Below are 144,179 nucleotides of genomic sequence, written 5' to 3'. Positions count from 1 at the left end.
TGGAGGACGCCGACCGCACTAAGGAGGTGAGTGCGGCCGGGTCCTCCCCGCCCCCCGTTGCTGTGGAGACGAGAACGCAGTGCACGTCCTCGCTCCGTACTAGCCGCAGGGCGCCGGCGACACTGAGGAGGGAGAACGTGAAGCCGGCGCCTTGTGACAGCTGCATTGGAGATATTAACATAGGATGGATTTGTGATGTCATTTATGTGCTCAAGAATTCTTATTTTACATGTCCCGGATGTGCTGCCCACGCACAATAAGTCACATTGTTTACATTCCACAACATAAATATTCCCAGTAGAATTACAATTTATATATGACTTAATGGGGAAATTAAAGTTGTGATCTGAATCATGAAAAGTTTTTTTAGGGACTACAAAACCGCACGCTTTACAAGGATGACTCCCACATCGGGTAAAACCTACATATTTTAGCCAGGTAACGGATTTATTTTTCTTAAAAGTTTGTGAGAAATAGGAGGGAGAAAGGGTGTTGGCAAGAGTGGGGGGGGGGGGTCGTCTGGAAACTATTCTATGTCCATTTTTGAATATTTTCATATAGTGTCTCATCTTCATACAGAATAGAAAAACATCTAGAAACCACTTGTTGTATTTGTGAAAACTGTCTACTATATGTGAGAACTAGCGTAGGTGGTATCTGATTATCTCTTTTGTGTTTATAATTATTATTGACATTTTTAAATAACACATTTATTATTATTATTTATTATTAAAGCGCCATTCATTCCATAGCGCTGTACATATGAGAAGAGGTGCACATACATAATACAGACAATTGCACTAATCATAAACAAGACGAGTTACAGACTGTTACAGAAGGAGAGAGGGCCCTGCCCGTGAGGGCTTACAATCTACATCCATCTGGATTTCTTCTGAGCTATGGCCATAGTTCTTGAGATCATCCATTGCGGATACCCTCTTTCTGATAAACGAATATTAATTATGGATGATGGCTATTGGCTCTCAGAATAGTGTTGCCTGCAATTAATTTGTGAAAACTGTCTACAACAGGTGAAACTCGAAAAATTTTAATATTGTGCAAAGTTCATTTATTTCAGTAATGCAACTTAAAAGGTGAAACTAACATATGAGATAGACTCCTTACATGCAAAGCGAGATATTTTAAGCCTTTATTTGGATGATTATGGCTTACAGATTATGAAACCCCAAAGTCACAATTTTGAGGTCCCCTTTGCACAGGGGGTATGGATTAATTAGCTGACTAGAGTCTGACACTTTGAGCTGAGAATATTGAACCTTTTCACAAAATTCTAATTTTAAGCTGCATTAATGCAATTCCTTTTAATTAGCATTACTGAAATAAATGAACTTTTGCACGATATTCTAATTTTTTCGAGTTTCACCTGTATGTGTGAGAACTAGCGTAGGTGGTATTTGATTATCTCTTTTGTGTTTATAATTATTATTGACATTTTTAAATAACAAATCCCATCTGGATTTCTTCTGAGCTATCACGTACACTAGGTATAGATGTGTTCCAGGAGTCAGAAATATCTAGGTGATAAACACGGTAATTTAACCAAACCCCTATAAAAAGCCCTTGAGGAACTCAGAAACAAGGATGACATAATAATCAAAATAGCTGATAAGGGGGGGGCGCAGTGGTGGTGTTGGATAAGCAGATATATTATCAACTGATGATGGAAATTAGAACAGAACCCCATTGAAGATTATCAAAAACAGTATATGGAGATTCTCTGCAAAGGCAGGGATAGGGGTTTCTTTGATCATAAACAATATTCTTATTTAAATGTGGAGTCGCCCATCACACCCATCATACAGTCCCTGACAAAAGTCTTGTCGCTTGTGTACAAATTGACCTGAAGTGCCGCTAAAATATATTTCTAATCAAGATTTTGTTACAAGAAATGGGTCATTTTAATCCCAACAACTTTTGTAATAATGTTTCAGTGCAAAAGTAAACTGACAAAAAGTATTCTAATATTCACAGCTTGGTAAAGCCCATTGAGTCCATTTTTGCCAAGACATAAGTGTTGTCGCCTTGTCATATGAGCTTCACCTGTGACTAATAAAGGATCAATTAGGTCTCAGGTGTGTATAAAAAGAACCCCAGTACACTAGACCTTCACATCAACTGCAACTAGACCTCTGCAAACATGCCTAAGATTCACCCGGTACTAAAGTGTTGATTATCAAGAGGGTGAAGACCAGATCCACTGCTGATGTGGCAGACACCTTCAATGTGTCTCAGCGTCAAGTTCAGAGGATAAAAAAAAAGATTTGAAGAGACTGGAGACATTTTGGACAAGGCCAGGTCAGGCCGACCCCGCAAGACAACTGCTCGAGAGGACCGTTTGTTGGCTCGAAAATCCAAGGCCAGCCCATTTTCCACTGCAGCAGAGCTCCACGAGACCTGGTCACCTGAAGTCCCTGTGTCAACCAGAACAGTTTGTCGGATTCTGTCTCGAAATGGCCTCCATGGTCGAATCAGTGCCCATAAGCCAGCACTAAACAAAAGACAATTGAAAAACCGTGTGGCATTTGCCAAGGGCCACAGCCTGCAAAAAGGATGGACGCTGGAAAAGTGGCAGAAGGTGGATTTTTCAGATGAATCTTCGGTTGAATTACACCACAGTCGCCGCAAATATTGCAGGAGACCTACTGGAACCCGCATGGAGCCGAGATTTACCCAGAAAACAGTCAAGTTTGGTGGAGGCAAAATCATGGTCTGGGGTTACATCCAGTATGGGGGTGTGTGAGGGATCTGCAGGGTGGAAGGCAACATCAATAGTATAAAATACTGAGAAATCTTAGCTACCTCTTATATTCCCAACCATAAAAAAGGCCAAATTCTGCAGCAGGATGGTGCTCCATCGCATACCTCATCTCCACATCAAAGTTCCTTAAGGCGAAGAAGATCAAGATGCTCCAGGATTGGCCAGCCCAGTCTCCAGACATGAACATCATTGAGCATATGTGGTGTAGGATGAAAGAGGAAGCATGGAAGACGAAACCAAAGAATATTGATGAACTCTGGGAGGCATGCAAGACTGTTTTCTTTGCTATTCCTGATGACTTCATCAATAAATTGGATGAATCCTTGCCAAACCGCATGGATGCTGTCCTTCAAGCTCATGGAAGTCATACAAGATATTACATTTGGATCTCACAGCACCACTACTTAATTTGCTGACATATTTTTGGATTTGCAGTAAAGTTGTTCAATTTCTGTATAGGCGACAAAACTTTCTGTCTTGAATAAATGATAATTCTTTTTTCAGTGAAACTAATTTATTTCAGTGCATTAAGCATCATTTGGGAGGGCTTTAGCTTTTCATATGAGCTATTTCTAACACTAATTGATTAATTAAAAGTCAGGTTAATAGCAGGAGCTTCTACAAAATAGAGAAGCGACAAGACTTTTGTCAGGGACTGTACATGCCCTTCCCAAAGTTCATAAAGGGTTAAATCACCCACCTCTGCGACCCATAATATCTGGGATAGGCTCTCTCGCAGAGAGATTGGGGCAATGGCTGGATACCATCATACAACCTTTGGTTAAACGTGTCCCTGGATATACAAAAGATACTAGGGACGTTCTTAGAGGTTTTTATGACAAAAAATGGAAAGAAAGTTTTACCTGGTTGACCACTGATGTTGTTTCCTTATATCCATCCATACCCCACCATGTTGCATTACTTGCCCTGGAATATCATCTGCATAAATATAGCCAACATAATATGGAGTTTGTTGATTATGTGTTGGAAGTCACTAGTTTCCTCCTAACACATAATTATTTTTCCTTTGATAATCGCTATTTCTTGCAGATACAAGGAGTTTCGATGGGGGCTAAATTCTCCCCATCGCTAGCAAATCTTGCAGCACGCCAGACCTGCAGGGTATAGCGACAGTGAGGTCACGGTATGGGCAATCGAGGGTCACTCACTTTTCTGAGGAGAACCCTGGGCAGGCATGCAACAGTGAAGGAGAGGCAGACACTAGTTCCTCTGGGGCACACTCTGTAAATAGGGACCAGGCCTGATGTTGTGTGAGGTGCCCTGGATGTTGGAGGTGTTTTGAGTGCCGTAGGTAAGGTCCCTTTAAGATTCGTGACGCCAGTGCCTGTAACGGTGGCACACCGATTTGTAGGAGTAGTAAATGATAAACCAAACGTTGCTTTACTTGGTGAAAACAGTCCAACTTTGTACATGCAGTTACAGAAGATGTTAAAGAGGACCTTTCACTAGATTAAAAAATCTAAACTAAGTATACAGACATGGAGAGCGGCGCCCAGAGATCCCCCTGCACTTACTATTATCCCTGGGCGCCGCTCCGTTCGCCCGGTATAGCCTCCGGTATCTTCACATGTTAGGCTCCACCCAGTGGAACCTGCCGGCGTCTCCTTCTCCCAGGCTGTAGCGCTGGCCAATCGCAGCGCTAAGCTCATAGCCTGAGAGGTTTTTTTCTCTCTCAGGCTATGAGCTGAGCACAGCGATTGGCCAGCGCTACAGCATGGGAGAAGGAGACCCCGGCAGGTTCCACTGGGTGGAGCCTAACATGTGAAGATACCGGAGGCTATACCGGGCGAACGGAGCGGCGCCCAGGTATAACAGTAAGTGCAGGAGGATCTCTGGGCGCCGCTCTTCATGTCTGTATAGTTAGTTTAGATTTTTTAATCTAGTGAAAGGTCCTCTTTAATGCAGTCCTTTACAGTTCCAAATTCACAGCAGGTTTATATCACAGCAGGTTTCAATCTTGCAAGATACTTGGAGGGTATACAACTAATACTTTGCAGTGCAACGCTGCTCTATCCCCTTCAGCTATTCTAGCTGGCTGGATCCCAAGGCCCGGATGCCTAATTGCTGGCTTAAATCCTTGGTACAAAATCCTTCCTCCAGTATTGGCACTTGCTTTAAGGTTACAGTACCTTTGTTTCCTAGCTGTTTTCAATGCTGGCTGTTAAGGGTGGCTGCAGGTTTCTCCCAGGAGGTGCTGTCCTACTACTGGGGTATCTCATCTGTGTTTTGCTGGCTAAAACAACGGGTCTCCAGGCAGGCTGTACTCTTCCTAGCCTCCTAGGGCAACTAGAAACCAGGGCTGTCCAGCTGCATGTCAGGGGGAGGCCCTCAGCATATGTCGGGCTGGTGCCTTCTCACTTCTGTCTCCACAGACTCCTGACTAAGAACTCCCTCCTCCCTGTCTGGGCCTGGACATTTATACTAGGGGCTCCCTATCTCCCTCTAGTGTCTAGGATGCCTAACTACACTCTAATAGGCCTGCTATGCATAATACAGGGAAAGCATTGCATGTAAAAACACACAGAAAATGCATTAAATGCATAATCAAATATAAGATCACTGTCCCTTGTGAGTAGAAGTAACACGCAAACCAATTGACCCTTGTGTAGTGCCCACGCCTACCTAGTGGTACACTACAATCTCTCCATGGCTTATTGGGATATATTTATAATGATGAGAATCGATTTTTGGGAGCTATTGAGTGGTATGGCAGATACATCGATGATTTGCTCCTGATTTGGAGCGACGATGTGTCTGCCGTACTCTCATTTTTGAGTTATCTCAACAATAATCCCTATAATTTGCGGTTTGTCACAATCAATTATTTGGATTTAACCCTTACAGGTGTCACCAACCAGAACATACAAACGCAAATATATCGCAAATTAATTGCAGGCAACACTATTCTGAGAGCCAATAGCCATCATCCTACCCATACGTGGAAAGCGTATCCACGTGCCAAGAGAAATTGCAGCGTGGATGATTTATTTCAGAGGGAATGTCAAATAATTAATATTCGTTTATCAGAAAGAGGGTATCCACAATGGATGATCTCAAGAACTATGGCTATAGCTCAGAAGAAATCCAGATGGGATTTGTTATTTCAAAATGTCAATAATAATTATAAGCAAAAAAGAGATAATCAGATACCACCTACGCTAGTTCTCACATATAGTAGACAGTTTCACAAATTCTACAAGTGGTTTCTAGATGTATTTCTATTCTGTATGAAGATGAGACACTATATGAAATATTCAAAAATTGACATAGAATGGTTTCCAGACAACTCCCCACTCTTGCCAACACCCTTTCTCCCTCCTATTTCTCACAAACTTTTAAGAAAAATAAATCCGATACCTGGCTAAAATATGCAGGTTTTTACCCGATGTGGGAGTCATCCTTGTAAAGCGTGCGGTTTTATAGTCCCTCAAAAAACTTTTCATGATTCAGATCAGAACTTTAATTTCCCCATTAAGTCATATATAAATTGTAATTCTACTGGGAATATTTATGTTGTGGAATGTAAACAATTGCATTATACACAGTGAACAGCAATGCAGTTTTCATTTTTATATGTGTATTCAGATTGTGCGGCTTGTGGGACATGCAGGCTCATGTTCACGTTTTTCTGCAGGATCAGACCTTGGTTTGCACTAAGGCGCGAACGAGATCCATGGACTATATTGCTGTCCATTGTTTTTATTAACGAGCACATTAAATGTCATATTTTATTTGTCTTTGCACTTTGTATGAAATTAGAATTGCAACACAGGTAACGCCCAAATCAACTGAAATGAGGCCTTACCCCTGTCTCCCCCTCTCCCTTCCAATGGAGTTGGAGACAGGAACAGCCCTCTATAAATTTCAGTTGGTTGGGTAATTTCTTTAGTCATGAGTAAGAACTTTTATGTTCGAAACGCGTAGACTATCGCTGAAATGAGAGGATTTGTGTTGATGCTGGGAAAGAATTTTAACTGCCACGAATAAAGAAACAATCAACTCAGAGATACTTCAGTGCTGGATTCATCTTTAATTGTTTCTGCAGTAAACCAGGGTGCTTCTTTACTCGAGAGATTCAGGTGCAAAACAATATAGGCGAGGTTTTCGTCCGGCTTCTCCAGTCTCCTCCCTGGCAGAAGAAGGGTATAATGCTGAGGAAAGGCCTGAGCAAGCTGTCCCTCTCTCTCTTCAGAAGGCTGGTACCCTGGCCAAAGGCTGGAGGCTCAGGGTCTGTGGCAGAGTATCCACGTCTCAGCGTCTTCTGGTCAGTCAGGAGTCTGGCAGAGTCTGCTCTTCAAAGCAATTATCCTTAACTGCAGAACAATAGGGGCTCTGCTCTCCTTATATACAGTTTCTGGCTGAAATAGAACCTTCTGGTGGGAGGGGTGGAGCGGAGAAGCTCAACACAAACAAATACAATGTTACAACTCCTGTCTCTCATAGATTTGCATTAGAGCTTCAATGATACTTAGTGGCAATGCCACAGCAGTTTTTCCCAAACAAAAACAAGTCTTCAGACATAAAAACAGAGCTAGGCTACTTTCACACTACCGTTCAGAGCGGATCCGTCTGGGGTCTGCCCAGACGGATCCGCTCATATAATGCAGACTTGGGATCCGTTCAGAACGGATCCGTCTGCATTATATTGTAGAAATAATTCTAAGTGCGAAAGTAGCTTCAGACGGATCCGTCCAGACTTTACATTGAAAGTCAATGGGGGACGGATCCGTTTGAAAATTGAGCCATATAGTGTCAAATTCAAACCGATCCGTCCCCATTGACTTACATTGTAAGTCTGGACGGATCCGCTTGCCTCCGCTTGCAGCGTTCAGGTGTCCGCCTGCTGAGCGGAGTGGAGGCTGAACGCTGCCAGACTGATGCATTCTGAGCGGATCCGCGTCCACTCAGAATGCATTAGGGCTGGACGGATGCGTTCGGGGCCGCTTGTGAGCCCCTTCAAACTGAGCTCACAAGCGGAGCCCCGAACGGTAGTGTGAAAGTAGCCTTAAACCAGACAGTCACAAGGTCAGTCTGTCTGGTTTTAGTGATAAACAAGTCTGAGCAAACATAACATGCAGTTACATAGTGTAAGTCAATGCAAGTTAACTCTTTAAAGTGAAATAAAGTAAGGAGTTGATGACTTTGTGAAGGCGGAACAGGCAATGTCCAGACTTCACAGTACCCCTGCTCCAGGGCACTATACTCTCCCCTACTTTAACTGTGGCGTCCCCCGACACAGTCAGCACAACTTAAGAATGAAGATTTGTGCAACAGCCAAAAACTACACACATAGGGTTTGAGATAGTCTAGCTCTAGGGAGGCCTTCAATATTCCCCTAGTGTGCAAACTCTTAACCAGCTCAGGACCGCCGTACGCAGGATTGCGTCCTGGCGGCGGCCCTGTTATTCTTCCTGGACGTGCCGGCGCGTCATCTCGTGAGAGGCGAGATTTCCTGTGAACGCGCGCACACAGGAGCGCGCGTTCACAGGAACCGGAGGTAAACGAGTACATCTACAGCCTGGCAGCGGCGATCATTCGCTGGCAGGCTGTAGATGCGATTTTTTTAACCCCAAAAAGGTATATTAGACGCTGTTTTTATAACAGCGTCTAATATACCTGCTACCTGGTCCTCTGGTGGTTCCTTTTGCTTGGATCGACCACCAGAGGACACAGGCAGCTCAGTAATAAGTAGCACCAAACACCATTACACTACACCCCCCCCTGTCACTTATTAACCCCTTATTAACCCCTGATCACCCTATATAGACTCCCTGATCACCCCCCTGTCATTGATCACCCCCCTGTAAGGCTCCATTCAGACGTCTGTATGTGTTTTACGGATCCGCGGATCCGCAAAACACATACGGACGTCTGAATGGAGCCTTACAGGGGGGTGATCAATGACAGGGGGGTGATCACCCCCATATAGACTCCCTGATCACCCCCCTGTCATTGATCACCCCATATAGACTCCCTGATCACCCCCCTGTCATTGATCACCCCCCTGTAAGGCTCCATTCAGACGTGCGTATGTGTTTTGCGGATCCGCAAAACACATACAGATGTCTGAATGGAGCCTTACAGGGGGGTGATCACCCCATATAGACTCCCTGATCACCCCCCTGTCATTGATCACCCCCCTGTAAGGCTCCATTCAGACGTCCGTATGTGTTTTTCGGATGGATCCGCAAAACACATACGGACGTCTGAATGGAGCCTTACAGGGGGGTGATCACCCCATATAGACTCCCTGATCAACCCCCTGTCATTGATCACCCCCCTGTAAGGCTCCATTCAGACGTCCGTAAGTGTTTTGCGGATCCACGGATCCGCAAAACACGGACACCGCAGATCCACAAAACACGGACACCGGCATTGTGCTTTCCGCATTTTGCAGATACGCACATTGCCAGAACTATATAGAAAATGCCTTTTCTTGTCCGCAATTGCGAACAAGAATAGGACATGTTCTATAGGCTCTACAAAAAACGAAGTGTTCGCCCGATCAGGCCTGATCTTGTGCGCACACTTGCGTTCAGTCCGCCCCACCGCAATGACAGAATTTATTTTTTTCTGATCACTGCAAAAACATCGTAAAATCGCTGTGGCGCTATAAAAAGATCACTTTTTTGTCACAAGTTAGCGGAAATTGTTTTTTTTTTTTTTTTTTTTCGTTTTTTCTTACAAAGTCTCATATTCCACTAACTTGTGACAAAAAATAAAATCTCACATGAACTCACCATACCCCTCACGGAATCCAAATGCGTAAAAATTTTTAGACATTTATATTCCAGACTTCTTCTCACTCTTTAGGGCCCCTAAAATGCCAGGGCAGTATAAATACCCCACATGTGACCCCATTTTGGAAAGAAGACACCCCAAGGTATTTCGTGAGGGGCATGGCGAGTTCATGTAAAATTGTATTTTTTGTCACAAGTTAGTGGAATATGAGACTTTGTAAGAGAAAAAAAAAAAACTTTTCCGCTAACTTGTGCCAAAAAAAAAATATTCTAGGAACTCCCCATGCCCCTCACGGAATACCTTGGGGTGTCTTCTTTCCAAAATGGGGTCACTTGTGGAGTATTTATACTGCCCTGGCATTTAAGGGGACTTAAATTGTGAGAAGAAGTCTGGAATCCAAATGCGTAAAAAATGCCCTGTGAAATCGTAAAGATTCTCATTGGAATTTGGGCCCCTTTGAGCACCTAGGCTGCAAAAAAGTGTCACACATGTGGTATCGCCGTACTCAGGAGAAGTAGGGCAATGTGTTTTGGGGTGTATTTTTACATATACCCATACTGTGTGTGAGAAATATCTCTGTAAATGACAACTTTTTAAATTTTTTAATACAAAGTTGTCAATTTACAGAGATATTCCTCTCACCCAGCATGGGTATATGTAAAAATACACCCCAAAACACATTGCCCAACTTCTCCTGAGTACGGCGATACCACATGTGTGGCACTTTTTTGCTGCCTAGGTGCGTAAAGGGGCTGAAAGTCCAACAAGTACCTTTAGGCTTTACAGGGTTGCTCACAATTTAGCCCCCCCCAAAATGCCAGAACAGTAAACACACCCCACAAATGACCCCATTTCGGAAAGTAGACACCCCAAGGTATTCGCTGAGGGGCATATTGAGTCCATGAAAGATTGAACTTTTTGTCACAAGTTAGCAGAAAGGGAGACTTTGTGAGAAAAAACAAAAATAAATCAATTTCCGCTAACTTGTGCCAAAAAAAAAAACCTTCTATGAACTCGCCATGCCTCTCACGGAATACCTTGGGGTGTCTTCTTTCGAAAATGGGGTCACTTGTGGGATATTTATACTGCCCTGGCATTTTAGGGGCCCTAAAGCATGAGAAGAAGTCTGAAATCCAAATGCCTAAAAATGCCCTCCTAAAAGGTACTCATTGGAATTTGGGCCCCTTTGCGCACCTAGGCTGCAAAAAAGTGTCACACATGTGGTATCGCCGTACTCAGGAGAAGTAGGGCAATGTGTCTTGGGGTGTATTATTACATATACCTATGCTGGGTGAGAGAAATATCTCTCTAAAATGACAACTTTGTATAAAAAAAAATGGGATAAGTTGACTTTTAGAGAGAGATTTCTCTCACCCAGCATGGGTATATGTAAAAATACACCCCAAAACACATTGCCCTACTTCTTCTGAGTACGGCGATACCACATGTGTGACACTTTTTTGCAGCCTAGGTGCCCAAAGGGGCCCAAATTCTAAAGAGCACCTTCACAGAGCATTTTTTAGGCATTTGGATTCCAGACTTCTTCTCACGCTTTAGGTCCCCTAAAATGCCAGGGCAGTATAAATACCCAACAAGTGACCCCATTTTGGAAAGAAGACACCCCAAGGTATTTCGTGATGGGCATAATGAGTTCATGGAAGATTTTATTTTTTGTCACAAGTTAGTGGAATATGAGACTTTGTAAGAAAAAATAAAATATTTATATAAATTCATCATTTTCCGCTAACTTGTGACAAAAAATAAAAACTTCTATGAACTCACTATGCCCATCAGCGAATACCTTAGGGTGTCTACTTTCCGAAATGGGGTCATTTGTGGGGTGTTTTTACTGTCTGGGCATTGTAGAACCTCAGGAAACATGACAGGTGCTCAAAAAGTCAGCTGCTTCAAAATGTGGAAATTCACATTTTTGTACCATAGTTTGTAAACGCTATAACTTTTGCGCAGACCAATAAATATACACTTATTGCATTTTTTTTTATCAAAGACATGTAGAACAATAAATTTAGAGAAAATTTATATAGAAATGTAGTTTTATTTGAAAAAAATTACAACTGAAAGTGAAAAATGTCATTTTTTTGCAAAAATTTCGGTCAATTTCGATTAATAACAAAAAAAGTAAAAATGTCAGCAGCAATGAAATACCACCAAATGAAAGCTCTATTAGTGAGAAGAAAAGGAGGTAAAATTTATTTGGGTGGTAAGTTGTAGTGCAGAATTGTAAAAAGTGGTCTGGTCATTAAGGGTGTTTAAGCTAGGGGAGCTGAGGTGGTTAAATGTTATGAACATAATTAAGCAACAAGGCTTATTTTTTTCCCACTTCTGATTGGTGGTCTGTTGATGCTGTATTCTGCCTGGTAACTGATGATGCATCTCAGTAGCTGGTTCTATGGAACATGTGGGGTACACGTGGACAGGATACAAGTGGATGATCAAGGCTGTAGACGTCAAGCTGGTTATCAGTGGTCATTGCTGTGGTCATCAAGCTGGAGGTTGGCGGACTTTAGCAAGGTCATTGAAACGGTCATCACTTGTCAACGCTGGGACAAAACAGGATAGCTGGTACTTTTTCATTGGCTCTCTGGCCAGTATCTGCACTTGCAGCAAAAAGACTCAAAAGGACATTGTTAACAGGACCGAACCAATTACTGGACTGACAAACAGTACCACCAACATAGTCATCATGTACAATATACATGTGGACCTCAATAAACTTCTTTTCAAACACATAAAATATAGTTTGTGCTGATACTCCGTACACTGCTGAGAAGTCAGCGATGTGCCAGAATAGTGAATTTAAAAGCGAAGTTGAAATCACGCCTTTAGTAAAAAGTCAAACTCAATCAATAAATTATATTAGGAGAATTATTTTTAGGGCATTTGGGACATTTAAAAAAAGTTGAATAAAAGTTCAGTTACTCTTTAAAGGGATTCGGTCACCTCGTTTTAGGTTATAGAGATGCGGACATGCACGGCTAGATCGCCACTAGCATGTCCGCAATATACCTGTCCTATAGGGCTGTGTCCTTTTATTTAGTTTAAAAAATGATTTTATAGATATGTAAATGACCCTGGTAAGGTGCCCAAGGGGCTGTACTAACCTTCTTGGTGCCCAGCCACCCCCCCTGTGAAGGAGCCCAGCACCGCCTGCGTCCTCCGAATCTCCTCCTTTCTTCACAGTTAGATTGCCGTAATCTCGCAATGCGCGAGCTCGCACATGCGCAGTTCCTTCCCTGAGGCTGATGCCAGCACAGGGAAGGAACACAATACCGGCATTGCGCATGGCACCACCGGAATCACTGCTAGATGGAAGTCTCCACCTCGTAGAGAGAAAAGTAAACAAAACAGCTGAATCGTGCAGGGCAAGGGGGAGTATCGGAGTAAGAAATGCTCCACCCATTCATGCTGAATGAGTGAAGAAACGGTTATGTCCGGGTTCAGCTCTGAACCCGGGCAACCCCTTTAATGCAGCTCTACAGGAATCTATATGTGTACCAAGATGAGGGGTATGTTGATAGGGCACAAATTGGGGCCTGAATCTCTGCTTCTGAGTAGATAAATTGCTGTGCCCGCACTCAGTGATGCTGTCGAGCCAGGAGGAGGAGAGGTCTTTGTACCTCAGGTTTAATAATTGCAGTTAATGCAGATTCCCCTCACCTAGAGCTGCGTCACCCCAAGACCTTAAATATAAGGTCCAAGCCAACACGCAGTGCAGGAATAGATGCTCCAGCTGTCCCTGCTACTCCTCCCATAGCAAGGTCTGGAGGGGAATGCCTGCTACCTGCGTTGCAGGTAGTTAGGATGGCGCGGAAGAGCACACTGAAGTCCTTAAGATGGCGCGGCTGGGGCTTGGGAAGGTGAGTGCAGCAGTCCCTAGGCACTGGAGAGGGAGAGGTGACTCTGTGTAGGATAGTCCGTGGGTGGGATTTGGGGCCTCAGATGCAGTCCCCAAATCTAGGCCCCAGCATAAGGCCTAATACAGGCCGTGGCTGATGAGGCCATGCCAGGAAGCAGACTACATGGCAGGGAGCCTTATGGTGGAGTGGGGGAGGATCAGGGAGTAGAGTCCGAAACCTACCCTACGCAAACGGCAATGGGATGTTTTCGGATGTATTGGGCAGTAGAGCTAAGAGCCCAAAGAACATTTAGGCCGCACTACACCACTCGGCATTCCTACTACACCTGGGATGTGTTATAGAGGGCCCTGGGGGGAGGCGCCCGTTGCCAATTTTGGCATTACGAACAGGATTTACTTTTGTGCCATTATGCTACAGGCCTACAGATTTGACAGAAAACCCCATGAAAAATTACTTTGCTGCATTTGTTCCGGATCAACAGATGCCAGATTGTGCACGCCTGCAACCGAGGGGTTAATCCGCCATCTTTGCCAGTGATGGCGTATGTTCTTGTTGTACCACAATAGCGGGAAAACAGGGAACCGCCCAGTCCAATAGCAGGAAATGACAGCCCTGCCCACCGGGAACTGCCCTGTCAAAGTGCAGAGAGTGAAGACTCCACCCTCAAGAATCCACCCCCCTTTCCAGTGTGTACCAGCCAGCAAGAGGAAGACAAGATGGCACGTCCTCTCAGGCCTAACTGGGGAGAGATGGTATGGGGCGATGAGCCTGAAGTGCAAGCCACCCTAGAAGAAGTGAGACTCTCTCAAGTTAAGCGGAACCCGGAGAGAAGGCCCGAGGTGTCCGCCGTGGCGGCTGGTGCGGCGGAGGCGGCTGGAGCGTCCACTTCGCCGCCCAGGAAGATCTATCCTTCCGCCCAACTTAACCCCATGGTGGCGGCATACGCCCAGACGACGTGGGATTACAAAAAGGCCGTAGAGGAATGGGTGATCTAGGTCCTTGACCACCCACGGCCGGGGGATCCACAATTGGAGAGACGCCTGGGGACTCTCCTGTGGTTTTCCATCAAACCTGGCAGTGGCTTCCTGGTGGATGATGAAGATGGTGAGGAGCTGTTCTTGGGCCGCAGGTCTGTAAAACGCCCCTACCTGCCCCAGGCCCGCCACAGTCTGTACGCGGGGGATCATGTCGAGTACACCCCCATGAGTTCCCTTAAGGGACCATTTGTCACCGGGATGACCTTTCTGTCCAAGCCCCTGGTCCCTATGTCAGTATCTAAGTGCTGGCAGTAGGATCCAGAAGCCACCCGATTACAGGCTGTAATCGGGCGGCCAAGGCAGGTTCTAGCGAAGTGCGCCGGCCGGCGCATGCGCACTTCGCATAACGAGGCCGCTGCCAGGAGTGAACGATGAACTGAGGTAGGCGGCTCTAATGGAAGGGAGGGCGGAGATTTCAATTCAGAAGGCGGCGCTGGGCACCGAAAGGAGATGGCTGCAGCCGGGCACCCTGCATCGTGAGACGTCCCCTTGGACACATTTTGACATGAGTGACAGGTTATATAAACCTGTTTTATATGATTATAGAGCCACAGGCGCATTTGATAAGGTCACTTTAGGATTCTGTGTATTAGTAGGGACCTCGCCATATGTTTAGGTTATAGGCCTAAATTCTGATGACAGAATCCCTTTAAGTACTTTAGCCCATTGTCCAGACTCTATTTTGGATACTGCAATGTGACCTATGATGCACTTTTTAATGGGCTTTGGTAAAATAATGTAGTTAGCCAGATAGCTAGCACCTTACTTCAATGCTCATATGGACTGCCTCTGAGGAAGTTAATACTACTGGTCTTATGTCACCTTGCGTTAGCTTAGAAAGCCTAGGCATGGTACTGTATTATTTCTACACAAGGAGGACCAAGTGGTAAGTCACAAGCAGATCTAACATTGTCAAGGGTAACCCCGCTGCTGATAAATGTGTGTTTATTTATGTCTAGATATCCTAAGGCCTTGTGCGCAGCGTTAGGGAAATATGTTTAGCTACTGGTTCAGTCATCAAGGTGACCATGCGAAAAGCTTTATGTAGACCTTGGTGCTGGGAAGGCATTACAGGATGAAGGCACACTTCTATTTGCGGGTGTCTAATAGTAACTTGGAGGGATTACAGTACATGACACCCCTAGGCTTCCGGTGGTACTAAGGCTCAGTATCCACAACGGGAGTATTTGAGCGCTTTGTGCAGTCTTTTTGGTTATCTGGTTATTACCGAGAGGGACAACCGTGAATGGATACCCTACTCATACGGGCAGGAACCTAGTGGTAGCCGTTGCTATGTCAGTCTATGTATATATGTAATAGAAAATAGTCTCATGCAGCACTCTAATTTCCCCCTGGGTACCCTTAGAACACATCCTAAGCACAAGCCGAGGATGGCTTGGTTTTAAGTAAGAGGGTATGTAACACGTAACACCCGAGTGGTGTTACCACTTCTGCACCTTGCTTCTATCTTTTATGGTCTAACCTGTATGTCACCTACGTATTTATTTCCAGGTCCCTCAACACTGTGCATTTATAATAATGTTATGTAACTGTTCATGTAATGTGCCTGGTTCACTAGCAAGTGGAGCAAACACGGCAGAGCTGTATGTAGGTAGAATGGAGCGTTCCATTCCATTCTAACCCCCCTCTGTAGGGAAGTGGGCTAGTCCTTCTTCCTGCAGGAAGGGTGGGGACCAGTTAGAGTTAGTGTGTAGTTTACCCCCTGCAAGGGGAAGGGTGTGCAGGGGCACGGCTCTGCTGGACGTGCCCGCGCCAGCCTGAGCACCTTAAGCTCTGCTGGCCAGGGAGGCTGAAGCATAGAAGCCTCAGGAGCCAGGAGATTAGTTCCTCAGCTGAAGCTAAGTCCGACTAAAGAGAGAAGTGCGGCATAAATAAGAAGCCAAGTTATCCAGTCAGCTTGTCAGTACAGCAGAGCAAGAGAAAGATATAGCAGAGTTGAGTTTGCTTGCAAATTTAATGCTAAAGCCTGCTGGAACCAAGACAAAGCCTGTAAGCTTGAATAAAAAATATTTGGCACTCTCAATATATAGGGACCATACAATTTATTAATGCCTATTAAACACTAGTAAATAACAATAGATAAAAAAAAATGAGAAGTTAATATCCTAAAATCACTGCATATATAATTCAATATCCTAAAATCAATGCATACATAATTCTAAACCTCATATAAAATCTACCTTGGTACAGATTAGTAAATATAAGATACGTGATGTGGGATGGTACAATATTGTTACTCCGTTATAGATTACACAGCAATAGTCTTGAAATATGAAACAGTTTTATAGGCATAAATAAATTGTATGGTCCCTATATATTGAGAGTGCCCAGTATTTTTTATTCAATTCTATTATCCGCCCAGAGGAAGGGTGATTCCTCTTTACCGTGAGCACCTCTACCTTGATTGTGTGTCATTCCTGTGCGCCACATTTTTTCTTATATTTTAAAGCCTGTAAGCTGTTGGAAGAAACGTTTATTCAAAGTAAAGCTGCTGTTGAACTTCATCTCAAGGTCTGGACTCAAGTTATTCTTTCCAATCCCTCAATTATTCCCCCTTTTTATTGCTTCGGAGCCAAAGCCTGGGGTCCAGCAGTATCCAGGTAGGAGCACCGTGACACATAAAGAGACATTTAGCCCGCACTACACCACTTGGCATTCCTACTACACCTGGGAAGCGATATAGAGGCCCTGGGGCGAGGCGCCCGTTGCACTAACTATTTCATGAGGTATCCCTATTCATCTTTAAAGCAAAGAAATGTAAATTTAGAAAACTGCAAATTTTTCTAATTTATTTTTAAATTTGGGATTTTTTTTTATCACTGAAATTTTATTAAAGTTTCAAGACATTAACAAACATAATTCAGTATCATTATTACAATACGACATCAAATAGAAAATACTAGCTCGCACGCCATGCGCATAATGAAGATGTGGAAGTCTCCACAATGCAGAATTGAGAATATGAGTGCACACTGGGTGGCTATTGGTATCGTATCTGTAGGCCAGGGATGGCCAACCTGAGGCTCTCCAGCTGTTGCAAAACTACAACTCCCACCATGCTCAGACTGCCTACAGCTATCAGCCTACAGCAGGGCATGCTGGGAGTTGTAGTTTTACAACAGCTGGAGAGCCGCAGGTTGGCCATGCCTGCTGTAGGCAAACAAACGAGCATAAAGAACAACATAAGCCACACCAGGTCACAGGATAACTAAAAGGGGCAGCCCCTCAGGGCAGCATAACAGAGGTCAGTTGAAGTGAGTGAAGGCAATTTAAGCTATTCCCTATGGTTTCCTTCGAGGATGGGATCTCCCAGATATTGACTAAGACTCGTACCATGGACTGGATATCCATTCCGACCATAGTGCGTTGAACCTAGACATTGAGGGCAATCGGGTTTACCAAATTTTTTCGTGCATGCAAGTGGAATTCACCAACGCCACTACCTCACGGAGAGAAGGGGTGTCTGGGGTTTTCCAGTGCCTAGTAATAACCAGCTTGGTGGCCATGAGCACGTGGGCCGTTATCGATCTGTGGGTAGATGTCAGGGTATCGATGTTGATAAAGAGGAGGGCTGCTTCTGGGGACACAACTATGGGAGTAGGGAGAAGGCTATTTAAGAGGTCCTGAATTTCTCTCCAGAGATTAGTAATCTTCGGGCAGGCCCAGAGGGTGAGGAGGAGAGAACCTCTGCCCCCACACTGTCTCCAGCAGACGGGACTCGCTGAGGGAAACATCAAGTGCAATCTGGACGGCGTGTAATACCACCGCAGGCTTGTTTTGAAGATCGCCTCTTGGTGGCTCACACAGCGGAAGGCTGAATGGGTCAATCGGAATGCGGCATGGCACTGATCCTTGGAAAAAGTTCGAAAAATTTTGGATTTTTAAAAACATAAAAGGCAAAGTATATTGACTCAAATTCACCACTCACATGAAGTACGTTGTGTCACAAGAAAACAATTTCAGAATTGGTTGGCTAAGGGTACTTTCACACTAGCGTTATTATTTTCCGGTATTGAAATCCGGTAAAGGGTCTCAATACTGGAAAAAACGCATCAGTTTTGTCCTAATGCATTCTGAATGGAAAGCAATCCGTTCAGTATGCATCAGGATGTCTTCCGTTCCGTCCCTTTTATGATATTTGACCGGACAAAGTACCGCAGCATGCTGCGGTATTTTATCCAGACAAAATCCCGGAACAATACCGCACTTTGCCGGATCTAGCATTAATTTCCATAGAGATGTATTAATGCCGGATCCGGTACCAAGTGTTGTGGAAATTGCCGGATCCGGTTTTCTGGTCTGCTCATATAGGAGGAGCTATTTTCGCTTTTGATCTTTGGAAAAATGTAAATACCGGATCCGTTATTCCGGATGATACCAGATGAGATGGATCCGGTATATATCACCGGATGCGGAAAACAAGGGTATCCGTTTGTATACAGTTTTCCGGATCCGGCAGGCAGTTCCTGCAACGGAACTGCCTGCCGGATTCTAACAATCCTAGTGTGAAAGTAGCCTAAGTAAAAGCATTCCAACATTAAAGTGACAACAGATTTTAAAATTTTGGCCGTGTCAGGAAGGTGAAAAATAGCTGTGCCATGAAGGGGGTTAAATGAGAAGCGTTATGTTTGGATAAAGGATTAGGCTCCATTCACACGTCCGCAAATGGGTCCGCATCCGTTCCGCAATTTTGCGGAACGGGTGCGGACCCATTCATTTTCTATGGGGACGGAATGGATGCGGAGAGCACACAGTGTGCTGTCAGCATCCGCATTTGCGGAGCGCGGCCCCGATCTTCAGATGCGCAGCTCCGCAAAAGATAGAACATGTCCTATTCTTGTCCGGCGGCTTGCGGACAAGAATAGGCATTTCTATAGGGGTGCCGGGCGGGTGTGTTGCGGATCCGCAACACACCACGGACGTGTGAATGGAGCCTAATACTGCATTTCACCATAAAATCCTCATCCCATCTGTGAAACACGGTGGTGGTGGTAGTATCACGGTTGGGTCTGTTTTGCTGCACCTGGTCCAGGACAGCTTGCCAACCTTGATGGAAGAAAGTTAACATTTTACAATGGCCAAATCAAACGGAGTCAGACCATCAATATCGAAATCTCAGACAACCGTTTAAAGAAAAGCACCATAAAAACCGTAATATAGTTATGTCAAGAAAAGCTTTATTGTCCATAAACATTGAGTGTACAAGACAATCAGCACTCCGAGCCACCGAGCACATATAAAAATCTACCTGTGTACAGTATGTACAGACAGTATATAGGACTGCGTAGGTTTACGTCTCCGTATTACAAAATATTTACATACAAATAGTAAATAGCATCTTTCTCTCATATAACTGTACATTGTGAGCGTAATGTCTGACGGAAATGTAATATAGGGCGGCATTCAACATAAAATATCTCAGTATCGCATTATATACCACTTCATACATATGGCCAATATTATGTATGACCACCGTTTAGAGGGGTGTACAGCTTTTATGTGCATAAGATTTCCGTATAAATGTAAAGTTCTACAATTTTCTGATCTACTTTTTCATTTCAAGAAATGTTTGCTGTCAGTGAATGAGACCACTCTTGCGTACATTCGGCAGCAGTAAAGCTGTCCCTGGCTGGTCCTGCTCGTCAGCTGAGAGGTGGATACAATGGTATACAGTCTACACAATGCTGGACACATCAGCAGCGGCCACACCAATCTCCTTGCTAGTTACAATGTATCAGTCTGGTGTCATAGAGCATTGTCTACACTAGATACAATTGCATCCAGCCCATAGTAGGATGAGCTATGGACAGGTTTACTGCCTCTGAAGGTATACAGCAGCATTCCCATTCACTGACAGCAAGCACACATCTTTAAAATGATGCTAAATTGAAGCACAACGTATATTAGAAATTTGTAGAGGCCTTCATTATATAATGATAAAGCTTGACTTATATAAAAATATACAAACCGCTTTGAACTGATACCGGAGGGGCATTTATCAGGTTTTTTTTTATTTCTGTTAACATTCAGTCCCTGAGCGCTGATGTTTTTCTAAGTGAAGCTGTTGGGGGAGGTTATTGTTTGCTTACAAAATCTTGTCCATACACTTCTCACAAAAAGTTAGGGTTATTTGGCTTGTGGGTGAAATATTAGGATGAACCTAAAATGCCCTCTAGCCTTTACAGGTGAACTTAACGTAACCTTCTCTAAACTTTTGAACGCACATGTCCAACTGTTCAATGTTTCAGTACTTTTTGCACAACTTGCTGTTCTCTAACAAGGAGCTCAATGGCAAAATTCACAACCGTTGTTTGATCCAGCAATCACCCAATACATTTCCTGGTTCAATTAGAATTGGTATTTAAACAGTCCTCCTCATCATGCTGTTCACATTTTGACATCATGAGACCAAGACGACACCTAACAATTGATCAGCAGTACCTCGCCATTGCGAGGCTTCAAGCAGGATGTTCTCAGACGGAAGTGGCCACCGAGCTTAGAGTGTCACAGGGTGTCATCAGCAGAGACTGGAAGAGTCGCAGAAAGGCAGAGAAGTTGACGTCCTTTGGCCACATCCCACACTGATGACCGCTCCATTGTAAACAATGCTCTGCAGAACCGGATGATGAATGCCACACAACTACAGGCACATACAGTGTCACATCAGACCATTCGAAACAGTTTACATCAGCGTGGTCTGCATGCTAGACGACCTGCAAGGGTCATCGTCTTGCATGGACCAGGGAGCAACTACGCTGGACGAGGGACCAGTGGGCCTTAGTGCTGTTCACTAATGAAAGTCGATTCACGCTGAGCAGAAATGATGGCCACTAACGATGTTGGAGACGTCAATGAGAGCACTATGTATCAGCCACTGTTGTCACCAGACGAGCCTTTGGTGGTGGTGTTACAGTGTGGGCAGGTGTGTCTAGTCAATACAGAACTGCCCTACACTGTGAATGGTCCAGTGACAAGCCCATACTACGTGAATAACATCATTAATCCAGTCATTGTGTCTCTGCATGAACAACACAGGCCTGATTTCATCTTCATGGATGACAATGTACCAGGTCTCATTATTGGGGAACGGCTGCTGGAGACTTGGGGACCTCAAATGGCCTGCACTTTCTCTACACCTGAATCCCATTGAGAACCTATGGGATCAGCTGAGTCGCCGTGTAGAGGCTCGTAACTCTGTACCCCAGAACCTCAATGACCTGAGGGCCGCCCTTCAAGAAGAGTGGGATGCCATGCCTCAGCAGACAATAAGTCGACTTGTGAACAGCAGGAGACGTCGTTGTCGAGCTGGAATTGATGCTCAAGGCCACAGGACAAGTTATTGAGACACTGACATTTTTGTGGCGGTATACCCAGCACTGGTGTCGGCTTTTGTTTCAATAAATTATTTGAGATGAGGAAATCACCATTGCATGCTTTCATGATATAATATCAGAGGCAAGAACTTTTCACATTTTCCATAAGCCAAATATCCCTAACTTTTTGTGAGTAGCGTATACTGTATATATGGACCTTCATGAACGTCCATGGATAAGCATCAATCAACAAAAAAAAATAGACAAGAGTGGTGCTGATCCTGGAGGGGAAAAAATAAATAAAAAAGTGCCTCTTATTTTGTGATCTCAGACAATACCTTTAATCATGCTTTGAGCCCCAGTGAACATTGCAGATGGATACAGTGCAAGCCAAGCAAATAACTCAAGCTGATGCAGGGGGTGCAATAAGAAGACACAATCTGTGTCCCGACTCCCGTGATGGCATTCTGTGTGGTCCCCACCATAGGATATAGACTTTGAAAGATGTAGAGGATGGAGTGCTTTATTATACAGATGCCCGCCGCTCTTCCTTGCACTGGTCGTAGATCCTATAGTGGTTTATCACTTGTATCTTCCATGTCAAAGACACGAGGAGTGGCGTGCAATAGCAAGAGCAGGTAAAGGAATAATGTAGCACCGGGCTGGCACTGCTTGGCTGGCATTAATGGGATATACTCTGTGTCTGGCACAGTTGTGGGGGCACTGCTATAAATTAGTTAGACAGTTATAAAATTCTTCCTAGTTCGCTAACAGGAAAAAAGGATTGGTTATTATGGGCAACGCCTCCCGCTCCTGTCTGTACAAGATGTCATACGTGATGCCCATATTCTTGCCAAAAGTCCTGATTTTCACATGCAGGGCCACTGAACAGGACGGCAAAAAGGAGTCGAGATTTAGGGTGATTTACATTCAGAGGAGAGTTCCTGTGCAATTTGGTATTTTTCTGGACATCACATTGGAGGGGTAATTTGGAGTTCAAACCTTGCTAAGTTTGGCCCCGTACCATTGTAACGTGCGTATACATAGAGAATCGCTAATCAGTACGACATGACAAAGTGCTCAACAATTTATTTCGATGTTCCAATGCATCTAAAAATGACAAATGAAGCGACTTTTGCAAATATTCTGAATAAAAAAATGCCCACTTGATTTGTGCCTACAACTTCTAGGAAACCTATGTGTTGCCATGGTAACAGACTACAAACAAACCCTGTGTAGTCTGATCCAGCGATCATGGTGTTGATATTCATATGACCCCCCCTACCGTTGTTATCCATCGTGTCCATGTTAGTAAAAGGTATGATTGAGCAACGAACCAGTCGTTTCTTGGTGTAGTGAACATTTCAACAATGACCCTTTAGACGCGCCGTATTATCGGTCACAAAATCGTAATTTCAATCGCATATTCCGTCATTTGTAAAGCGAACAGCTGCATTTACACAAATGTAACTGTAATCGTGCACGCAGTGAGCGATTTCTATTTGCACGTATTAAAATCGTTAACGTCCCTACTCAAAGAATTCAACAAGAAATTTACCGATTGCCATTTAATCGCTCTATCTTTCATTGCTTTTATGGCTCGTGCACATGAACGTATTTTCTTTCCGTGTCCGTTCCTTTTTTTTTTTTGGCAGACCGTATGCGGAACCATTCATTTCAATGGGTCCGCAAAAAAAAAAAAACGGAAGTTACTCTGCGTGCTTTCCGTTTCTGTATGTCCGTTCTGCAAAAGAATAGAACATGTCCTATTATTGTCCACATCACGGACAAGGATAGTACTGTTCTATTAGGGGACAGCTGTTCCGTTCCACAAAATATGGAATGCAGACGGACATCATCCGTATTTTTTGCGGACCGCAAAATACATACGGTCGTGTGCATGAGCCCTTACACTGCTTGATAATCTTGCAGTTTCGTTCGATTTAACAATATCTTACACGATAATCGCCTAGGTGTAAAGGTACCTTAAAAGTTGTGGACAGATGAAAGCAGGATCTGACTACGCCAGGTTTGTTTTGTTGTCTGTAACTATGGGAACACATAGGTTTGCATACTTTTAATTCAGACTATTTGTAAAGTTGCTTCACTCTTCACTTTGGATGCGATTGAAAAGATACAAAAGGTGGAGAGGAGACCTGAATAAATAGGAAACTTTAGAAAATCAGAGCATTACAGTATACATCACACACAGGTCCACGGAAGCCACCATTATACAGGCCGATCAAAAGAAGAATTGTCCTGAGGAAATGATCGGGACTGCTGACAAGTATACATCCATGTGTCAGCTGCCGGCAGGGGAGTGAGGTATTCAGCTCAAGTCGTCATTTCACGAGACAATGACACCGACTAGAACACTGCAGTTTCTTGTGTATGATCTCCATGTTATTTATCTGAAAAAGGAAAATATAGAGAACGCGTATTTAACGTCTCCTGGTGATATAAAGTCGCACTAACTGTTCCTCCAGTTACATTCTCCTGTCTGATCTGCCATTGGGTGTGGAGAAACACAGGGTGCACTCTGGGGCTACAGCAACCGAATAATGTCGAAAACGTCTCACAGGGTCTTCAGCAACTGTCCATACACAGTGTCAGATGAGAAGAAAAATGAAATTGAAAGAATTACTTTTATAAATTTTCTATTATAATATTCTACATTTTTCAAACCAGCACCTGGATCTGAATACTTTTATAACTGCATGTAATAAAAAAATTTGCATAGCCACTGAATTATTCAGTGCAGCTCCACCTGCTGTTTTATTTTTTTGACCTGCTCACTGAGATGGTCGCACGTGCTCAGTTTCATCTTTCAACTGCCCCCTGAGTTGTGATAGGATGAGCATGGACACGCCCCCTGAGGTGTGATAGGGAGAGCATGGACACACCCCCTGAGCTATGATAGGGAGAGCATGGACACGCCCCCTGAACTGTGATAGGGAGAGCATGGACACACCCCCTGAGCTGTGATAGGGAGAGCATGGACACGCCCCCTTAGCCGCAGCAGAAAAGATACTCCCCTTGAGCTGCCAACTTGGTATAAATCTAGAAGAACAATGAATGGGGAGATCTCTGGATCCATGTGAGGTGCAGGGCTGGTTCTAGCTTTGTTAGAAAGAGATTGTCACGCACTCTATGATGTCTGTTATTCATTTTTTTACATTAGTCATGGGATAACCCCTTTAAATCGGAAATCCAATCACAATGATCCTCAGATGTGTCACATTGCACAGCGCCTGTTGAATTGAGTGTGAGTTCTATAAATCCATATGCCTTGTTATATTTCTTTCTACCACTGGAGGTCACTGTTTGCACATTTTTGGCTTTGTGTTTCTATATAAAAGTATAATAATAAATAATACATCCACCTTTATGGAACTTAGCAGCAAAGAATAGTTATTAAATACACATTCTAGCACAGTCCTTATGCAAATAAAATACAGATTGCGAACAATTGTAAGATGTGAGGACTTCATACACACCACACATGTCTACATCCACTCGTAATGCAAAAACTGCACCAACCAACGTATGTATGTACATAAGCACTGGGAATTATGTAGTATATAATCTTCCATCCCCCTATACAAATTATTCATCTAATTAACAATGATAAATTCCTACACCTAATATAATGCATTAATACGGTTTTCCGAGAATCTGATATTGATGACCTATAGTGTTGATCGAGCACCAAAGTGCTTGGGTGCTCGAGTAGAACACTTTGAGATGCTCGGGTGTTCTAACAAGCACCGGAGCACAATGGAAGTCAATGGGCGAACCCGAGCATTAAACCAGGCACCCCCTGCTATGAAGAGGGGAGGGTGCCTGGTTCATAGGAAAAGGTCAGAAATTGATGGAAACACTACCGAAATGGTTCGGGAACAGCATGGGGAGGATGTCTGGATGCATCTTGGACTCCCAGGTCGCTGCTGGGAACGATGTTGTCCGAGTAGTACGCCACTTTTACAGACTGACACTAATACCCACCAAACCGAAGATAAAATCGATTTTAGAGGAAAAATTGTTAGGAAACATTCTTTCCTGTATATTTACTTGTATATAAAGTGCAAGTGCTGCCAAAAATTATAATAAAGAAGCACTCCGACACAACCTGTATATCACATAAAGGAGGGCCTCATTCACATTGTGGTACAATTGTTCAGGTAGTGGGACTCCTACACTCATAAAGACTATGCACTAAGGGAAAGGGCTGCCAAAAATTACAAGGAACCGGCACTCCAATACACCCTTTATTACACATAAAGGAGAGCATCATACACAGCCTTGAAAAATTATGATTGATGACCTAAAACATTAGGGGCGAGGGTCTGCTGCTGATCGTACCATCTAAAACATTAGGGGTGAGGGCCTGCTGCTGATCTGACCATCTAAAACATTATGGGCGAGGGCCTGCTGCTGAGCTGACCATCTAATACATTGCCTGCTGCTGATCTGACCATGGAAAAAATTATGGTTGAGGGTCTGCTGCTGAGCTGACCCTCTAAAACATTAGGAGCAAGGGAAGCCTAATAAGCATGTTGATATGATGGAGGAGGAGGAGGACGAGAAAAGGAAGATTGAACCATATACCCTTTTTTGTGTTGGAAGGGGTGCATGGGAATACAGTGTATTCAGTACATTATCAAAGCCACATTTAAAGTGCCTTTATGTTCAGCCGCTTTCCTCTGGTGGAGTAGAGAAGTCAGGGGCAATCCAGGCCTTGTTCATTTTGATAAAAGTCAACCGGTCAGCATTTTCAGTTGACAGGCGGATACGCTTATCCGTTATGATGCCACCAGCAGCACTAAATACCTGCTCTGACAAAACGCTGGCGGCAGGGCAGACCAGCACCTCCAAGGCGTAGAGCGCCAGTTCGTGCCACGTATCCAGCTTGGACACCCAATAGTTGTAAGGCACACAGGGATCACTGAGGACGCTGACACGGTCTGCTACGTACTCCTTCACCATCTTCCAAAACTTTTCCCTCCTTGTGACACTAGGCCACGCATCAGGGTGAGGGTGCTGGCGGGGTGTCATAAAACTGTCCCAGGTTTTGGAGAGTGTTGCCTTGCCTCTGTTGGAACTGCTGTGTGTTCCCCTCGTCTCCCCTCCTCGGTTGCCCAAGGAACTACGTACTCTGCCGCCAGCGTTGTCAGATGGAAATTTTTGGAGCAATTTTTCCACAAGGACCTTCTGGTATTGCACCATTTTGCTCGTCCTCTCCACCACAGGAATCAGAGATGAAAAGTTCTCTTTGTTGCGGGGGTCGAGAAGGTTGAACAACCAGTAATCGGTGTTGGCCAAAATGCGTATAACGCGAGGGTCACGGGAAAGGCAGCATAACATGAAGTCAGCCATGTGTGTCAGAGTCCCAACAGACAAGACTTCGCTGTCCTCATCAGGAGGATGACTCTCAATCTCCTCATTCTCTTCCTCCTCTTTGGCCCATCCATGCTGAACAGATTGAATAAACCTGCTGTGGGTACTACCCTCTGTAGCGGAGGCAACCGTTTCCTGCTCCTCTTCCCCCTCATCATCATCCAATTCGCCCTGAGAAGACGAACTGAGGGTGGTCTGGCTATCACCCTGTGTACTGTCTTCCCGCATTTCCACCTCTTCCACATGCAAAGCGTCCACGTTCATTGTGAGCAGCGAGCATTTCAGTAGACACAGAAGTGGGATGGTGACGCTGATAATAGCGGTATCGTCGCTCACCATCTGTTACGATTCCTCAAAGTTGCGTAAAACCTCACAGAGGTCAGACATCCATGCCCACTCGTCGCTTGTGAAGAGCGGAAGCTGACTGGAAAGAAGACGACCATGTTGCAGCTGGTATTCCACTACTGCCCTCTGCTGCTCACAAAGCCTGGCCAACATGTGGAACGTGGAGTTCCATCGCGTGCTCACATCTCACAACAGTCGGTGAGCTGGCAATTGCAAGCGCTGCTGTAGATGACTTTCGGAAATGGGCACACACGCGGTGCACCTTCACCAGTAGCTCAGGCAAATTGGGGTAGGTTTTGAGAAACCGCTGAAAACCACTAAGTTGAACACGTGGGCTAGGCATGGGAAGTGTGTGAGCTTGCCGAGCTCCAAAGCCGCCACCAAGTTACGGCCATTATCAGACACAACCATGCCTGGTTCTAGGTTGAGTGGCGAGAGCAACAGTTCAGTCTGGTCCCTTATCCCCTGCCACAGCTCTGCGACGGTGTGCTGTTTGTCACCCATGCCAATTAGTTTCAGCACGGCCTGTTGCCGCTTCCCCACTGCAGTGCTACACTGCTTCCAGCTACTGACTGATGGCTGACTGGTGCTGCAAGATGAGAATTCAGAGGTGGAAGTGGAGGGGGAGGAGGCGAAGGGGGGGTTGCAGCCACTAATGTAGGTGGTGGCGGAAATCCTGATGGAAGTAGGGCCCGCAATCCTTAGCGTCAGTAGCACCTGTTCCATCCCAGGGTACGACTCACTCCCAGCCTCCACAACGTTCACCCAGTGTGCCGTCAGGGAAATGTAGCGTCCCTGGCCAAAAGCACATGTCCGTGTGTCAGTGGTCAGGTGGACCTTCCCAATAACTGCGTTGGTTAGGGCACGGGTGATGTTAAGGGACACATGCTGGTGTAAGGCTGGGATGGCACACCAGGAAAAATATTGGCGGCTGGAGACTGAGTAACGAGGGACGGCTGCCGCCATCAGGCTGCGGAAAGCCTCAGTGTCCACAAGCCTAAATGGCAACATTTCCAGGGCCAGCAATTTGGAAAGGTGAGCATTTAGTGCTATGGCCTGTGGGTGGGTGGCTGGGTATTTGCGCTTTCGTCCTAAGGCCTGGGGTATGGACATCTGTATGCTGCGCTGGGACACAGAAGTGGATGTGCTAGCTGATGGTGCTTGTGATGGTCCAGTTGCATGGCGGGAGGCATCCGGGCCTGCGTCTTGGACAGGGGATTGGCCAGCACGGAACACAAAGGAAGAGGAGGCAGTGCTGTGACCCACAGACACTGGTTGTGGACCCAGGCGTTCGGTCCCCCTATTAGGGTACTTTTGATGCCATGTGGCGGATCATGCTGGTGGTGGTGAGGTTGCTAGTGTTCACGCCCCTGCTCATTTTGGTACGGCACAGGTTGTAAATGACAATTCTTTTATGGTCTGCACTTTCTTCAAAAAAGCGCCAGACTGCGGAACACCTAACCCTTGACAAGGGAGTTTGCCGCAAGGGGGTGCTCCGGGGAACATTTGGCGGCCTGTTTGGTGTGGCCCGCCTTCTCCCTTTTGCCACCCCACTGCCTCTTCCAGCCTGTTGCGGTGCTGTGGTCCCTCCCCCTCTGTACTGCTGTCCTCGCTCGGCTTGCCACCTTCCCAAGTTGGGTCAGTGATTTCATTGTCCACCATATCCTCTTCCACTTCCTCACTCTGCTCATCCTCCTTATTTGTTGACCTAACAACAACCTCACTTATTAACAACTGTGTCTTATCCTCATTATCAACCTCTTGAGACACTAATTGCCGTTGACTTATTGGCAACTGTGTCTCATCATCATCATCATCCACCTCGTGAAACACTAATTGCCGTTCACCACCGTCATCTTCTTGTAACTGTGGATGCTCAAGAGTTTGGGAATCAGTGCACACGATCTCCTCATGTCCCTCTTCAAGCGGGCTTGGCGAGAGGCCCAAATTAAGGAATGGTGATGAAAAGAGGTCCTCGGAATATCCGAGTGTGGGATCACTTGTTTGGCAAGACTCTCCATGGTGGGAGGTCGGAGGATCAGGGTGAGGATTCTGTTGACCAGACTCTTGGCTAATGAGACTGGACTTCGTGGAAGACCGGGTGGTGCTTAACCGACTGGAAGCATTATCTGCTGCAATCCAACCGACCACCTGGTCAGTTGGATTGCAGCAGATAATAAGTTTATAATTAGTCAGCAGTCTTTAATATAGGTACATTTGTGTAATACCAGTTGGACCTAGTAACATCCAGCTGGACCTTTTCTGCTGACTATTCAAGCATGCATAATAGAAGAATGGGACAACATGGAGTTATATGACAAGATGCTACAGAATTGCTATTCAATTGGGAATACAAGTAGCTACTTAACAGACATGTCAGGGGAGAAGAGAGGACCTCTTTAATTTTCCAGGTAGTTTGAGTCTAGGGTTTAACCCCTTCCCTACATCCACCGTACATGTATGGTGGATGTCAGGTCTTTAAATATGGCCCCAAATCAAGAGAGTAGTGAGCGTCATGGCTACCGGGTGCCTGCTGTTTCATACAACAGACACCCGCGGCTAATGTCCGCGATCGGTAATGCTGACCGCAGATACTGAACCGCTCAGATGCCGTGGACAAATGTGACCACCGCGTCTGAGAGGGCTAAAACCTGGAAGCGATCACCTCCCCCTGGTGGAGATTCAGGAAGGAGTTCAATTGAATTAATGACCCTGTACTAGGCTTCCTGGCTCATTACTTGTATATTACAATTCAGGCCAGCAGGTGGCAGCAGTGAATTGTAATATAATGATTTCTGTATAGAATAATGGATGATTGCATGTTGTGGTCCACTTGGGGACCTAAAAAAAAGTTTTATAAAGTTTTTAAAAAATATTAAAAATAACATCATGGTCATTGCCGCGTGCGAAAATGTCTGTACTAATAAAATATTTAAAAAAAACTTTATGGTGAATGGCGTAACTGAAAAAAAAAAAAGGCTTATTCTCAGTTTTTGCATCACTTTACTTCACAAAAATTTGAATTCAAAGTGATCAAAAAGTCATACACACCTCAAAATGGTATTAGCAAAAACTACTACAGATCCTCCTGCACAAAATTAGCCATCACACGTCTCCGTAGACATTAATATAAAAAAGTTATGGGGGTCAGAATATGACGATGAAAAGAAATATATATATATTTTTTTAAGTTTTTATTATTTTTTCAATATTAAAACGCAAGAAAAACTATACAAGTGTGGTATAGATTATAGCTATGAGTGTGGTATCGCCGCAATGCACGATCGCCGGCCGTAGGTCAGCCGCATCGGATCGCGGACCCATTCACTTTAATGGGTCCGTGATCCGCCCGTTCCGCAAAAAGATAGGACATGTTCTATCTTTTTGCGGAACGGAAGTACGGGACGCAACCCCACGGAAGCACTCCGTAGTGCTTCCGAGGGGTCCCGTTTCGTGCGGCCGTTCCGCAATTCCGGACTTGCGGACCCATTGAAGTGAATGGGTCCGCATCCGTGATGCGGAATGCACACGGAACTGTGGCCGTGTATTGCGGCCCGCAATATGGCCACGGATCACACACGTTCGTGTGAACTAGGCCTAAAATTTGGGATTTTTTTTTCCAGTTTTCCACTACAGTGTATGCCATATTAACTGGTGGCATTAGAAAGTACAACTTGTCCTGCAAAAAAACAAGGCTTCATATGGCTATGTGAACGGAAAAATAAAAAAGTTATGGCTCCGGGGAGGCAGGGAGCAAAAACAAAAACACAAAAATGGAAAATAGCTGTGTCAAGAAGGGGTAAATGTAGGCGATTTTATACAGTATGTAGCTAAAATGTTATTCTAAATTGATGCAACATCTTAATAGGAGTCAGGGCTCTATGTTTTTTCAGATACAGAGCTCCAGATGTCCTCTATTCTTCACACAGCCATAATACAATTCTGTTCCCCCGCTGTCACCACTAGGGGGAGCTCACTGCAAAGGGATTTATACAGCTCCCACTGAACGTACAGTGAACTCCCCCTAGTGGTGGTAAAATAAGATGACATTTCTCATTTAGTTTGGTTTCTCATGAAGGGCTCAAAAAATGGGTTTCTAGGTACTAGGAGATACACAATATTTTACACATGGTTTCACTTCACCTAGTACAGGACGTATATTCTTTCTTGCATCACATAATGTTTCTAGTTTTATAGAGAGGTAATAATATGATCCTAATCAAGTGATCAAATACTGCGAGGGATCTGCTTTGACTACATTTACACGATATATGATGCCTTCTTTTGTTGCTGATAACAAAGGGTCTGCTTATCTACCTGACGTTATTTATTTGCCCGGATAAGCCGTACGATATTTACTCAGCGACTGCAAATAGTCCGTGACGAGTGTAACAGTGTATCACTAATTTACCTGTGCTGAACCTGAACTTGTGGGGGAATTGCATGTCCAGCAATTCCCTTATATTCTAATCCCTAACTCAGTCCCTCTTTGAACAGGAGTGTTATGACCACTGATCAGTAGGTAAAATTACCTGTTATTTGGTCACTGTAGGTTGGTATTATATGAGCACTGTATGGCGTGTCTAAGCAATGCTGTAATATTGTAGCGGCTGTATAGGGCAGTCCAGGACCCCAGGCATATATGCACCTCCTATGATTGATTCCACATTTCACCTTGGCTCCTCGCTATGTGCAGTAAGTGACTTAAAGGGGTTGTCTGGGTTCGGACCTGAACCTGGCCATAACCTCTTCTTCACTCCTTCAGCATGTCTGGGTGGAGCACTGGAGCATTTCTTGCTCTGATGCTCCCCCTTGCCCTGCAGTGCATCACGCAGGCAGGGCAAGGGCTTTTTCTTTACTACCGGTGACGTACGGACTTCACAGTATGCTAGGCCAAGACTTCCGCCTAGCAGTGATCCCGGTGACATCACTGGCACAAGTGGGCGGTCTATAGCGCTGCCCTAGGCTAGATCACTGCTACGCGGAAGCAGGGGTGCTCCTAGTCTTTCTGCTGCCTGAGGGCGAAAACTGAAACGGCCACAATGAAAGCGCTCCTTGCCCATAGCCCTTCGGCTGCCCCCCTCTTGCCCCTACCTGGTGCCGCCTGAGGCGATCGCCTCACCTGGCCTCATTGGTGGTGCGCCCCTGGGCGGAAGCCTCTGCCTAGAACAGCAAACAAAACAGACCTTGCAGCGCAGGGCAAGGGGGAGCATGGGAGCAGGAAATGCTCTGATGCTCCACTCAGACACGCTAAATGAGTGAAGAAGAAATGATGTCCAGGTTCAGGTCTGAACCCGAACAACGCCTTTAAAGGGGTATTCCACATGTTAAAAGTTATCACCTATCCACAGGATAGGGGATAACTATTAGATCGGTGGGGGTCCTACCGCTGGGACCCCTACCGATCACGAGAACAGGGACCTCCTGGAGCCCCTGATGTGACCGGAGTGGCAGGTTGGGCATGCATTCTGCCACTCTAATCATCTCTATAGGAGTTTTCGAAGTAGCCAGGCGTTGGAACTCCAGTAGAGAAGAATGGAGCAGCAGTGAGCATGCTCGACCTGCCGCACCATTCGTTTTGGAGTGCTTCGAGTAGTAGAGGTTACCTGTTCTCGTGATCATTGGGGGTTTCTAGTGGTTGGACCCCCACTGATCTAATAACTATTAACAAATGGAATAGCCCTTTAAACATAGGGAATAGATAGGATGCAGGTCTCTGGAACCTCAGGAGATCCAAAAGGTCCTTCTGCCCATATGAGGAAAGCGGTGATATTACTTTCACATTGGTCCCCCTCCCCATTGAGGCTCACAATCTAAATTCCAAACTAATCCATGTGAATGTTTTTGGAGAGTTAGGAAACTGGAGAACATGGAGGAAACCCAGGAGAACTTACAAACTCCATGCAGATGGTATCTTTGGTCAGATTCGAACCCAGGACCCCAGCGAACCAGTGCTGACCACTGAACCCACATGTCCATGAATCCCTAGCCTAGACAAGGCCACTTTCACACTTGTGTTGTTGTTTGCCGGTGGATCAGACGGAGGATCTCAATACCAGAAAAAAAAAACATTTCCGTTTAGTCCCCATGCATTCTGAATGGAAAGAGATCCGTTCAGGACGCATCAAGATGTCTTCCGTTCTGGCAGCATTCCGTTTTCCGTTTTGTGACCAGACACAAAACCGCTGCAAGCGGAAAAACGGGGGAAAAAACGGATCCGGCGCTGAAAACAAAGTATGTCAATGGTGACGGATCTGTTTTTAATGGAGCCCACTGGACTTTCAATCTATTTAGTGACGGATCAATTTTTTTCCGTTTTGATTTCACACAACCGCATCCTAACGGAACGGATGCATCCTGATGTGCAAAATCAAAACGGATCCGTTAAATTCCCATATTGAGATCCTCTGCCGGACCTCAGTACTGGAATTAACGATGCAAGTGTGAAAGTAGCCTAAGGGCTCATGCACACGACCGTATGCCCTCCGAGACATACGGTCTGTGAGCGGGCCATGTGTCCTGGAGCGGCATACATTGTGCGCACGGGCGCGCACAGCATCAAAGATTACAATGATGCTGTGCACGTCGGGCTATTGTCCCGCACTCATGATGCTGTAACCTATGATGCTGTGCGCTCCCGTGCACACGATGTATGCCGCTCCAGGACATATGGCCCACTCAAGGACTGCATGTCTCGGAGGGCATACGGTCGTGTGCATAAGCCCTAAGACTCATGATAGCTGGAGGTGCTAAGGATTTGTATTTGGGCCCAGGAGTTTATTAGCCTTTAGCTTGGACCATGCAGCACTTACGGTTGTGGATCATTTTGCATTTGCTCCGGGACAAACTGTATGACTTCATAGATGGTGCCGTTTATGTCCTGGACTTGCAGAGAATTTGAAGCTGAGGTTATTACCTGTGCAGAGGAAAGTATAAATCATTAATTTAAGGAAGTTAAATTGATAAAAATTACATAAGAAGATGACAGCATTTATGATGCTATAGGCAGGCAAATATCATGCATCTTATATTCCAGCCATATCCAGAGCTGCACTCATAATTCTGCTGGTTGCTTGCATGGTTTCCCTTGCTGGTTCTCCAGAATTAGAAATGCTCTTTGAGCTGCTTTCCTCGCTGGCTAATAGCGTCCCGAACAGGGGACACCTCCCCACCCCAATTTTAATTTCACTAAATTCCCTAATGGGGTATTAAAAGGGTTCTTCAGGCTTTTAATATTGATGACCCATCCTAAGATCGCCGGGGGTCTGACACCCGGCATCCCCGTCGATCAGCTGTAAGAAGGGAGGGCGTGCACACAGTGCTCACGTGCTGTCTCCCTTCTCTCTTCCTGCTCGTCATAGACATAGCAGCAGCGAGCAGGAAGAGAGACAGGAGACGGCACGAGCGCACTTTGTGCCCCTTCCCTTCATATAGCTGATCGGCCGGGGTGCTCGGTGTCGGACCCCCGCCGATCTGACATTAATGACCTATCCTGAGGATAGGTCATCAATATTAAAAGTCCGGAGAACCCCTTTAACCAGACAGCTCCTTCAAAACAGGGCATCCATGCTAATCCTGATGGCACTGTTTTTGGAAGAAAGCAGCCACATTTTTCTAGCCTTAGACATTGCCTTTAAGATACCCATTCTGCATTTGTATATTACGTATATGGATGATATTGCGGAGAGTTTTCCATTCAGGAAACAGCATACAGCATTACCCATTACAATTCCTTGATCTGCTGTGTGTCGGGGGTCGGTGTATTTTTTAAATTCTTATGGCAGATTTTAGCATTTATGTTAAACTATCAGCCTACAATTGGAATTTATGGATGGAGCCACCAGGAGGGGGCGCACTACTACAGCTGAGAAGGGCTTCCTCTGTATAACCGTCATAAAAGGATGCTTGGAATGGAAATGTATTGAGTACGTAATGAAAGCCACAATCATCTGCCTGAATTAGATGCAGCCCCCTCATCCGCACTGTATAAATATCTCATCTTGTGATTTATCACAGATTCGGAGAGAAAGGAACACTAAACCTAGAAATAAATGGTAAAAGTAACCAGGAGATAAACTCGCCCCCAATGTTTGTCAGTCTGCCGGATTTTCTGCACAGCCCTGAAACAAACAGTCTTGTAAAAATCCTTTAGAGAACACAGGGGTTAGGCCTCATGCACACGACAGTTGTTTTGTGCGTCCGCCCAAAAAAACGGATGCGGCATCCGTTTTTTTTGGAGGATCCGTTTTTTTCCACAGATCCCTTGTAATAAATGCCTATCCTTGTCCGCAAATGTGAAAAAAAAAGTAGGACATGCACTATTGTTTTTTGCTGAAGGGAAACACGGACAACGGACGCGGAACACAAACAGATGAACTATCACCATTTTTTTGCTGACCCATTGAAATGAATGGGTCCCCATCCTATCCGCAAAAAAAAAACGGAACGGAGGCCGAGAAAAACAAATGTCGTGTGCATGAGGCATGACTGCGAGGTATTCGGCGCAGGCGCAGTGAGGAAGCCAGCAGCCAGCGAGCGTCCTTCCCTCACTGCGCCTGCGCCGAATACTGCGCAGGCGTGAAATTTCCCCGGCAGACAGGGCCGACAGGAGGAGACCAACGCTGGCCTGGCCCTGTCAATCAAGAGTAGAAGGGAGTGGAAAGAGGTGGGCGAACGGAGCCTCTAGGAGCAGGTGCAACGCCTACCCTGCTCCTGGAGGCTAATTAGCATATTATAAGGCCCCTTTCACACGGGCGAGTATTCCGCGCGGATGCGATGCGTGAGGTGAACGCATTGCACCCGCACTGAATCATGACCCATTCATTTCTATGGGGCTGTGCACACAAGCGGTGATTTTCACGCATCACTTGTGCGTTGCATGAAAATCGCAGCATGCTCCTCTTCACGTAACGCAGGCCCCATAGAAATGAATGGGGTTGCGTGAAAATCGCAAGCATCCGCAAGCAAGTGCGGATGCAGTGCGATTTTCACGCACATTTGCTAGGAGACGATCGGGATGGAGACCCGATCATTATTATTTTCCCTTATGACATGGTTATAAGGGAAAATAATAGCATTCTGAATACAGAATGCATAGTAAAATAGGGCTGGAGGGGTTAAAAAAAATAAAAAAATTATTAAACTCACCTTAGTCCACTTGATCGCGCAACCGGCATCTCCTTCTGTCTCCTTTTTTGCTGATTGTAGGAACAGGACCTGTGGTGACGTCACTCCGGTCATCACATGGTCCGTCACATGATCTTTTACCATGGTGATGGACCATGTGATGACCAGAGTGACGTCACCACAGGTCCTTTTCCTGCACACAGCAAATAAGAAGACAGAAGAGATGCCGGCTGAGCGATCAAGTGGACTAAGGTGAGTTTAATATATATATTTTTTTTTAACCCCTCCAGCGCTATTTTACTATGCAATCTGTATTCAGAATGCTATTATTTTCCCTTATAACCATGTTATAAGGGAAAATAATACAATCTACAGAACACCGATCCGAAGCCGAACTTCAGTGAAGAACTTCGGGTTTGGGTACCAAACATGCGTGATTTTTCTCACACGAGTGCAAAACGCATTACAATGTTTTGCACTCGCGCTGAAAAATAGCGCATGTTCCCGCAACGCCCGTGTGAAAGAGGCCTAAAAGTTATAATTGCACAAAAACGGGGGCACACTGAAAAAAAAGAATAGCGGAGTTAAATTCAGGTGACATTTGCACATGTATAATGTTAGCCTGTTTGATAGTCAAAAGTGTGGTGACAGAAACCCTTTAAGCTGGTAGCTCGGGGTGTGTGTCCTTTCTACTGCAGCTGGTGGCAGTTGTAGGATAGAACTGAGAATGTGCGTCCACCTCAGTGAGGTGGACAGAGAAATTGAAAAGAGAGCAAACAGCAGGTGGCACTATACAGACAGAGCTCATTGAAAAACTCAGCGGCCATACAAATGTGCAATTACAGAAGTATTCAGTTCCATATAGAATATTTTTCATGGGGCAACCCCTTTAATTTTCCCTTTTTGGGGACTATGGGGCGCCATCATTTCTGTGCATATCCATGTATTTTCTTATTCCATTTTCATACTGAATGGTATGGTATCTAAAGACTGGGGGGGGGGAGGGCTGCCGGACCCTCCGCTTAAGAACCAAACATAGGTTGGATTTTTCCAATCTGTTTTTATTGATCCACCGAGATAAGCGGCGCCCAATGCTATCCATAGAAATGCTATCTAAACATACCCTGTGTGGTGCCAAAGAATCCGGTAAAGACACAAACTCATAGATCCCAAAATCATTGATGGCATCTTCATGTCCTGGAAGAAACAGAAGGATAATTATACAAACCTTATATAAACCGCTGAGTTTATTTATGATTTTATTTATTTTTATTGAAATTCACTCTCACCAAAGCTCCAGTCTATACAAAACAGAATCGACTAAAGATAATCCAGGACAGCATAGTTGTCAACAGTCCTGAATCTGCAGGGACTGGCCATACTTTCCAAAGATAATACCAGAAAATTCAGGATGTCAAACGTGGGCGGGGATAATGTAAGCCCCACCCAGAAGTAGCTGTTCCTTGGGGGAGGGGGGTTGTTAATTCTGGGGCAGGGCTTAAATTAACCAGCAATAATATTGGTAAGTTTGCCATAGTAACGGTGTTGCTAGTTTTACAGTATATTTGGTGGTTCTGGGTAGTGAAGGGGTCAGGCATATTGTCTCTAGTGGCCTGAGGTGTTGAAGGGGTAATGGGTACATCCCTATTGGTTTAATTTTATCATTTTGCTTTATATAGCCTAAAATATGTTTAAAATGTATGCTATTAACTTCATTCCATATCTTAGAGTTTTGTTTTTCTATTTCAGATCTCCAGATCCCCCACTATTCTTTACACAGCCGTAGAGCTACTGTGTTCCTAAATTTGAAAAAAAAACATTTGATCACTGGGGGTCCACTGTCTCTCCTCGCTGCAGGAGAAGGACCCAAGACAGGTTCCTAGAATCCTAAGCAGCAACTCTGTGTGAATGCATCTTTTCCCTTGTTCTTGCAAGCATTGGAGGTCTCAGTGCTCACCAATCAAAGCCTTTCATATGTCCCTATGATATTTTGGCCACCACTAGGGGGAGCGCACTGCATACAGATATTTATGCAAGGCGGATACCAGGAACAGGATGTATACATCTGTAGACAGCGAGCCCCCTCTAGTGGCAGCTGCAAGCAAACAGAACTTCATCATTTAAAGGGAGTGTGTCGCCAGTGACATCTCTATGTAACTGAGGGCAATGTCAAATCGGCTTTCATTGTCTGATTACAATGCTACCTTTGGTTTCTAGATCTGCAGTTCCCCTGCAAAGAAATTCAGTTTTTTCGGCAATATGCAAATGAGGCTTTAGTGAAACAAGGGCGTCATCATTGCATTCAAGCTGCGCTCCTCTTTGTTGTTAGCCTCTCCCTCAAACTGATTGACAGTGCCAGGCAGTAGGGATATAATGCAAAGAAAAAAAATAGGGGTCAGTCAGCACATCCCAGTGCGCAGGTGCACGTCGCCATGGCTGAAAGCACAAAAACAAACACAATGCAACAGCACTCTGCAAACACAAATAATCAAGTAACTACAATAGTGCCATACTCACTATAGAAAATGTACTACTGCTAATGCTACATTATAAATGTGAGAGTCTTGGCAAATACATTTTGTACAAAATAATTTGTGCCTGTCCGCCAACGACAAGGCGATCTCTTTAGGACACTAAATAATACCAATTGGCCTCCATTAAAGGGAGGCTGATTTTGATTAGTGCAAGTATGAAGCTGTAGCCTGCTCTCCCTGAATTTAATGGAGGCCATTTGGCACCAGCGGAGGTAGTATTTAGTGTAGGTTCCTGTGTTAAAGAGATCACCTTGTTGTTGGCGGACAGGCGCAAATGATTTTGTACAAAATGCATTTTCCAAGAATGTCACATTTATAACGTAGCATTAGCATTAGTACATTTTCTTCTGTGAGTATGGCATGACTGTATTTGTGTCTGCAAAGCGCTGTTGCCTTGTGTTTGCTTCAGTAGGGACCTAATGTTGCATATTGCAAAAAAAAATATGGAATTTTTTTGCAGGGGAACTGTGGGCGATAAAGGTGATGAAAAACAGTTTGACACTGCCCTTGGTTACAGAGAGATGTCAATGGTGACAGATTCCCTTTAATTCTATGGCTATGGGGGCTCAGTTGTCTTTGGAAGTGCATCCTTGGAATGGCTGGCTGGTCTTTATTAGTATCTTTTTAACCTTTTGAAGAAGTGACTAATCAGTAGTGGTCAGTGACTTCTCTGAACCTGGTTAGATTACAGGGGTATTCTGGTTGGTAAAAGTTAAAACAATAGTTATTTTTTTTACTGCCGCACACCGCCCTGCATGTGCCTATGGGGAAATGGCTTTACCTGAATAGATCGGAGTCCTTCTGTATTCTGTAGAAGGCCTGTAATTGTAAAAAGAGATATGGACTGTGTTTATTGTCGAAAAATACATAAAATAATAAAAGTCACATATAGAATAAAATGACGCCATACCTCCGGGGCTGCAGCTTCCACTGGATGGCTGAAATAGAAAGAAGAGGCTCAGAACCAGACTAACACCAATCTTACTTCATAGCGTTAGCCATTTCTATTCTGTGCAGCAGATATTTCTAGGATTTCAATCCGTATAGTACTAAATCACAGGTGAGGATGATAAATAAGGTTTGCTCCAATTACAGCAGTTCAACCACTTAGATGCTGCAGTCAAAAGCAACAGCGGCATCTAAGTGTTTAGAGAAAGGTTAAACAATTTCTTTTTTAGTTTAAAGGGGTTTTCCCATTTGGGACATTGATGTCATATCACTAGGATAGGCCATCAATGTCAAATAGGTGTGGATCTCACTCCTATCTCCAGAACGGGACCCCCGAAGAGAACAGAGAGCAACTGCGCATGCACGACCACGCTCTGTTCACCGCTATGGGAGTGCTGACCTGGCTATATCCAACAGTCCCATTGTTGTCATGAATGGAGAGGTGGCCGCACTTGTGTGGTACGCTCTCCATTCACTGCTACGGGGCTTCCAAAAATAGCTGAGCCAGCTATATAACTCCCATAGGGGTGAATAGAGAGCAGTATGCGCGGTGTGCTCTCCTTCACTTCGGGGGCCTTGTTCTCTATATAGGACCAGGTCCCAGATGCGGGACCTGCACCTATATGACATTGATGGCATATCCCTCCAGATGGGAATATCCCTTCAAGAGAAAAATAAAAATACAAAGTAAAAAAATCGGAGTTATTTATACCACATGGCGAAAGCCCTAGGGAAAAAAATAAAAAAATAAACCTAAAAAGCAATTCCAGAACTGCTGTTTTTGTTCACAGCGCCTCCTAGAAAATAGAATAAAAAGTGACTAAACAGTCCCGAGTACCTCAAAAACTACTACAGCTCAACAACAACAAAAAGTTATAATAATATGGCGTCTTAGTCTAGAAAAATGGTAATTAAAAAACAAAACAAAAACAGCATTTATCTTTGATATCACCTAAATTGTACTGACCTTCAACATAATGATAACATGTTATTTATGACGTACAGTAGATGGCACAAAGGTTAAAATGCGGAAAAGAATGGCAGAATTGCTCCTTTTTTATTCCATTTCCCACAGAAAGAGTTAATAAAAGTTAATCAAAAAGTTCTATCTGCACTGAATTATGAAAAAAAATATTATAATAAAACTCATCGGCGGGAAATGCAAAAAGTTATAGCTTTCAGAAGGTGATGAGAAAAAAAAATGGCGCATTTGTAAATCCGTCCCATGAAATAACAATTGTCAAAGATGTTCTCAATGTCCTTGTCGTTGCCTCTTCTGCCTTCTGTAGATTATACTCAATGCATGAACCAAGAGGGGGGACAACAGTCAGCGCAGGACACAGAATCGGTACAAGTGGACTATACGACATGTATTCAGCAGAGCCGGTTTTGTAGAACACATGGGGGGGGGGGGTCATTTACGAACAGATATACTTCACTTTTGTGGCGTATATCTGGCGCAGATTCTGTTGCACGCCATGTTGCGGGAGAATCTGCAACTTCTTCCCGGCTCACACCAGGTCTAAAAAAAGGGGGTTTTAGGAGTAGAAAATGGTCTAAATGTAAGACAGCAAGGAAGCTGTGGATGGTGGATACGACGCCGACGCCTCTACATAACTGGGGCAGAGCCACCGCCAGCGCAGGGGCTTATTAAGACTGGTGTCTAAAACACCTCTTAATAAATGTGCCCCATGCAGGGCCGTCTTTAACGCAAGGAAAAAGGGGCAGTTGCCCCAGGCCCAGTTGCTCCTGGGGGGCCCAAGGCAGCTGCCTCTTGAGCCGATGGCCCCAGGCGCGGCCCTGGTGACAAGTGGGTGGCAGCGGCAGGGCACAGGGAGATGAGCGCTCATCTCCATAGTCATCTGTATCACCATCCTCAGGACAGCGATACAGATAGATGTGCTGCGGCGGGGCAGGGGAGCCTGCAGCCTATCAGAGGCCGCTGCAGGCGGCGCAATGACGTCATCGCGCCACCTGAGCAGTACAGTGCGGGACACAGGCAGGAAGAGGCCTGCATCGCATCGCTGCCAGCCTGATGGAGGTAAGTATAAGTGTTTATTTTTTTATATGGTACTACTTACTGGCACATGGATTGGGGGGCACCTATGGGGGCACTTGTTACTGGCACATGATTAGGGGGCATCTATGGGGGCACTTATTACTGGCACATGATTGGGGGGCATCTATGGGGGTACTTGTTACTGGCATATGATTGGGGGGCATCTATGGGGGCACTTGTTACTGGCACATGATTGGGGGGCATCTATGGGGACACTTATTACTGGCACATGATTAGGGGGCATCTATGGGGGCACTTATTACTGGCACATGATTGGGGGGCATCTATGGGGGTACTTGTTACTGGCATATGATTGGGGGGCATCTATGGGGACACTTATTACTGGCACATGATTGGGGGGCATTTATGGGGGCACTTGTTACTGGCATATATTTGGGGGGCATCTATGGGGGCACTTGTTACTGGCACATTATTTGGGGGGCATCTATGGGGACACTTATTACTGGCACATGATTGGGGGGCATTTATGGGGGTACTTGTTACTGGCATATATTTGGGGGGCATCTATGGGGGCACTTGTTACTGGCACATTATTTGGGGGCATCTATGAGGGCACATCTTACTGGCACATTATTGGGGGGCACTGTGGGGGCATCTTTGGGCGCACTTACTGGCACATTATTGGTGGCACTTTTTAGTGGCACATTATTGGGTGGCACTACGGGGGCATCTATGGCGGCACTTCTTACTGGCACATTATTGGGGGCACTATGGGGGCATCTACTGAGGCCACAAAGAAGGGGTATTTTATATGGGGGGCTCTGTATAGGGGCATTTTATACTGGGGCACATTATGGTGGGTACTATGGGGAGGGGGAGAGAGGAGTACTATGGGCTCATCTATGGGGGGCTCTGTATAGGGGCATTTTATACTGGGGCACATTATGGTGGGTACTATGGGGAGGGGGAGACAGGAGTACTATGGGCTCATCTACGGGGGCACTAAGAAGGGGTATTTTATACTTGCAAATTATGGGGGACACTGAGGGCCTCTACTGGGGCACTATATATGGGGCATTTTATACTGGTACATTATGGGGGGCACTAGGAAGAAGGGGGGAGAGGAGCACTATGGGGGCATTTACTGGGGGCACTATATATGGGTATTTTATACTGGCACATTATGGGGGCATTAGGAGGAAGGGGGAGAGGAGCACTATGGGGGCATTTACTGGGGGCACTATATAGGGGTATTTTATACTGGCACATTATGGGGACATTAGCTCAACTGGGGGCATTAAAAGGGGGTATTTTTTGCACTGGCACATTATAAGTAGAATTATTACTACTGGGGGGCATTATGATGGGCTTTATTACTACTGGGGGTCTATGGGGAACATAATTACTAGTATGGGCACTATGGGAACATTATTACTTCTGGGGCACAGTGGGGACATGTTGGGGGCACTGTAGGAGCACTATTACTACCATGTGTGCTCTAGCAGAGAATTATTCCTATTGGTGGGACTTTTGGGAGCACTATTACTGTGGGGGCACCTTGGCACAGTATCAGCTTACCACAATTATTTTTGGGGACGTGTCAGGGGCCCTATTTGCTGGGCGCAGTTATTTTAGGGCACTGTGTGCCAATAATTATTGAAGGGCACTATCTGCATGGTACTACTATTATCAGGGGGTTTATCTGTTTCTGCAGTATAGTATTGGGGAGCACAGCGGAACAGTATTAGGGGTGGTAGGATGATTTGTCCAGAAGATGGGAGGATGATGGAAAAGTAGTAAACTAAGATTTTGTTTATCAAACTGCAGAGACAAGAAATGGCTGAAAAATGGTCGTCTGGTCTGAAAGGAGAAGATGAGGAAAGAGAACATGTACATCAAAGAGACGTCACTGGCGCTGTATTACCCTGTGGATGGAGGGGTTAGTAGTACAGTACTATCTGCACATTGTAAAAAAAAAAAAAAAAAAGTAATCTGCAAAATACTATATATTTGTGTCAGAAGTTGTGCTTTTTTAATTTTTAGAATAATGATACAGCCATTGTATTTGATACTTTTGTGCTGATTCTATTATTTTTCTCTATATGATAGGACACTATAGTCACCAGAACCACAACAGCTGAACGTCGTAGTTCTGGTGTCTGTAGCATGTCTCTGCAAGCTTCCTAATGTAAACACTGTCTTAAGTCAGTATTTACATTACTGCCAAGGAAAACCTCTAGTGGCCACTCACCATTATTACAGTTTACTACTCTACGAGGTGTGTGGATTTTTTGTGTGTGTTGTGGTGGATGGCGTGATTGCATGCTAGGGTGCGGGAAGGCGGGATCCAGGGGGCCCAAGTAAATTCTTGCCCAGGGTCCAATCAATATTAAAGACGGCTCTAGCCCCATGGTGTATATTATACGACGGCTCCGATGTTTGGCTTACCTCTGTGAAGTTGATATTTCTTCCACACAAATATAAAGCAAATGGACACAATTACAAACAGTGAGACTCCCGTAATGGCCGCCAGCGGGAATAGGGAGCTGGCAATCTGGGAAAGTTTTTCTGGGTCTGTTAAAAAATATAAAAATAAATAAATAATAATACTAGTAGTAATAATAAAAGTAATAACAAATAGGAATAGTAACCACATTACCATTACATTATTATCAATAACACATAATAATAATAATAATAATAATAGTACTGGTAATACTAGTAGTAATAGTAATAACAACTAATAGTAATAATAAAACAGAATAATAATAATGAAGATGATAATACTAGTAATAATAAAAAAACACACAAATACATAATAATGATAATACTAATAATAATAAATATATATATATATTCTTTTTTTTTCATTTTACGCACTTATATAGCAGTGACATCAGCCTGTCCCCGAAGGGGCTCACAATCTATGTTCCCTATCAGTATTTCTTTGGAGTGTGGGAGGAAACCGGAGAACCCGGCGGAAACCCGCACAAATATAGAAACTCCGTGCAGATGTTGTTCTTGGCCAGATTCAAACCCAGGACCCCAACGCTGCAAGGCACCAGTGCTAACCACTGATGATAACCCTAGTAATAATAATAATTATAACAAAAAATATATAATGGTAATAATAATAATAAAACATAATAATAACAAATAAGTGACAATAATCATAATAGCAGTAGTAAAATAAAAACAAATACGTAAAAATAGTAATAATAATAAAAAATAATAACCAATAAATGATGATAATAAAAACAGCTAATAACACTAGTAGTAGTAATAATATTAGTAAAAATAATAATAACTAACAATAATAAAAACCCTTAAATAATAATAATACAAAGTAAAACTAGTAGCAGTAGTAATAATAACAACCACAACAAATAAATAATAGTACAACATCATAATAACTTTTAGTTGCAGTATTATCATAAATTGCTAATGTGACTAAAAGATGACCTGCAGCGTAAAGCATGAGGGACAAAGCATCAGACTTTAGCCTCCCTATAGACAATAAAGCTGGAGTCACTTATCCTAGTGACAAAATTAAATGGCAGCTGCTCAAAGGTAGTGACGTTGTTAGGCCCAGAGCTGTCAGCATTATAACCGGCTGCTCAGGACAGAGAATAAAGGAGATTACAGGGTTAAACTGTCAAGACTGCAGTACGCACACTGTGCCGTCCAACTGTCTGTGGCAGTGTTTGGTGCTGCAGCTCAGCTCCAGCTCAGTCCTATAAGGCTGGGCTGCAGTACCAGACTCAGCCACACACAGATGGGTGGCGCTGTGACGGCAGAACAAGACGTGGAGCCTGGTCGAGTCTAGCCTGATATAAAAAGGCAGACCGGAAAACAGGGAGAATCGGGGCAGTTTTATTAATCCTGTCTAAAAATGTAGACGGCGCAAACTTAGGCTACATTCACACGACTGTAGTGTTTTGCAGATCCGCAAGACACGGATACCAGCCCGCGTGCGTCCCGCAATTTGCAAACCGCACGCCGCTACAATAGAAAATGCCTATTCTTGTCCGCAATTGCACACAAGAATAGGACACGCTCTATATTATTTGCGGGGCCGTGGAATGGAACTACGGATGCGGACAGCGCGTGGTGTGCTGTCCGCATCCTTTGTGGCCACATTGAAATGAATGGGTCCGCACCCGTTCCGCAGAACAGATGCGGACTCAGATTCAGACAGTGTAATCGACTGGATGATGAATCTGGCGCACGGCTCGTCGCTGCTGGTCGGCTCACTTTGCACCAGAATTATTTTGGAGCAATTTTACCTTGCATTGTCCCTCCACTAAGTCACGCCCCTCTCCGGATAAGCCACACCCCTTGCCGATCAAGTGGCGTCGATCAGCGGATTATTTGTCCCATTGGCTTCATAAATAGGCCTACAACTCCATGCAACATCATGTGCAATGAACGCTCCATACTTTGGTGCATTTTATGACGGTCCAGCAGGGATCACAGTGGTACAAATCTTAGTTTTGCGGACTTTGGCTCCCGCTCTGTAAAATCTGATCCATGGCCTATTGACTCTATTGATAGTCAGGGACATGTTGGTGCAGTTTTTTTTTTAAAGAGCACCTTTCAGCAGGATCAACCCTTCAAACCACGCACACTACCTGATAGGGTTAATCCTGCTGCTGATTAGAATACCTGCCTTGTGAAAATTAGTTGCAGCATCCCCGGAAAAAAAAAAAAGACTTTTATTCTTTACCCTTTATGCAAATGAGGGCTTCAGTGCACCGAGGGGCGTGGCCAGAACTGGAAAGCGGATAGGCCCCCTAGCCTCCGCCCCCAAGTCCTCATTTGCATAAAGAATTTAAAAAAATGTTCCTCCTCTGGAAAGCTGTACCCAATTTTCACAAGACAAGTATCATTTTAATTAGCAGGATCGACCCTAATAGACAGTATGCCTGGATTAATAGGGTCGATCCTGCTGACATATGTTCTTTCAGCTGTTTTCAGTGTTTGTCTGTGTATGAATTAACATTTATGTGATTTTGCTATTTTTTATATACAATATAGGCGCAGCTTTGTGTGCATGTGGTTTTTTTAAAATTATTTCTAAGGCTACATGCACACGAACGTTGTTTGTTTTACGTGTCCGTTCCGTGCTGTCCGCATCATTATGTCCATTCCGTAGCCCCGCCCAAAAAAAATAGAACATGTCCTATTCTTGTCCGTTTTAGGCATTGTTACAATGGATCCGCAAAAATAAAAAACGGATGGCATACAGAGGACCGCAATTTGCGGACCGCAAAACACATACGGTTGTGTGCATGTAGCCTAAGGCTAAGTTCAGATAAGCCACATGAACTTCGGCAGCCTCATCCGGCAGGGGAACGGGCTGCCAGAGTTCACCGTATCCAGCATAGCCGTATGGCGTGGCACACTGCCAGATCCCCGTTGAGTACAATGGGATCCGACAGGGGTCAGGCAATTTTCCGGCATGCAGGACTTTTTGTCGGCATTTATCAGATCCTTGGAGTCAATGGGGATCCCGCGGTGTGTGGCCCTATCCAGCTATGTCAGATACGGTGCCTAATCCTTCAATCTGCATTTGATTCATAGCCCTGTCCTCATTACTCGCGGTGCCCCCTCTTTATTGATTGGCCAGACCCCTTCATGTACTTATATCGTCAATTTGCGGGAAAGGGGTTAAAATTTTACACGACTGCATTTTAATATGAGTTCCTGGTAAAGCAGAGAGGAAGTAGCTGTATCCAAACAAAAAACACCTGGCGATATCTGCTACCTACCGCCATCCTTCATGTTTATTACCGAGCTCATCGGCTTCACAGCAATGACTATATCTCAAGAGAAACTGACGCCTGCTGCTCTATAAGTAACATGCAAGAAGTGCCTAAAGTCGGGGCAAAATTTCCCAGGTGTCATTAGGCGGTTGCTTTGTCCCCCATGCTTTACACTGCATCCCTTGTTTATATTGGGTAGAAGTTGGTGCATGGTGAGCGGATTTCTTCTACTACAGTTGCTGTATACACATATACTTCACTCTGGCGTGCGGCGCCTGTGGTTTACAGCAGCATGGTACGATGGCGCGCTCATACCGCCCGCTGTGTGCGTTATTCCGCCCATCTGGTAGCCGTACCAGATTTTGCCTCGGAGGGGTGCTTTGTCACCCTCATAACTGTATCTTTTTATTGCGTGGCTGTCACTCAGCGCTCATCCCGCTGGTGAAGGCCGGCTATTGTGCGCCGGCTGTCACTGTGTCACTGTCAGCAAACAGCCGCGGCTACATGTGTTTGCTTTAATAATAAATGACAGCACAAGACATTGTGGACAGACCGGTTTGTTCAGTTCTGTGAAAAGCTGACTCTGTGCCACTTCTCTGCCCGGAGAGGGACTGTTCTGGAAATGTGTCTCTGTATATTTTACCATTGCAGCAGAGCTTCGGCATCTTTATAACACATCTCTATTTCTTTTATTTTTTTTTCTTCAAATTTTGATTGGAAACCATCAACAAGCAGGATAGTTGCTGATGATGGATCTTATTATAGCTGTATTTATTCTTTAAGTTAGGCCTCTTTCACACGGGCGTCATGGATTTGGGCCGGATAAGATGCGGGTGCGTCGCAAGAAAATGCGCAATTTTTCCGCGCGAGTGCAAAACATTGTAATGCGTTTTGCACGCGCGCGAGAAAAAATCGGCATGTTTGGTACCCAAACCCGAACTTCTTCACAGATGTTCGGGTTTGGGTCAGGTGTTGTGTAGATTGTATTATTTTCCCTTATAACATGGCTATAAGGGAAAATAATAGCATTCTTAATACACAATGCATACTAAAATAGCGCTGGAGGGGTTAAAAAAAATAATAATAATAATTTAACTCACCTTAATCCACTTGTTCGCGCAGCCCGGCTTCTCTTCTGTCTTCAGGACCTGGGTAAAGGACCTTTGATGACATCACTGTGCTCATCACATGGTCCATCACATGATCTTTTACCATGGTGGTGGATCATGTGACGGACCATGTGATTAGCGCAGTCACGTCATCAAAGGTCCTTTTCCTGTGCACAGCAAAGAGGAAGACAGAAGAGAAGCCGGGCTGCGCGATCAAGTGGATTAGGCTGGGTTCAGACCTGAGCGTATTTGATATGCACGTTTAACGCGCGTTTTTGTCGCGCGTTTTTATGCACGTTTATTGCAATAGTAAACGCGCGTTTGACGCGCGTTTGTGTCATTGACTGCAGTGTCCTATGGCCACAAACGCGCGTCAAAACGCCCCAAAGAAGCTCAAGAACTTGTTTATGCGTCGGGCGTTTTACAGCGCGATCGTACGCGCTGTAAAACGCCCAGGTGAGAACCATTCCCATAGGGAAGCATTGGTTTTCATGTGTTGAGCATTTTACAGCGCGTTTGAACGCGCTGTAAAACGCTCAGGTGTGAACCCAGCCTTAGGCTGGGTTCAGACCTGAGCGTCTTTGATATGCGCGTTTAACGAGCGTTTTTTGCAATAGTAAACGCGCGTTTGACGCGCGTTTGTGTGATTGACTGCAATGTCCTATGGCCACAAACGCGCGTCAAAACGCCCCAAAGAAGCTCAAGTACTTGTTTGAGCGTAGGGCGTTTTACAGCGCGTTTTTCAGCGCTGTAAAACGCTCAAGTGAGAACCAGGGCCATAGGGAAGCATTGGTTTTCATGTGTTGAGCGTTTTACAGCGCGTTTGAACGCGCTGTAAAACGCTCAAGTGTGAACCCAGCCTTAAGGTTAGTTATATTATTTTTTATTTATTTTTTAACCCCTCCAGCCCTATTGTACTATGCATTCTGTATTCAGAATGCTATTATTTTCCCTTATAACCAGGTTATAAGGGAAAATAATAATGATCGGGTCTCCATCCCGATTATCTCCTAGCAACCGTGCGTGAAAATCGCACTGCATCCGCACTTGCTTGCGGATGCTTGCGATTTTTACACAACCACATTCACTTCTATGGGGCCTGCGTTGCGTGAAAAACGCACAAAATAAAGCATGCTGCGATTTTCATGCAACGCACAAGTGATGCGTGAAAATCACCGCTCATGTGAACAGCCCCATAGAAATGAATGGGTCCGGATTCAGTGCGGGTGCAACGCGTTCACCTCACGCATCGCATCCGTGCGGAATACTCGGCCGTGTGAAAGAGGCCTTAGGGCTCATGATTTCTAATGCTGTGTGTCTCTGCATGGCCTTTTTTCCACTGAATCATAGCGACATAAAGCCGTCAGTATGATTCTGTAGAAATAAGGTCAAGCAGAGACACACAGCATTAGAAATCATGATAATGCCGTGCGCTTCTGCAAGTCCAGAGCGGAGGATCACACTCACACACGGAGCGCGATTCCCGCAATGGACTCGCTCGTGTGAAACAGCCCTTACTGTTTTTTTCTAGTTTGGCTCATTGACACATGATTATCTGATTTCAATGAGAAATTGTAAGGGTAGAGTCCAATGGGGCCGAGCCACACCCGCCTGAATCAGCCAATAGCTGCATAATTTTACAGCTGTGTGGGCGTGGCTTGGATTTATGTGACCATCCGGCTATACCCTTATTATGTATTAATGAGACAATTAAACTCACATTGTGCCCATTCACAAGCGAAGACCATTAGGCACTCAATGTACTATACAAACTACATTTCACAAGAATAACAGATCAGTCAACAGCAGCTTTTCCACAGTTTCCAGGTAGCATAAAAAGGGGTTCTCCCATGACTAATGTAAAAAATGCAAATCATATATCATATAGGACATGACAAGCTCTTTCTAACAAAGCTAGATCCAGCCCTGTACCTCTCATAGATCCAGAGATCTCCACATTCATTGCTCTGCTAGATCAGGCTGGCAGCTAGGTGGGAGTGTCTTTTCTGCTGCAGCTCAGGGGGGGCGTGTCTCAGCTCTCCCTATCACAGCTCAGAGGGCGTGTCCATGATCTCCCTATAACAGCTCGAGGGGGCATGTCTCAGCTCTCCCTATCACAGCTCAGGGGGGCGTGTCCATGCTCTCCCTATCACAGCTCGAGGGGGCATGTCTCAGCTCTCCTTATCACAGCTCAGGGGGCGTGTCCATGATCTCCCTATCACAGCTCAGGAGGCAGTTGAAGGATGAAACTGAGCATGTGCGGCCTTCTCAGTGAGCAGGACAAAGAAATAGGAAAAAGACCAAACAGCAGGTGGCGCTGTACTGATACATTTTATTGAACAAATCAGTGGCTAGGCTAAATTTTTAATTACATGCAATAACAAAAGTATTAAGATCCAGGCGCTGGTTTGAAAACTGTAGAATATTTTTCACTGGACAAGCCTTGAATGTAAAGGCGATTTTGGCGGCGCTGGCCAACTATCTTATGTGTATGGGTGCCGTCCGACTCTCCTTCTACATAAGATCTTTTTTTTTTTGGGGGGGGGGGGGAGGATCGGGCATGTTGAATTTTAATGTCTGATCCATTTGTTCATTATCAAACCACGCCCAGATACACCCACAAAACATAGAGTGGCATATTTGAACAAGCCACAACCCCTTAAGGTCAATTTTACTGCACAATCCAAAAGAAAGGGGTACTTGGGAGGTATAACGGTTTTCTTTGGCATGTACCTTGCAGTATCCCTTTTACCATTGACTTCTTCACTTGGCATACTGATTTGATCTGATTGGTGGCCTTCTGGATACTGGGACCCCCACCGATATGAATAATGAGGATGCAGTACCAGACACAGCCATTGGATAATAGTGGCACTGTTAATGTTGGGAAAATACTTTTTTTTTCTAATTCCGGAGGCCTCCTTTAATGAATTACCTTGGATTTTTACTCTTACAGGTTACTCACATCCTGTCACAAGCCAGTTGCCCCCCCCCCCCCAACTGAAGAAGCAGGCGCTAATTTGCCCGAAAAGGAAAAATGTTTCCCTCCTGATCCAAAGTGGCCATGAGAGTGGATCAACCATCATACGTTTCCATATATCTGCCACTTACTGCTCCTGTGTACACGCCTCTACCATGTTTCTACCTCTTTAAATGCTGTGTCTCGTTTATCATGATGAACTTAAATGGACTTATTAAAGCCGTGTTTTATTGACATACAACAATCCGTGTGTACAGCATCAATAGCCGAGGTTTATGGATGATTATATGGTATCTATAGGACGCTGTTAACATTTTAAGGGGGTGGGAGACCTTGACTGTTCATATAGTATATACCGTACTCTGTACACGCACATTGCCTCATACCATCCATGTGTATGTGAAATCAGGGGGCCCCTCAGCATACCACAGTAAGGGCCCGACCTTCGCTCTGCCAAATGTACTACGAATTTAGTAAAGTTATGTTCACCGTAATCTATCAGTGCCTTATAGTATAAGTAACAGCCCTGAACTTCACTGAAACCATTTTTTGATTGTTGCCATCTATCTATCTATCTATCTAATATCTATCTATCTCATATCTATCTATCTCATATCTATCTATCTATCTATCTATTATTTATCTATTATCTATCTATCTCATATCTATCTATCTCATATCTATCTATCTCATATCTATCTATCTATCTATCTATTATCTCATATCTATCTATCTCATATCTATCTATCTCATATCTATCTATCTCATATCTATCTATCTCATATCTATCTATCTATTATTTATCTATTATCTATCTATCTCATATCTATCTATCTCATATCTATCTATCTCATATCTATCTATCTATCTATCTATCTATCTATCTATCTATCTATTATTTATCTATTATCTATCTCATATCTATCTATCCATCTATCTCATATCTGTCTAATCTATTTACAAAGAGGAAAATAAGTATTTGATACACTGGCGATTTTGCAAGTTTTCCCACAAAGAATGGAGAGGTCTGTAATTTTTATCAACTGTGAGAGACAGAATCTAAAAAAAATCCAGAAAATCACATTGTATGATTTGTAACTAATTAATTTGCATTTTATTGCATGAAATGAGTGCAGCGGGTGGTTGCCATCGTCTGGGGTATCCCTTACCCTTTAAGAGGTTTTTACGAAATACACTGCTCAAAAAAATAAAGGGAACACTTAAACAACACAATGTAACTCCAAGTCAATCACACTTCTGTGAAATCAAACTGTCCACTTAGGAAGCAACACTGAGTGACAATCAATTTCACATGCTGTTGTGCAAATGGGATAGACAACAGGTGGAAATTATAGGCAATTAGCAAGACACCCCCAATAAAGGAGTGGTTCTGCAGGTGGTGACCACAGACCACTTCTCAGTTCCTATGCTTCCTGGCTGATGTTTTGGTCACTTTTGAATGCTGGCGGTGCTTTCACTCTAGTGGTAGCATGAGACGGAGTCTACAACCCACACAAGTGGCTCAGGTAGTGCAGCTTATCCAGGATGGCACATCAATGCGAGCTGTGGCAAGAAGGTTTGCAGTGTCTGTCAGCGTAGTGTCCAGAGCATGGAGGCGCTACCAGGAGACAGGCCAGTGCATCAGGAGATGTGGAGGAGGCCGTAGGAGGGCAACAACCCAGCAGCAGGACTGCTACCTCCGCCTTTGTGCAAGAAGGAACAGGAGGAGCACTGCCAGAGCCCTGCAAAATGACCTCCAGCAGGCCACAAATGTGCATGTGTCTGCTCAAACGGTCAGAAACAGACTCCATGAGGGTGATATGAGGGCCCGACGTCCACAGGTGGGGGTTGTGCTTACAGCCCAACACCGTGCAGGACGTTTGGCATTTGCCAGAGAACACCAAGATTGGCAAATTCGCCACTGGCGCCCTGTGCTCTTCACAGATGAAAGCAGGTTCACACTGAGCACATGTGACAGACGTCACAGAGTCTGGAGACGCCGTGGAGAACGTTCTGCTGCCTGCAACATCCTCCAGCATGACCGGTTTGGCATTGGGTCAGTAATGGTGTGGGGTGGCATTTCTTTGGAGGGCCGCCCTCCATGTGCTCGCCAGAGGTAGCCTGACTGCCATTAGGTACCGAGATGAGATCCTCAGACCCCTTGTGAGACCATATGCTGGTGCGGTTGGCCCTGGGTTCCTCCTAATGCAAGACAATGCTAGACCTCATGTGGCTGGAGTGTGTCAGCAGTTCCTGCAAGACGAAGGCATTGATGCTATGGACTGGCCCGCCCGTTCCCCAGACCTGAATCCAATTGAGCACATCTGGGACATCATGTCTCGCTCTATCCACCAACGTCACGTTGCACCACAGACTGTCCAGGAGTTGGCAGATGCTTTAGTCCAGGTCTGGGAGGAGATCCTTCAGGAGACCGTCCGCCACCTCATCAGGAGCATGCACAGGCGTTGTAGGGAGGTCATACAGGCACGTGGAGGCCACACACACTACTGAGCCTCATTTTGACTTGTTTTAAGGACATTACATCAAAGTTGGATCAGCCTGTAGTGTGTTTTTCCACTTTCATTTTGAGTGTGACTCCAAATCCAGACCTCCATGGGTTGAAAAATTTGATTTCCATTTTTTTATTTTTGTGTGATTTTGTTGTCAGCACATTCAACTATGTAAAGAACAAAGTATTTCAGAAGAATATTAAATTAATTCAGATCTAGGATGTGTTATTTTTGTGTTCCCTTTATTTTTTTGAGCAGTGTATGTCCCTCTGATAGAGCAAGTTGTCATGACACCAGTTGCATTGAAGCAACAAGGACATGGAGTACTCTTTAAGTATAGTGGTGTTGGTACTCAGATGTCGGATTGCAGAGTGGTGTAGAGTGATCTACAATCTCCCTGAAGGTGTTGTATGCACGTGTCACGGTGCTCCCACCTGGATATCCTTGGATCCCAGACGTGGTCGTCCGAAGCAGTGCAAAAGGGATGATTAACTTGGATGATGAAGGAATAATTGAGGCCAAACTTTGTATGGAAGTAGTTAACAGCTTTACTTGAATAAACTTGCATCAGAAACAATCTTCAAGCTTTCTCTTGGTCATCAGCAGGTTTTGGCTTAACTTCTGGCAGGCAAACACATTCGGCTCTGCTACATCTGTCTCTGCCGTGCTGACAGGAATAAATAGGAACTTTTCCTTTCTGCTTTCTGCTGAACTCCACTTTCTATAGTCTGACTCTGTATCTTTATCTTTACCCAGGGAACTACTCTTTCTGGCTTGTAAGGCTTGTAGATTGGGCCTCTGGGTCCAACAGAACTGAAGGTGTTCTGCAGACTCTGGGCAGGGCTCGCCCGCAAGGGACGAGCTCCCTTCAGCATGACCTCCCTCTTGCAGGGGGTCCTCTTGACTGACTTCTAACTAACTGAACTCCTGCCTCTCTAGAGAGGGCTGGAATGGACAATGGTTCCATCCCAGGAAAACTAGCTCTGCCAATATTGCCGCCATCTGCTGGTGAACCAGGCACATTACATTTTAACTGTTGCAGTGGAATGAATACACCTTTTGCAGGATATGGAAATAAATCCACATGATGACACAGGATCACCCAAAGAAGATAGTGGGGTGTGCAAAAAGTAGTAATGCCACTCTGGGGTATTACATAAGTATTCGATACAATAGAAAAACAGAACTTAATATTTGGTACAGAAACCTTTGTTTGCAGTTACAGGGGTCAGAGGTTTCCTGTAGTTCTTGACCAGGTTTGCACACACTGCAGCAGGGATTTTGGCCTACTCTTCCATACAGATCTTCTCCAGATCTTCAAGGTTTTGGGGCTGTCGCTGGGGTACATTGAGTTTCAGCTCCCTCCAAAGATTTTAGATTGGGTTCAGGTCTGGAGACTGGCTAGGCCACTTCAGGACCTTGAAATGCTTCTTACAGAGCCACTCCTTAGTCGCCCTGGCTGTGTGTTTCGGGCCATTGTCATGCCGGAAGATCCAGCCACGACCCATATTCAATGCTCCTACTGAGGGAAGGAGGTTGTTGGCCAAAATCTTGGGATACATGGCCCCATCCATCCTCCCTTCAATACGGTGCAGCCGTCCTGTCACCTTTGCAGAAAAGCACCCCCAAAGTGTGATGCTTCCACCCCCCATGCTGAGAGGGTGTTCTTGGGGTTGTACTCATCCTTCTTCTTCCTCCAAACACGGCGAGTGGAGTGGATACCAAAAAGTTCGATTTTGGTCTCATCTGACCACATGACCTTCTACCATGTCTCCTCTGAATCATCCAGATTGTCATTGATGAACTTTAAACGGGCCTTGACATGCGCTGGCGTGAGCAGGGGGATTGCGTGCCCTGGAAGATTTTAATTTAATGATGGCGTAGTGTGTTACTAACGGTAATCTCTGAGACTGTGGTCCCAGCTCTCTTCAGGTCATTGACCAGGTCCTCCCATGTAGCTCTGGGCTGATTACTGACCTTTCTCAGAATCCTTACCCCACGATGTGAGATCTTGCATGGAGCCACAGACCGAAGAAGATTCACAGTCATCTTGTGTTTCTTCCATTTTCTAATAATTGAGCCAACAGTTGTTGCCTTCTCACCAAGCTGCTTGCCTATTGTCCTGTAGCCCATCCCAGCCTTGAGCAGGTCTACAATTGTGTCCCTGGTGTCCTTAGACAGTTCTTAGGTCTTGGCCATGGTTGAGAGGTTGGAGTGTAATTGATTGAATGTCTGGACAGGTGTATTTTATACAGGTAATGAGTTCAAACAGGTGCAATTAATACAGGTAATGAGTGCAGAGTGTGTGTGTGTGGGGGGGGGGGGGGGGGGGGGTTGGTGCTTCGTAAAGAAAAACTAACAGGTCTGTGAGAGCCAGAATTCTTGCTGGTTGGTAGGTGATCGAATACTTATTTCATGCAAATCATAAATTATATCTATCTATCTCTTTCACACTTGCGTTGTTCTTTTCTTCCGGCATAGAGTTCCATCGTCGGGGCTCTATGCCGGAAAAATCCTGATCAGGATTATCCCAATGCATTCTGAATGGAGTGAAATCCGTTCAGGATGCATCAGGATGTCTTCAGTTCAGGACCGGAATGTTTTTTGGCCGGAGAAAATACCGCAGCATGCTGCGCTTTTTGCTCCGGCCAAAAATCCTGAACAGACTTGCCGCAAGGCCGGATCCGGAATTAATGCCCATTGAAAGGCATTAATCCAGATCCGGCCTTAAGCTAAACGTCGTTTCGGCGCATTGCCGGACCCGACGTTTAGCTTTTTCTGAATGGTTACCATGGCTGCCAGGACTCTAAAGTCCTGTTTGCCATGGTAAAGTGTAGCGGGGAGCGGGGGAGCAGTATACTTACCGTCCGTGCGGCTCCAGGGGCGCTCCAGAGTGACGTCAGGGCGCCCCACGCGCATGGATGACGTGGTCGCATGGATCACGTCATCCATGCGCATGGGGCGCTCTGACGTCATTCTGGAGCGCCCCAGGAGCCGCACGGACTGTAAGTATACTGCTCCCCCGCTCCCCACTACTACTTTAATAGCGTCCTGGCTGCCATAGTAACACTGAACGCATTTTGAAGACTAATCCGTCTTCAAATGCTTTCAGTTCACTTGCGGTGTTACGGATCCGGCGGGCACTTCCGGCAAATGGAGTACACGCCGGATCCGGACAACGCAAGTGTGAAAGAGGCCTAATATCTATCTATCTATCTATCTATCTCTATACCACATCAGGTAGGGATCAGTGCACCATCTAGTCTCGAACCAACCACTGTCTCTACCTACTTGGATGTCCACTCTAAACTGTCGCCCCCAACTGTACGGCAGTCCCTACTCTGCTAAGTGCACAGAACCTAAGGGGAAGGTCAGAAAGAACCAGGTCAGAACCAGGAGAAATCAAGTAGTAGAAAATTGCGGCTCACAGTATTTTTCTTTGCTGTTAGATTTTAATCTTGTATCATCATATGATCATCATGATCCAGTGCAGTTACAGGCTATATAAAGCAGGCATGTATAAATCAGTATGGCGACCGGACGTTTCGGCCTATCAGGGCCTTCTTCAGCGGTCTTAATCTGAAACAAAGCAATACGTACTTTCGTGAGCAATGGGGTACATGCATAGAGATCAAAAAAATTTGGATGATGAAAAAAAATATAGAGGGATTTTTTATATATAGAACACAAAATCAAAACATAGTGAAAAAAATATATATACAGGTGTGGAGGAAGTAAAAGCAAGAGACAGCTTGTGAAAGTCTGAGAGTGAACAAAATGTTTTATAACCCTAAATTAGGGATAAGATGTAATTATTTATGTATCAACGAGTCTGGGAATATCATCAATTGTTTAATGATTATATATTTTTTACCTATAGAGATACCAATTATCCCATCTTCTATACTATTACTCAATATAATTCACCACTTTATTCTATATGTCTGAATATGCGTTTCTCTAGAGGTCACCATATATTACCCACAGTGGCATCATTGACTCTATTATGCCGTCTGTCCCTATAATCCGCCACATGTGGCATGCTGGCTAGATACGATAATAGAACCTCCCCCGAGACACGTGACATTATAAACACCACATGACCCAGCATTCCCCGCCTCTCTAGATCTGACAGAGCAGCACACGTCCGGCTTGAGCATTTGACACGCAGGTGGAACGCACGTCGGCTCCGCCCCCGTGTCACGTGACTCACGCCGCACGTGACCAGCGCGCCGGGCGTCCCACGCTGTTTTAAAGGGCGCACTTTCCATGACATTACCCTGCATCCAGCGCCACGTACTACAGGGAGCCAGCTACAGGGAAATACCGATGGTGCCTTAACCCCTTGCTACCTTCCCACCATTTGAGAATATTACTATTTGAATATGTATCTGATGATATTACCTCTGCAATATGCCTACCTTGTTGCTGCTCCTGTTAGTGCTGTTTAGTCCATTAGACCTCTACTGGCCACACAGACAGATATATATACAGACATATATGCTACTTAATATACATATATATTGGCCAAACTAGGTTACGAGTCAGTAAGGTCCTGTGACCCACTCTGAGAACGACAGACCGAATTCCTGTATATTACCATGCCATTATTACAACCTCTAGACCAGGCATGCTCAACCTGCGGCCCTCCAGGTGTTGTAAAACTACAACTCCCACAATGCCCTGCTGTAGACTGATAGCTGTAGGCTGTCCAGGCATGCTGGGACTTGTAGTTTTGCAACATCTGGAGGGCTGCAGGTTCGGCATCCCTGCTCTATACCATAGTTGGTCATACGATTTTGTTCACTCTCAGACTTTAACAAGCTGTCTCTTGCTTTTAGTTCCTGCACACCTGTATATATGTATATATATATATATATATATTATTTTTTTTTTCACTATGTTTTGATTTTGTGTTCTATATATAAAAAATCCTTTTCTATATTTTTTTCATCATCAAATTTTTTTTGATCTCTATGCATGTACCCCATTGCTCACGAAAGTACGTATTGCTTTGTTTCAGATTAAGACCGCTGAAGAAGGCCCTGATAGGCCGAAACGTCCGGTCGCCATACTGATTTATACATGCCTGCTTTATATACCCTGTAACTGCACTGGATCATGATGATCATATGATGATACAAGATTAAAATCTAACAGCAAAGAAAAATACTGTGTGCCGCAATTTTCTACTACTTAATTTCTCCTGGTTCTGACCTGGTTCTTTCTGACCTTCCCCTTAGGTTCTGTGCACTTAGCAGAGTAGGGACTGCCGTCCAGTTGGGGGCGACAGTTTAGAGTGGACATCCAAGTACTACTTGATTACGACTAAACAAGTCCTTTCTGGCACCAGCAATAACTGTGTGCGGTACTCCAAATTTAACAGATAGAACCAGGAGAAATGACAAGGACCAAGACAAGCGCTACACCAGAAACAAGCTGTAATCAGAACCAGAGGGTAAAGTCAGACCAAACAAGGACAACGAGTCAATTCCAAGCTGAGGTCAATACTAGGAGAGTGGATCAGAAGCCCAAAAGGGGCTCACGCACATGAACGTATTTTTTTTTTTTAACGTGTCCGTCCCATTTTTGTTTTGTTTTTTTTGCGGCCGCAAATGACGTGTGCATTCCATTTCGGTATGTCTGCATGGCTGTTCTGCAAAAAAATAGAACATGTCCTATCATTGTCCGCTTTACAGACTAGGATAGGACTGTTCTTTTAGGGGCCAGCTGTTCCGTTCCGCAAAATACGGAATGCACACGGACTGCATTCGTGTTTTGCGGATCTGCAAATTGCGGACTGCAAAACAACAACGGTCTGCTCTGCAACAACTATATTGACATCAGGGGATGGAATGTAACTGGACAACAGATACAATGTATCGCAGCGCGTGTTACAGTAACAAGCACAGCAGGTGACTCAGAGGAGCTTACTGCATACTGTTGCATTATCTAATTCAATGTATACAGAGAAGGCCGCGGGCTCCCCCTAGTGGTGGCCGCAGGAAGTCATAATTTTATCATTTTATCCTACGTCTCTGCAGGAGATTCAGAAAAACAGAGCTCTGACATCTATAAAGCTAAGACTTTTGGACGTATTTAGAGTAATGTGGTTCTTTGCTCTGGACAATCCCTACTATTAACCCAGAATTCCTTACCATACCTACTGAAAACTGATTTTCTATACTGGACAAACCCTTTTGAGTTCAGAGAACTGAAGACAGCTGATTATCATGGACCTTTGAATCATGGCAGTAATTCCTACCTATGGGTGTGATGATGACCGTAAACTGCGTCTCTTCGCCCTTCCCGGTGATGTTGTTGTACGCCCGGCACAGATAATCCACAGTCTTTTGCTGAACTTTCTCAGAGAGGAGCTTGAAGTAAGTTCCATAGTTGACGATCTCCATGGAGTTGTTGCCCCTTTGGATCCAGGCGCAGGTATTGGGGGGGTTGGAATCCGCAGAACAGTCAAAGCGGACAGATTCTCCGTTGGCAATGGTGAACACCTCTCCGACCTTAAGTCCTTTGTCTGAGATGACACGAAGCCCGTAAGGTCCATCTGTAAAGGGCCAGATATTCAGTAATGGGGGACTAAATACTAATACTTATTACTAATAAAACAGATGCTATGTGATAATGTATCATTCTGTATATGACAGATAAAGGAGGCAAATATATGGAAAAATGGTTGAAAAATACATTGAAAAAAAATCTTAATTATTCATGTCTGCTTGCTGTCGGAGAATGGAAACATTCATTTTTAACATTCAGAGGATGTGAACCCATACAGACTTAAAGGGGTTGTCTATCTTTGGGGGCCTTTTGGGCAGACACTTCCTCCCCCACGTCGCTGCGCCCGCGGAGGGAAGCTTACTTACCAGATCCTTCACTCACCTGTCGCCCTGTTCTGGTCCACATATTGATGGGAGTCACGTGTGCCACTGCAGACAAGTGACGTGTCCCCCTTGCATCACGTGACCTATTGACATGAGACGTGGCTGTAGTGGCACACGTCACACCCGTCAAACAGGATGCTGACACACGGGGGCAGGAGAGTGGCAGTGGTGGTTGGGGAATGAAGGAGCCGGGAACCCAGAGGCGGGGAACAGGCAAGTATACTTCCCTCTACAGGTACAGCGACGTGGGGGGGGCCAAAGGCTTCAGGAGATGGAAAACCCCTTTAATACTTACCACAGCTGTCAGTTTGCTACAGTTGCATCTGGTCTAAACAGTCCTCTATATTAGCAAATAGGTGTATTCACATGGGCAGGTAGTTAAGATAAAGCAGGACGGCAGCCGCATTACATCCAGTAATAACAGCCACATTGGTTGTTACCCAGAATTCCCAAAAATTGTGTCAACTTGACGGAGAACTTAAAATATTATGGTAATAACAAGGGTACCCGTATACAATCTATTGGCCAAAGGGGCTACAAAGAGGCATCTCTACCTCTGGAGGACTAAGAGCATCCATGCACTACATAGACAGACCACTGATTTTAACAAGGACTGTGTAATACTTCATTTCGCCTGTGGTGGCGCTGCAGGGAAACTGAGCACAAGCTGCTAGGACCCTCCCACAGATTACAGCTGATCGACGATCCTGTGATCAGTTTACCATTGAGAGACGCTTGCAACAAATGAGGTATTGTTCAAAGCCAACAATACCTTTAGGAAGTGAAATAGATAAAAACTGTTTTTATTATTCTCCATTTCCTATATACTCCTTACTGTTTTTGTAAGAAAAATGGCCATCCCGTTCACAACGTACGATGTATTTTTAGTTTCACACTCCCACTACGTGAGTAAATACATGTAAAACAAGCAAACATGTCAGTAATGTCTGCAGACAATAAGAATAATCCAAAGGCAAAAAAAAAAAAAAAATAATACAAAGTAATTAGCACCTAGTTATAAACCCAAACACACAGAGCAGATGGAGCAGCTGTATGTGCCATATGGACAGCTATTCAGTAATGTCCTGGCCCCTGCGGATATCAAGTGTCAGTCTTATCTCAAGATCAGTGCAGATCTGTGTGCTGGAAAGGAGAGGGTTACCGGTGACCTATTGTTTTCAATGGGCGTCTATTGTGTTTAATGGTCCACTAGAGCGTGGAGGTCCACTAGGGTGTACGATCAGAGTTCACCTCCATATCAGCTCATCATCTCCCTTGCAGGGAAATTAATCAGGAAAAAAAAAAACTCTTAAATGGGTTGTCCAGGGTTTAATTATTAATGGATTTAGGTCATGAATATCTGATCAGCGGGTGTCCGACACTGCTCGCCTTACAGATCGTCTGTCCTGCAGTGGCTCCAGCACCAGAAATGCACAGCGCCATCCATTGTGTAGTGGACAGAGCTGGGAACTGCAGCACTGCTCCCACTGAACTGAGCTACAGTAACCAGTTCCATCCACTACACAGTGGATGGCGCTGCACTTACTGTGAGAGAGCATGTTGGCAGGGTGCAGGGTGTCGAACCCCCAATGATCAGATATTGATCAACATTAAAATCCAGGAATATCCCTTTAAAAGGTAAGTCCATACGGCTGCATCACTACCGCACCATAAAGCCTAAAAACAAAAAGAAGTGGTGCATGATACTTTCCCTTAAAGGGGCTATTCACACGACCGTATTTTCAGTCTGTGTCCCATTTGCATTTTTTTTGCGGATTGCATGCGGACCCATTAGTTTCTACGGGGCTGCATAAAACGCAGACATCCGTATGCCCGCTCCGTGGCCCCGCAAAAGGCATAAAACATAAAACATGTCCTATTCTTGTCCCTTTTGCAGACAAAAATAGGCATTGTTACAATGGGGCCTGCAAAAAGTGCAGCATGAACATGGACCGCACCCATATTTTGCGGATATGCGATTTGTGGACCGCAAAATGGATACGGTCGTGTGAAAAGCCCCTAAAGGGGTTGTCCTACTTTTAAATATTACATTTCTCTAATAGATAACACAAACCGCATCAATTTTTCAATTGGAATCATTTTAAAAACTGTTCCTGTCTGTAGATAACTATGTTACATATTTGCTATGGCGCCCTCTGGTGGGCTAGTCTGACCCTGGACTCTATCATACACGGGCGGAGTAATTCCTGATTTTGTGCAGCCAGCTATTTAGAATCGGTGGCTTCCAGGCTCGGACTGGCCTACCGGGGAGGCGGGGGATTCCTCGGTAGGACCCCAGTCTCCTGCGCCCGGAAATAAGATGGAGGACTAATTATTTCCCTTGTTTCTCAGGAGAGATAATTATTTTAGCCACTAGGTGGCAGTATCGCACAGTGATGCAGCCTCCTACTAGTGTAAATTGTACAGGAGGCCCCGCAGTATCTTCTAAACTTCCCGGCTGCTGGCAGTGAAGGAGGAGAGAACATGTCTGGCCATCCTCCTGCCCTCCCTGCTGTCAGAAAACTGTGGTTGCTGGAGAGAAGGACTCCTCTGCGGTGCTGGGCGGATTTCTCAGGTGTGTGACAGGAGTGAGCTGTAGGAGACTGTAAGGGGGAAATAGGGGATTTCTATATAGTAGACTCATATCTGTGTATGTGTGCTGCTCTCTGCAGAGTTCAGAGTGGCATTGGGAGGACTCTGCCCTAGGTCCCCCCAATGCCTCTGCTTTAGGTGCACCCCCATAAATGCTCCAGCTCCAGATGCCCCCACTCTAAATGCACCCCTAATATTGCCTCTTCTCCAGTTACCCCTGCTCCAGGATCCCCACTACTACCCTGCCTCAGGAGACCCTAATGCCTCTGTTTCAGTTATGACCCTCTGTTTGTGCCCTTTGCTCACGTTGCTCCTCTAGCGCCTTTTCTTGGGTTTTGTTAAAGGTTGTGACCTGCAAAGGGGATTGGACTTATGACTGAAAAACTCTGCACAGTGCGTCACATTCTCCAGTATGGACACTTATGGTTTACATGGCGGTAGTGATGATATTCTGTATTTACAGGCATCACTGCTGCCATGTATAGAGATACTGGTGGTGGAGGATTTAAAGGGGTTGTCCAGGTTTTCAAGTTATCCTCTCCACACCATAGGGCATAACTATATGATTAGTGGGGTCCGATTCTGCGACCTCCACTGATCCCAGGAACGGGTCCTGTTCCCCCTCTTTGATGGTGTGGCCACACATACGCCCTGCTGCTCCATTTATTCTCTTTGGGACCACTGGAAATAGCCAGCGCTGTACTCCGCCATCTCCAGTGACTCCATAGAGAATGGATGGAGAGGCAGGGCATATGCTCGACCTGCCACTCAGTCAAGAAGGGGGATCAGTGGGGGCTCCAGCGTTCAGACCCCACGGATCACTTAGTCATCCCCGATCCTGTGGATAGAGGATTTCTGATTTAGTTTGACACATATTTTGGGACAGATTTTTTATTTTTATTTTGTTATTTATTTATTTTTTACACCCAAAGAAAACCTTTAAGGATAGGGAATGTGGAAAAAGTCCAACAGCTATGACACAACAGGTGATAAGTGTCTGACTGCTGGGGCTCTGACTGCTGGGACCCCCATGATATAAGGGAACGTGGTCTTAGGACCCCGTGTGTACATAGATTGGCGGTAATGTAAGTAAATGTCTCAGGACCCCTTTTTTCATGATCAGTGGGTGTTCCAGCAGTCAGACCCCAGCAATCTGATATTTATCACCGATCCTGTAGATAGGCGATAGGTCATTATGGTAGGAGAACCCTTTTAATTATAATGTAGATTATGTGCAATCTGAGGAGGTTAAAATTCGGTAAATTTCATGCCAGACATTTATGCTTAAAGGGGTAAAGGGGTTTGTCTTACTTCAGTAAATGGCATTTATCATGTAGTTAATACAAGGCACTTACTAATGTATTGTGATTGTCCATATTGCCTCCTTTCCATCACATTATACACAGCACGTATCCGTTATTACCACCGTGTAATCCAGCAGTGGTGGCCGTGCTTACACACTATAGGGAAAGGCTGGAAGTGCGCATAGGCCGACACCTTTACCTATAGTGTGCAAGCACGGCCATCGCTGCTGGATTACACGGTGGTAATAACCACGGATACGTGCTGTGTATAATGTGATGGAAAGGAGGCAATATGGACAATCACAATACATTAGTAAGTGCCTTGTATTAACTTTCTCTACATGATAAATGCCAATTGCTGATGTGAGAGACAACCCCTTTAACCCCTTTAAGTGTGCTAGTTAGGCAAAAACGTGTTTCCTATGTGTGATTGGTGTGTGCGATATATGATCTATGTATCAGTGGTGTATGTGCAGCCTGTGACATATGCATCAGTGGCATGTGAGCCACGTATAAGTGTCTTATGTGCCACGTGTGTCCAATGAGTGATCGGTGTGCGCTGCGTGTGTCTTGTTTCTGACTGACTTAAGTGCAGGATATCCATATATGTGTACATTCTGCCACATGTATGTTTGTGCGTGTTGCTGTGACTGTCCGCCATCATACTTCATCTGTAATATTTCTGTTATCACTGTAAGGGCTCATGAACACGACCGTTGGATATTTTGCAGTCCGCAAATTGCGGATCCACAAAAGATGGATACCGGGTGTGTGCATTCCACATTATGCGGAACAGAACATCCGGCCTCTGATAGAACAGTCCTGTCCTTGTCTGTAATGGCGACAATAATAGGACATGTTCTATCATTTTGCAGAACGGCCATGCGGACATACAGACACGGAATGCACACATTTTTTTTTTTTGTGGCCTCATTGAAGTGAAGGGAATGGTACGGACATGGAAAAAAATAAGTTTGTGTGCAGGAGCCCTAAGATGGGCCCCCAGAATCAGTTACACTGGTGGGCCCTAAGTACCCCAGTCCGACACTGGTGGCTTCCTCTCACAGACACATTAGAAGAACGTTCATTTTTAAACACCGTATGGGGAGATTGTGAAGGTGAGACTCAGGACCCTTATCTATCAGTCATAGCAGAGAGCAGCTACAAACAGCGCCTCTCTCTCTCTTTGGAGGACCCGACATGTTCATGCATTACAACGGCAGCCTATTGATTTTAATAAGAACTGTGTAATTCCTTATTTCCCCTGTGGAGGTGCTGCAGGGAAACTGAACACTTGCTTCCAGATTGCGCCACAGCTGATCACTGGGGGAAGCAGGACACCACGTGATGAGCTTATTTTAACTGGACCTTTCTAAAAAAAAAAAAAGGCATTGCTATTTTGGAATGTCATTGTATGATGTAAACAGCACTGTAGCATTGTCAATCTGAACACCTGGATTATTATTTTTTTAGCAAATGACATAAAGTGTACGCCATAGGGCTTATATTTAGGGATGTACGGTTATGGGTACACTATAGGACCACTCAACATATTATATTAGGGACACCCATAAGGCCATCAGTCTTCCACTTGTCAAATTACAAACCAGGGGGTGATGTCTCAAAGTTGGAGCAACCATTGCAAGTAGGAGCCAATCGGATTGTTCCTTTAATTTCCAATAGGGCATCGGACAAATGAAATCTAGAATCTGATTGGCTGCTATGAGCAACTGTTCTGCTTTCACCAGCGTTGGAAACAGTTGTAAGATTGTCAGACTTTTTGGATGATCAGATGTCGGATTAGAGGAATTTGGCTAGGTCTACACGACGACATTTGTCGCGCGACAGATAGGGCACAATTACACTGCAACAATTTTTATAATGGCAGTCTATGGTGTCGCAACATGCGACATGCTGCGACGGCGACCAGACAGTCGTAGAAAAATCCATCTCGAATGGATTTTCTGCGACTGTTGCGTCGTAGTCGCAGCATGTCGCGACACCATAGACTGCCATTATAAAAAATTGTCGCGCGACATTGGTGCAACAAAATGTCGCGGAGACAAATGTCGTTGTGTAGACCTAGCCTTTCACTCTATATCTGTAAAGAATAAATCAAGGCAACTGGACTTACTGTAGATTTCTTGAAAACGTTTCACTCGTTCTTCCAACAAGCTTTCTCAATTCTGAGTGACTGTACAAGAATTCTCTGGGAATTCTTGTACAGTCACTCAGAATTGAGAAAGCTCGTTGGAAGAACGAGTGAAACGTTTTCAAGAAATCTACAGTAAGTCCAGTTGCCTGATTTATTCTTTACAGATATACCATGACCTGGATAAATGAGAACCTTCACAGACATCTTTCACTCTATATTTCTAAATTACCTGAAATTACCCGTTCCCGAATGCCCATGTCATGCATGTAGCCACCTGGTGATTATGCACCATATCAATGCTCATGTTCTACCTGCGCGCCCCCAGCAGATAAGCTCCATAGAGAACTCATCAGAGTCTTTCACTGCTGTTTACCGAATGCCTTGTAAATCCATAAATCACCTGTTTTGCTGAGACTTTACTGCTGCCGGTTTAATGCTGATTGGTTATGTCAGCAGCACCCTGCCGCCCATTCTATCACTGAGCAGATGGCATGTACTTAGTGCGAGGGACCTTTTTATCATTGCACACCCCCGCAGTCTCAGCATATGGTACACGGAAAACCTTGCGAGCAGACTCACTTGCTGCAAACATGTTATTGACAATATATAGATGGAAATCTACTGCCGGCAAGAAGCCTACTGCCGGATTCTGCATCCAGGAGGTGAACTCCGGCAAACAGAAGCTGCAGCGACCATCAGCAGCAGGGATGTGGGTCATGTACATACTGGGGGCGTCATCCTGGGCTATAGGTTACATTTAATCAGTAATTAGAAATGCGTGTGTGTGGTCATATTGAAGCAAGACTAATCAGATTTACATAACCGATTCACAGGAATTCACTATACATGTTAACAGAGCATTTTGTATGAATTTTTACTCTGCCAACTTTTTGGAAGTGACATCAGGGAGTTTCCGAGGAGTGAAGAATTATTGAAAGTGAATTACAAAGAGCAGATTGCAAATACTCAACCAGACTCCATATAGAAATACAGACCCCAGGCATGGCACCCCAACATACAAACTAAAGCCAGACCCAATAAATACAGATCACAGAATAGACCCCCCTAAATACAGACCCCAGACCTCACACCCCTAAATATAAACTAAAAGCAAGAGGAAATAAATACAGACCACAGAACAGACCCTCTAAATACAGAACCCAGACCAGACTCATTATATAAATACAGACCCCAGACCTGATCACCCTAAATACAAACCCAGACCAGACCCCCTAATTACAGAACCCAGACCAGACTTACTATATGAATACAGACCCCAGACCTGATCACACTAAATACAAACCCAGACCAGACCCCCTAATTACAGACCCTAGAACATATAACCTAAATACAGAGCCAGACCTGACACCCCTAAATACAAACTAAGGCCATACCCAATAAATACGGACCCGAGAACAGACTCTCTAAATACAGAACCCAGACCTGACAACCCTAAATATAAACTAAGGTCAGACCCAATAAATACAGATCGAAGAAAAGACCCCCTAAATACAGTCCCCAGACTTGACACCCCTAAATACAAACTAAGGCCATACCCAATAAACAGACCACAGAACAGACCCCCTAAATACACAACCCAGACTAGACTCACTATATAAATACAGACCCCAGACCTGATCACCCTAAATACAAACCCCGACCAGACCCCCTAATTACAGACCCTAGAACATATAACCTAAATATTGACCAGAGACTCCCTATACAAACACAGAACCGCATGCCACCCTAAAGATAGACCCCAGACTAGACGCCTTATGCAAATACAGATCACAGACCTGATCCCCCTAAATACAAACTAAGGCCATACCCAATAAATACAGACCACAGAACAGACCCTCTAAATACAGGCCCCAGACCTGACACCCCTAAATACAAACTAAGGCCAGACTCAATAAGTACAGACCACAGAACAGACCCTCTAAATACAGAACACAGACCAGACTCCCTATATAAATACAGACCACAGACCTGATCACCCTAAATACAAACTCAGACCAGACCTCCTAATTACAGACCCTAGAACATATAACCTAAATACTGACCCCAGACCAGAATCCCTATACAAATACAGAACCCCACGCCACCCTAAATTTAGACCCCAGACTAGACAACTTATGCAAATACAGACCACAGATCTGATTCCCCTAAATACAAACTAAGGCCATACCCAATAAATACAGACCACAGAACAGACCCCTAAATACAGACCCCAGACCAGACTGCATGTATAAATACTGATTCCAGATCTGACCACTCTAAATACAAACTCAGGCCAGACCCCAGATCAGACTCCCTAAATACAGACACTAGAATAGATCAACTTAATACTGACCCCAGACCAGACTCCCTAAACAAATACACACCCCAGACTGAACTCCCTATACAAATACAGCCCCCCTAAATACTGACCCCAGATCAGAAACCCTATACAAACACAGATCCCAGACTATACCCCCTCTTATGTCAAACACAGGACCTAAATACAGACTCCAAACCAGACCACCTAAATTCAGACCCCCCAGACTAGACCCCCAAACATTCAAATCCCAGACAGCCTAATTACAGACCAGCCCCCCTAAAAATATAGACCCCAGATCAGACCTTTAAACACAAAGACCAGACCCATTAAACAAATACAGGCCTACTACTTAGAAACCCCAGTCCAGATTCTCAAATTCTTGGCCCCTACATCCAGAATGAGGAAATGTGGGTATTTAAGACACAGTATTTGAATCTCTCCTTTTTTGGAAGCGACCTTCTGTCAAAGCGAGTACGTATAACATTCGGTAGGATATATGGTAAAGACATCTGCCATCCAGGCAGTAAACTACCATATGGGGGCGTGAATCTCTTTTAGCTGATACTCATAGAGCACCTATGATGAGCTAGTTTGAATCACTTCCTAATTTCGACCTTTAGGATGCATCATTTTTGGTTTGTATTCTAAGAGCATAAATTTTTTACATTTTTTGTCAATTTTGCAAATTTTCACAGCCACCATTTTTGGGGTGCATACCCGTAACAGGTTGTTACAATTTTGGTTACATCAGTTTTGTAATTGTTCATTTTATTAATACATTTACACAATAAAACTATTTTTTACTTTGGATTTTTCTTCAATTTTTTTTTTTTTAGTCCCACTTGGGGACTTGAACTATTGTTTACTACCAATATTGAATACTTATTATGGATGTCTGTAACGGGGAGCCGGCGACATGCTTCCTTCTTGCAGTGCCGCCGGCATCCCTTCTGTGTGCAGGAGCGAGGACGTGGCCGGCGTCCTTGTCTCCATGGGGACCAGGGGCGGGGAGGACACAGCAGCGCACGCCTCCTCAGCGCGGCCGGCCTTCCCCAAGACTACAAGCAGCAGGGGAGCCGAGCGCCGATGATGAATCTGTGCTCGGCTATGTTGGACTGTGTAATGTGAGTCACGTGACGCTGGCCACGTCATGTGACTCACCAGTCAGGGCTATTTGAACAGGCAGCCTGCTGGCCACAGGTTGCCTGTGATTGGTCTAGTTACCCTCACCAGCCTTCTTTATATATTCAGACCTTGATTGTTTTGACCTCGGCTTTGTTTGTGACCTCGATCTCGCTACCTCCATTTGTATTTGACGTTACCTCTTGGCGTCCGACCTTGGCTTGTTTGTGACCTTTCTATTGTGTTTTTCCCTGTGTACTGCGTGACCTCCTGGTTTTTTACTTTTGCTTCCCTGACTCTGTTCACGGTTTTCCTTTGATTTTAGGCCCCTGCACGTATTTTAGCTAGGGACCGCCGCCCAGTTGTACGCCGTCAGATAGGACGGGTCGTGCAAGTAGGTAGAGTCCAGGGCTGCACTCTTCCCGTCCTTCCGTGACACCTGTCAGTGTAACATATTATTATGGTCTAATAAGTATATAGTCATGTCAAACAGTTTTTTATTATGCCCCTGGCTGCGACGGGAAACACATCGGCATCCCATTGCAGGGGGTTATTGGTGGGCTGACAGAGGTAGTTCACTCCGTCAAGGGATTAGGCAGCCGGGATCGTAGCTGTCTCCCATTCCAGCACTCCTGTGTGCTAGCCATGCCCACACCGTACACATACACCATGCTGTTGGAGGTACTTCCAGCCTGTGTCATTAAGGGGAAGGGGTTAAAGGAAATCCCAATGGACTGGTATCTATGTGACCTTTTCCCTTTTTACAGTCCTCTCCTAAGCATGGTCCATCAAAGTTATTTCCTGTAAAACATTTTTAAAAGGAACATATCACCTAATTATTAAACATAGCAAATGAAATAATCTATATACTATGTTCATATCTAATATATAAAGCTGAGTGTATGTATGTGTGTATGTATGTATGTCTGCTAAAGGAATCCGCACCGTCGCATTTACAATCACGAAATTTTAGTACACAGGTACGTCAGGTGTCCGGGAAGGTTTTAGACCGGGCCTCAGCTCTCTAGCGCGTACCGTTCCTGAGATATTCCCCAAAAATGCATCAGCCAATAGAAGCTCGCAGGCCCTTAGTCTCCACATACACACAGTTTTACACCAGGTTTCCATAACAACCCAGCCATTTTTCTTCACTGCTGTAGGTCAGCTTTAAAGGGGCAGGGCGCTGTGGATGACACTGTTAAGGGGGCAGGTAGGGTGGCATTCAGACTTAAACCCCCCCCCAGGTCTCGCTAAGCCACGCCCCCCCCCCCCCCCCACTCCGCAGCCGCCGACGGGGATTGAAAAAATTAAGGTAAAAATCTACTTCTGTCAGCTGCAGGGGTGGGAGTGAGGGTGACTTTCTCTCTGCAGCTCACTCTCAGACAGAACAGTGCTGCTGTCTGAGAGTGAGCTGTTCAAAAGGACAGAGGACAGGGAGTCTGAAAGCCGGACTGTCCGGCCTAAAACCGGACCTCTGGCCACCCTTGGGGCAGGCTGCTGTGGAGGTCATAGTTAAGGGGACGGTCACCTTTGGAGGTCACTGTTAAGGGGGTGGGTTATTGTGAAATCACTAGTAACGAGACGGGGTACTGTGGAGGTCACTGTTAAAGGGGCGGCCCCTGTGGAGGTCACTTAAAGGGGCAGGGTACTGTAGATGTCACTGTTATAGTGGATACTGTCAATATATTTTAACGACACACGCAAACATTAAATGAAATATGAAATATACCCGTGCGAAGCCGGGTCCTTCTAGTAGTAAATTAAATATAATGCAGAATATTCCTTTTTACAATCAGATTTTTTTTCTCATCTTTATGATACAGATGATACAGTGCCTTTTATTGTAATCCTGCCCTTTGATGATAATGAGATGACTAAAGACCTGGCCCCCAGTATACACGCCACAAGCTGAAAAATTATCTCTACCGAACGCATGTTTTCTGGAAATCTCCATTTATATAGACATGAGTGTAACTGTTATCAGTGCCCCTTCTGTCCGCTCGCTCCCCAATACTTACAGTATATGATTGGCGTGATGCTGTCACTCTCCAGTTCACTGATGTAATTTGAAGCCAGGCAACTGTAATTCCCGATATCATTCTTCATCACTGGCGCAATGGTGAAGGTGGAGTTGTCTCGCGAGAAGCTGTAGGTGGCGCTATTCTCCAGGGGGCTTCCATTTTTTAGCCATTGATATCTTACTCGGGTCCCTGTTATCGCATGACATTTAAAGGTGAGGTTCCCCACATACTCCACCGCTCCGTACGATGGTTCGCTGTCAATAATCGGTTCTGAAACTGGAACTAAGAGAAGGAAACTGAATTTATATATAGATAAAATATATGTGATGTTTTTTATATTTTTCTTTTATTATTTTAGTAAATGTTCATCCTCCAAGTAACAATATTATTATTGCTGACAATGATATTATTTTGCTACATGTTTTATTGTCTTTACAGCTTCTAGAACTAAACCATTGTTCTTTTGGAAACCAATGTACAGACTGGGTGAGCAGGGCTATTTGAGGATGCATAGAACTAGGTAGAATGAAGTGCACTGGATCATCAGGCACTCCATCTGTGGTAAAACTACAACTCCCAGCATGCCCCATTCATTTCTATGAAGTTCTGAGAACAGCCAAGCAAGTGTGCATCTTGGGAGTTGTAGTTTTACCACAGCTCGAGTGCCGGAGGTTAGCCGTCAGCCTAGACCACCAGGGATCCATCAGCCTTACATTAACATCTTCACTAACTTAGAGTTTAATATATATATCAGACCTCAGATGAGACCCCAATCAGACCACCAGTGATACTTAAACATCAGATCAGACCCCCAGTGTGTCTCAGACCTCAGATCAGACCCCCAGTGTGTCTCAGACCTCAGGTCAGACCCCCAGTGTGTCTCAGACCTCAGATCAGACCCCCAGTGTGTCTCAGACCTCAGATCAGACCCCCAGTGTGTCTCAGACCTCAGATCAGACCCCCAGTGTGTCTCAGACCTCAGATCAGACCCCCAGTGTGTCTCAGACCTCAGATCAGACCCCCAGTGTGTCTCAGACCTCAGATCAGACCCCCAGTGTGTCTCAGACCTCAGATCAGACCCCCAGTGTGTCTCAGACCTCAGGTCAGACCCCCAGTGTGTCTCAGACCTCAGGTCAGACCCCCAGTGTGTCTCAGACCTCAGATCAGACCCCCAGTGTGTCTCAGACCTCAGATCAGACCCCCAGTGTGTCTCAGACCTCAGATCAGACCCCCAGTGTGTCTCAGACCTCAGATCAGACCCCCAGTGTGTCTCAGACCTCAGATCAGACCCCCAGTGTGTCTCAGACCTCAGATCAGACCCCCAGTCTGACCCCAGTGTTGATAAGGCTCCCAATCAGACCTCAGATCAGACAAAAATAAAAAATCAACTCACCTCTCCTGCAATGGATGCCGCCGCCACCCGGAAGACCCTCTTCATGCCGCGCTGTGCTGTGACCACAGCGTGAGGACACAGAGCGGCGCCCGCAGACGAAGACCAGGGAGTGGCGAGTACAGAGCCTGCACAGAGAGCGATGTACTTACTGCTCCCCGATCCTGCTGTACTAATGACCGCTTCCATGATGGAAGCAAAAAATACAGTATATATACACCATATTTTCCACCAGGTATACTGCCATTAACCCCTTTACTTCCCTACACTAACAGGTTTAGGCCTATTGCACACGACCGTATGGCTTTTTCAGTGTTTTGCGGTCCGTTTTTCACGGATCCGTTGTTCCGTTTTTTGTTTCCGTTGTGTTTCCGTTTTTGTTCCGTTTTTCCGTATGGCATATACAGTATACAGTAATTACATAGATAAAATTGGGCTGGGCATAACATTTTCAATAGATGGTTCAGCAAAAAAACGGAACGGAAACGGAAGGCATACGGATGCATTTCCGTATGTGTTCCGTTTTTTTTGCGGACTCATTGACTTGAATGGAGCCACGGAATGTGATTTGCGGGCAATAATAGGACATGTTCTATGTTAAAACGGAACGGAAAAAAACAGAAATACGGAAACGGAATGCGTACCGAGTACATTCCGTTTTTTTTGCGGAACCATTGAAATTAATGGTTCCGTATACGGACCATATACGGAACGCAAAAAACGGCCAGTAAACGGGGAAAAAAAACGGCCGTGTGCAGGAGGCCTTACTGTCACTAACCCCTTGCCTGCCCTGGGCCACCAAGGTTATTGACATTAACTCTTTCACTACTTACATAAACCTCATTCACTGCCCTAGATCGCTAAGCATACTGGAATTAACTTCTCATCTACCCTATCACCAATTTAACTGACATTAACCCTTTCACTACCCAAGAACAACAGGGATACAGATATTAGCCACTTCTCTGTTCCAGGCTACTAGAAATTCCAACACTAACCATCAATGTGCTAGACCTGGATGCTGTTCGTACTGTTTGCCTGGACGCTCTGTGATCCTGGGTATCAGCTGTATGTCTGATTATTAGGGTCTGAATGTTAATCATTTTGTGGTTCTATTTTGCTAGCCTTCGCGTTAACAGCACTCAGGTCCCTAATTGCTCTGCTCACTAGCTGCAAAGGCTTAGAGCAGGGATCAGCAACCTTTGGCACTCCCAGCTGCTGTGAAACTACAACTCCCAGCATGCAAACATGCTCTGATGTTCTTCTAACTCCAGTAGAAGTGAATGAAGCATTCTGGGAGTTGTAGTTTCTGAACAGCTGGAGTGAGGGAGGTTGCTGATCCCTGGCTTAGAGGGACTTCGGTGCCAGTACCATCTTTGAAGGTGTTTAAAGGGTCTGGGCAAATATATAAATTATATATTCCAAATATATAATAATTTATACACAATATATATACAGTACAGACCAAAAGTTTGGACACACCTTCTCATTCAAAGAGTTTTCTTTATTTTCATGACTATGAAGGCATCAAAACTATGAATTAACACATGTGGAATTATATACATAACAAACAAGTGTGAAACAACTGAAAATATGTCATATTCTAGGTTCTTCAAAGTAGCCACCTTTTGCTTTGATTACTGCTTTGCACACTCTTGGCATTCTCTTGATGAGCTTCAAGAGGTAGTCCCCTGAAATGGTCTTCCAACAGTCTTGAAGGAGTTCCCAGAGATGCTTAGCACTTGTTGGCCCTTTTGCCTTCACTCTGCGGTCCAGCTCACCCCAAACCATCTCGATTGGGTTCAGGTCCGGTGACTGTGGAGGCCAGGTCATCTGGCGCAGCACCCCATCACTCTCCTTCATGGTCAAATAGCCCTTACTTTCAAAGTTTTCCCAATTTTTCGGCTGACTGACTGACCTTCATTTCTTAAAGTAATGATGGCCACTCGTTTTTCTTTACTTAGCTGCTTTTTTCTTGCCATAATACAAATTCTAACAGTCTATTCAGTAGGACTATTAGCTGTGTATCCACCTGACTTCTCCTCAACGCAACTGATGGTCCCAACCCCATTTATAAGGCAAGAAATCCCACATATTAAACCTGACAGGACACACCTGTGAAGTGAAAACCATTTCAGGGGACTACCTCTTAAAGCTCATCAAGAGAATGCCAAGAGTGTGCAAAGCAGCAATCAAAGCAAAAGGTGGCTACTTGGAAGAACCTAGAAAATGACATATTTTCAGTTGTTTCACACTTGTTTGTTATGTATATAATTCCACATGTGTTAATTCATAGTTTTGATGCCTTCAATGTGATTCTACAATTTTCATAGTCCTGAAAATAAAGAAAACTCTTTGAATGAGAAGGTGTGTCCAAACTTTTGGTCTGTACTGTATATATATATATAGAGAGAGAGAGAGAAAGATAGCAGTTGCACCTGGGCCCTAGTGCCTGAGGCAGGGGTGCACCAGCAATGAGGCCAGGTGAGGCAATCACATCAGGCAGCACCAGGTAGGTACAAGAGGGGGGCAGCGGAAGGCCCATGGGCAATGAGCGCTTTAATTGTGGCAAAGGGGTTAGGTTAAGAAATTGGCATGGGGGAGGGGGGCGGGGTTTCAGTTTTCACCTCATGCAGCAGAAAGGCTAGGTGCCCCCCTGGCCTGAGGTTACCAAAGCCTCTACCAAAAGAAGACATCAGTATCATATTTGCAAATGCTAGGCAGGGCCCTGTTCCAGAACTAGCATTGGAGCCCAGGAACTTCATGTTACACCACTGAGTTTGGAGATGAACAGATACTTCTATCATAAACAGTTTTTTTTTTTTCAAAACTCAATATCCACAAATTTTTGTTTTTTCTTTTTAATGTTGGCAGTATTACACCATGGAAAATTAAATACAAAATAGTGTCCTTCTGTAGTAGCTAACACCAAGAAATAAGACTCCTATATAGACAGGTAACCCATTGTCAGTCTGCTGCTGCTGTGAGGTGAAGATGCTATCTCATGTGTAATCCTCCTTATAATATTAGGTGTAGAATTGGGATAACAGTATGAGAGCTCTGTTGTTTTCTTGATAGGCCTAGATAAAGATACCCACAAAAGAGCATTGCGTTGACTAATGTAATGTGTGATTCTCGGTCTCTTGGTCACAGTGATGGTCTGACTGAGAGAGTTAAGCGAGACTGTTTGCAGTGCTAAAAGTTCAAACAAAGAGAAAGTTGAAGAGCCAGAACCATCCACTCATTTTTATTTAAAAAGGATACACAGAATATTCACATATAGGTTGTTAATACGTGATTAAAAAATTTTGAGGAGTTTTTTTTTTTTTTTTAATGAAATTCCCCAGAAATGGCAATAATCTGGTATTTTGCCACCCATTGCTGTCTGATTTTATTGTACTATTGCAAATATTATTTTAATTAGGTTTCTGATTCTTGTTGACATAGGACATGGCTCACATAGAGTTTGTGCAAATGATGGCTTTCATTCAGCGTGGTGTATTTGCTCACGGACTGTAGCCGGGAGTAGCAGATGTCTATTCACACTATTTTTATATCAACTGTTTATCTACTATTGTTCTAAAAGTTACACCTCAAAGACTGAATCTAGAGCAAATACCACAAAAACGTCTGACCGGTAGTATGCTATAAGTCCTGTGTTCATTTGTATGAGAACCTTGCATCGTCTTGGTTGTGTCACTTTGGTTTTGGTTTCATACTCACTATTTTGTATCAAGTTAATAGTAATAATAATATTATTTTGTCATGTGTGCCAAAGGGTAGCCTCTTCCTGGTGTGACATCAGTGCTGTTCTCAGCATCCCCTCCCCCTCAAACCTTATCACTGAAATACTGAGAGAGAGAAACTTGCAGCTGCATCCCCCTCCTTCAGTCTGTACTGTGTTACTGATAGCAATTGTTCTGCGTATTTAGTGGGGAATTATTTTTTTTAAAGAACTGTAACCTACAGATGTAAGTAGAAGCTGTTAAAGGACCTGTGGTTACAAGACTAGGCTGTGCAGGTCCTCAAGTCACAGCAGTTGTTGGGGACACTTGTGCATTTAGTACACGGTGCAGCAGTATGGCCTCTTTGAGACAGCCCTCTAAAAGAGCTGCTTTGGGGAGATTGGGACAATATACTACAATTGCTGGTGGTTTGCTGAGATTGAGACGGTCTGCTACAAGACCTGCTTTGTGAAGATTGAGACAATCTGCAACAAGAGTTGGTCTGTTGAGACGGAGGCAAAAAGAGCTGCTTTGTGAAGATTGAGTTTGCTAAGATTGAGACAGTCTGCTACAAGAGCTTCTTTGTGGAGATTGAGACACTTGGATAAAAGAGCTGCTTTATGGAGATTGAGAACACACATATACATAAATAACAAATTTTTATTGAATGGCCTCATAAAAGACAACAAAATAGACAGTAATAAATATAATTAATACATAGCAGTAATGCAGTAGATATCTTTGGTGTGGCGCTGATTCGCAGCGCTACTGCATTACTGCTATGTATTAATTATATTTATTACTGTCTATTTTGTTGTCTTTTATGAGGCCATTCAATAAAAAAAAATTATTTATGTATATGTGTGTTTTTGTTCATTGGGTATATTGAGTTTATGCTCACACATGATTCTTCATCTTTTTGATGATTATTTTGGTTATAATTTATGGAGATTGAGACAATATGCTTCAATAGCTGCTTTGTGGAGATTGAGACAGTCTGCTACAAGACCTGCTGTGTGGAAATTGACACAGTCTGCTATAAGAGCTGTTTTGTGGAGATTGAGATGGTCTGCTACAAGACCTGCTGTGTGGAAATTGAGACAGTCTGCTACAAGACCTGCTGTGTGGAAATTGAGACAGTCTGCTATAAGAGCTGTTTTGTGGAGATTGAGACAGTCTGGTACATGAGCTGCTTTGTGGAAACTGAGACAGCCTGCTAAAAGAGATAGCTTGCTAACACTCAGTCTGCTACAAGACCTGCTTTGTAGAGAATGAGACAGTCTGCTACAAGAGCTGCTTCGTGGAGTATGAGACAGTCTGCTAAAAGTGCTGATTTGAGGAGAATGAGATATTCTGCTGCAAGAGCTGATTAATGGAGATTGAGAAGGCCTGCCACAAGAACTGATTTGGTGAGAGGGACACTACCTGCTATAAGATCTCCTTTGCAAGAAGACAAATGGCTTTCCATAGAAAATTAATCCCAGAGGGAAAAAACAGCCTGATACTGGAGCAGGGGCGGACAGCCTGATACTGCACAGGGGCATAGCAAGGGAGGGGCCCTTCCCAGTGCCAGTAGAGATGTTTTTATTTTTTTACTCCCTCCCTCTGGCAACAGGGTAGTCTGGTTACCTTGGGGTGCAGGTCCGGGGGGGGGGGGGGGATTTGGGGGCCCTGATTAGGACTTGCTGTGAAACTTACTGCTGGTTGTGCCTAAACTCCATAGCGGAAGGACCTGCAATGACATAGTCATGTGATCTTGTCAACAGTGGAAGTGGTGGTAGGACCCGTGATGAGGTCACCATCATGTGATCAGTGCAGTGCAGCAGTGGAGAGGAGTCGGAAAAGACCTGTGATGCCATGGAATAAATGTGAGTGCCTGAGAAATGATGAGAGATGTGGTTCTCCCCTTTTAAACCTCCTCCCTCCTTAGTGGGAGGGAAATATGTTATTTAACTAGGACTGTATGTTAGAGGGGCTGAGGGAGGGGATGGGTGTTAGTTACATGGGACTGGATATTATAGAAGATTGGGGGGAGATGACTGGTGTTATTTACATGGGACTGGATATTATAGAAGACTGGAGGGTAAGGAGTGATGTTATTTACATGGGACTATGTGTTGGAGGGGCTGACAGAGGGGATTTAAGTTATTTACATGGGACTGTATGTTATAGAAGACTGTAAGGAAGAGAGGTTATTTACAAAACATGGGGATGTATCATATAGAGGATTGGTGGGAGGGGACTGGTGTTATTTACATGGGACTGCATCGTATAAAAGACTGGAGGGAGTGGAGTGAAATTATTTACATGGGACCGCATGGTATAGAAGACTGTAGGGAGAGGACAGGCATTATAATTTATGGGGACACTACAGAGAAGATTATAACTCCAGGGGGTACGGCAGGAGGCATTATAATTACAAGGGGCACTGCAGGGAACATTATAAACACCGTGGGCAGTGTTGGGGGCATTACTACTACTGGGAGCTCTGTAGAAATGCCTTATAGATTATAAGAGGTGCCCTATAGGGGGACCTTATTAGTATTAAGGGCACTGTAGGGAGCCTTATTACCACTGGGGGTACTATAGGGGGACTTCCGCCTAGCAGTGAGCCCGGTGACGTCACCGGCACTAATGAACGGGCTTTAGCGCTACCCTAGCATGTAAAGCCGCCCATCAGTGCCGGTGGCATCACCGGGAACGCTGCTCGGAGGAAGTCTCCACCTAGCATTATAGAAATGTAAACAAACAGCCCTTGCCCTGCACTTTACAGAGCATCGGAGCATGAAATGTCAGAGGGGCTGAGTGGGGAGAGAAGGCGGTATGTTCGGGTTCAGCTCTGAACCTGGGCAACCGCTTTAACCCCTTAAGGACTCAGCCTTATTTCACCTTAAGGACTTGGCCATTTTTTGCAAATCTGACCAGTGTCACCTTAAGTGCTGATAACTTTAAAACGCTTTGACTTATCCAGGCCATTCTGAGATTGTTTTTTCATCACATATTGTACTTCATGACACTGGTAAAATGAAGTAAAAAAAATTCATTTTTATTTATAAAAAAATACCAAAAATGTACCCAAATCTTTTCACAAATTGCAAATTTCCAAGTTTCAATTTCTCTACTTCTATAATACATAGTAATACCTCCAAAAATAATTATTACTTTACATTCCCCATATGTCTACTTCATGTTTGGATCATTTTGGGAATGATATTTTTTTGCGGGGGATGTTACAAGGCTTAGAAGTTTAGAAACAAATCTTGAAATTTTTCAGAAATTTTCAAAAACCCAATTTTTAAGGACCAGTTCAGGTCTGAAGTCACTTTGCAAGGCTTACATAATAGAAATGACCCAAAAATGACCCCATTCTATAAACTACACCCCTCAAGGTATTCAAAACAGATTTTACAAACTTTGTTAACCCTTTAGGTGTTCCACAAGAATTCATGGAAAATAGAGATACAATTTCAAAATTTCACTTTTTTGGCAGATTTTCCATTTTAATAATTTTATTCCAGTTACAAAGCAAGGGTTAACAGCCAAACCAAACTCAATATTTATGGCCCGGATTCTGTAGTTTACAGAAACACCCCATATGTGGTCGTAAACCGCTGTACGGGCACACGGCAGGGCGCAGAAGAAAAAGGAATGCCATACGGTTTTTAGAAGACAGGTGGTTTTGCTGGACTGGTTTTCTTGACACCATGTCCCATTTGAAGCCCCCCTGATGCACCCCTAGAGTAGAAACTCCATAAAAGTGACCCCATCTAAGAAACTACACCCCTCAAGGTATTCAAAACTGATTTTACAAACGTCGTTAACCCTTTAGGTGTTCCACAAGAATTAATGGAAAATAGAGATACAATTTCAAAATTTCACTTTTTTGGCAGATTTTCCATTTTAATCATTTTTTTCCAGTTACAAAGCAAGGGTTAACAGCCAAACCAAACTCAATATTTATGGCCCGGATTCTATAGTTTACAGAAACACCCCATATGTGGTCGTAAACCGCTGTACGGGCACACGGCAGGGCGCAGAAGGAAAGGAATCCCATACTGTTTTTGAAAGGCAGGTTTTGCTGGACTGGTTTTTTTGACACCATGTCCCATTTGAAGCACCCCTGATGCACCCCTAGAGTAGAAACTCCAAAAAAGTGACCCCATTTTAGAAACTACGGGATAGGGTGGCAGTTTTGTTGGTACTAGATTAGGGTACATATGATTTTTGGTTGCTCTATATTACACTTTTTGTGAGGCAAGGTAACAAGAAATAGCTGTTTTGGCACCGTTTTTATTTTTTGTTATTTACAACATTTATCTGACAGGTTAGATCATGTGGTATTTTTATAGACCAGGTTGTCACGGATGCGGCGATACCAAATATGTATACTTTTTTTTTATTTATGTAAGTTTTACACAATGATTTCTTTTTTGAAACAAAAAAAAATCATGTTTTAGTGTTTCCATAGTCTGAGAGCCATAATTTTTTCAGTTTTTTGGCGATTACCTTGGGTAGGGTATGATTTTTGCGGGAAGAGGCTTGCTATTACACTTTTTGTGATGTAAGGTGCCAAAAAATGGTTTATTTAGCACAGTTTTTATTTGAAATTTTTTACGGTGTTCATTTGAGAGGTTAGGTCATGTGATATTTTTATAGTGCCGGTCGATACGGACCGCAGAGAGCTCACAGCCTGGGAGAAAAGAACCTCCTAGGCTGTGAGCTCTGTGGTGCGATTGGCCAGCGCTACAGCAGAACAAGGGCAGACTCCGCCTACCATAACTTAGTGACCGAAATCTCCGCCTACCATAACTTAGTGACCGAAGATACTGAAGGGCATAGCGGGAGAACGGAGCGGCGCCCAGGGATAATAGTAAGTGCAGTGAGATCCCCGGGCGCCGCTCTCCATGTCTGTATACTTAGTTCACAATGTCAGGATCAGTGAAAGGTCCTCTTTAATCTATGTCAGGAACAGGAGAAGCAGTTCAGTGGTGCCCCACCCCCCAAAACCGAGCCCCATACCACTAATTGAAATATAGACATGATGCAACTCAAGATCTGTAGATCAAGTCAGTTCACCAAGAAAGAAGTGAAGGTAATGTGTAGATGTCACCTATAAAATTTTGCGTAAAAGTAGAGCGACCTAAGAACTACATAGTGTTGGAAAGTGAAGGCTATGGACACTGTTGCACTGTTTTTTTTTATTGCTTATCTGCTTCCTACATGCAAAATTTAACAATTGTCTTTGTTCAAAATTTCCTACCATTTTGCTTCCGCATACTGTGTGTAAGTCCTTCACCTAGCTGCTGAGTCTAACATAAATCTATCAGACCTCTGCTCCTGTTTCTAGTGTCTGCTCTTCCCTGCCGTCTCTTAGTGTTAGATATAGAAGCAGAGAGGGAGAGGATGTTGTACCTAGCAGATCAGAGTGTGGAGAGGGGGCAGGATCCAAGGAAGACAGCTCAAACAGGCTGTAGATAGGGAGGAAAACACACACCAGGCATTTTGCAGGGAGAAGACAGCAGTATCCTGGACACACAGATCCAGCATGTATTTACAGGAACATGTCCACGTGAGAAGTTGAAAAACTAGGAGCAGGTTATGAACTGCACACATTAGGGGGTCTAAAAAGGAATAAAGATTGCAGACTGAAACTTAATGCTTTTTTTTTTATATTAAAGGTAGGTTTTAAGTAACCATATCCTTTAACCTCTATGTCCTAATACACAATAATAATGAGACAAGCGAGCACGGGAGTACTTACCATGCACAGTGACTTCAATCTTCTGCGTTGCCGACATGGTGGTCTCCCCTTGTATGTTGACTTTGACGGTGTAGTTACCCTCATCACTCATATGCAGGGAGTTTATCAGCAGGGAGGCATTTGGCGGATCCATTGTAAACTTGTGCTGAAATTCCAGATCTGGTATAAACGTGTGATTGAAGGAAGTCAGCAGGCAGGCAGGAGGGGCCGGCGGTCTTTCAAGCAGCCATATAATCTGAACCCCGGATGCAGAAGCGTTGACATCATAATGGATGGGTAAGGTTAGAGGATGTCCCACGATGCCATGTATAAATGGGGATGGCGCCATTAGCTTCAGTGTAGAGCAGGTACCGAATACTTCAGGGGGGAAAAAAAAGGAGAGAAATGTTAAAACAATGTGGAAAAATTATCTAAATTTCTCCCACATTAATTATTAATTTTGAGTTTGCAGTTGCACAACTTATTAATGAAGGATTTAAAGGGGTCAACCAGATAAATGCATGGCTATGTGCACACTAGCTATAACGCTGTGATAGATCCATCTTACAGCAGATACTCATCCAATTTACTTTATACTGGGTTCTATCTCGTTTGCTTTACATATTGCCAGCTTAAAGGGGTCTTCTAGTTTGCATCAACTTCCTTCAAGATAATCCTTTATGAAGGCAGCTGTAATTTTGTAATGTATTTCTTTTACCTTTATCGCTGCTGTCTCCCGTTCTGAGCTGTGGTCACATGACCATGTCCATTTCTTATTTCCTGTTATGTCCATGGGCGGGGCACTGATAGGGGAGTGTCTATGTACCTAGCTGGGTGGGAGGAGCTATAAACTAGCTGGGTGTTGCTAGGGGCGGTGCTGGAGCTGTGGCAAAGAAGGAAGAAGTGCATCATGGGTTTGGTTGGATAGAGCAACAGGAAGTGCTGCATAAACCAAAGTAATTGGGGAAAACACCTCAGGAGAGTCCAAATTGAAAAAAAACATGGGGAAGAGGGGATGAGGTAAGCAACTACATGAGCATATCTGTTCAAAACTATAGTCATCCCAGAAATCTCCTTCCAGGAGCTTGTTAGAAGTGTCCCCCAATACAGGCTTATCACAGGGTGTCCTGCTGTGTGTTCACCTATAAAGGTAACAAATGTTTAATTTCCCTGCAGTGCCTCTACAGGGGAAATAAAGCATTGCATGGTTCCCTTTGGAATCACTGCCCTATCTGTGCAATCCAGGTCCTCCACACTGAGAAATGCTCATTGTAGCTTTCCTTTGCTCTTGGTAATTAATGAAGGGAACTCCCTGTATTAAATAAAAATTCCCTTTAAAGAGCGCCTGCCAGCAGGACCAACCCTATTAAACCAGACCTACTCTCTGCTAGGTTTAATCTTGGTGATGTGGTGACCATTGAGACTATATCGCATGACTGGAATACAGTGCCAATAATGATGCAGAGGAGGGTGCCACTGCATGTCGAGGCACCCTCCTCTACCCGCTGTCTGGGGTTCTCATACGTGTCTTGCACACATATGAAACGGGGTTAGGCGGGGCGCAGTCAGCATCCTCTAATAATTAGAACGCAGGACACTATTGACATAGACCTGTATTGTTAAAGCGACTTGATTGCATTTCCCTGTTTATCTAATTATCTTAAGCTATAAATGCAAACTGTGCAGGTACAGAGCACCCGGGCCGGACACATCGGATTTTATTCCAAGTCACCTTAGGCAGCTATTCCTATAACAGCATAGGGCTTATGAGGGTAATAGTATAAGGCTTCTTGCACACAAACGTTTTTTTTTTTTTTCCATTTTTTGCGTTCCGTATACGGACTGTATATGGAACCATTCATTTCAATGGATCCGCAAAAACTCTGTATGCCTTCCGTTTCCGTATTTCCGTTCTGTTCAAAGATAGAACATGTCCTATTATTGTCCGCATATGGACAAGGACAGTACTGTTCTATCAGGGGCCAGCTGTTCCGTTCCGCAAAAAACGGAATGCACACGGACGTCATCCGTGTTTTTTGCGGATCCGTTTTTTGCGGACCGCAAAATACTGAAAAAGCCATACGGTCGTGTGCAAGAGGCCTAATACAAAGGATGGAAACTCCCATCATAGTAGGTGCTTTACACCCTGGACCCATCATAGATACAGATGGACCACAAGCCTAATCAAAACTGTATCACTGATCACCAGACAGTGGATGTGGAATGTACCACTGACCACCGGGACTCACATGCCACCCTCTCCCAAACACCACATTTACCATTAGATACCATTAGATAGTGTCTGTACATTGCTATTGCACTCTTATGGGATTAGGGTCTATGGGTTGGAATGTCAGGAAATACTCATAGCGCACGTGCTGAATGGGTCCATGAGCCCTTAGAGGATTTAGGAAAACTAGAGGAATGGTCAAAAATCTGGCAACTAAAATTTCATGTTGATAAGTGCAAGATAATGCACCTGGGACGTAAAAACCCAAGAGCAGAATATACAATCAGTGATACAGTCCTAACCTCAGTATCTGAGGAAAGGGATTTAGGGGCCATTATTTCAGAAGACTTAAACGTAGGCAGACAATGTCATAGAGCAGCAGGAAATGCTAGCAGAATGCTTGGGTGTATAGGGAGAGGCATTACCAGTAGACAGAGGGAGGCGCTCATGCCGCTCTACAGAGCACTAGTGAGACCTCATCTGGAGTATTGTGCTCAGTACTGGAGACCATATCTCCAGAAGGATATTGATACTTTGGAGAGAGTTCAGAGAAGAGCTACTAAACTTGTACATGGATCGCAGGATAAAACTTACCAGGAAAGATTAAAGAACCTTAACATGTAAAGCTTGGAAGAAAGACGAGACAGAGGGGATATGATAGAAACTGCTAAATACATAAAGGGAATCAACAAGGTAAAAGAGGAGAGAATATTTAATAGAAGAAAAACTGCTACAAGAGGACATAGTTTTAAATTAGAGGGGAAAAGTTTTAAAAGTAATATCAGGAAGTATTACTTTACTGAGAGAGTAGTGGATGCATGGAATAGCCTTCCCGCAGAAGTGGAAGCTGCAAATACAGTGAAGGAGTTTAAGCATGCATGGGATAGGCATAAGGCCATCCTTCATATAAGATAGGGCCAGGGGCTATCCATAGTACTCAGTATATTGGGCAGACTGGATGGGCCAAATGGTTCTTATCTGCCGACACATTCTATGAGTACATTCACACTGGACATATTTTTCCATTGCCAATCCACATGCAAATTTTGTCGTGGATTGGCTGCATATTCCCCCAATGCATTGCCAAAGGCAAAATCTGCAGCATAAATTGGAATTATTCAGATTTAAAATCTGCATCTCAGGTCAAGTTACATGCGTAAATTTTATTTCCAGCGCATGGATGACATATTTTAAAAAAAAATCTCATCCACTGTGCCGCCACTGTACATGCTTCAAATTTCACTTTAGAAAGTCCAAACCATGTTTGCCAAGTACAGCCGTACCCTAAGGACACGTGCAGATGGTGCTTTTACGCACAGATTTTTAAGTGGCTTTTTGTGCCATACAGTACCAGCTAAGCAGATGAGATTTGCTAAATCTCATGTACCCGGTGCGGAAACTTTCTCACGGAAATTGACCTGTGGTGTGGGTTCCTCACGGAAATTGACCTGTGGTGTGGGTTCCTCACGGAAATTGACCTGTGGTGTGGGTTCCTCACGGAAATTGACCTGTGGTGTGGGTTCCTCACGGAAATTGACCTGTGGTGTGGGTTCCTCTCGGAAATTGACCTGCGGTGTGGGTTCCTCACGGAAATTGATCTGTGGTGTGGATTTTGATATCCGCAGCATGTCAATTGTTTGTGCAGATTTTTTGCGGATTCCATTCTCTGCAATGCAAAAGGTGAGACCTGGGACAAACCGGCATTGAAATCAGCTACAAAATCTGCAATGTAGATTTTAGCGTGGGAACGCAATGAAATATATCAGAAAATTGAAGAAAATCTGCAGAACCCACACTGCTGTGTACGTGTACGCTTACATGCAATGACAGTGTAGTTTCTGCGGATTTCGCTGCATTTTCACACCAAAATCTACATGTGTTACTTACGGATTTTGTCATGGATTTGCCCAGGATCTCACCCTTTAGATAGTAAGGGTACGTTGACGGCTTTTGACCATGTCAGTGCACCAAGAATGGACATTCTTGGAACGTTGGAATGGTCTTGAAAACGGCACGGGGAAAATCCTCAGCCGCATGAACTGCAACTGAAAACAATGGGAGGCTAAGTCTTCGCGGTTTTCGGCGCAGAATACGTGCTGAAAACCGTGCCCAATAAAATAGTGAAATCTGCACAAACCATGGACATTCTGCGGATTCCAAAAAAAATCTGCACCGCAGGTCAATTTCTGCATGGAAACTTTCTGCACCGTGTAGATTTTGAAAATCTCATCTACTTAACTGATACTGTGTTATGCTGCTGACTTTCTGCACGAGAATCCGCGCCTAATATGCACCGTGTGCATGTGGCCTTATGGTTCCAACAGAATGTACTCACTGAATGTTAAGCCAATGGGAGGAATTAATCATGACAGTCAGTTATCTAACCAATGTCTCACGCTCTTTTATGCATTTAGAGATCCCTGATTCCAGTTATTCTACATGTTTTTATTTCTAGATTTTTCCGCCTTATTGCAATGTTCTTCGGCTACTAAATGGTGAACGGAATTATCTCCTGCTTTTTTGTCCTCTCTAAATATAGTGCTATTAGATCATAGTCTGACAGGTTTTTTGCACAGATTGCTCTTCTGGAATAACATAGGCTTTAAGTAAAGTTATTTTCTTGCATAGGAAAAAAATGCTGCGCACTCAGGTTCTTATCCTATAAATAACTGTTCTGAGTACACGTTGGCTCCGGAGAGAAGAGCCGATTAATATGACAGAGGTTATCAATTAAATATATAGAGAGAACGAGCTGCAATTATATGAAAATATCACAGGAAATCTAAAAAGGTGTATTTAATATTAATACAGGGTAACAATGGCGTATCTATATTAACCCCTTAACGCATAATGGCGTACATGTACGGAATTATGCGCCCACATTTGTATGCAGCGGGCTGCTACGGTGAGCCCACTCCATACGCGGCAAATGACGCCTTTATCAAACAGCAGGCACCTGGCCACAATGACGGGGAATGGCAACCGTACCGAACCCACGTCCAAAGCTGATCGCAGCATTTATGAAGTTAGGCAGAGGAATGTGGCTCCCTCTGCCTTCCGATCAGAGCCCCTGAAATGAAATCATGGGGCTCTGATTGGTTACCATGGCAGTCTTGATGCTTCTGAAGCCTTCCAGGCCTGTCATGGTAAGCCTCCTGCTGTGCTGTGCATGAGACATAGCTCAGCAGGAACAGTGTAAGAATCCTATTCACCCTAATAGATCTCTATCAGGGTGAATAGGATAAGTCAGGCATCCTCAAACTGCGGCCCTCCAGCTGTTGTTAAACTACAACTCCCACAATGCCCTGCAGTAGGCTGATACCTGTAGGCTGTTCGGGCATGCTGGTAGTTGTAGTTTTGCAACAGCTGGAGGGCCGCAGTTTGAGGATGACTGGGATAAGGGATCAAAAGATCCCAGGTTCAAGCCCCCTAAAGGGGCTAACCGTTAATTTAAAAAAATAAGTTAAATGTTTAAAACACTCCCCTTTCCCAATTTAACATACAAAAACAAAAAAACATATTAGGTATCGTCCTGTCCAAAAATGTCTAAACAATTCAAATATTTTTACTAATTTCTGTGCGGTGAACGGCATAACGGAAAAAAAGGTAAAAAAAAAATGGAACACCATTTTTAGTAATCTTTTCCCCCCCAAAAATTGAATAACAGTGACCAAAATGTCGTACATACCACAAAAATGGTACCAATAAAAACTACAGTTCCTTACACAAATAACAGCTCTGTAGACCGAAATATAAAAAAGTTATAGCTATCAGAAAATGGCAATGCAAAGAAAAAAAAAATTTTTTTTAAAGTTTTTTTTTTTTTTTTTTTTAAAGTAATTAAACAAAATAAAAACTATATTCATGTCATTTTTAGGGCACAGTGAACGTTGTGATGTCAAAACCCCCAAAACCTTGTTGGAATTGTGTTTTTTCTTTCTTTCAATTTTACCCCACAAAGAATTGTTTCTCGCTTTCCAATACAAAACATGGTAAATTAAAAGATGGCATTAAAAAATGCATTTTGTCCCGCAAAAAATAAGCCCTATGTCAATGGAAAAATAAAAAAAGTTATGGCTATTGGAACGTGGGGAGGAAAAATAAAAAATGCAAAAATGAAAATAGGCCCGATCTTTAAGGGGTTAAATGGGGGTTTCCTCATGTGTGTCGGTGACCACGACAGAGCGAGCAAATTCCCATCCTTCCCCCGTTGCCAAAATATATCACGCATTGTCAGGGTGGTTTAGGGGTTAGTGATAATATGCCTGGGGGTCTAGAGTAGACAAGAGATAGAGATCCTAGTATCCCCCATGGTCAATGGTGAAAAGGGGGTTAATATTTAACATTGTACTAAATAATATATTTATATAATTTCCATCATCCATGCAGGATGGGGTAATATCTAATATCCCTGGAGGTCTTGGGCGGTTTACTACTGTACTATTATTGTATAATCATATCATTTATATAGTTTATTATATGGTTTAGTACAGTGAAGGGATTAATGGTGGGGGTCTAGAACAGAAAACTATAGCTAATTTATTTCATCAGGAACCAGAGCTACACATTTCCGATTCAGGACTTGCCCATTTCCTTTCAAACAGCCATATAGTAAGATGATATAATTCTCTCTGCCAGCTGCCACCACTAGGGGGAGCTCACTGCATGCATATTTAGACAGCGCCATTTGAACTGATTACTAAATCAGTATGTAGAGAGCTCCTCCTAGTGGTGGCTGAAATATTTTATCACGGAAATGTGTTATTTAATTTTTGCCATCTCATATTGACAACTCAAAAGTTCTGATGGGGGGGTCTGGTTGTGGAGACCCCCACTGACCACTGAACAAGAAGGCAGAAGCGTTGTCACTCCATTGCTGGCCGAAGATGGGTCATATACATTCTCATGGGCCCCATCTTAAGCTAGAGAATATTTTCTCTAAAACACTCAGCAGGTTTCGCTGTATGTTTGCCTATGCCCATAGCAGCCAATTAGATAAAAGCTTACAGTAAATTATAGTATTCTTCACTGCAAGGGGATATTTGATTGGCCAGTATAGCATATTATGGAGAAGTTTTTATGCCTTATTTATTTTTGTACTGGTTTTGTATTATATATGGTTTTTTTCTCTATTCACATCCAAAGTGCAAATACAAATTCTAAAAAAAAAATCCCCCCTAGACTATCAAGTCAATTAAGTTCTAACTTGTACAGCAGTCATCTGAGATCCCACAATGCACTGCATTTCTGGTCTGACCTCTGCTTTGGATGGGAATGGAGAAGAAAACATCATGCAACTCACTATCAATGCCAAATAAAAAGCAACGTAAAAGGGATCACTATTAGATCACTAATGCTGGGACTCCCACCGATCACAAGAACATGTACCCCTTGGAGCCTCCAAAACTGAATAGAGTGGCAGGTCAAGCATGCGCATTGCCGCTCCATTCATCTCTATGGAAGTTTCAGAGACAGCCGAAAACAGGACTCCTGTAGAGATGAACGGAGTGGCAGTTTGCATGCCTGGACTGCTGTTCCATTCATTTCGGGGGGCTCAGAATATGAACCTGTAAAAAATGAAGAGGGAAATATTGCTGGGTTGGTCTTTAAGCTTCAAACTACAACTCTCAGCATGCCCTGACAGTAACCCTGACATGCCCTGACACCCATAAACCTTCAGAGGATGCCGTATTATGGAGCCCTTCTAGGAGAGAATAACCTATTACAGCTCCAAACTGAGCAGCGCCTATGGTATATTCATACCTAAAGTATTGTACCAGACATACAGACGTAGCAAAGGTTAACTTGCCATTTAAAGTGTAAAATACAGAGTTGCAGCAAACCTGACTTTGTCAATGGGATTTGCTGTGTTAAGTATCAGTTTGGTGCAATTGTGTGTTTAACACGTTAAATGTCAGGTTAATGTTTGCTATATCTGTATCATCAAATAGCCTGCCTCCAAACTGATGTATTCTAATGCTCCCCAATTCCAGCAAGCATTGCATCGATGAATCAAGGTTTCGATATGACATCGGTAATGGGCCCTGGATACATGACCTTCCTGCTCAAGGTTTCTAATGAGCTTGCACATGACCAATATACAAATAGTTCCTTTTATGATGGCAATAAACTTTCACCAGTCTGAAACATTTATGGTAGTTCCTCTTCAGTTCCTAAAAATCTACATTTTATTAAAGGGAATTTCCACGTTGACACCATCATTTATCTTCTACCAAATGTCATTTACAATTTATACCTGTGACACTTGTTTGCAGAAGGCATCTACTTCCAGGTCTAAAGTTCTTAAATGTCAGCGTGAGACCATAGTAAGAAATGAAACAATGGCAGCTAGACTCAAACCCATGAACCCTTGGAAGAACTAGGGAATCATGGAAGAACTAGGGACTGATGTCATGATAGACCATAATGGTCAACTCAACTTAAGACTAGTTCTCGAGGGTCAGGAACATGTGGGGTCCAGAGATTATCATATCATCTATGGATGGGCCAGTCAAAGATGGTTCGGAGTTGTAGACCACACTTTGTAGACCACTGACTTAAAGGCTTAGCTTCTTGGTTAATGTCTGGTGGTATGAAGAAGAAAGTGGCCAAGGATGGGTACAGCACGAGAGAAACCTTGGATGCATGTATAACAAGAGATCAAGGACAGAAGAGTGAATCTAATAATTTGAAGAGTGGTGAAGGGTTCATATGATGTCCATAGGCATGGAAAGGTGTCTATCTGAGACATCCTGTTTTACAGCATGCTTGTTTATAGGGCAGACATATAGAATGACCTATGTTCTTAGCATAATAGCCATTATAAAGACAACAAAAAAGAGTAGCGCTTTTAAATGGCACTAGAGGTGTAACTCTGGGGGTCCGTGCCGGTTGGGGTCTCTCTGCTCCTTCCCAGGAGGCACGGCCAGCAGAGTAGTGCAGCTCTATCCACTCATATCACTAGGATATGCCATCAATGTCAGATAGGTGCTGGTCCCCTGGAACCCACTCCTATCTCCGGAACAGGCCCCCTGAAGTGAAAGAAAGCACATTGGGCAAGCACAGCCACCCTCTGTTCACCACTGTGGGACTTTCAAAAATAGCCAAGCACACTCACTCAGCTATTTTTGGAACTCCCAAAGCAGTGAATGGCGAGCATGTTGTGCATGTGCAATGTACTCTCATTCACTTCAGGGGCCCTTTCTGAAGATAGCATCAGGTCCTATCTGATATTGATGGCATATCCTAGAGATATGTCATCAGAGTCTGAGATGGTCAAACCCATCTAAGGTGCACTTGCTGGCCCTTTAAAGACCGGAGAAAGCGCACATGCATTCCCCATGAGCACAGAGATACACTGCCAGCAAGGAACAAGCCTCAGCCTGGGTGGAGTGCATGGGACAGCACTGCTCTGATGGTCGTGCCTGCCGGGAAGGAGCAGAGAGATGCCGACAGGCACAGCCACTGCAGTAGCTCTGCTCCATCTACTCCCCATAAGTTCAGTTCAGCTTCCTGCCTGCAGTGCTTCTGTGTGCACATAGGGAACGAGCGTGCACTCCCTCAGGCTCTTCAAGGGCCATCAAATGCGTATCTTAATCTTACCCAGCCTATGGCTCTCTTCTCTGTGGGAAGATGCCTGAACAATAGGTTTCCTAGCTTTATAGACCCTACAAGAGGACATTGTTATACTAACTACTCATGTTCGAGTCCTGCCTGACTACTGGATTTGACCCTCTGCTGTCTGTCCTGACTTTTGCCTGATTCCTGGATTTGAACCTGTTGCCTGTCCTGACCTTTGTGTTCCCTGACCACGCCCTGTTCCTGACTACAGTTATCCCTGATCCCTCAATGTCCTGCACCAGTGCTCTTGACCCCAGTGGGACAGGAGTCAACTGAACAGAGACTACTCTGAGATGTAGTGGCCTGGTGCGTCCCCTGCAGTAGAGTCCAGATCCCTGTATTAAAAGATATAAACCAGGATGGCACCGGGGCAAAATTTTTAGGAGTAGCCCAAAGTCAAATCTGTTCTGTGGCACAGCAGATGTACATCTTCTTCTGTAAGAGGTAAGTGAACCAGGTAAAGTTTATCCATTGTTGGGTAGTCATTCAGTGGTGATTTTGGGAGATGATTAGGTAATGCACTGCATATGAAATCAGGTATTTCGTGTCTTCTCATATGGTAGCCTCATAACATTTACAGCAGCAGTCAAATTCTGGACTGACACTGCCAGCATTATCTAGGAGGGTGCAAATTAAAGTAAATACACGAAAGAAGGAAGTGTTCAGGTGAGGGGCTGAGTAATGCAGAACACTTCCCTGTCTGACAGCTGGATAGCGATCTTCTTCCAGTTTATTAAACAAACATAGCTTCCTGAAGGGCACAATTACAGCTTGCACACTTCTCTATAAATTGGTACGCTCATATAGAATAGTGATGATCACAGCCAGAAAACTGCAATAACATGTGACGTACTTAAATGAATTTATCCGGCTTTGCGGGAGCCTGCCTGACATGGACCCCACACAGCTCCCCTAGGTGACGATTGACAGGGTGTTTTATAGAAGTCCAAACCTGGCAATCACTGTCCTGAGGGCAGAGCGCTCTGCTCATAATACAGCCAGGCCCAGCGCTACCATAAGGCAGACCAAGCGGCTGCCTTAGGGCGCACCTGGCGCAGAGAAGGGGTGGGCGGAAAAATGAACCTTTTTTTTTAAAATAAATCACTTGCGAGTACTCCGAGTAGTTCTTGTGCCGCAGCGCATCCGGGCGCCAGCCCCTGCCTGCGTGCGTACAACACGGTCACGGGGTCAGCAGGGGGTGTGACTGGCGGGGTGACTCATGCTGTGACTGCAGCTGGGACTGGAGGGAGCTGGTGACTCATGCTGTGACTCACACACAGCCAGACTGCCGACTGGTAGGTGATGATGAGAGCACGCAGAGCGCATAATGTTTATTACTGTAACTTATTTACACAACATTAATGGGGGGGGAATTGCCTGTAGTCTGTGCCAGTGCCATGGAGGGGTAGAAATGTGCCAAGGGGGGGGGGGGGGGGGGGAGAAATGTGACACAATAGGGGGTCATGGGGGTGATGTAAAAAGGAGGGGGTGATGTAAAATATTTTTTTCTTATTATTCTCTTCTAAAACCTGGGGAGGTGCCAGTGCATCTTATAGGGCGAAAAATACGGTCCTCAAACCAACAATTGTTCAAAGCAGAGCGAAGATACCAGGACCACACAGAGGAGATGCCAGCTGCTGCAGACGGGACCAGGGCCAGGTGAGCTGCGTAGGGGGGGAGGGCCAAAATGTAGCTTCGCTTGTGTTGGGAAAAATCCTTGCACCGGCCCTGAATACAGCTAACCAAAAAGTATGAGACCAGTCAGGGGCGGACTGGGAACTGAAAGTGGCCCTAGGAAAAAAATATAAAAGTAGCTCCATTTTGTCGGCGGGTCCAAATTAACAGAAGGCAGGGCAAAACAAGTAGCGGGGTCAACAATATCATAGTGCAAAATACCAACCCAGCAGAACCAAATAACACAGTGTAGCACAATATACTGCTCCAAAAGCTGGCTCTGTGCGGTGGCCATCAATAGCTACCATCTTCTGTCCTCCTCCTCCAGTTGTCTATGGAGCAGGGGGCTTAGGAGGTAAGGTGCGGGCCACAGCAGATGAATTCAGGAGGGCATGTGTGGTCACTGGACGGATACATGAGTACCTGATTCTCACAGCGTTAATTACTGTTGAGAGCTCATTATGTACCTGGTCAGCGGCAAAGAGGAGGACCTGGGTGGCCCCCTGGGGCATCGGCCCACCGGGAAATTTCCCTGTAAGGTCTATGGCCAATCCGCCCCTGAGACCAGTGCTATTCTGGCTTCTAGTACTTCTGATCTGTACAGTAGCTACAATATGCCATTCATCAGCAAATCCGTCAGACGGGCTCTCTGACTGCTCAATCTCCAGTACCTCTCTCTCCTCTCCTGAACCATCTTCTAAGCTTTGTAACCAAATCAAAGTTTGACGTTCAGCATAGAATGGTATTCTGCAGCTTGCTGTGTAACGTATATACATGCCAGCTGCAGAAGCAAAATTTGTTATTAAACCCAATTAGAAAAATATACATTTTAACAACAAATACATGCAATTCAATAAAAAAAATTATACAAAGGCATCTAGAGTCTTTATTTTGCAGCCTGACTTGTTTTAAGAACATCTATGATTTTGAACAATGGTTCCCATCCACAAGGGCAGATTGGTAACTTAGTGACCCTGGAAAAAAAACTAAAAGTGGCCCCATGTTGTAGGTGGGTCCAAATTGACAGAAGATGGGACAAAACAAGTGTAAAGGGGGAATATTAATCACCAATATTTATGCAAATATTGATAATTCATTTTCATAAATAGGAGGAGCCGTCTAGTGATAACTCCGCCTATTTATGCCTTTATATAATAATAACACACAATACTTTCGCTGTGCTTTACACTAATCACTATAGAGTAGTCTGTGACCGGTCTAATCATCAGGTTAAGCCGGTCCAGACTAACAGAGATTTTTCCCTGACTTTGGGAAAAAGAACTGTCGTGAAGACTGCGTCCCTGAGGATGGAACAATTCAGGAGAAGGGAGCACGGCTGCAGTGTAGATGGACCTGGGCCATGCAGGGCAAACTACAGATGTTTTGCATGTGGTGGCCTAGGTCACATAGCGAGACACTGCAAAACAGATAGGAACATAACACACAGGACAGGAAACCAAGTCACGTGTTTCAGGTGTGGGAACAAAGGACACATTGCAAGGAATTGCCCTTGTGCAAGTAATTGCAATGTGTCCAACAGTATCAGCCAGGTAAGGCTACTTTCACACTAGCGTTCGGAGCGGATCCGTCTGATGTTTCATCAGACGGATCCGCTCCTATAATGCAGACGTTTGCATCCGTTCAGAACGGATCCGTCTGCATTATAACTTAGAAAATTTTCTAAGTCAGAAAGTAGCCTGAGCGGATCCGTCCAGACTTTACATTGAAAGTCAATGGGGGACGGATCCGCTTGAAGATTGAGCCATATAGTGTCATCTTCAAGCGGATCCGTCCCCATTGACTTACATTGTAAGTCTGGACGGATCCGCTCGCCTCAGCACGGCCAGGCGGGCACCCGAACGCTGCAAGCAGCGTTCAGGTGTCCGCTCACTGAGCGGAGCGGAGGCTGAGCGCTGGCAGGCGGATGCATTCTCAGTGGATCCGCCTCCACTGAGAATGCATTAGGGCCAGACGGCTGCGTTCAGGACCGCTAGTGAGAGCCTTCAAACGGAGCGCACGAGCGGACACCTGAACGCTCGTGTGAAAGTAGCCTAACAAATTGTGCAGTGGGGCCTAGTCAGCCTGGCCATAACGGGGTTACCTCTCGGCAGCATCACCAGCTGCTGAGGAGTCAGTGGCCAAGCTAGGCTAGGCAACATTTGACACCCCTGTACTATTTGTTACACCGTTTGTTCCCTGTGTATGTCCATGTTGTGTGTTTTTGTTATCTGTTTGTAAGTTTTTCTTGATGTTGATGGTGGTAGTCCTTGTCTACGGATGTGTTCTACCATGCTAATTAATGTAGTGTTGTAAGTCCCGTCTGCTGTCTTGTTTCATTCTGTGTCCCCTCGAAGTGGAACAGTGTTATACTGTGGATCGAGAACGTATAGGTTCGCGAGCAGATAATATCACACGGGAAATCCTGCTGGTCGGGAGAAGGCATAAGGACCTTCTCCATGCAGCACACAAAGGATGATGTGATATTGTTCTGGGCAACCAGGGTCTCAGATCGATACGGGTAACACTGTTTTGCTCAAGGTTTTCGGTAGGGCTGTGTTGCGCTGGGGACTGGGGCAGACAGACAACATTGGTGTAATGTTGTGCTGCGCACTTGATTCTAGTCCGAGCAGGTAGCACAGCTCTCATAGGGATTGGACGCAGAGTGTTTGGCAGCAGAGTGTCGACTGTGTCTTGTGTTGTGGGGTCCTGGGGAGCCAGGGCATGACTATGCCATTGGTTCTGCGGGCCTCCACAGGACGGGATCACAGGGGGAAATCAGCCTGGGTACACATGGGTGGACAGGGATGCGGTGCCATCAATAACAAGATGGTGCTTTGTCCACAGAACTCCAGTTATCCTAACCTAGTAGGGTGGCCATCCTTATCTGTTGGTGCAGAGGGATGTGTAGCAGAGGACGCAATCCTCTGAAGGTAGGGTGTTCAGACACCAGTGTTGGGATAATGAGGAGCCCTGTGAGACAAAGGGCAGCCCAATACCTTTCTCTACCCATGGGTCAAAGGTATTGGTGCTGGAAATTTTCACATTTAATTGCACTGTTAGGGGAGAAATTCGCCTGGGAGCGCCTGGTGTTTTCTTCTGCCATAGGTGTGATTTTATATGGAGCGGAAGAAAAACCCAGGAGATGCCACAGAAGAGGCCAGCTATTCCCCCTGACACTTTTGTGAGGCTCCAGAGGATCCCACTGGATTTTGGCAACTAAGCGACCTCTGCCTAGAGGTGTTCTAGAGAAGACTGTGCCACAATCCAGCGGGAGCATTATTTAAGGCTTTGGAGGAAGACTTGGGAGACGTTCGGGTGGAAGAACCTACTATCACTTGTTTTACCCAGTGAAACTTCTTCTGGTTCTGGTCATCGTCATCGGAGGGTCAAGGGACTTATTGACCAAATACACCAGAACCAGACAGAACTTTACAGAACTATCCGGAGGGGGAGGCTCAGGACATAACTCAAACATTGTTCCTGTAGCCAAATATTGTATGGACACACTTTGTTTCCTATGAGGGTTCGGGACATATAACTTGTACTACCCCGAAACCCCATAGCACATTGTATTGTATTTATTGATTTTGTTTGTCGGTTGATTGCGTACCCATAGACACTATAGGTGCAAATGTGTGACAGCCTATATTTGGCTGTACACATTTGCATCCTATAGTCGTTTCCCATTGACACAGGGGTCTGCGACCTACCTGTGTCTTTGGAGGTGTAGAGAGATGCCAGGTTGCATGAGTCTCTATGGGTACACATACATATAATGATTTTGGTGGTGTTGGGAGGGATGTGACATGTATCTTATGTGAATGGGGATAAGGTTAGGTCACGATAGGGACAGGCAACATTCATTTGCCACCTTGAACCCTGGAACGGTGAAGTGCTTAAGGGAAGGGCTGGATGTGTAGTGTGGCGGAGGTGTTCTCCGCAGTAGAATTTAGGTACCATGACATCACCGCTTAAGAGTTTGACCTGCCTTGTAAAGACCTATTAATCTGTCCACGGGAGAACCGCACCCATCAAGATGGAAACAGACGTTGGATAGAAGAAAGTTGGGACTGAGACTGTGAGGGTGAACCCGCTCCAGATGCCTTGGAGGCGGGCCATACCTGAAGATCGGCAGAACTACCGAGAGACTGTGGGGGTGTGGCCACTCCAAAGTGGGGGTGGCCGACACCAAGAGACTGTTAAAGAAAGGCCAGTTAAAGACTGTAAGGGTGAACCCGCTCCAGAAGTGGGGGGGACGAAGATACCTGAAGATCGGCAGAATTACAGAGAGACTGTGGGGGTGTGGTCACTCCAAAGTGGGGGTGGCCGACACCAAGAGACTGTTAAAGAAAGGCCAGTTAAAGACTGTAAGGGTGAACCCACTCCAGAATTGGGGGGGGGGGGGGGGGGCGAAGATACCTGAAGATCGGCAGAATAACCGAGAGACTGTGGGTGTGTGGTATCCTAAAGATGTCAAGAAGAAGATGGTGTATCCTGTGGACGGAGGAGTAGGTTACGGTGAAGGGCAGGTCGGAGGAAGCTGGATTAGGGATGTCTAAGTACCTAAAGATCAGTGTGCACTACAGTTCTTCCTGAACTTCCACCAAAGATGGGGTTGAAGGGGGGCAAATATATCTCAACCCGTTCCCCCATTATATTGTCGTATTATATAGTCCGACAACAGGGGGATTGTTGAGGAACGGTTGAGACGTATGCATATATATCCATGCATGCCTGCAAACACGTGCGGGCATGTATGGTATATGTGTGCATACTTCAACCACAGCATCATGGGACGATGTGCGCAAATGTGCCCAGCATCTGCGCACGTCTGCCCATGGTGATCCCCAGGGGCTCATGGTGGCCCCTGTGGGAAATATGTGCCCCCTTATATTGTAGGGGCTTGTGCCCTCTTATATTGTAGGGGCTGGTGCCCCCTGATAATGTAGGGGCTGGTGCCCCCTTATATTGTAGGGGCTGGTGCCCCCTTATCTGTGCCCCCTTATATACATGAATGTGGCCCCTTATATAATCCCCCTTAGAATGTATGATTAATGTATACATGTGTATGGATGTGCCCCAAGCATCAATACACATGTATATTATATATATCCCCCCCCCCCCTCCTACAACTGAAACCAGGTGCATCGGTGTGAATGTGCCCCAAGCATTCGCACCGATGCAATCTGGCTAATTGCATCAGAATGACCGGACAAGGGTCCGGTCATCCTGATGGATACAAAGAGCTCAGATTCAACAGAATCTGAGCCCTTTGTTGTAATTATCCCCAGCGCCGCTGGAGATAATTACACATGATAGAAGAAGGGGAGAAGCCTCTCCTCCTTCTATTATGTGCATTCCGACAGTGCGATTACTATCGCACTGTCCGGAATGCTAGGTGCAGCAGGCGGGAGATCAAAGGCTTCTCCCGCCTGTCTGCAGCGTGTCCCCGATGTGCTGGCCGGCGCAGTGACGTCATATCACTGTGCCGGCCCACGTGGATGATGGGGGCGCGCGCGCGCCCCCTGGTGGGCGCGTGGCGCGGGAGTCCAGGCCGCTGGGGGATAAATATTTATCCCCCGGCGGCCCCAGCACTCCGCAGTTAGGGTCGGGGCCCCCACCTGGAGAGCGCATCGGCGCTGAGGACATCGCGGCCACCCCCTCCTCCGGCAGAGAAGAGCCGTGCCGCCCCCCCACCACTGAAGGAGACCCCCTTGGACGAACGAGCACCCCTAGACGAACGAGCAACTAAGTATCCTATACATATATATATATATATATATATATATATATATATATATATATATCTCTATCATCTATATCCCTACCTCTTTAACCTTCCTATTACTCCTGGACGATCATATATATATATATATATATATCTCCCTACCTATTAACCCTCCTATTACCCCTGGTAACCCTACCCTATACACCCCTTGTTCACAACCCTGGTAACCCTACCCTATATACCCCTGGTAACCCTATCCCTATTGCCTCCTATCACCCCTGGTAATACTACACACCCCTGGCAACCCTACCCTATATACCCCTGGTAACCCTCCATATCCCTACCTATTAGCCCCATTACCCCTGATAATCCTATTACCCTATACCACACCCCTGGTAACCCTTTATACCCCTTGTTGCCCTGATCCCTGATCACCTCCCGCACTATATTTGTGCTTTGTGGCCGGCTTACACCCCTGTAAGACCGCCGTCAACCTTCGTCTACCTCATAGGGATAGTATATAGTGCCAGGTGGGTGGGCTGTTGATATTGAATGTGTGTATTGTATAGTTAGTTGATGGGTGGAATTGGGAATGTGTAGTGTAGTTTAGGATTGAATATTTAGTGCTGTATTGTTAGTGTATTGCGTAGTGTATTGTTAATAAATACCGTTATATTTGTAACTATCTGTGTAACGTGTAGTTATTGGCGATAGTTAGGTAGTAAGGCGCATGCAGCTAGCGTAGTGATCAATGTGAAGCATAGCGAAAGTATTGTGTTATTATTATATAAAGGTATAAATGGGCGGAGTCATCAATAGTTGGCTCCTCCCATTTATGAATATTAATTATTGATATTTGCATAAATATTAGTGATTAATATCCCTCCTTTACAACAAGTAAGCAGGGATAAGAGAAGCAGGCAGGGCCTGCAATACTGTAATGCAGAACAGAATACCGCCCCAGCAGAACCAAATATCACAGTGCAGCACAAAATTCTGCCACCCCAACCACAGTATTCAACTGTATCACCGTCATCAGGACAGTAATACAGTTGAGTTCAGGAGGGTACCTGTGGCCGTTGAGCATCTGATCATTATGTACCTGGCCTGCTGCCATCACGAGGGCTTGAGTGGCTCCCTGGGCATCGGCCCACCGGGAAATTTTCCTGTAGGGTCTATGGCCAATCCGCCCCTGCCCATCCATGATCTTTTTATGTTGAAGTGGTTGCCCGAAGATCGACACTTATCACCTATCCACGGGGTAGGTGATAAGTGTCAGATCACTGGAGGGGTTCCACAATGGAGGAGTGGTGGTTGAGCATGCATGGCCCCGCTCCATTCAAAGTCTGGACTGACGGAGATAGCCAAGTACTCGGTTATCTTCATCATTCAACTAGACTGTTAATGGTCAACCGCTGCTCCTTTTAAATGGGGCACACAGGGCCCCCAGTGTAATGACTGGTGGGGGTCCCTGCAGTGAGACCCCCAGTGATCAGACTCTCAATTTGGTCATATCCCCTTTAAGAGAACGTCTTTCACTGAGCTTCACTTTAGCATGTCGAAAGCTCGTTCAGGCAACAGATATACTTTCTGACTCTCCCATACACTTGTTCGCTCAGTTCAGCCAAGGATGCATGTGTTTTCAATGGGGAGGGGAGAATTTGCCCCTGCCAGACACCTCTGCCAGCAACGTATGTCCTGGTGGAACCGATTGTGCCCTAAGGGTAAACTAAAAACCAAACAAGTGGAATATAGTATCACAAAATATCATTTATTATAAAATATAAAAAAATCTGGAGAACAACGGGATGTTATACAGTACACGGAGAAGCACAAGGCCAGCAGCATCAAAAACACCACCATGAAACTGCGCAATGTGTGGCGCAGAATGGTATGACCGAAAGATAGAGCTAAGACTCTGGGATAACCAGATGGATATCACATATGAAAGGTCTCCCCAATACGGGTGTAGTATGCAGAGTACCACAGACCAATCATGGTAAACCCAGAGCCGTAGCTGGCAAGCACGGAAATGATGTAGGCACCACAGTCAGCCAATAAAAAATAATACAATGAATGTAGATCACTGGCTGAAATCAAAATAACAAACGTGCGCCTAAGTACAGAGGCCCCAGTGTGGATACATACGAGGGTGCCCTGCACGCAGCATGAAACCGTGCTAATAGCGGGACGTACCTGAAGACATGGTGGTGGGATGAATGACAGGCCCTGAGCGCGAGACCTCGACGCGCGTTTCACCTCAGCGGCTTCGTCAGGCCATTCTGCGCCACACATTGCAGTTTCATGGTGGTGTTTTTGATGCTGCTGGCCTTGTGCTTCTCCGTGTACTGTATAACATCCCGTTGTTCTCCAGATTTTTTTATATTTTATAATAAATGATATTTTGTGATACTATATTCCACTTGTTTGGTTTTTAGTTTACTCTGGATGTGGTACAAGTGGGTACTATAGCTGTCTTAGTTGACAGAGCTGCCTTTTTGTAGGTTAACAGTATTTATATATATTCTTGTGCCCTAAGGGTGCCCATTAACAGGCAGTCACACCACAATAACTGCATGCGGATTACAGCTAATTGCCGTAAAGGCCATACAGATTTAGCGGTATCGCGGCCATGGCGAACTATGTACAGGCAGCCTAAAAGAGACGGGGTGGTCCGCTCAGTAGAAACTGCAATAATATTCTGTTTCATAGTAATCTCTCTGTCATCACCTGAGCATGGGTTTACTACGCCGCTGCCAGGAGCAGGAGGTTGCTCTTGGCTTCTGCAAACACAAAAACGTCTCCTGGAGGGATCACTTATGTGTGTAAATACGAAACGTCGTAGATTACAATTATTTTTCTAAGCGTGTTAAGCGTGTTCTAAAAATATTTTTTTTAAATTGAATTAAGTAACATAGTAACATAGTAACAGTACATAAGGCCGAAAAAGACATCTGTCCATCCAGATCCCTCTGTAGCAGTATACTGTCCTCTTCAGTGTAAATTACTTTACACAGTTTAGTGTCATCTGCGAAAATTGATACTTTACTATGCAAGCCTTCTACAAGATCATTAATAAATATATTGAAGAGAATAGGGCCCAATACTGACCCCTGAGGTACCCCACTAGTGACAGTGACCCAATCTGAGTGTGTACCATTAATAACCACCCGTTAATAACTATCCCTCAGCCAGTTACTTACCCACATACAGATGTTTTCTCCCAGTCCGAGCATTCTCATTTTATATACTAACCTTTTATGTGGTACAGTGTCAAATGCTTTGGAGAAGTCCAGATACACGACATCCATTGATTCGCCGCTGTCAAGTCTAGAACTTACCTCCTCATAGAAACTGATTAAATTAGTCTGACATGACCGATCCCTCACGAAGCCATGCTGATATGGCGTTATTTGCTTATTTCCGTTGAGATGCTCTAACATAGCATCTCTCAGAAAACCTTCAAACAGTTTACCCACAACAGATGTCAAACTTACCGGCCTATAGTTTCCAGGCTCTGTTTTTGGACCCTTTTTGAATATTGGCACCACATTTGCTATGCGCCAATCCTGTGGGACATTCCCTGTCAGTATAGAGTCTGCAAATATCAGAAATAAGGGTCTGGCTATGACATTACTTAATTCCCTTAGGATACGGGGGTGTATGCCATCTGGTCCTGGCGATTTGTCTATTTTAATCTTTTTAAGTCGCTGTTGTACTTCCTTCTGGGTCAGACAGGACACTTTTAATGGCGAATTTATTTTTACATTCAGCATTTCATCTGACAGTTTATTTTCCTCAGTGAATACAGTGGAGAAAAAAATATTTAACAGCTTTGCTTTCTCCTCATCGCTCTCTGCGACTCCCCCCTCATTACTCTTTAAAGGGCCGACTCCTTCAGATTTATACTTTTTTAACATTTATATAATTGAAGAACATTTTAGGGTTAGTTTTACTCTCTTTGGCAATTAATCTCTCGGTCTCTAGTTTGGCCGCTTTTATTTGTTTTTTACATGTTCTATTTTCTTCCTTATAGTTTTTCAGTGCTTCCGTGCTACCCTCCTGTTTTAGTGATTTATAGGCTTTCTTTTTGTCATTTATTGCTTTCTTTACAGTTCTGTTTATCCACATTGGTTTATTTTTGTTCCTTAACCTTTTATTCCCATACGGTATGTACCTCTCACAATGAGATTTTAGTATGCTTTTAAAGATATCCCATTTTGTGGCTGTATTTTATATTTTTGAGGACTTTGTCCCAGTTAGTTAGGCCTATGGCCTCTCTTAGTTGGCTAAATTTAGCTTTTTTGAAGTTTGATATTTTTGTTCCTCCCTGTAGAAACGCTCTTTTGAATGATAATTGAAAGGTTATTACTTTATGGTCACTATTTCCCTTCTGGCTTCTGGCATTAGTATACATACATTTGAGAGGTTTATGTATATTTTTTACCCTACACCTTTCCTTCTGAAATTTTTGGAAAATTTATGTGACTTAAAAGGGTTATGCCATGAGTGATGTAAAAAAAGTAAAGACATCATATAGTACATGACAATCTCTTTCTAACAAAGCTAGAACCAGCCCTTTACCTCACATGGGTCCAGAGATCTCCACATTCATTGCTCTTCTACCTTTATTTCAGGGTATCAGCTCAGGGGGCGTGTACTCTCTGTTGCAGCTCTCTCCCTGTAACTGCCACAGCTTCTACCAGAACACATGGCTGGTGTCAGTTGAAGATTTAAACTGACCACGTGCGACCATCTCAATGTGGTGGACGGAGAAATAAGGAAAAGAACAAGCAGCAGGTGGCGCTACACAGATACATTTCATTGAATAGCTCACTGGCCGTACTCAATTTTTTATTACATGCAATTACAACAGAATTCAGATCCAGGTGCTGGTTTGAAAAACATAGAATATTTTCTGTGGCACAACCCCTTTAAAGCTAGCCTGCCACCCTGATTTTGGACTATTATCTGTCAGTAATACATGAGTAGCACTGTCAATATGGAGTCTAAATCACTATTTTTGTATTTTCCTACTGCCCTCTGTTTGTCCGCTGTCGACGTCCAGAGCTGCGTTCAAATACATTGTCAGGACTGCTGTGCATGCGCTCAGGAGTCCTCTCCATTATGTTAGAACAGCACAGCAGTCCAGACTGTGTATTTCAGTGCATCTTTGAGTGCTGACAGCGGGGGAATGGGGGGCAGTAGGAAAATAAAAAGTAGTGATCTGGACTTCTTATCTGCAGAACTAGGCATGTACTACTGTAGATAATGGTCCAAAGTCGGGGTGACAGATCCCCTTTAAAGTGAAACTAAACCCGAAATCTATATGTTCTTGTTATTCGTTATCAGCTAAGTAAAACTGGACAGATGCTGACTATATTGTTTGTCACAAGTAAGACTAATTACAGTGTTCAGAAAAATATTTGAGACACCCCCCCCCTCCCCCACCCACTTTAGATCACATTCCCAGCTCGATGCATATAAATGAATAATATTATGCTCGGTATTCCATCAGTCCATGCCTGCCGGCTTCTCTCTGCCCCTCCCTCTTCTAGTGGGCATGACCGCTGCACTATAGTGTTCAGCCTATCCACATTATGCTAGGGCTGCAGCCTCCTTCTTCTGCCCCCCAGTCCTCTCTGCCCAAGCCTATGGCTAGACCTTCAAGGGTATATAGGGCAACTTTCCCTGTGCCTAGATTCCCTAGCCTGCTATGTTGTTGTTATCTGACCTTCATGTTGTTGTCTGACCTGCCTGACTTATGCCTGTTTACCATAATGTACCTGTTCCACCTGCCCTGACCACCGCCTGTTTATCATACTGACCCTCTGCTGCCCATCCCAACTTTGACCCGTATACCGGTTTGAAAGAACCCTGCCTTTCCACTGACTACGATTCTGCTAGCCTGCTTTGGTGCCAGGCAGGAGCGTAGCTATAGAGGAAGCAAGGCTGCTTGGGGGCCCGAACTCAGAAGGTGCCCACACAGGAGAAGGACTGAAAGATTGTATTGTCAGGGGCAGAGCCGTCTTTAATATTGATTGGACCCTGGGCAAAAATTTACTTGGGCCCCCTGGATCCCACCTTCCCACACCTTAGCAGACAATCACGCCCTCCACCACAACACACACACAAAAAATCCACACACCTGGTAGAGTACAGTGAATGACTGTAAATACTTCCAGTTCTGAAGACTCCAGCGGCTCAGGATCAGTGCTCTGGGCAGCTGGGCTCAGGCTGGAAGTGGGCACCGCTCTGCAGGAAGGAGACCGGGGCTCGGCTCACCCTAGTGTTACAGTGCACCCCAGCACCCCACAGTATGCAGTATAGCACCCTATAGTATACAGCAACCCACAGTATGCAGTATAGCACCCTATAGCATACAGCACCCCACAGTATGCAGTATAGCACCCCACACTATACAGTACCCCACAGTATATAGTAGAGCAGTATAGCAGCCCACAGTATACAGCACCCCACAGTATACAACACCTCACAGTATACAGTAGAGCAGTATAGCACCTCACCGTATACAGCACCCCACACTATACAGCCCCCCCACAGTATACAGTACAGCAGTATAACACTCCACAATATACAACACCCACAGTATACAGTATACAGCGCCCCACAGTATACAGCCCCCCACAGTATACAACCCCCCACAGTATAGTACTCCACAATATACAGCACCCACAGTATACAGCCCCCCACAATATACAGTACAGCAGTATAGCACTCCACAATATACAGCCACCCACAGTATACAGCCCCCCACAGTATACAGTACAGCAGTATAGCACTCCACAATATACAGCACCCACAGTATACAGTATACATCCCCCAACAGTATACAGCCCCCCACAGTATACAGTACAGCAGTATAGCACTCCACAATATACAGCACCCACAGTATACAGTATACAGCCCCCCACACTATACAGTACAGCAGTATAGCACTCCACAATATACAGCACCCACAGTATACAGTATACAGCCCCCCACAGTATACAGGCCTCCACAGTATACAGGCCCCCACAGTATACAGGCCCCCACAGTATACAGCACCCCACTATACAGTAGTTTACAGTATATTAGCATAACAGCTCCTGTCACCTTTTTCTGATGTAATCTTCACAAAAAAAGCTCCACAGTTAAGGCAAACTTCTCCTGCAACACTCCTGATAGGACATGTGATGACCTCATAGCCATGTGACCAGTAATATTGCTAGGTTACTGGTCACATAGTGACCCAGGAGCAACTGGGCCCGGGGCAGCTGCCCCTTTTGCCCTTTGTTAAAGACGGCCCTGGTCAGGGGCCCCTCAACAGTATTATTCAATGACATTATATACAGTGACAATGTGGGAAACGTACTGAGCAGTTACCAGGCCTCGTCTGAGAGAGCAATTTTGACTAGCCACAGGAGTCGGGGGTTGCAAAGAAGTTGCACGGGGGGAGGGGGAGGCGTTCAAGAAGTTGCTGTGGGACCCAGTCATTTCTAGTTACGCCAATGCCAGGCACCAGTATTTCTTGACCCACCTGAGTCAGCTGTCACTGAACAGAGACAACTGCAAGAGGTAGCAGCCTGGTGGTTCCACTGCAGTGGAGACCAGATCCCTGTATGGGGTGAAAGGGTCAATAACAGGGGGGGGTCACTTAGATGACACCCTTAGGCTTATTGCACACAAACCTGTGCGCCCCATGGCCGTATTGCAGACCGCATTTGCAGATCCGCAATACACGGGCACAGTTCGGTGATCTATTCACTTCAATGGGTCCGCAAATCTGGAGATGCGAAATGGTGCGGAACGGAAGCATGGAACGGAACCCTACGGAAGCACTACGGAGTGCTTCCATGGGTTTTCGTCCCGTACTTCCGTTCAGCAAAAAGATAGAACATGTCCTATCTTTTTGTTGAGCGGCCGGATCGTGGACCCATTAAAGGGTCCGCAATCCCCTGCGGCTGCCCCACGGTGGGTGTTCGCGCATTACGGCCCGCAATTTGTGGGCCGCAGCACGGCCACAGGGCACACATGTTCGTGTACAAGAGGCCTTAGCAGTAGCCCCAAGTCAAATCTGTCCAGTGGCACCGCGGGTCCACACCCATTGCCTTACATATTAGCAGATCTCTGCTGCTATAATCAGTTTCCCTTAGGTTCTAGCCCATGGACAACAGGGAGGCACTGGAACAGAGCCAGGGACAGAGAACGATAATGCTATGTCTGGGATGCCCAACCTGCGGCCCTCCAGCTGTTGCAAAACTACAACTCCCAGAATGACCAGACAGACTTTCAGGGCATGTTCGGAGTTGTAGTTTTTCAACAGCTGGAGGGCCACAGATTGCAAAAGTCTACATACCCCAGGGATGCCCAAACATTTCTTATTGCTCCAATGCATCTAACATGGTGGCAACATGGTGGCTCAGTGGTTAGCACTGGTGCCTTGCAGCGCTGGGGTTCTAGGTCTGAATCTGACCAAGGACAACATCTGCAAGGAGTTTGTATGTTCTCCCCGTGTTTGCGTGGGTTGCCCCCCGCACTCCAAAGACATACTGATAGGGAACTTAGATTGTGAGCCCTATATAAGTGAGTATAATAAATAAATCATGAAGCAACTAGTCTTGACAAAATAACCTATTGCTTTGTGTATGCAGCTCATATGCAGACCTATATGTCTATAACTTGTAAACTACAAATCTGTGCGTAGTCTGATTTTGCAGTCTTTTTAGTCCATCATCCTAGAGCAGGGGTCAGCAACCTCCGCCACTCCAGCTGTTGTGAAACTACAATTCCCAGCATGCTCCATTCATTTTTTATGGGAGTTCTGAGAAGAGAAGAGCAAGTATGCATGCTGGGAGTTGTAGTTTTGCAACAGCTGTAATGCCGGAGGTTGCTGATCCCTGTCCTAGAGGTTTCCAGTCCACTGTCTTTTCCAGTATGTCTCTGTTTTTCGATGTGCCCATGACCACTGCAGTATCTATGGCACGCAGTAAAGTCAAGATGCTCACATAAAGGTGAACTTTTTCGTTGTGACTGCCGGGGGGTATTCCGTGGGATTTTAAGTTGAATGACCCTAACATCCTAGAAGAAGACTATTACTTCCTACAGAATAATACTTCAACAATAATAATACTTCAACAATAATACTTCCTAACAAAAGAACACCTGGGGATTTGCTTATTCTGGACATACTCTTCTAACAGCAAGTGATTGTTAAAAAAAAAAAAGTGAACAGTCCCTTTAAATATGAGGAAACTGGTGATAAACTTTGAGCTTTCCAACAACTTTCCATGAGAGAATTAACATATTACTTAACCAGTGAGGATTGAGTCATTAGGACAACATGTTCCCTAATTAGCGCTTTCTAGCCTTCACTAATTAAGAAGACAAGTATGTCCACAGAACGTGACTTCACCCTTACTGCTCATCTGCTGTTTTACTTAGGAACAGTTTGAGGGATTTATGACATAAACATGGCTGCTGAGCGACAGAGGTAACGAATTATTGCAAAGGCAGCAGGGATTGGCTCTTATGATTTAAGGCACGTCAATGTGTGAAATTTCCTATATAATGACATATGATGATATAACAGAGGCATAGTAAAAGATTTCTTAGTACTAAAATAAAGGCAAGTTCCTGGAAAGAAGAGACTGGCTGGCCAAGGAGAAATCTCAGCCACCTGATGTAACCCATAAATAATCTATTGTATATATAGAAGTATACTGCGTGTATGTATATATATATATACACTGAACAAAAATATAACTGTAACACTTTCGGTTTTGCTCCCATTTTGCATGAGCTAAAACTCAAAGATCTGAAACATTTTCTACATACACAAAAGACCCATTACTCTCAAATGATGTTCACAAATCTGTCTAAATCTGTGTTAGTGAGCGCTTCTCCTTTGCCGAGATAATCCATCCCACCTCACAGGTGTGGCATATCAAGGTGCTGATTAGACAGCATGAATATTGCACAGGTGTGCCTTAGACTGCCCACAATGAAAGAACACTCTGAAATGTGCAGTTTGATCACACAGCACAATGTCACAGATGTCGCCACATCTGAGAGAGCGTGCAATTGGCATGCTGACTGCAGGAATGTCTACCAGAGGTGTTGCCGGTGCAATGAATGTTCATTTCTCTACCATAAGCCGTCTCCAAAGGCGTTTCAGAGAATTTGGCAGTACATCCAACCGGCATCACAACCTCAGACCACGTGTAACCACACCAGCCCAGGACCTCTACATCCAGCATGTTCATCTCCATGATCGTCTGAGACCAGCCACCCGGACAGCTGCAGCAACAATCGGTTTGCATAACCAAAGAATTTCTCCACAAACTGTCAGAAACCGTCTCAGGGAAGCTCATCTGCATGCTCGTCGTCCTCATCGGGGTCTGGACCTGACTGCAGTTCGTCGTCGTAACCGACCTGAGTGGGCAAATGCTCACATTCGATGGCGTCTGGCATGTTGGAGAGGCGTTCTGTTCACGGATGAGTCCCGGTTTTCACTGTTCAGGGCAGATGGCAGACAGCGTGTGTGGCGTTGTGTGGGTGAGCGGTTTGCTGACATCAACGTTGTGGATGGAGTGGCCCATGGTGGCGGTGGGGTTATGGTATGGGCAGGCGTATGTTATGGACAACAAACACAGGTGCATTTTATTGATGGCATTTTGAATGCACAGAGATACCGTGATGAGATCCTGAGGCTCATTGTTGAGCCGTTCATCCACGACCATCACCTCATGTTGCAGCATGATAATGCACGGCCCCATATTGCAAGGATCTGTACACAATTCCTGGAAGCTGAAAACATCCCAGTTCTTGCAAGGCCAGCATACTTACCAGACATGTCATCTATTGAGCATGTTTGGGATGCTCTGGATCGACGTATACGACAGCGTGTTCCAGTTCCTGCCAATATTCTGCGACTTCGTGTGGCCAGCTATTGAAGAGGAGTGGACCAGCATTCCACAGGCCACAATCAACAACCTGATCAACTCTATGCGACGGAGATGTGCTGCCCTGCGTGAGGCAAATGGCCACACCAGATACTGACTGGTTTTCTGACCTTGTCAGCACCTTGATATGCCACACCTGTGAGGTGGGATGGATTATCTCGGCAAAGGAGAAGTGCTCACTAACACAGATTTAGACAGATTTGTGAACAATATTTGAGAGTAATGGGTCTTTTGTGTATGTAGAAAATGTTTCAGATCTTTGAGTTCAGCTCATGCAGAAAAGGGAGCAAAACCGAAAGTGTTGTGTTTATATTTTTATATATATAATGCTACACATCTATGTGCAGTTGATGTCTGTGCCATATACTTGCACAGAGTGGGGGACTAGGAGATCACCATGGCTCAGGGGCCCACTGAGGGATTTACCTGCTCCTCTGTGTACAAGAATATAACTGCTATAATACTGCCTCCTATGTACAAGAATATAACTACTATAATACTGCTCCTATGTACAAGAATATAACTACTATAATACTGCCTCCTATGTACAAGAATATAACTACTATAACACTGCTCCTATATACAGGAATATAACTACTATAATACTGCTCCTATGTACAAGAATATAACTACTATAATAATACTGCCTCCTATGTACAAGAATATAACTACTATAATACTGCTCCTATGTACAAGAATATAACTACTATAATACTGCCCCTATGTACAAGAATATAACTACTATAATACTGCTCCTATGTACAAGAATATAACTACTATAATACTGCTCCTATGTACAAGAATATAACTACTGTAATACTGCTCCTATGTACAAGAATATAACTACTATAATACTGCCTCCTATGTACAAGAATATAACTACTATAATACTGCTCCTATGTACAAGAATATAACTACTATAATACTGCTCCTATGTACAAGAATATAACTACTATAATACTGCCCCCTATGTACAATTATATAACTACTATAATACTGCTCCTATGTACAAGAATATAACTACTATAATACTGCTCCTATGTACAAGAATATAACTACTATAATACTGCTCCTATGTACAATTATATAACTACTATAATACTGCCCCTATGTACAAGAATATAAAATCACTCTAGAGTAGTTTTTGTTAAACTATGGTCTCCTTGGAAGCTATATCGCAAATTCTAGGCTTAGATAGGTCTTGACTTAAGATTTTGCTTGACATCCAACTCTCCCCCTCCCCTCTCTCCCCCAACCCACCTCCCTTTGTCTTGTTATATCCCCCCCCTCATCAGATATTTGTTTACATATTTCACTCCATTATCTGAAGTCGTGTATGCAATCATCTTGAATACATGGTGTTTGATGACTATGCACTTATCCAGCTGCGTCTGGACACAAGATGTATGACTTTATACATGACTGTGTATTTTTCTCAAATAAAAAGAAATTTGATAAAGAATATAACTACTATAATACTGCTCCTATGTACAAGAATATAACTACTAGAATACTGCTCCTATGTACAAGAATATAACTACTATAATACTGCTCCTATGTACAAGAATATAACTACTATAACACTGCTCCTATGTACAAGAATATAACTACTATAATACTGCTCCTATATACAAGAATATAACTACTATAATACTGCCCCTATGTACAAGAATATAACTACTATAATACTGTCTCCTATGTACAAGAATATAACTACTATAATACTGCTCCTATATGCAAGAATATAACTACTATAATACTGCCCCCTATGTACAAGAATATAACTACTATAATACTGCTCCTATGTACAAGAATATAACTACTATAATACTGTCTCCTATGTACAAGAATATAACTACTATAATACTGCTCCTATGCACAAGAATATAATTACTATGATGTACAAGGATATAGCTACTATTATGCTATAATACTATCATAATAATCCACCAACTTTCTCTTCCTCCCTTTAGGATCCACTTCTGTAAACACTATACCAAAAGTACACAATGTGAAAAAACGACTGTTCTACTTACAGGGAAGAGGAAGAAACAACAGAACTTTCATGTTTATAACTTCAGAAATGCAGAAGTTTTTCCCTTCAATAGGCTCATGTGAATTGAATGTACGGTGAGAATATTTTCCCCTAAGGCCTCATGCACACGACCGTTTTTTTTTGGGGTTCGCAAAACGGATTTCCGTTGTTCTGCGATCCGTGACCGTTTTTTCTTCCGTGGGTCTTCCTTGATTTTTGGAGGATCCACGGACATGAAAAAAAAGTCGTTTTGGTGTCCGCCTGGCCGTGTGGAGCCAAACGGATCCGTCCTGACTTACAATGCAAGTCAATGGGGACGGATCTGTTTGACGTTGACACAATGTGGTGCAATTGCAAACGGATCCGTCCCCCATTGACTTTCAATGTAAAGTCAGGAGTGAAAAAAGGAGTTACAGCCAGCTCACCTTCCGATCCTATTGACGGTGCACGGGGCGGACTCAAGCCAGTCCAGCAATAGATAGATGAAGTAAAAGAATGCTCCAGCACCATGAGTAAGAACGATATTGTTCGAAACGCGTAGGTCGTGGGAAACAGTGGGTCCCTGTGCCACTGTCGCTGTCCGTACCTGTATTTTCGGTGAAGAATTCAATAAAGAACGGGATTTTGTACAAAACGCCCTTCGGTGCTGGAGCATTCTTTTACTTCATCTAAAGTCAGGAGTCCCTATTATACCATCAGATCGGAGTTTTCTCCAATCCGATGGTATATTTTAACTTGAAGCGTCCCCATCACCATGGGAACGCCTCTATGTTAGAATATACCATCGGATTTGAGTTAGATCGTGAAACTCAGATCCGACAGTATATTCTAACACAGAGGCGTTCCCATGGTGACGGGGACGCTTCAGGTTAGAATATACTAAAAGAACTGTGTACATGACTGCCCCCTGCTGCCTGGCAGGTGCTGCCAGGCAGCAGGGGGCAGACCCCTCCCTCCCTTCCCCCCCTGTATTTAACTCATTGGTGGCCAGTGCGGCCGGCCCACCCTCCCTCCCTTGTATTTAACACATTGGTGGCCAGTGCGGCCGCCCCCCCCTCCCTCCCTCCCTTGTATTTAACACATTGGTGGCCAGTGCGGCCGGCCCCCCTCCCTCCCTTGTATTTAACACATTGGTGGCCAGTGCGGCCGGCCCCCCCTCCCTCCCTCTCTTGTATTTAACACATTGGTGGCCAGTGCAGCTGGCCCCCCTCCCTCCCTTGTATTTAACACATTGGTGGCCAGTGCGGCCGGCCCCCCCCTCCCCCCCCCCTAATTAAAATGACCGACCCCCCCATCATTGGTGGCAGCGGAGAGTTCCGATCGGAATCCCAGTTTAATCGCTGGGACTCCGATCGGTAACCATGGCAACCAGGACGCTACTGCAGTCCTGGCTGCCATGGTTACTTAGCAATTTTAGAAGCATTATACTTACCTGCGATGTCTGTGACCGGCCGGGCGCTCCTCCTACTGGTAAGTGAAAGGTCTGTGCTATAAGCAATGCGCCGCACAGACCTTTCACTTACCAGTAGGAGGAGCGCCCAGCCGGTCACAGACATCGCAGGTAAGTATAATGCTTCTAAAATTGCTAAGTAACCATGGCAGCCAGGACTGCAGTAGCGTCTTGGCTGCCATGGTAACCGATCGGAGCCCCAGCGATTAAACTGGGACTCCGATCGGAACTCTCCACTGCCACCAATGATGAAGGGTCGGTCATTTTAATTAGGGGGGAGGGAGGGGGGGCAGGCCGCACTGGCTACCAATGTGTTAAATACAAGGGAGGGAGGGGGGCCGGCCGCACTGGCCACCAATGAGTTAAATACAGGGGAGGGAGGGGGGGCCGCACTGGCCACCAATGAGTTAAATACAGGGGGGGAGGGGGGGCAGGCAGCAGGGGGCAGTCATGTACACAGTTATTTTAGTATATTCTAACCTGAAGCGTCCCTATCACCATGGGAACGCCTCTGTGTTAGAATATACTGTCGGAACTGAGTTTTCACGAAGTGAAAAATCAGATCTAAAAAGCTTTTATGCAGACGGATCAGCTTTTATGCAGACGAACCATTGTCCGTCAAAAAAATAGGACAGGTCCTATTTTTTTGACGGACAGGAAACACGGATCACGGATGCGGCTGCAAAACGGTGCATTTTCCGATTTTTCCACGGACTCATTGAAAGTCAATGGGTCCGCGAAAAAAAAAAGGGAAAACGGAACAACGGCCGCGGATGCACACAACGGTCGTGTGCATGAGGCCTAAGGCTCATGCTGCATTTACACTGCCCAATTGTTGGGCAGATTATCGGGTTCCTACAAAAGCTTGTTCCTGCCCTAAGGTGCCACATATCACCCGTTCATAAAGCAAAACGCTCATTCAGAGGGTGAAATTATCTTCGGTGCGGACACCTCAATCGCCTATACGGTATTCTGTACAGACTATATGGTATCCTACAATGACTATAGGGTATCCTGAACTGACTATAGGATATCTTGATCTGACTATAGGGTATCCTGCTCTGACTATAGGGTATCCTGCACTGACTATAGGGTATCCTGTTCTGACTATAGGGAATTCTGCACTGACTATAGGGTATCCTGTTACGGACCCAACTAGAGGGACGGCCATACTGGACTTAGTATTAACCAATAGACCTGACAGAACAACAGACGTGCAGGTAGGGGGACACCTGGGAAATAGTGACCATAAAGTAATAACCTTCCAATTATCATTCAAAAGAGCGTTTCTACAGGGAGGAACAAAAATACCAAACTTCAAAAAAGCTAAATTTAGCCAACTAAGAGAGGCCATAGGCCTAACTAACTGGGACAAAGTCCTCAAAAATAAAAATACAGCCACAAAATGGGATATCTTTAAAAACATCCTAAAATCTCATTGTGAGAGGTACATACCGTATGGGAATAAAAGGTTAAGGAACAAAAAGAAACCAATATGGATAAACAGAACTGTAAAGAAAGCAATAAATGACAAAAAGAAAGCATATTAAACACTAAAAACAGGAGGGTAGCACGGAAGCACTGAAAAACTATAAGGAAAGAAATAGAACATGTAAAAAACAAATAAAAGCAGCCAAACTAGAGACAGAGAGATTACCGTATTTTTCACCGTATAAGACGCACCTTGGTTTTTAGAGAGGAAAATAAGAAAAAAAATATTTTGAACCAAAAGGTGTGCTTTTGGTGGGTTTTGAACTAATTGTGGTCTGTTATGGGGGATCTGTGGGTGACGCACTGTTATGGGGGATCTGTGGGTGACACTTATGGGGGATCTGTGGGTGACACTTATGGGGGATCTGTGGGTGACACTTATGGGGGATCTGTGGGTGACACTTATGGGGGATCTGTGGGTGACACTTATGGGGGATCTGTGGGTGACACTTATGGGGGATCTGTGGGTGGCTCTTATTGGGGTCTCTGGATGGCACTGCTATGGGGATCTGTGTATGACAGTTATGGCGGGGTCTGTGGATGACACATATATAGCATCTTATGCTATGTGTCATCCACAGATCCCCTCCATAAGTGTCCCTGTAGTGAATGACCCTCAATACAGGGGGTGGGGGTCGGAACTGCTTTTATAATGACAGCGGGGCCCGTGCAGTGACTGTATTCTACTACACGGGCCCCACTCACTGTATAATCGTATCTCTAATAGTTAATTGTTATGTATATACCGTAATCGCATAATCAGCGCCTGTATACTTACAAGCGCTCGGTAGCAGAGAGGAGGGAGGAGGCAGGCCGGGAGGACGGGCGCTGGCAGCGTGAGTCACTACATCACGCGCCTGCGCCGCCTGCTTCATTCATAAAGTGGGCGGCGCAGGTGCGTGACGTAGTGACTCACGCTGCCAGCGCCCGTCCTCCCGGCCTGCCTCCTCCCTCCTCTCTGCTACCGAGCGCTTGTAAGTATACAGGCGCTGATTATGCGATTGCGGTATATACATAACAATTAACTATTAGAGATACGATTATACAGTGAGCGGGGCCCGTGTAGTAGAATACAGTCACTGCACGGGCCCCGCTGTCATTATAAAAGCAGATGCCGGCCCCCAGACCCTCCTCCCTCACACCTGATACACCCGTCGCGCGGGTGTATCACTGAAAATTCCGCAAAATCAGCAGCATTCGCCCCATAAGACGCACTGCTATTTCCCCCCCCACTTTTGGGCGGGGGGAGTGCGTCTTATAGGGCGAAAAATATGGTAATTGCCAAAGAGAGTAAAACTAACCCTAAAATGTTCTTCAATTATATAAATGTTAAAAAGTATAAATCTGAAGGTGTCGGCCCTTTAAAGAGTAATGAGGGGGGAGTCGCAGAGAGCGACGAGGAGAAAGCAAAGCTGTTAAATATTTTTTTCTCCAGTGTATTCAGTATTTCTCAGATGACATGCAGAATGTAAAAATAAATTCCCCATTAAAAGTGCCCTGTCTGACCCAGGAAGAAGTACAGCAGCGATTTAAAAAGATTAAAATAGACAAATCGCCAGGACCAGATGGCCTACACCCCCGTATCCTAAGGGAATTAAGTAATGTCATAGCCAGACCCTTATTTCTGATATTTGCGGACTCTATACTGACAGGGAATGTCCCATTGGATTGGCGCATGGCAAATGTGGTGCCAATATTCAAAAAGGGTCCAAAAACAAAGCCTGGAAACTATAGGCCGGTAAGTTTAACATCTGTTGTGGGTAAACTGTTTGAAGGTTTTCTGAGAGATGCTATGTTAGAGCATCTTAACGGAAATAAGCAAATAACGCCATATCAGCATGGCTTCGTGAGGGATCGGTCATGCCAAACTAATTTAATCAGTTTCTATGAGGAGGTAAGTTCTAGACTTGACAGCGGTGAATCAATGGATGTCGTATATCTGGACTTCTCCAAAGCATTTGACACTGTACCACATAAAAGGTTAGTATATAAAATGAGAATGCTCGGACTGGGAGAGAACGTCTGTATGTAGGTAAGTAACTGGCTCAATGATAGAAAACAGAGGGTGGTTATTAACGGTACACACTCAGATTGGGTCACTGTCACTAGTGGGGTACCTCAGGGGTCAGTATTGGGCCCTATTCTCTTCAATATATTTATTAATGATCTTGTAGAAGGCTTGCATAGTAAAGTATTTATTTTCGCAGATGACACTAAACTGTGTAAAGTAATTAACACTGAAGAGGACAGTATACTACTACAGAGGGATCTGGATAGATTGGATGCTTGGGCAGATAAGTGGCAGATGAGGTTTAACACTGACAAGTGTAAGGTTATGCACATGGGAAGGAATAATGCAAGTCACCCGTACATACTAAATGGTAAAACACTCGGTAACACTGACATGGAAAAGGATCTAGGAATTTTAATAAACAGCAAACTAAGCTGTAAAAACCAGTGTCAGGCAGCTGCTGCCAAGGCCAATAATATAATGGGTTGCATCAAAAGGGGCATAGATGCCCGTGATGAGAACATAGTCCTGCCACTTTACAAATCACTAGTCAGACCACACATGGAGTACTGTGTACAGTTCTGGGCTCCTGTGAACAAGGCAGACATAGCAGAGCTGGAGAGGGTCCAGAGGAGGGCAACTAAAGTAATAACTGCAATGGGGCAACTACAGTACCCTGAAAGATTATCAAAATTAGGGTTATTCACTTTAGAAAAAAGACGACTGAGGGGAGATCTAATTACTATGTATAAATATATCAGGGGTCAGTACAGAGATCTGTCCCATCATCTATTTATCCCCAGGACTGTGACTGTGACGAGGGGACATCCTCTGCGTCTGGAGGAAAGAAGGTTTGTACACAAACATAGAAGCGGATTCTTTACGGTAAGAGCAGTGAGACTATGGAGCTCTCTGCCTGAGGAGGTGGTGATGGTGAGTACAATAAAGGAATTCAAGAGGGGCCTGGATGTATTTCTGGAGTGTAATAATATTACAGGCTATAGCTACTAGAGAGGGGTCGTTGATCCAGGGAGTTATTCTGATGCCTGATTGGAGTCGGGAAGGAATTATTTAATCCCCTAAAGTGAGGAAAATTGGCTTCTACCTCACAGGGTTTTTTTGCCTTCCTCTGGATCAACTTGCAGGATAACAGGCCGAACTGGATGGACAAATGTCTTTTTTCGGCCTTATGTACTATGTTACTATGTTACTAACAAAGCAGGGCACTCCAGGTCACCTATAAGGAACCTATGGATTTGTATGACCTGTGCTGGATTCCTCTACATACAGGGTATCCTGGACTGACTACAGGGTATCCTGGACTGATTACAGGGTTTTTGCACTTTTTATAGAGTATCCTGCACAGACTATATATATATTTTTTTTGTTCTGACTATGAGGTTTTCTGCAGGTCTATAGTATATCCTGTGCTGCTTATTTGGGAGCAGTTCACACCTCACCTCTACCTTTCAGAGGTTGCATTATTAATTCTTACCGGTCTGTATAACCAGGTAACGGTGTGTATACCGTTGTAACGTTTTTTGTTTTTTTTTCCCGCTCCAATTCATTTAAAGTTTTCGAATACCATTTAGTGTATATAGCTCCGGTGCATAGCTATGTGTTTCCATGGTTACCGCCTATAATCATCTTTGTGTAGCCCGATCCTGTACATGCTACTCCTTTCGATTTGCCTCTTTTTTTCTACATACAATAGCAAGAAGTAGGGGCGCAATAACACACTATGGGATAATGACAGCTTCTGAAACAAACGTCATTTTTGTTTCAAACCATTTTCAAAATCTCCCCTTGCTGTCACTGAATATAAACCCATCCACACCTTCTCCCATCCCTTGGTTGAAATTGGCGGACATGTCTTTTCTTCACCTCTCCCATGAAATACTCATTGTATGCAGAGTGCGGTTTATCGCCGGATTGTCCAGTCACACGTGTAAGCAGCTCGGCAAGGAGCGCTGATTTTCAGCCAATGGAATGTTTTCAGTTACTGACAGCAAACAGAGATCTTTTGAGAATCACAAAGTTGCAGAACTTTTCATGTACAATAAGGGCTCATGCACGCGAACGTAGTTTTTTTCCGTGTCTGTTCCGTTTTTTTTGCAGTTCGAATGCGGAACCATTTACTTCAATGGGTCTGCAAAAAAAACGGACATGACTCCATGTCCATTCTGTTTCTGTATGTCCGCATGGCCGTTCCACAACAAAACAGAACATGTCCTATTATTGTACGCATTATGAACAAGGATAGGGCTGTTCTATTACGGGGCGGATGTTCCGCTCCGCGAATTACGGAATGGACATGGCCGGTTTCTGTATTTTGCGGACCGCAAAACAACAACGGTCGTGTGCATGAGCCCTAAGAAAGCTTTTTTGGAGCAGCGTGAAAAACACACAATATAGAAGATGCTGCGATTTTTCCTAAACGCAAAGATGAGTGAAAAACGCGGAGCCGTTGAAATTAATGGGTCAGGTTTCAGTCTGGACGTTGTCTGTTCACTACACGCATCGCATCCGGACGGATGACTCGCTCGTGCGAAAGAGCCCTTAGCATACAACCTCAGGGGCTGATTTTGTTGTGATTCCGAAGGTGGTTTTCTTCTGCGCCTTTGGTGCGGATTTTTCCCTATGAATCGCAAAGGGTGAAAATCGAGGTGGAAATCCGTAGCATCAGTTGACATGCTGCACATTCAAAATCCGGAGTTTTTAAAAAGTCATCCACTTTGCTGCTACGACAAATCCACAGCTCATACAGGTATGTCCCATGTGGACGTACCCATAGGGGGGCAGTCACACGACCGTATCCGTTTTGCAGAACACAAATACCGGTCTTCTGTATCCCGCATTTTCCCATTTCGCTATGTAACAATTGCCTATATACCATATTTTTCGCTTTATAAGACGCACTTTTCCCCCCTAAAAGTGTGGGGGGGGGGGGCAGGGCCGGCGCTTCCATAGAGGAAAGGGGGGCAATTGCCCCCGGGCCCCCGAGTCCTTAGGGGCCCCCCGCGCCGGCCCTCAACTACCTATAGTCAGGCAGGACAGTCAGTGTCACACACTGAGATGAGCGCTTCCATTGTGGAAGTGTTCATCTCCATAGTCATCTGTATCGCCGTCCTCAGGACAGAGATACAGATGGCTGTGCAGCAGGGCAGGGGAGGGTGAGGTGTGTCCCTTCCCCTTCCTCTAATAGGCTGCAGGCACTAGGCCGGCAGCCTATCAGAGGCCGGCGCAGGCGGCGCAATGAAGTCATCGCGCCACCTAAGCCCTGAGCCGTACAGCGCGGGACACAGGCCGGAAGAGGCCTGCATCGCATCGCTGCCAAGGAAGTAAGTATAAGTGGGTTTTTTTGTCAGTACTGGTGGCTACTGGCACATGATGGGAGGCTCTGGCTACTGGCACATGATAGGGGGAAGCCCTATGGCTACTGGCACAATCTAGGGGGGCCTATGGCTACTGGCACATGATGGGGGGCTCTGGCTACTGGCACATTATAGGGGGGCCTATGGCTACTGGCACATGTTGATGGGGGGGCTCAGGCTACTGGCACATGATAGGGGGGCTATGGCTACTGGCACATGATAAGGGGGGCTCTGGCTATTGGCACATGATAGGGGTGGCTCTGGCTACTGGCACATTATAGGGGGGGCTATGGCTACTAGCACATGTTGATGGGGGGGCTCAGGCTACTGGCACATGATAGGGGGGCTATGGCTATTGGCACATGATAGGGGGGGCTCTGGCTATTGGCACATGATAGGGGGGGGGGCTCTGGCTACTGGCACATTATAGGTGGGGCCCTATGGCTACTGGCACATGTTGATGGGGGGCTCAGGCTACTGGCACATGATATGGGGGGGCTCTGGCTACTGGCACATGATATAGGGGGGGCTCTGGCTACTGGCACATGATATAGGGGGGCTCTGGCTACTGGCACATTGGGGGACATCTATGGGGTCACTTGTTACTGGCACATTATTGGTGGGCACTATAGGGGCATCTACTGAGGCCACAAAGAACGGTTATTTTATATAGGGGCTCTGTATAGGGGCATTTTATACTGGGACACATTATGGTGGGTACTATGGGGAAGGGGACAGAGGAGCACTATGGGGTCATCTACGGGTGCACTGAGAAGGGGTATTTTATACTTACAAGTTATGGGGGACACTGTGGGCATCTACTGGGGCACTATATATGGGGTATTTTATACTGGCACATTATGGGGGCACTATGGGGACATTACCTCAACTGGGGGCATTACAAGGGGGTATTTTTTGCACTGTCACATTATAAGGAGAATTATTTCTACTGGGGGGGGGCATTATGGTGGGCTTTATTACTCCCCCATGGTATGACCCCCTAGTAGCAGCACCAGCCTCTCCCTGCTCTGCTATCCCTCTGCCCCTTCTCCAAATCCTTATTATGAAATCTTTCTCATTAAGATAAAGCACAACATCAGCTCCGCCGAGCCCCCGGCCAAAGTGTGGAAGTGGCGTCCGAGATCCCCAAGGGCCGAGCCAAGTAATTGTAAGTTGTCATATGAAATATGTTTGTTATACACATATAGCCTACACTGTGCCACACAATATACAGTTTCTTCTGTCAAAGTCAATCAAGTGTCATGGGGGGGCCCTTATTGTTTTTCACCCCAGGACCTCATTTCATCTAGAACCGGCCCTGGGGGTGGGGAGGGGGGGGGGGGAATGGGAGTGCGTCTTATAAAGCGAATGGTGCAATTTTTTTATGCTGCACAGCGCGGCCTGCAATGTATCAGTTGCAGTAAACCTATATCACGCGGGGTGGGAGGAGGGGCTGTTGCACTCGCGGTGGGGCCCGGTGCAGTCACTGTACTCTATTACACCGGGCCCCGCTCACAGCAGTCTTCATATGTAAAGTCTATTTATTTCATGCTCAAGCAGTGGCTCTGGTTTGTTAAATTAGCGTAATCGTCTGTAGTAGTACTCACTATCAAAGCAGCAGGCAGGCCGGCAGCGTAATGTCACTCACTCGGTCATGCTCCCCCCACTTCATTAATGGTGCGTCTCATCATCAAGTGCGTCTTATAAAGCGAAAAATACAGTATATATTTTTTGCATTGCCGCAGAACAGACATACAGATGTGGACAGCACACAGAACCTTTTGCGACCCCATTGAAATGAATTGGTTCGCATTCAATCCGCTAAAAATGCGGATCGGATGTCGACTGAAAATACGGTCGTGTGAATGCCTCCTATAGAGGAGCGATCACCTCTCCTGACCTATCTGTTTAGGTAGGTACCTGCATACCGAATATGATGCCAACTCTGGAGCATCTATTCTAAGAAAGCTCCAGGAGGAATAACAGAGAATTCTGCATTATGCTGTTCCTCTGTTATTCCTCCTGTAGATGTATGACTAAGGGCTCGCAAAAAATAAAACACGTCCTATTCTTGTCCGTTTTATGGACGAGGATAGTAGTGTTCTATAGAGGGCAGGACGTTCCATCCCACAAACTTGCGGACCACAAATGGTTAGGGTTGTTTGCTTGTGCCCTAAATTGGGAACCGGCCATTATCATTCCTCTTGTCTATAGAGTGCATCCGACCAGGAGAATGGTAACGCCTAGTTTACTACATTTCCTGGAGGAGTATCAGAGGAACTGTATAGTGCTGAGTTCTAAGTAAATTTCAAGAGGATACAAGCATTCAGTAGAACAGACATGTCAGGCGAGGGGACAGATGAGGCTCTCGCAGTCTTCCATCTGCAGATGGTACTACAATGGAGATTAGGTTGTAATCCCGCCGGGTGCGTTACCTGTCATTGTCCCGTATTACCTCATTAACTGTAATGGCAACAAGATGGCGTATTCCTCTGGGTAAATATTACTCAATACATCTGTGTGCGGGGATGTGATGACGAGCCCCACCCCGTGCAATGGAGGCCGGTGATCAGATCACTGCAGGGAGCAGCTCTCCCGCGGTTCAGAAACTACAACTCCCAGAATGCTTCATTCCCTTTTATAGGAGTTATAAGAACAGACCAGCATGTTTGCATGCTGGGAGTTGTAGTTTCACAGCAGCCGGAGTGCCGAAGGTTGCCGATCCCTGGAATAGAGGATCCTACACACATCGGTGTACCGCTAACCACCGTACAAAGCACTGGCGTTTTCTTCCATACCAAATGATTTACGCTGTTTCGGACACGTGGATCTCTTTCTTTTCCCCAAAAAAAAACACCTGAAAAAAATGTCAGCACAAAAAAGTCACTAAGGCCTTGTTTACATTTCCGTTTTTCCAAGTGTTTTTTTAATTTTTTTTACTGATGACCTATTTTCTGGATAGGTTATCTGTATGTGATCGGTGGTGGTCTGACACCCGGGACCCCCGCCGATCAGCTGTTTGAGAAGACAGCCGCGCTCGCAGTAGCGCCGCGGCCTTCTCCCTGCTCACCAAGCGCAGCGCCGTACATTGCATAGTGGTTGCGCTTGGTATCGCTGCACGCCCATTATAGTATACAGCAGCGCATCAAAAATGCAGGAGGGAAGGGGATCTGCTTTAACCCCTTCAAAACTCTGGGATTTTAAGTTTTTTGCGTTGCCGTTTTTTTTACTCCCTGATTTCCCGGAGCCATAACTTTTTTATTTTTCTGTTCACATAGCCTTATAAATGCTTGTTTTTTGTGAGACAAGTTGTACTTTTTAATAGCGCCATTTAATATTGCATATCATGTAGTGGGAAGCTGGAAAAAAATTCCAAATAGGGTGGAATTGGTAACAAAATGCAATTCGGGCATAGTTTTATATAGTTTTATGGTTTTCATTTTCACTCATTTCTCTATGCGGTAAAACTGACCTGTTAACGTTATTCTCTGAGTGACCACGATTCAAGCGATATCACATTTGTATAATTTTTCTTGTGTTTTAATGCTGGAAAAAAATAAAAACTTTGGAAAAAATGTACTTTTTCACCGCATCGCCATATTCTGACCTACATAACTTTTTATATTTATGTCTATGGAGCTGTGTGAGGGCTCATTTTTAGCAGGGTGATCTATAGTTTTTTGTGTCTTTTTGATCACTTTTTATTACATATTTTTTTTAGGAGGTGAAGTGACAAAAGAACTTAGAATTGCCCATTTTGATTTTCGTTCTCCCTTGTGTTCACTGTATGGGATAAATGAGTTTTTATATTTCGGGTGTTTTGGGTCTCTGCAATGCTAATGACCTTTATTTGAATTTTTATATATTTTTCATATTGCTAAAAACTTTTTTTTAACTTCTTTTTACACTTATGTTAACCCCCCTTAGGGGACTTGAACTTGCTTGTCCCATAGACTGCAATACATTACTATCATAGACATTAGCCCTGGGTATCTGCTTGCACACTATAGGAAAGAGAGGCGGCCTATATGCGCTCTCACGGCCGTCGCTGCTAGATTATAGGGCGGTCGTAACCATGGAAACGACCAGAGTATAATGTAATGGAAAAATGAATCCGGCCAGCAAAGGAGGCAATATGGCCAATCACAATACATTAGTCAGTGCCTGGTATTAACTTCCTCTACATGATAAATGCCACTTGCTGAAGTGAGACAACCCCTTTAATTTTGGTGCCCGTAGGCAAGATCATGTAACTGCAGTGGTAGCCTGATTATTGATCACACACAGTGTTATGTGCCCGACTTGGGGAGTCAGCGGGCCAGGACTGAACACGAAGCTTCTGAGCTTTACCCATATGACACAATATATCTGCGCAGCTCGGTTATATCATGTGTCCTGGCGCATTTATACCGCGCCAACTAGCAGACTATTATCTGTGCAGGAGACCCTATATTAATTGCAGAATACAACTTAGTCAGGGCGGAATACCCTAAAGCAAGTGCAGGAATACCATATAGTCAGAGCAGGGTACCCTATAATCACTGTAGGATACCCTATAGCCAGTGAAGAATACTATATACTCAGTGTCGGATACCCTACAGTCAGAGCAGAATACCTTATGAATGCAAATTACCCTATAGTCAGTTCAGGATATCCTAAAGTCAGAGAGAATGCCCTATAGAGTCATAGCAGAATACCCTATAAGTGAAAACACCCTATAGCCGGTGAACGGGTGTCCTATCGTCAGTTCAGGATACTCTAGAGCAGGCATGCTCAACCTGCGGCCCTCCAGCTGTTGCAAAACTACAACTCCCAGCATGCCTGAACAGCCTACAGCAGGGCATGGTGGGAGTTGTAGTTTTACAACAGCTGGAGGGCCGCAGGTTGAGCGTCCATGCTCTAGAGTTACAGCCCAATATCCTATAGTGAGTGAAGAATACCCTATAGTCAGAGCAGGATACCCTATAGTTATAGAAGAAACCCTATAGTTAGTCAGAGCAGGATGCCCTATAGTCAGTGAAGAATACCCTATGGTCAGAGCAGGATGCCCTATAGTTATAGAAGAAACCCTATAGTTAGTCAGAGCAGGATGCCCTATAGTCAGTGAAGGATACCCTATAGTCAGAGCAGGATGCCCTATAGCCGGGGTCAGCAACCTCCGGCACTCCAGCTGCTGTGAAACTACAATTCCCAGCATTCCCACAGGCTCAGCTGCTCTTGCAACTCCTATAGAAGTGAAAGGAGCGTTCTGGGAGTTGTAGTTTCAGAACAGCTGGAGCGCCGAAGGTTGCTGATCCCCGCCCTATAGTCAGAGCCGAGTACCCTATAGTCAGTGAAGAATACCCTATAGTCAGAGGAGGATACCCTATAGTCAGAGGAGGATACCCTATAGTCAGAGGAGGATACCCTATAGTCAGAGGAGGATACGCCATAATTAGTGCAGTGTACCCTAAAGCAGAGCAGGAACCCTACAGTCAGAGGAGGATACCCTACAGTCAGAGGAGGATACCCTACAGTCAGAGGAGGATACCCTATAGTCAGAGGAGGATACCCTACAGTCAGAGGAGGATACCCTACAGTCAGAGGAGGATACCCTATAGTCAGAGGAGGATACCCTATAGTCAGAGGAGGCTACCCCATAATTAGTGCAGTATACCCTAAAGCAGAGCAGGAGCCCTACAGTCAGAGCAGGACCCCTACAGTCAGTGCAGGACCCCTATAGTCATTGCAGGACACCCTACAGTCAGAGCAGGACACCCTACAGTCAGAGCAGGACACCCTACAGTCAGTGCAGGACACCCTACAGTCAGTGCAGGACACCCTACAGTCAGAGCAGGACACCCTACAGTCAGTGCAGGACACCCTACAGTCAGTGCAGGACACCCTACAGTCAGTGCAGGACACCCTACAGTCAGAGCAGGACACCCTACAGTCAGAGCAGGACACCCTACAGTCAGTGCAGGACACCCTACAGTCAGTGCAGGACACCCTACAGTCAGTGCAGGACACCCTACAGTCAGTGCAGGACACCCTACAGTCAGAGCAGGACACCCTACAGTCAGTGCAGGACACCCTACAGTCAGTGCAGGACACCCTACAGTCAGAGCAGGACACCCTACAGTCAGTGCAGGACACCCTACAGTCAGAGCAGGACACCCTACAGTCAGAGCAGGACACCCTACAGTCAGAGCAGGACACCCTACAGTCAGTGCAGGACACCCTACAGTCAGTGCAGGACACCCTACAGTCAGAGCAGGACACCCTACAGTCAGAGCAGGACACCCTACAGTCAGAGCAGGACACCCTACAGTCAGTGCAGGACACCCTACAGTCAGTGCAGGACACCCTACAGTCAGTGCAGGACACCCTACAGTCAGTGCAGGACACCCTACAGTCAGAGCAGGACACCCTACAGTCAGTGCAGGACACCCTACAGTCAGTGCAGGACACCCTACAGTCAGTGCAGGACACCCTACAGTCAGTGCAGGACACCCTACAGTCAGTGCCTCCTCTGTACCCTGTCTAATTGTATTGAACATGAAGAGCGATCGCTGTAATATTTCTCAATAATTTGACGGCTTGTAATAAAACATAACCTCTGTTTTTTCTGGACTGCCCCCGTTGTGGAAGGCACAAACATGGTGAATTTGCAAGTTTAAATCGTTCCCGTCAGGTAAGACCAAAACACGGCAGGTAATGTTGACAGACAACAAAGGCCGGAGGTTTAGACTCTGAAACAAATCTTTTCTGGCGCCGCAAACACAGAAATGTGGAATGAGTGCAAAAGCCGACAACAATGCAAACCTGGAAATGATCCTGCCAACCCCATTATCCCAATACCTCACGTCGCACTCATAGGAGAAGACGTGGGCAGCTGTTTGCGGAGTACCCCCTCTATACAGAGCGGCCTGTGATAAAGGGTCCCTGAGAATTTTATTTCCCTGACTTTAAAAAAAAAAAACAGAACGATTCTGCAAAGTCATAAAAAGAAAAAAATGCAGCAGCAAAATTCTGTTTTTGTACATTTTTAAGAAATTCGAGGGGATAGAGGAGGGGCCTGCGTTCCAAGTCCTTATCTATTATCCATAGAGGAAAGTCTCTGGATGAACCAGTACCATGTAATTCCTGATTTCTCCTCTGGGGGTGCTGCAGTCTGCCGGCTTCACCAAGAGTTTACAGCCGATCACTGAGAGATCGGCTAATCATCAGAGAACAAAAACATATTACCCAAAGTAGAAAACCGGTGGTGTACTCATCATGAAGCCTGGCATTGAATGTCTACTGTTTCCCAACTTGAAACCGCAGCGTTTTCCTCCAGGCGCCACTAGAGGGAGCTCAGTGCATAGAGATTTTACACAGCTTCTGTTGAGTTCATTGGCAACTGCATACATTCCTAGACACTGAGCTCCCCGTAGTGGTGGCTGCAGGCAGCCATTTTTATAGTACAGGAGATTTAGATCTGCGCGGTGAAGATTCACCAGTGAATTTATGGCACTTGTCTGATGTAAATACTTAGAGAAATATGGTTTCAGGATGAGCGCTGTCTTTATGAAACATCTGTTCTGCTTTTTCCGACACAAAAATCAGGTAAACTGAGTGATGCAGAGCGTGACTTTCTTTTTTTAAGGCCTCTTTCACAAGACCGTTTTTTCCCCCCGGTTTTTGCGTTCCGTATACGGTCCGTTTTTGCAGAACCATCTATTGAAAGTTTTATGCCCAGCCCAATTTTTTCTAGGTAATTACTGTATACTGTATATGCCATACAGAAAAAGACAGAAGGAAAAAACGGACCGCAAAACGGAAACAAAAAACTGAACAATGGATCTGTGAAAAACGGACCGCAAAACACTGAAAAAGCCATACGGTAATGTGAAGGAGGCCTAACCCAGAATTCCCAAATAGTTTTTGAAAATGAGTTTGTTAAACCAAACAAGTCCTTTAAAAAGTTTAATTCCTTTAATAAGTTTAACCGCTTGCTGACCACCCATAGATTTTAAACATCCGGGCGGTCAGCATATAGAGTCAACAGCTCCAAGAGTGGGAAGCCATGACAGTGGTGCTCCCCATAGAGAAGGCTGGGATGGGTTTTTTGTTTTTTTTTACGCTCTTGCGTTCTCCGGCGCTGTATGACAAAAGAAAAAATTATAATAAAAAAAAATTTAAAATTTAAAATAAGAAAAAAATCTACCCCAACAGCACAGCTTCTAGCAATGTCCCTGGCAGACATAACACATACATCCACTATATCAAAATGACCGTTATAGAAAGCGGGGCATAATTTAAGAATGTTTTTTAGTTGTACTTTGTGCTAAAAGTTTGAAAAACAGACTTTTTTTCTTTCTTTTTAGCTGAAATTATTTAAATAACCGAACGGAAAAAAAGTTATCGCCTTCAAGGATGCATGTACTAAAATACTAAAATACTAAAAAAAAAAAAAAAAAAGGAAGATGCCCCTGGTCAGGAAGGAGTTAAATGGGCCAGTATTGAACTGGTTAAGTAATTAACAATTTGTGAGAGTTAATTGTTTTATGAGATCTGACCTATATATTAAGCATGGCTGTCCTACATCTTCTGGGACCCGCACCTATCTCCAGAACGGGACCCCTGATGTGAGCAGAGCAGGAGTGCACACAGTGTCTTGGACCCGCCCTCAGTGCACTTAACGGCTCAGGTGCATATGGATGAAAAGTACATTTTCTCCGGAATGAAGCAACAGAACCTTAAAGGGGTTTCTCCACCTCAGACAATGGGGGCATATCGCTAGGATATGCCCCTATTGTCTGATAGGTGCGGGTCGCACCTCTGGGACCCTCACTTATATTGAGAAAGGAGTCCTGAAAGTGGTGGAGGGCGCACTGCGCATGCGCAGCCGCCCTCTATTAATTTCTATGGGGCCGACGAAAATAGGTGAGCACTGGCTTAGCTATTTCCGTTGGCCCCATAGAAATTAATGGGAGAGGTGGCCACACGTGCACAGTGCGCTCCCATTCACTTCTATGGGGAGAGTGCTTGGTGGTGGCCGGACCCGGGGTCCTCCGGCCACCACCTTCCCCGCTCTGTACTTGATATAAGTGTGGGACCCACGACTATCAGACCTAGCGATATGCCCCCATGGTCTCAGAAAGGAATACCCCTCTAAATTAAATGTATCATTACAATCAGCTGAGATAGCCCTGGGTTACCAGTGAATTTCCTGCTGACAGACTCCCTTCCTCTAGGGCCTCTAGGCCGTCATCTTCTATTTCATTTACCCCGTGTCACGGACTTAATTGAAAGCAATAAATGGCCTTTGACTTTGGGTACTTTCACACTAGCGTTATTCTCTTCCGGCATTGAGTTCCGTCCTAGGGGCTCTATACCGGAAAAGAACTGATCAGGAATATCCCAATGCATTCTGAATGGGGAGCGATCCGTTCAGTTTGCATCAGTTCAGTCACTGTCAGGTGTTTTGGCCGGACATAATACTGCAGCATGCTGCGGTATTATGTCCGTCCAAAATGCCTGATCAGTCACCGGAATGCCGGATCCGGCATTAATTCCCATTGACTTGCATTAGTGCAAGGACGGATTCGTCCTTCCGGCCTGCGCATGCGCAGACCGGGAAAACTGTGAAAGAGACTGCAAGACGGCTCCATCCATCCGCATGACAAGCGGCGAGACGGATCCGTTCTTGCAATGCATTTGTAGACGGATCCGCACAAATGCTGACACGGATCGGCGGATTCGGCAGGCAGCTTCGACGACGGAACTGCCTGCCGGATCACACTAACACTAGTGTGGAAGTACCCTAAGGCTACTTTCACACTTGCGACAGTGTGATCCGGCAGGCAGTTCCGTCCTCGGAACTGCCCGCCGGATCCGCCGATCTGCCGCTGACTGCATTGCAAGGACGGATCCGTCTCTCCGCTTGTCATGCGGACAGACGGATCCGTCTTGTATCTTTTTTCCCATTTTTACCGATCTGCGCATCTGCAGGCCGGAAGGACAGATCCGGCACTAATACATTCCTATGGGAAAAAATGGCGGATCCGTCCTTCAGGCAAGTCTTCAGTTTTTTTAGCCGTAGATAAAACCGTAGCATGCTACGGTTTTCTCTTTTGCCTGATCTGTCACAACGACTGAACTGAAGACATCCTGAACGGATTGCTCTCCATTCAGAATGCATGGGGACATACCTGATCAGTTCTTTTCCGGTATAGAGCCCCTGTGACGGAACTCTATGCCGGAAAAGAAAAACGCTAGTGTGAAAGTGCCCTTAGGCCCCTTTCACACGGGCGAGATTTCCGCGCGGGTGCAATGCGTGAGGTGAACGCATTGCACCCGCACTGAATCCGGACCCATTCATTTCTATGGGGCTGTTCACATGAGCGGTGATTTTCACGCATCACTTGTGCGTTGCGTGAAAATCGCAGCATGCTCCTCTTTGTGCGTTTTTCACGTAACGCAGGCCCCATAGAAATGAATGGGGTTGTGTAAAAATCGCAAGCAAGTGCGGATGCGGTGTGATTTTCACGCACGGTTGCTAGGAGACGATCGGGATGGAGACCCTATTATTATTATTTCCCCTTATAACATGGTTATAAGGGAAAATAATAGCATTCTGAATACAGAATGCATAGTACAATAGCGCTGGAGGGGTTAAAAAAATAAAATAAAAATTTAACTCACCTTAATCCACTTGCTCGCGCAGCCGGCATCTCTTCTGTCTTCATCTTAGCTGTGTGCAGGAAAAGGACCTGTGGTGACGTCACTACGTTCATCACATGGTCCATCACATGATCCATCACCATGTTATAAGGGAAAATAATGAAATCTACACTACAACTAACACAAACCTGAACTTCTGTGAAGAAGTTCGGGTCTGGGTACCACAGTCGGTTTTTTATCACGCGCGTGCAAAACACATTGCATCCGCGCCATAAAAACTGTACATCGGAACGCAATCGCAGTCAAAACTGACTGCAATTGCGTACCTACTCGCGCGGGTTTGCCGCAATGCATCGGGACGCATCCGAACCTAATCCGGACGCGCTCGTCTGCAAGGGGCCTTAGGCCTCTTTCACACGGCCGTATGGCTTTTTCAGTGTTTTGCGGTCTGTTTTTCACGGATCCGTTGTTCCGTTTTTTGTTTCCGTTGCGTTTTCATTTCTGTTCCGTTTTTCTGTTCCATTTTTCCGTTCCGTTTTTCCGTATGGCATATACAGTATACAGTAATTACATAGAAAAAATTGGGCTGGGCATAACATTTTCAATAGATGGTTCCGCAAAAACGGAACGGATACGAAAGACATACGGATGCATTTCCGTATGTGTTCCGTTTTTTTTCGCGGTTGCGGACCTATTGACTTGAATGGAGCCACAGAACGTGATTTGCAGGCAATAATAGGACATGTTCTATCTTTCAAAGGAACGGAAATATGGAAACGGAATGCCTGCAGAGTACATACATAGGAGGCCTTAGGGTCCATGCAATAATTCCCTGCATTGATCACAGAGGATCCCGGCAGCAAAACTAGGAGAATGGTCACAAGGTTTGAGAGGAAGACGGTAAACCTGGGACCTTTTGCCTACAGATCCCTTGACCACAGAAGGAGGTCACATAAGGCAATCACATAAGCCTTTCTGCTGCCCTAGGCGAAAACGGCGTCCCCCCCCCCCCCCCCCCCCCCCCCCCAATGCCAGTTTCTTACCTAACCGCTTTGCCACAATGAAATCGCTCATTGCCCATGGCCCTTGCTTTTGCCTCTACCTGGTTCTTGCCCCTACCTCGCCTTATTGGTAGTGGCTTGTAAAGCATCACTGCCCTGTATGATATACGAGTCCCTGTGCAACCGACCCCATGACAGTCCTGATCCTCCGAGCACCCAAGGACTATCAGCAAACCTGTGAAAATGGTGGCAGTGTCCACTGTGGGGTGCCGATGAGAGACAGAGGGAACGCCTTCTCTCTAAACCACTTAGATGCCGCGGTCGCTATTGAATGTGGCATCCAAGGGGTTAGAACATCTATGTCGTGGCATTGCCCAGTGTAAAGTATAATCTGCAGCGTAATCTGAAGCTACTACTACTCCCAGCGTGGCTTGTGTGGCTGCAGAACCTGAATGATATTTTGTCTACCTAAAAAGAGAAAATAAAAGTGTAACATGAAGCAGAGGAGTGAAAGGGAAGAATTGTAGCCGCAGTCGTTAATAATGTACAGAGGATTACTGCAGGGCAGCAAACAACAGGAGCCTTTGTGAACTCATTGTCACATGGGTGACAGATGTGGTCATTGTTGGGACAGCAATCCCGTGCGTGTTAACCCCTGTGTTCTGCTCCCCTGAGGGCTCACGTCCCAGCATCATGTCCCCTATACGGCATCCTCCGCATGAATTCTGAGATTATCCTCTAAGGGCTCATGCACACGACCTTATGTATTTTGTGGTCCGCAAAACATGGATCTGCAAAAGAAAAAAAAAACGGATCGCATCCGTGTGACGTCCGTGTTGCATCCGTTTTTTTTTTTTTTTTTTGAGGATCCATTGTAACAATTCCTGTCTTTGTCCACAAAACGGACAGGAATGGGACATGTTCTATTTTTTTTGGGCGGAACAGACGCGGAGTCATTTCCGTTTTTTATCAAGCCCCATTGAAATGAATGGTCCCGCATACGGACCTGTAAAAGAACAGAACGCAAACGGAAGAAAAATATGTTTGCGTGAATGAGCTCTAAACTGGCTGGTGGTGAAAAAGGAAATACTCTGGAAGTCAGGCAGAACCAGTATGGAACTAACCGCGCCATGGTTAGAGTAGGTTCCCACTTAAACAATAAACAACATGTCCTATTACCTTGTCGCGGTAAGTGGGCCTATGCTCTTTGATCAAACTGTATACTAATTGCCTCTTAATAGTGCACAGCAAATGATTGATAACAGTGCTGTATAGCCATGTCTTATCAAAAGAAATGCTGAAAATTTAAAACAGTTGTTATATCAGAAGCATAGGAATGAGGATGTGCGATTTAGATTTTCTCTACATATCAATACAACATATGGAAATACACGAAAAATGTGCCCGCCCTACAAAGCGTCAAGTTGTTTTTTATAGGGCTGCAGGCACGGAGCCTTATACCGACTATAGCGTCAGCGTTCCAGAAACACAATCAAATTCCCAGCCAATATCAGTGCAAATTACAGGGCAGAAAAGCAACAATAAAATGAAGAAATCTATCCAAATATGAAAACCGCACAAAACACCCAAAATGTGCCAAACTAGTCTTCACGTCTGCCAAGGAGCCGCATTCTAAAAGCGGATTGTCTGCATCTTCATATATCTATGAAATCAAAAGCTGATAACAGCGGTCTCCAACCTGTGGCTCTCCAACTACAAATCCCAGCATGCATGGACAATAATATTATAGATAGATACGAGATAGATGATAGATAGGAGATATATAGATAGATATAAGATAGATAGATAGATAGATAGATAGATATTAGATAAATAGATATGAGATGGATAGATAGTTTCAAAAATACATCCTTAATACTACAAATATATACTTTATACTTATATAAATATTTTTATAGAATAATAACAGTTAATAGATGGTTACACACATATAGTATATACAGCGTATAAGTAAATACTATGTATACTGTATATATAATAATACTGCACACACATATATAGTATATACAGTGTATATATAAGTAAATACTATGTATACTGTATATATAGGAATACTGCACACATATAGTATATACAGTATATAAGTAAATACTATGTATACTGTATATATAATAATACTGCACACACATATATAGTATATACAGTGTATATATAAGTAAATACTATGTATACTGTATATATAATAATACTGCACACACACATATATAGTATATACAGTGTATATATAAGTAAATACTCTGTATACTGTATATATAATAATACTGCACACACACATATAGTATATACGGTGTGTATATAAGTAAATACTATGTATACTGTAGATATAATAATACTGCACACACACATATAGTATATACAGTACAGTATATAAGTAAATACTCTGTATACTGTATATATAATAATACTGCACACACATATATATCACTCTGTAGAAAGTATAAGTATTTTATCTTTACTTTATGCTTTTGTTGCCATCCAATAATAACCTTCGGTTCTAATGCTACAGAATAATAAACCCATTCATAACAGACTTAACGTATCCTAACACTGTAGAACCAGAAATCCCAGCATGCCACGTCAGACGCAAGCCTGTAGGATTGCTGGGTCTTGTAGTTCCCTACAGCAAGTCTGCTTCCAATCTCCCCGATTGCCTGTCGGTTCATGTCTCTGCAATCCCAATCCAGGTGACCCTCCGTCCGGTGGCCGCACGCCCCTTACCTAATGGCAGGATGAGGCAGATGCTGCACCTCAGCGAGGAGTTTGGGCAAGAGAGCCGCTCCATGGAAGCATCCTGTCCCCGACAATTTGTCACTTGGCTGCGAGTGACTCCTGAGGACGACAGCTGAGGCTCCTGTATTTGTCAGTCAAATCCGTCTCTCCTGCCTCTTTATTTGCATTTGAGCACACGGCGCCTGGGAGAAGGAGGAACACCTGCTGCTGGGCGCCTGTTTACCATCCTCTGCCCGGCCAGCCCCTCCGCGTTCTGCCTTTAATAGAGGGTCCCGGTATAAACCAGCCCCCTGCGGCCATGTGCTGACGAGACCGAGCCCAGCAGGCTTACACTCGAATACTTGTGCTTCCACCCTGCGCAGCAGAATGTCATTATCCCACACAGTCCAAATAACAACTCGCTGTGTACACTGAAAACAAGAGTAGGTAAATAGGGTTTACATGGGAGACATCACCATATAGACAGAAGAGAGCGTTAACATATGACTGGGGGGTCCGCAGACCCCCGTCCGCACATGTCATGCTCATCCAGCATGAGGCTGTCACCTTCTCTCTGGCACTGGCAGATAGGTACGTTTAAAGGGATGCCTATAGCCTATACGGGAACTCATGCACACAACCGTTAGATGTTTTTGCGGGGCGTAAATTGCGGATCCACAAAAAAACTGCCATGTACATTCCGTATTTTGCAGAACGGAACAGTCCCATCCTTGTCCGTAATGCGGACAATAATAGGACATGTTCTATTTTTTTTTTTGGCGGAACGGACATACGGAAACGGAATGCACATGGAGTCATTTCCGTGTTTTTTTTATTTATTTTTTATGGACCATTGAAGTGAATGGTTCCGCATACGGGCTGCAAAAGAAACGGAACGGACACGGGAAAAAAAAATTCCAGGACTAGAATATTGATAACCTATCCTGTATACCTATCCATCCATATCCGATCACTGGGGGTCCAACTCCAGGCACCCCCACGATCAGCTGTTTAAAGAGACCACTGCGGCCTTCTCGCACATTAACAAGTGCAGCGCCGTATATCTATAGTGGCTGTGCTTGGTATTGCAGCCCAGAAGCATTCACTTGAATGGGACGGAGCTGCAAATAGGCCATGTGACCAACGAACGTAACGCCACTGGCCTCAGAAGAGGACGGAGCACCACAACCTCTTCAAACAACTGACCGGTCAGACCACCACCGATCAGATATTGATGACCTATCTTGAGGATAATAGGACATCAATATTCTGCTCCCAGAAAACCCCTTTAATGAAGGGTCCTTGTCTCTTGGCTAAAGTGGAGGGTGGTTACAAAGAGCGTCTCTTGCTCTGGAGGACCCGCCCTGTCCTTTATTACATATACAGCACATCCATTTTAATAGAAACTGTGCAATACTTAATTTCCCCTGTGGTGGCGCTGTGGAGAAATTAAACACGACCAGGTTTCCTAATATTTTCCAGTTGATTGTTGGGGGGGGGGGGGAGGGTCCCAGTGTGGGATAAAATAGCAATTACAGACAGCTAGCAAATTAGAGGCGTATGTGAAGGGGGCCAGTCCTTATGGCGGTTAGTTCAGGCCTGTGAGTGGAGTACACGGTCCCTGCTGAAGAGCGGTCAGTGGTAGCAAGCAAGAGGCAGCTGGCATCACAACGGTCCCAATGAGGGCACAGACTTAGTCAGAAGCAATAGGTTAAATAGTATGATGTCTCTTTAATGGGGTTTTCTGCAAGTGCCCACAGCCTGCAACCATACCTACCTGCAGGGACGGATGGGCCATAGACCTTACAGGGAAATTTCCCGATTGGCCGATGCCCAGGGGGCCGCCTGGGCCCTCGTCATGGCCGGCAAGTGGAAGTTTTTGGGGGTGTATTTTGTGCTGCTGGCAGTATTTTGTGATGGATGTGGTATTTGGCTCTGTTGGGGTGGTATAATGTGCCACAATATGGTATTGCTGGCCCTGCCTTCCATCAAAACGGTCCCAGTCCGCCCCTGCTTACAGCTCCCCGCCGCTCCCGTCCTGCTTGCTGCCTCTGCTGCCCAAATTTTCCGGTCCCCATACTGTTTATGTCCTGTGGTCATGCCCTTTCACCACAAGCAGCACGTCACCATTGAAGCCAGTCATCGGCTGGAGCGGTGTAAGTGACTATGCCCATGCTGCTCCGGATGCCGGGAGCGGAAAATGGAGAAAGTAGAGGTGGAGAGCAGGTCAGTATTAATCTTCTGTTCCAGGGGGCAAGCTGTGGGCACTTGATAAAAAAAATTATTATTACCAGAATACCCCTTTAAGGGGCAGCAGGCTTACTCTCAATTTTTCTGGAATTGCACCCAAATTCCCTGGGTTACAACACTCTGTGTGTGAGTCTCCCTGTGCGTGGCGGCAATAAAGATGGCTTTTCCGCTATACAGGCTATGTTAATTCTCCTCGTGGCGTCTCTTCAGGTCACGGTATGGCTTACCTCCTGACACACTTATAACTCTCACTCCGCACTGGAGCTTCCAGGTCGTGGCATCTCCTTCCTCCCAACTCACTGTGCACCCTTTGCATTGCCTCACAGCAGGGGCCATAGATCCAGGTGGCATCCATCCCAGGGTCCTTAAAGGGGTTATCCAAATCTGTGTTATGCAAGAGGGTAGGTCACCGTCACAGGCTGCTATTGGCTGCATCCCCCCCGTCAATAGATGCTGTGGTCTGCACGCTGGGGACCAGGTAAGTATTCTCTGTCTGAGGGGCCCGGACATTGTGGGTGGGTTTTCCAGGTTTGGATAAGATTTGTTTAACCAGTCCCTCTTAACAGGTGGTGTTTCTGAAGATTGGAGAATGGCCAGTGATGTACCCATTATCCACTGCAAACTACAGACCAGTGAGCCTAACATCTGTAGTAGTAAAAATAATGGAAGAAGATCACTGACCGCCTAAAAACCAACAACCTATTGGACCCAAAACAGCCCAGATTAAAGGAGGGCCGATCATGTCCAACTAATCCTATTGGTTTCTTTGACTATGTCACAAAAGTGTTGGATGAAGGAGGTGCCGTAGATATTGCCTACCTGGATTTTAGCAAAGCCTTTGATACAGTGCCACATAATAAGCTGACAGATACTTACTGAAGATTGAACTTATTCCCTGTATAGTCCAGTGGATCCGCAGTCGGCTGTTGGATAGATATCAGAGTGTTGTTGTTAATGGGGTACATTCTGAGGAGAGACGAGTCACAAGTGGTGGACCTCAAGGATCCGTCCTGGGCCCTATTCTGTTTAATATCTCAGCAGGCGACATAGGAGAAGGTTTGGTAGGTAAGGTTTGCCGATTATCACAAAAGTGTGTAATAGGGTTGATAGTCCTGGGTGCCCCTTCCCCAGGACTATCAACCCTATTACACACTTTTGTGTAAAGTTTTACGGGCCCTTTACACGGGCCTAGAATTGAAAAGATCATTGTTAGGCCTCTTTCACACTACCGTTTTTTGTTTTTGTTTTGCGGTCCGTTTTTTGCGTTCCGTATACGGTCCGTATACGGAACCATTCATTTCAATGGTTCCGCAAAAAAAACGGAATGTGTTCCGTATGCATTCCGTTTCCGTATTTCCGTTTTTCCGTTCTGTTGAAAGATAGAACATGTCCTATTATTGCCCGCAAATCACGGTCCGTGGCTCCATTCAAGTCAATGGGTCCGCAAAAAAAACGGAACACATACGGAAATGCATCCGTATGTCTTCCGTTTCCGTTCCGTTTTTTCTGAACCATCTTTTGAAAATGTTATGCCCAGACCAATTTTTTCAATGTAATTACTGTCTACTGTATATGCCATTCGGAAAAACGGAACGGAACGACGGAACGGAAACGGAAACACAACGGAACCAAAAAAACGGAACAACGGATCCGTTAAAAACGGAACGCTAAACACTGAAATGGACATACTGTAGTGTGAAAGAGGCCTTAATGAGCATTCATAGTAAAGCTCGTTAGCGATGATCTGGCGGTGTAAATGTACCGCTGATTACCAGATGAACGAGCGAACTGGGCTACAATGGTGGAGGGTCTTAAGCATAAAACATACTAGGATAGAGTTAACCCCTCCAAGACCAAGAAATTTTCTATTTTTTTTCTTCATTTTCGTTTCTTTTACTCCCAGCCTTCCCAAAGCTATAACTTTTTTATTTTTCCATTTGCAAAGCCATATGAGGGCTTGTTTTTTTTGCGGGGCAATTTGTAATTTTGTAATGGCCCCATTTACGGTTGCATAAAATGTGGTGGGAAGTAGGAAAAAAAAAATTCCAAATGGGGTGGAATTACAAAAATATACACAATTCCACCACAGTTTTATGGGTTTTGTTTTTACGGTGCTCTCTATGCGGCAAAACTGACTTGTTCCCGTCATTCTTCTTCGGGTCAGTACGATTACAACGATGCCACATATGTATAATTTTTCTTGCATTTTAATACAAACAAAAAAAAAAAAACTTGGGAAAAAGCTAATATTTTTCTTTGAATTGCAATATGCTGACCCTTACAACTTTTTTACTTTTATGTGTACAGAGCTTTGTGAGGGCTCAGTTTTGCGGGGCGATTTGTACTTTTTATTGATACCATTTTGGGGCGTGTATGACTTTTTGATCACTTTTTATTACACTGTATCGGCCATTTTGACTTTTTTCCCCTATTTGATGTTTGCCGCATGGGATAAATATTTTCATATTTTAATAGTACAGGCGTTTTCGCAGGCGGCGATGCCCATGATGTTTATTTTTTTATTGTTTATGTATTTTGATTTGAGAGAAGGGGGGTGATTTAAATTGTTTTTTTTAGTTTTTTTAATATTTTATATTTTTAAAAACATAATTTTTTATACACTTTATAGTTCACTTAATAGTTCCCTTTAATCCTCTCCTTTCTTATCCTCAGCTGTGTCATGTGACCAGCACTCTGATCTCCAACTGACACAGGACAGGACGTCAGTTACTTCTCTATTGATTCCTATGAGACTGACATTGAGGCTCCCGTAGGAATACACAGAGAAGCTGGCCTCCTGTCCACACATAAGATGCTGTGTTATTTGGAGAGTCAGAGTGCTGGTCACATGACACAGCTGAGGATCAGAAGGGAGGTTATAACTCACAAAATACATCTTTAGACAAACTTTGTAGCCACCTGCTTGTATAGCTGTGGATAGGGTTCCCAGTCCCGTCAACTTATGTAGTACAAATCACAGCAAGAAAATTTGTATAGGTTGGTTGTGTTTTTATTCCGAAAAACTTTTTTGGCCGATAATTCAGCCTCCGTCAGGCACTGTGCCGCTGGAGGGTAGAAGATGCAGAAGGAGTAGACCAGATGTGGGAGAAGGGGGCATAACGCCGCCTGTAGTAGATGGTGTAAGTTTCCGCATTTCACGTTTTTCGGAATAAAAACACAACCAACCTATACAATTTTTCTTGCTGTGAGTTGTACTACATAAACTCACAAATACAGTCACTGGTAAGAGGATTACCTTCACTACAGTTTACATCATGCGTCTTTCTAACAGGTCACAGAATAACATTTTTTGTGGGAGTTCTTCTTTAAATTGTGCCCATGACAATATCATCCCTCCTGATTGGCTGAGCCTGACTGCAAGGCATTATGGGCAAGCCCGTTTGGCGTCATTGGACCCTCCTCCATCTTCTCTGCCCTGCTGTGCTGTCTTCTGATCTGTAATACGGCAGACACCAATTCGCCCAAAGCTAATCCTAAAAACTTCAGATTTGCATGAAAATTCATAACAAATTTGATTTGTTAGAACTTAATGGCTCATCTCTAACTTTGACCCTTAAATGATTCTGAATTGCTACCTTAATAAGGCCAAGTTCACACTTCAATTATTTGGTCACTTATTTCCATCAGTCAGGGTTCATGCACACGAGTGTAAGGCCTCTTTTAGACGGGCGTTGCGGGAAAAGGTGCGGGTGCGTTGCGGGAACATGAGCGATTTTTCCGCGCGAGTGCAAAACATTGTAATGCGTTTTGCACTCGCGTGAGAAAAATCACACATGTTTGGTACCCAAACCTGAACTTTTTCACAGAAGTTCGGGCTTGGGATCGGTGTTCTGTAGATTGTATTATTTCCCCTTATAACATGGTTATAAGGGAAAATAATAGCATTCTGAATACAGAATGCATAGTACAATAGCGCTGGAGGGGTTAAAATAAATAAATAAATAAATAATTTAACTCACCTTAATCCACTTGATCGCGCAGCCGGCATCTCTTCTGTCTCTTTCTTTGCTGTGTGCAGGAAAAGGACCTGTGGTGACGTCACTCCGGTCATCACATGATCCATCACATGATCCATCACCATAGTAAAAGATCATGTGATGGATCATGTGATGACCGGAGTGACGTCACCACAGGTCCTTTTCCTCCACACAGCAAACCATAGTTAAAAAGCCATTGGACCCTTATGATACAAAAATAAATGATAAATGCCAAAATAAATAAAGAACCTAAATGTGGAACAGGTATTCCACTAGCCTATGTTTGCAGGAAAGGCAGCCAAATATTTATTGAATAGGCTATTGGGGCAGTAACCCTGATGCTACTATGGTGATGGACCATGGGATGACCAGAGTGACATGACCACAGGTCCTTTTCCTGCACACATAAGCTAGTGGAATACCTGTTCCACATTTAGGTTCTTTATTTAGTTTGGCATTTATCATTTATTTTTGTATCATAAGGGTCCAATGGCTTTTTAACTATGATTTATTAAAAGTTATGTCTTAGAATTAATGGTAATTCTGTAAAGTTGTTTATAACTGACCATATTCTACTATATTCCCTTGAACGGGGTTATGTTCACTCTGTGAGTTTCTCCACACAGCAAAGAAAGAAGACAGAAGAGAAGCCGGGCTGCGCGAGCAAGTGGATTAAGGTGAGTTAAATTTTTTTTATTTTTTTTTAACCCCTCCAGCCCTATTTTACTATACATTCTGTATTCAGAATGCTATTATTTTCATGGTTATAAGGGAAAATAATAATGATCAGGTCTCCATCCTTGCTTGCGATTTTCACGCAACCCCATTCATTTCTATGGGGCCTGCGTTATGTGAAAAACGCACAAAATAGAGCATGCTGCGATTTTCACGCAACGCACAAGTGATGCGTGAAAATCACCGCTCATGTGAACAGAGAAATGAATGGGTCGGGATTCAGTGCGGGTGCAATGCGTTCAACTCACGCATCGCATCCGCGCGGAATACTCGCTCGTGTGAAAGGGGCCTAAGGGTCCCGTGCCCGTGTTTTTTTTTTACGGTCCACAATGCACGTCACCGGCCGTGTACACTCCGTTTGCAGACCTATTGACTTGAATAGTTCCGCAATACGCAACGTACAGCCATAGATAGAACATGTTCTATCTTTTTCCAGTGCGGAGGCACTG

General features: G+C 44.8%; 1 protein-coding gene across 1 annotated transcript; it reads right to left on the bottom strand.

The window, feature by feature from the left end:
• Window positions 1-23,611: 23,611 nt before the first annotated feature.
• Window positions 23,612-137,077, bottom strand: HEPACAM2 (HEPACAM family member 2). Its single transcript, XM_040431194.1, has 10 exons — window positions 136,757-137,077; window positions 83,814-84,170; window positions 72,935-73,219; window positions 60,790-61,086; window positions 44,609-44,734; window positions 40,103-40,130; window positions 39,974-40,011; window positions 37,782-37,855; window positions 34,345-34,448; window positions 23,612-24,201 (listed from the first exon to the last, which is right to left on the bottom strand). The coding sequence occupies exons 1-10, from the start codon at window positions 136,818-136,820 to the stop codon at window positions 24,198-24,200; spliced, it is 1,377 nt and encodes a 458-aa protein (XP_040287128.1). The 5' UTR covers window positions 136,821-137,077; the 3' UTR covers window positions 23,612-24,197.
• Window positions 137,078-144,179: the final 7,102 nt, after the last annotated feature.

This window comes from Bufo bufo, chromosome 5 (assembly GCF_905171765.1).
Source record: "Bufo bufo chromosome 5, aBufBuf1.1, whole genome shotgun sequence".
Lineage (NCBI taxonomy): Eukaryota > Metazoa > Chordata > Amphibia > Anura > Bufonidae > Bufo > Bufo bufo.
This window is presented reverse-complemented; position numbering and strand designations above follow the sequence as displayed.

What these genes read in the sequence shown, in the direction of transcription:
- HEPACAM2 (XM_040431194.1), bottom strand. Translation starts at nt 136,820, where the DNA reads ATGGAGCGGCTCTCTTGCCCAAACTCCTCGCTGAGGTGCAGCATCTGC. An exon ending in TGGAAGCTGCAGCCCCGGAG is followed by an intron (nt 40,012 to 40,102) that starts GTATGGCGTCAT and finishes TTACAATTACAG; the next exon opens with GCCTTCTACAGAATACAGAA. An exon ending in ATTCTTTGGCACCACACAGG is followed by an intron (nt 34,449 to 37,781) that starts GTATGTTTAGAT and finishes TCCTCTGCACAG; the next exon opens with GTAATAACCTCAGCTTCAAA.